This window comes from Uloborus diversus, chromosome 2, assembly GCF_026930045.1.
Source record: "Uloborus diversus isolate 005 chromosome 2, Udiv.v.3.1, whole genome shotgun sequence".
Taxonomy (NCBI): Eukaryota; Metazoa; Arthropoda; class Arachnida; order Araneae; family Uloboridae; genus Uloborus; species Uloborus diversus.
Genome location: NC_072732.1, coordinates 123,694,844 through 123,822,025, shown reverse-complemented (window position 1 = coordinate 123,822,025; position 127,182 = coordinate 123,694,844). Strand labels below are relative to the sequence as shown.

At 32.8% G+C, this 127,182-nt stretch overlaps 2 protein-coding genes across 2 annotated transcripts; both read right to left on the bottom strand.

Annotated features, from left to right (window-relative positions):
* Positions 1-13,473: 13,473 nt before the first annotated feature.
* LOC129216023 (myosin-M heavy chain-like) lies at positions 13,474-72,311 on the bottom strand. Its single transcript, XM_054850166.1, has 13 exons — positions 71,747-72,311; positions 68,051-68,450; positions 63,069-63,226; positions 60,058-60,180; positions 59,086-59,373; positions 51,820-51,972; positions 47,448-47,531; positions 46,020-46,165; positions 43,213-43,327; positions 21,733-21,843; positions 19,689-19,976; positions 18,538-18,639; positions 13,474-13,835 (listed from the first exon to the last, which is right to left on the bottom strand). Exons 1-13 carry the CDS (start codon positions 72,047-72,049, stop codon positions 13,695-13,697), a joined length of 2,412 nt encoding a protein of 803 aa, XP_054706141.1. The 5' UTR covers positions 72,050-72,311; the 3' UTR covers positions 13,474-13,694.
* An 8,730-nt stretch (positions 72,312-81,041) lies between these two features.
* LOC129216022 (uncharacterized protein DDB_G0284459-like) lies at positions 81,042-90,316 on the bottom strand. The gene is made up of 3 exons (XM_054850165.1): positions 88,249-90,316; positions 83,613-83,941; positions 81,042-81,504 (listed from the first exon to the last, which is right to left on the bottom strand). The coding sequence occupies exons 1-3, from the start codon at positions 90,314-90,316 to the stop codon at positions 81,226-81,228; spliced, it is 2,676 nt and encodes an 891-aa protein (XP_054706140.1). The 3' UTR covers positions 81,042-81,225.
* Positions 90,317-127,182: the final 36,866 nt, after the last annotated feature.

Genomic DNA, 127,182 nt, shown 5'->3' with positions numbered 1-127,182 from the left:
TTGTTTAGGAAAAAATTGCTCCACGTATAATAGGTCTATATATGTGTGTGGTGTCTATTTATTGAAGTTTCATTGCTTTAAAATGATATAAATGATATTTTTAAATTGGTGGGAGACTATTTTAGAAACTATTTTCTGCATATGGTAACTACTTTTCATCGGCTACTAAAGCAACTATTATTAGTAGAGGAACTCAGTGGCAGCCTTGGGGGGTTATTCCCAGGACAAACAGGGGGTCCGGGGAATGGGGGGGGGCATTCTTTCGGAAATCTTTGAAAATTCACAGTAAAAAAGCTGGGTTTTAGTTGATTTCAGAGCGATTTTATAGCACTGTTTACTGGAATGATGTGTAAGGACTTGACTTTAAACAGTTTATATCGTTTAGGAGGAAGTGTAAGTCACATTTTTTGACTTTATTAGCTATGGTTTCAAATAAAAAGAAATTGTAATGATTTTTCAATAAATACCCAATTACAGAATATACATACAGCAATTCTATAATACAGCATTAAATAATAAATCCTTTAAGAAATGTGTTAATTTGATGCATGTAATTATTTATTGTCTTTCTTTTTTAAATAGTTAAAAAATTCTTCATAATACGTAGCACAATTTCTCTCGCACTAGCGATGTTTGTAGGGACCGAGTCACATAATAAACTGCATATTGTTGTATTTTTGGTTTTGCTTTCAAGTAAATTTTCTTGCATTGTAGCTGTAGATATATATAAGTTGTTTTGCAAAATTCCCAAGGAGAAATTCAAATTTTCTCCTGATAAAATATATTTCATTTATTTCTTTTTTTTTTTTTTGAAAATCCGACCAAAAATGTCGGGGGTGCGGCACACCCCCTGGCACCCCCGTAAATCCTCCTATGATAAAATGTAAGTACCAATTACCTTAGAAATTTCGCTCGTTTTGATAAATCTTCAAGGCAGGGGCTGGGAGATACAGTCTACCATTTCAGGGGGAGTTGTACAGAAGAATACAGAATTTTATGTAAGAAAAATTTCTGAAACTGCTTTGGAAACAATAAAAAGTCCCAAATCTGCCAGGAATCAGGCATCTAATAATGCATAAACGTTACTTATTCATCTCATAAGCATTGAAAGAAGTAATATTCCAAATATTAACTGACAAAAACTATTAATGAATTGAAAACATTACTGCAATTGTTTACATTTTACTGATCAAGCGTTTGAACCAAAGGTGGAATAATAATAATTGTCGACTGTATAGGTAGGGTCATGGCTCCGTGATCCTTCCCTTGTATCTTCCCCTGGTTCAAGGAAAAGTTCTACTTCACATTTTATCCACTAAAAGTTTCATTTCGATTTTTTATCCAATTTTTGAGTAACAAACAACATTTTTGGTGAAACCCTTTCTTTATTAAATTAGGAGCACGTGGCTTGCAAATAAGATGAGAGGTCAGTATAAATACTTCAGGAAAAACATTACTGACATTTAAGCGAGGAAATAGCGGAATAAGGTTTTCAATATTATAGGTGTTTTGAATGTACGTACATGTTGAATTTTTTTTTTTTTAGTGAATGCCTTTTTTTCGTAACTTTTATACATCAGCACCAATTTGTTATCAATTGATGTGCTTCTTTTGGGCTTTTTTTTTTGACAAATAAAAAGTTAAATAAAAGTTGGTACAAGTCTTTGTAAAATAAAACTGCTCCAATCAGTTTGTTGTGAAAGAACTTTAGTTCATGTACTGTTTCATATTAAAGCTCAAAGTTCAATCGAAAAATATTTCAGAAAATTTTTACTCGCGTGTTTTGTTGATTTTTAAATAGAATGTTTGAAATCACTTCTGAAATGCTAAAAGTGAGAGAGTGCATCGTTGAAAAAGAAATTGAAAAAGGAAAGCTGCTGAAAAAAATCAGGGAATTACAGACTTTAGTGGCAAGGAAAAGAAGAAAAGTTGAAGTTCCACCTAGAGACCCTGTTAATGAACTTTCTCTCAGGTATGTCTCGTGCGAAAATAACTTTTTTTTTTAGTTAAAAATTTCCGTAAATGGAGGTGCCTGATTTTTTTTCCGCATTGAAGTTTGTTAAGTTTGTAAAATTTCTCTTTGGATTTTTTACGCTTTGAGTAAGTTCTTACGATCTAAGAACAGATACATCGATTCCATTATAGTTTGGTATGATTCTGCATTGATCTTTTTCTCATGTTTGTAGTTTAATGTTAAGTTAATCGTCCGTTGATACATCAAAGTGTGCTTTTGTTAAATGGATAAATGTTTCAAACAAGTGTATACACATTACAGTCAATTTTACAAGAAATAAACGCTCATATTTAGAACCACGTAACACTGAATTACCGATGTTTATCGTAGTGCTGTCTAACAGTCAAATGTTCGATTACTAGTTTAAAAAGTATTCAAGTTTGGAATTTTATGTATAGGATATTTTTTTTGCTATTGGTAGATAGAGTATATGACTAGTTATATGGGTATAGTGATGTCTTAAGGAAAAAGTCTGTTTATTACATTTTTAAATAATATTTTTGTCGCGAAATATACAGCTGTCACGTGTGAGCAAAATTCCCACTACGTGTTTCTTTTTGCAATTAACACTGAAGTATAATTAGTAGGAAAGAAAAGTAAATATTTTATAAAAAATGCATAAATAAATTCGAAGGATATTTCTCTAGAATTTAAAACTCTGAAGCTGATGTCCAAAATGATGTCTCACACGTGACAGGTCAACTCCACTAAAAAATAACATTTATAAAAGAAATTAAAAAAAAAAAAATCTTAACAAATCACACACCAGTCAAGTACTTTCACTAGGTCAACAAATTTTTAACTTTCATCCCTTGATTATCTGTACACATCCTCATATACGTAATAGCCGATGTAACCCGAGTGTTTTAACAATGAAACTCGCACCACGGCATGATAATTCGATAATATGTTTTGGTAATGTTTAACATGCAGATAAAGGTTTTATTGAGACAAGGCTGAACTCGATCCGATAACTTAACTGTTTTACGTTACTTAACTGTTACTTAACTGTTAGTCGTTTCATTAGAATGAAGAAACGAAAAAGCGGTTAATTATGAACGCTACTTACTGGAGTTAAGGGTTAATGAACTGGAGTTAGACTTACTATTTCGACTATCAAAATATCCCCAAACAGGCAATGGCTTCGTTCAAATGTAGAAGCAATTTTCACCCTTCATACCTTTGACGGGCGACTTTCTAGTATTAAATGTTAAGGAACATTTCATCTGAATTGTCCCACACCTGACCGTCGGATTACTCATAAATATATGTGTTTTTAAGATCTTAAAATTCTTTAAGTTTTTGAATCACATGTGTGTTAATTCTCTGGTAAATTTGATCTCTTGATTAAAAACAAATTGTGATATTTTGAAGTTTATTTTTCTCAAAAATAACTTAAAAATGATAAAATAATCGATTGTTCTTTTACGCTATTTGACTTGAAACTCAATTTAGTTTATTTTGTTTGCAATTTACAATTGTTAAATGCAGGATCGAGGTTCAAAGAGAACTGAATGAAATACTCCATGACTTTGCATGCAGATGTTTGTCATTCATGCAAGAAGATGAAACTGTTAACTCATCAATGCGTCAAGACTACAGGGAAAGCTTTTTGTCTGTTTTACGTCCATCAAAGAAAGAAAACAACGAAACTAAAAAGAAACAGGATGAATTAGAACCACCAGAAGATGGCTCTAAATAAAGTAATAAGAGGAAATGGGTAACTTAGTTTTTGTTTTAAAACTTGTGGATTCAGAAAAATAAAATTTGAAATCTTTTTTGATCTAAATGTTTAGTTTAATTTGCTCTATTATACAGATGGTTTAAAATTTATGACTGTTTTATACTGTCTCTCTTAATGCATCATTATCCTGGAATGTATAGTTCATAGGTCCCTCAGTTGAATTTAGTATTTATTTGCAACTTGATAGCAGTGGCGTACCGAAGGGGGGGGGGGCGGAGGGGGCGGTTCGCCCCAGGCCCCGCTTTGACATAGGCCCCTGAATTTCAATTTTTGGTTTTCACCAATATTGTCGCATATCTTGGTTTGAATGCTTAAACAAGTTGGCTTAATAAATCATAATTTTTTTAAAGAACAAATATTTGTTCACAGTGACTCCTCTTCGGGATCAATGGAGGGTTTATGATACCCAGGCCCCGCTTTGACATAGGGCCCAAAGTTTTAATTCGTTTTCTTTTTCGCCAGACCTTCCTTATGTCATGGTTTAGATAAATAAAAAGTTGTCTTTTTACGTAGAATGAATATTTTCTCAGTGCCTCTTGCCTAAACAAAGAGAGGGCAAATTATGTCCCACAGGCCCCGCTTTGACATAGGCCCCGAAATTGTATCTTATTTTTTCCCAATAGACCTGTCATATACATCATGATTAGAAATATTAATCAGTTACTATATATGCGAGTATATATCATAAATTTTGTTAAATATGACTTTTTTTTCAGTGACCCGTCAAAGTGTACAAAGGCACATGAGCACTTGGGCCACGAATTTAATGGGGCCCCAAATTTTTAAATTAACTAAACCTATAGAAATCGTTTGCTTTTATTTCGTTAAGTGCTTTCAGCAAAGTTTTATGCATTTTTTTTTCAAACAATTTATATTAAAAAAAAAAAAAACCAAGAAAATCCATTCCTAAATGAGCAGTTGTCTCTCCTTTGTAGCGTTGGAAGAATCAGACAGATAAATTTTTCTTTTTACCAGCTGCACTTCTGTGGTTTTAAGTTTCGTCTTCTGCCCGAAGCTATATAACTTCTAAGAGCAAATCGGACGGATCCCTTCTGACTCAAGCAAAGGGGACTTCCTTTTTGCTATGCCCCTTTCGACAGCATAAAACTGTTTAATTGGTCAATCCTTCGGGACTTTTGACCTTGACTGCATAATACCTCCTCCCATCCATTCTATACTCGATTGCAAGCTTACTTGACTATGGAGAAATGAGCTGCGGCCAAGCGAAAGAAATAGTTCCTAGCGCATTGACCGATAATTGGGGGAAATTACGCTCTTCGCTTTAGAAATCGGTTCTATATTTTGAATGTTCTCATTTCTACACATGCATAAAAGGTCAGTAAAATGTAGTTACTAATATTTTTAAAAAATATTTCAATTCATGAGTACTAATTGAATTTTGTAATGAAGAATTGCAACTTCTATACAGTGGCGGATTGGTTGAAAAAATCGGCCCTGGCATTATTAGATGTAGCGGCCCCATAGCTCTTATAGGTATTAAACTTAACGATTGGGATATCACTTAAATATGAGGAAATTATTCTTAACAACTAAATATGTTTTATTTAAACAAGATTCATCAGATAGGAACACTTCTGCACTTTAATGGTGCACAGTATTAGCTAAACCTTATTTTGGGGGGAAATTGTGATTGTAATTGTCCATTTTTAAGTATTTTTATAATGCCCGGAACTTGATTGAATATTTCCGTAATGATAACACTGCTTGGCTAGTATGTCCTTTTCTGCGGTCATAACACGTAACTTAATTGCCCTGTTTTTATGAAACTGATCTAACAATGTTCATGGGTGAAATACTAGGGCCGTCTTAGAACGTGATGGGTCCCTCGACACAAACATGTATTACTGGGCCCTGTCATAAACATTACTTTTTTTACACTGCCATACCCTGACGACCCCCAGACTCGATGCGAGGTCAAAAACCTGGTGGGAGGGGTCGGGTACGAGTTTGGCAGCCCCTTAATTTTTTTTCAAACGCATGTATCAATACGAAGAGAGAGAGAGTGGACTTTAGCTTTCTGGCTTCTGGGAGTCATTAAAGTTTATTAGCAATATAAACTTAATAGAAATATTAACATTGAGTCCGAAATAGGGGGGGGGGGGGCTCCGGGAGGTCTCTCCCCCGGAAATTTTTTTGAAATTGTAGTCTTAAAAACTCAATTTTTGACAATATTTGGTGATGTTAGGGAAGTGTAAGTTCAGGGTTTCTCCTGCTGCAGTTTTTCGAAAGTGGAAATCCAAAAACCAAATTTTAAATTATCTTCTGAAAACACAGTTTCAGAAGATCTTTGGTGATTTTAAGTCGAGATCGATTCCGATGCCATCCAACAGAAAATTTTCTAATTGAAGCCTTAAAAGCCTTTTTTGGTAAAGACTAGAGCACCGGCAGTTACTCGAAAAGTTCCAAAAGCGAAATTTTTGCTGACCTTCAGTGATGTTAGGAAAAGGAATTTTCAGTAGACTCACCCCGGAAAATTTTCTAAATTGAAGTACTAAAAACGAGATTTAAAACATTCTTCATTGATGATGCCAAGAGAGAGGAAGGGACGGGGCACTTTCCCAGAAAAATTTTGATAATGTTAATTTGATAATGTTATTTTAAAAACAGTTTTAGACCATCTTTGGGAATGTTTAAAAAAATTGGAGCGGTCTGACTACTTTCCTCCAGCAAATTTTTGAAACTGGAATTCCATGTTATGGTGGGAGTGAATTCGGCTGCTCTCTTACGAAGTTATTGAAGCCCAATTGAAGAAATTGAAGCCTAAAAATTTAAATTTTATACGATCTTTGATGATATTAGGAGGAGGCGGGGGGAGGTTCTGGGGACCACCGAAATTCTTTCGACATTGGTTTTTATCAACTTATTTTCTTTTTAAACTGAGGGGCCCGAAACCGTGAGTTTGTACAGCGTACAGAATACTTCATGTTTCGTCAAAATTGTTTGAAACTCACATTTCGGCGGCCTTTGGTCTTTGATTTGGTAATCTTAATAATGTAGAGTATTTCATGCTCCTCAATGGTACTTTAAGATTGCCTCATGACCTCACGTCGACCCTTGTTGTAAGTTGCATTTTATAGCAATTTTGAATTGTCATTTATAAATAAAAGCGTCAAAGAGACCAAAAGTATTTTAACTTTTTTCAACCGCTAAGTTTTCCCTGTTTTTTTTTAAATTTATTTATTTATTTTTTATTATACCAGTAAAAATGTATTGACAGCCCCAGGACCCGTTTAACTAAAAAAGAGGTCTTGGGCCCACATTAATTTGGAGGCCCCCTGGAGACTGCAGTGTTTGATTTACATTTTTAAAGCACGAATGCACCTTTTGGAGGCTTCTTTATCTAATCACACAACTATGTATAAATCACTTATGTGCATTCATGAATCCCCTTTGGACCTCCTCATAAACGTGACCAAGTAAATTCATTACTGGCAGAATGATTAAAAATTCCCCTTTAAAGAAGTTTTTTTCCAATTAATAGGTCATAATTTTTTATTTTTTAAAAAATACATGTATTTTTCATATCGTTGCAACGCTATGCATAATTCTTTAAAAAATTTGGGGCCCCTTAGGAACGTGGGGCCCCAGGCCTAGGTCTAGTCAGCCTGTGTGTTAATCAGGCCCTGGGAAGTCCCATTTCAGAAATCCCCCTCTTCACCTCTTGGTGACGGCCCTACCTCCCTCCACAAACAAGCTTTAGGCCATGTGTAAAGAGGAGCTGAGTTGTGTTTTGCGAATTTGCTTTATTCTAAACACATGCACGCAAAATTTACATTTTGCTGTTAGTAGAAAGGCCTGAAAGACTTCGCTGTTAGTTGATCGGCCCGAAGCATGACCGGCCCACCGGGCAAACGCCCGGTTACCCGCCAGCTGTATCCGCCACTGCTTCTATACAACTAGATTAGAATTAGTTGCTTTAATTTGTTTTATATGTTTTTAAATATATACTTGGATGTTCAGATGCAATAAATTTTTAAGATACAATATAATTTTAAGACTTTTTTCTGTTTTTGATATTTTCTGACAAAGCACAATTTTATTAAAAATATAGTATTTACTTAATTTCACTTAAAACCATGTGTTTTACTGTGGTATTTACAATAGTGTCCGAAATCAAACCAACACTACCTGAAATATGTAAAAATGTACCACTTAAAGTAATTACTGTAATATGTAATACGTACACATAGTTTGAGAAACTTCAGTTTGAATACCAGATAGGCCCCCCATTTCGGGTAGCGCCCCAGGCCCCCATCCGTCTTGGTACGCCACTGCTTGACAGACTCATATAACTTGTAGTTTAAAACATTGTATGTTTCTTTTATGTTTTTAATGCTGAAGAAAAAAAGTGTTATGGATATGTTTGCTTGTAAAACTGTGGAACATTATATAATCTCGGTTAAAAAGTTACATTACATTTTTTAGGGGAAATCTTACTGCGAATGTTTGTCTGGATGTTTGTTATTCTTTCATGCGAAAACTACTGAATGGATTTTAATGAAACTTTACGATAATATTGCTTATGCATCAGAATAACAGATAGGGTAGTTTTCGTCTCGTTATGGGGAGCAAAACCCCACCATAAGGGCAATAAAACACGATTTTTACATAAATTCTCTATTGGGGGTGAAAAAATATCTGCACATATTAACATTATATGTCCATCGAAAGCTCTGATTTTTCTGCTGAAGATAGCACCTGTTCGAAATTTCTAAGTAGAATAAAAAACGAGTTACAAGCTTTTCAGTTCCATGTTCAAAGGCTTTCTTCAACATAACACAGTATTAAGTGTATCATCCCCGCCGATACTCCCAACTCCCCACCGATAGCTAAAATTGTTGTATTGTTGAGTATTTTTGCTTTTCGTCTGACGACAGTTCAATGCTTTTCTCAAGTCAAATCTTAAAGTAACATAATAAATGAACTTGGGCACAAGATTGGCAAATAATAAATGGATTGTGCTGATTATTTCCCATTTTTATATAACTTTGAAATAAGTGTTTTTTTATTTTTTTAATTTAGTTGTGTTGATTGGACACATACTCATTATCCAATCGACCAGAGGGGAATCTCGCCAAACTTTTTTGACGAAAGATTTCAATTAGTAAGGCATTTGGCAGTTTTTTCAACTCGCTTGTTTTTGAAGCTAAAGACTACGCAATACTGTTTCTCAGTTTTCAGATTGTAACCAATATCGCCTTTAAAAGAATCTTAAAAACTTTTGTCAAAATGTAAAAGAATACATCAACTAAATTAAGCCAATCCATGAACAGCACAAAAACTTCCTTTAATTTGTCTTGCCGCACAATTTCAAACAATTGCCAAATTTACTTCGTATTTTGGAAACATTTCGGATGAAAATGTTTTCGCATCATTTTATGATCACCAGGAGCATCTCAGTATTTGGCAATGATATATCTTCGATGAAAATTAGTAACAGACAGTTTTACAAAGTAGGTAAGGGGAACCTTATCCAAGGTTTCCCAAAACGATTACCACAAATTTGGTAACATTTTAAATCACAGTAAAAACCCACAATAACTGAAATTTACCAAAATAACTAAAGCAAGTATAGGAGGATTATGGGCGGCTACATTTTTAAAAAACAGTTTGTATTTCTATAGCTATATAGAGAAGGTTTTAAACTATGTTAAAAAAATGATAAATCTTTGATAACTGATAAACAAGTGAAGTTTAATTTAATATTTTGGAAAATCCTCAAATTTTTATATGCTTAAATGTCATTTTTTCGTTTCTAAAAGGATACTATTTTGTTCTTCACACTTACTGCCATTTTACTGTATGGGTAAGGAAGAAGTTCGATTTTTAATCAGTCAACGCGGTGTGTTTTGAGTTCTTTCAGTTTAATCAGAAAACGAAGGAAAATAGCGAATGTTTCTCACAATTATTGCTGACCCAGGAAGCGCCGGGTATTTTTGATAGTGTGAGATATATATTTCAGAACAGCAGTGATATTGAAATTTTGCTATAAAAGCTCTACTTCAAAGAACTGAAAACACTTCTTCAAAATGCTTCTTTATGTAAATTTAACAACCATACAAAAACCGATGCTTTCGAACTTTGAAAATACTTTTTTCGCGGTTACAAAACTCTTATATTTTCAAAACAAATAGATGGGAGCTTATGGGTATATTTTTGTACATTTGTGCAATACATTTGCTTTCTCTAAAAATGTATTCATTTTTTTATTTATTGCTTCTTGCATCTCTAAAAATCTTGCCAGTTTTGCACATAGTAGGGTAATTCTATTTTTCAAAATTATAGGTGAAAATGAAGCATAGTGTCGATTAGGACTAATCAATCTAGTATGGCTAAAAATATTGTACAATAATGCACTTTTTTTGGGATTTTTTTACTGCTGAAAATGCAGCGTAACCTAATTTATACCAATGATTCTAATCAATCGAAGAAAATTCACCTTTTGTAGTCAGGGATACATGAAAAATATTTTCTCCAGAAAACGTAGTCAATCTATATTTAGTTTCAAATGCTATCACCAGGAAAGCTTCGTGGATTAACTTTCAATGGAGGAACATTTACTTTTTCTACTTTAACTTACGATTACCAAAATTACATTGAAAATACACAATCTAAATTACAATCCTTCCAAACTCACACAGTAGAGACAAAAACAATTTTTAGAGCTCTTCATGTTGATCTTTTGTTGTTGACTTTTTGTTGTTACAACGTCAAAAGGCAGTGGGGGGCAGGTTTAGGGTCCCGTAGCAATGCATTTTTGGGGGCTCCTTAGAGATGAACAGAACTTCGGGAAATGTTCGCAGAGGTTCTCTTTGGGGCTTTCGCGATTGCGACATAGTAAATTTGCATCTGCCAAAATTAGATGTGACGTGTAACTGAGGTATTTCTAACCTTGATGTAGTACTTGTTTTCTTTCGTTTAATTTGTTGGTTTATTTGAAGATTTTTTTAAAAGTAAAATATAAAATGCATTCGTTTTTGATTGCGTAAAATAATGCTTATATGTTACGCAGAAGAAAGTATATTTATCATAATTTGAAGCAGTAATGATAATGAGCAGTAATGATAAAGCAGTGATGAACGCAGAAGTGTATGACTTGTGCATTAGTACTTCAATAAATGAAATTAAAATAAAAAGTGTTAACATCTGTACTAGAATGTGAAAAGCATTGGCAAAAAAATCATAAAACCACAAATATGTTAGCAATCTTTATTTTTGCCTTAAGTTCTACAGTTCTCAGTAGTAACTTAACAAATCTTCAGTCCGTCGGTAAAAATCAAAGACTAGATTCGACGGAGGGTAGATATAATTACAACTGACAACGTTGACAATTCTCTACAAGGATTAATACATTACTGTGATACTTTTGTTACATGCATTTGAAATTCAATTCTACAAGAGCATTCAACATAATATGAATATAACCTTTACTCACTCAGTAATAAATATTATTTTCAAGTATGACTTGATTTTTTTCATAAAAACTTTACATGACGTGTAATGTTTAATAAAAGTAGAGAGTGTACTTACATTTGATTTCAATATTTAATTTTAAAACCTTATTTAGCTTTTTGTTCCTGTAAATAAAAAACTTTTGTTTTTCTAGTACTTGTTAAAATACACTAGGGTAGTTTATGTTAACGCGTGTAAGATTTACAAGCCGTTGATTCTCAAAATTTCGAAGTCATTGGGACCGAGAAAAATATTTGAGACAGCTAAAGTTTTAAGTACCGAAAAGTTAAGTACTATTCTTATTCGAAGAATATTCTGTATTTAAAAAAAAAAAACTTTCTAGGATAATGCAAAAAAAAAAAAGCTGTTTTTTAGAGTTTCGTTTTTATATTTCAACTAATCAAACAATTCCAGAAAAATAAAAATATTATATTTTATACATAAAACAAAAGAAAAATTTTGTAACTTTGAAGGTCAAATAAATACCGTTCTGTTAACATCAGAAAAAATGTATTAAAATAAATAAAAAAGATGGTAGTACTAAATTTTAAGCTAAGTAAAATGAGCTTCAAGTTAGAAACAACGTATTTCAAGATCAATTTCAAGATGCCCGGGGAAAAAATAAGAGCATGAAACTTACTATCTTAAAGATATATCAAATATATTGTTCATAAAAATTGCTCATAAATAAGTCAACTGGCGCGAATTTTTTCTCCGACTCCCAAAACCAATAGAAAATAGCAATTTTTCAGACGCGTAACACTTAACGAATGCACACATACAAGATTAAACTACATTGTTTAATAGTTGAAGATGTTTCTTAAAATAAAGTTATGTTAAATGCTGAACTATCTACATAGTATTACAAATTTAAAGGTGTTGCTTCTTCTCAGAAGGTCACGAAATTAGATGAAATTATATACAAATGGAATGACCAAATGAGTTGAAGCAATGAATGAAAACCGACATTTTTTTCTGGTGAAAATAACATCCACATCTGTAATTAAAAACAAAAAAATCCTATTGAACTATTTTCAGTTGGAAAACAAAGTGATTTTTTTTCTCCGCAGTAGTATGAGATCAATATTTTTGTTTTCATGGCTCATTTCATGAATGAACTTACTATGTTCTTCAGATTATGTTTTTTTAAGGCTGTGAACTTGAATCATACGTCCTATAGCGTTTACGGTCATTTGAATTCAGTAGATCCACTAGCGCAAACTGAATTTTCCGGCTTGGTTAGGGAGAAGGATTCACAACTTAATACATAATTCTTACATGTATGTATTTTAACACACTTGTTTTAACACAATATAGCTTAAAATGAAGGGTTCTAGAAAGATTCTGCAGGATTTAAAATTTTCTGAAGTAGAACAACATTTTGTTTCTCACAGAAGGCTTGCGCTTTATGATGTTGTGGCATGGTTGCAAGTTTGCTATCTTCGTCACTATTACAAGAGACAAAACCTTTGTTTTTTTGCTCAATAATAAAATGGCGAGTAAAAATGTCATGTGAAGATTCTTAACTTCCTGAAACCTTCTCTTGTATTATTCAAGTAATCTGTTGCTCAATATTAAACAATTTTTACAAATTGTTTTACGTATTCAGCAAATAGTGTTGAGAACACGTTTCTTAAAGACCACAACATTGATTATGAATTTAGTGTCACATTTGTTACAGCTAAGCCCTAAATCGCAGCTTAAGTGGCGACACGTCCTCCATCTTGGGGCTGAATGCAGTCTTCTTATGTCTGCTATAATGAAGTATCGTGTTTTGCTTTTCGATTGCAATAATTCGTCATAGTGGATAACCATGGAGTTAATACGAAACCACAATCAAGAAGCAAAATAAGCTACTTCCCCATATCAGACATAGGATGAAAGCATGGTTTAGCCCCAAAATGGCGGACGCGTCGGTGCTTATTCTACGATTCGGGACTTTAGTTAAAGCAACTCTACGTTAGATGGTAGGCAATCAGTCAACTGGATAGAAAATGCACACTGAGTCAAATCAGAATACAGGAGCATTTTAGATTTCAATATTGATAATTGTAACATCACATATATGAAAGCCCTCAAAGTTCACTTCTACAGAACATAATCTGACATTGAGGCATCGTTATGACGCACAGAAATCGAGATGCTATTACATGAAATAGTTTGTAAGTAATATTAGGAAGAACGGAAGTAATTCCAATGAGAATTTTGAACCCAAAGCTAGCTTGACAAAAGTTCTCGAATATCAGTTGTAAAAAAAATGATTGGAAGATTTTTAATATTGAAACAAATATAGATTCCATACATTTGCAATGCTAGAACAAATATCAAAGCGCTTACATAACATGTTAAGTCACGATTGCTAACAATGTTTCTTTGAAAAGTCATAGAATGCAAGCAAGGTATTTAAATATAAATGAAGAGCTTTTCCCTACAATTGATGTACTTAGGGTCAAGGTTTTTGACTCATAAGTGACGATGATGATGGATCATGCCATTGATCATGATGTTTGCCAAAGCATTCCGCCTTCTTTTCCAAGTGCCCAAGTCTTTTGCATGATATTTTAGCTGTTTCAGCCATTCCGTCGTGTCCGTCTTGCATTCAGCCTGAAAAAAATGGAAGTTTCGAAACTTAATTAAAATTTCAAGCAGTGATAATTAAACTTAATTTAATAAACTTAAATGGTAATAGCTTCTAAAACCTTTTAGGTAACATTTACATTACCGAAGAAGTTTTAAATATCGTTTGAAAATTCTTTTGTTAGCTATCATTTTCCTTCTTCCTTTAAAAAAGGAAGAAGTCATAATTTCGAAGAAGTCATAATTTTCGAACATACATGCTTTAAAAAAAGCATGTATGTTCGAAAATTATGACTTCTTTTACGATTACAGTAGAACAACAAACATCCGAACGTCAAAAATTCGAACGCACTCCCAAGAAGTTTTAATAATTTTTCCTTAATGTTAAGATGTATGTTATAAGAATTACGTAAGCAGTGAGTTAATTTTCGGGAAATGTTGTAAAAATGTATTTCCATATTGTAGCGTTATGTAAATACATTTTGTATAAGCCACTTTATTTGATTAGGGTTGGTTGTTTGGAAGTGAACCACTGGGATTAGTAGGTCACCCAATCCCCTCTAAAACTGAAATATGCAAAGAACTTTTATACTTTTTTACACTGATCATGTCACATTTCATCACATGATTGTGTTTGGATATGTTTGGGATTTAAAGAACTTTTTCTATGTCATAGAACTTGTGTACGTAGAACAAGAAGTATTTTTTAGAGAGTACAAGCAATATTTTTAAAAGAAGTTTTTCCAGATTAGTTTTTATTACTGTTTTATGTTCATTCAACTTTTCTGTAGGGGTCCCCATAAATTTTTTCTATAAAGAGTAAGTGGGTCCCCTCACTGTGGGGTAAGTGGAACCCCACACAATAGCGACGATTTTAAAACAAAAAGGAACTTTGATAAAACATTTCTATGAATGAAAGAAAAGACAGTAACTATATAAAAATTTGGAAGTAATTGATAGCTCAGTTGAAGAAACTAAAAGCTGGGGATGATATCTTTGTGAAATTTGCATCAAAGGAAATATACAGCATTATGAAGCTCTAAGTTTGTAAATTAAGGGTGCCGATGAAAAAAAAAAAACTTCTAAATTTGACAGAAGGAATTAAGTAACGGTACTTCTTATTAGCCTGATACATATGATGTTGGAATTATTACTGAGGTTGGAAGTGATAATGATTCTCCCTCTTAGCGAACTTTAAATTGACGTTTCGTTTTTTAGTATTTCCAATGTCTTTTTCAACTTATAATTTTGGCAAACTTACTAAAATTGATCTTAACCAATTGTATTACGTTTATTCAACACTGCTTTATATGTAAAAGTAAAATATATGCCAACATACATTCAATAAATTTCATAGATTTAACTGTTTTGTTTTGCTTTATAATCTTCCGACATACAGATTTAAAAGTAAGTAGATATCTTATAAATTAACGCGTTTGAAAAATATTTTCTATTAAAAATGCATATTTCATCAAAGAAGACCCATTTATCCCCCTTTATATATATGGTTGCTTTAAATTTAAATCAAAGGTGGGTTGCCCAGTTACTCCTTCGTATGGGGTAAGTGGGACACCAATCTGATTTTTTAAAATATACAATCGTTAGGAATATTTAAAACATTTTTTCCCAAAATAATGATAAACTCTTGTTCATTAGTAATGTCCCAAATAAAATAAATCAATAAGTTTGAATTTTTTTGTTTCAAAACTTTTGTATAACACTTCAAAAACGAACTTTTCTAAAAAGAGGTCCGCCACTTACCCCATCCAACCCTAAGTGGCATTAACATTTTCCTAAATGGCATTTTCTTCGCTATTTTCGAAAATCCAAGCAATTGGAAAATACGAACTACCTGTGGTAAGATTTGGTTCGGAATTTCGATATTCTTCTGCATGTTAAAAAACGCTACGTTATGACTGCCTGTATTGTTCATTTTAACATTTAATTTTAGCTTTTCATTATCTAATACTACTGTTCTCTATACAGCATCATTTACCACATCAAAACATGTTTTAATAATTGTACACTTTCAAAAGATTATCAATAAGTGTTTCCAACACCTAAATATCGCTAACTAGCATTCCCATCCCTTAGGATTCATTAAAATCTCTTAATATTTGTTATAAAGTTTTAAAACCCAAAACGTGCTGAAGAAAGAACTTTGGCGTTCCTTAAAACATTATTGCATTTTACACTGTTTAAAGTTGATTAACTACTTAATTAAAAAAAATAGTAACAAAGTTTTCCGTCCGTCTAAGTTTACTAGCAAACTTTTCAATATTTAAGAAGAGCTTTAGCACTCCTTAAAACATTAATGCATTTTACACTGCTTAAAGTTCAGCAACTACTTGATTTTTCAAAAAAAAAAAAAAAAAAAGGGTAACAAACCTTCCGTTTATCAAAGATAAGTAGCAAACTTTTCCATCCTTGTAATGAATAATACTTACCGCAAACTTCACAAATCAAACTTCGTTTTCCGAAAAATTTGCTTTAACTAAGGTACTCTTAATTGAAATACATACGAAAAAGTTCCATTCATGTTGTAAATTTTAGGCATTATTATCATACATGTACGAATTAACATTTCAAAAAAAGTTTAGTGATGTTAGTACCAGTCCTATTTTTTGTCAAATCTTTTAGAGTAATGGACCATGGGCCAATTTCCGTTTCCCTGGTGACAATTTCTTTGTTTTAGCAGCTGTTAGTAATTTCACCGCTGTCTTCACGTGAAAACAACTTTTTAACTAACTAACCTGCTTTGCTAACTGCGGTATGAATATTTAAGTAGTTTTTTGACAATGCTTGCACAATTGCATTCTAAATTTTTTTTTGTTCCATCAAAAATTCTTTATTTTTGCAATTTTGTCCTAAGGTGGGGCTTTTGTGAAGAGTTCCTATAACCTCTTCAGAATATGAATATTAATGTAAGGGATTATAAATTTTAGAAAAATTTGCAAACATTTGTAATTATTATTTTTCTGTAGTCATTTCATAAATTTATTGTAAATTATTTTTAAAAATTACTTATTTATTTTTTCTTTTTATTTATTTTATTATTATCATTATTATTATTATTATTATTATTATTATTATTTTTTGTTACTTAATATTTGATCAAGAGTTCAGTGTTATGGAGCAGCTTCAGAAAATAAAAAGGCACAAAATATTTTAAGTTAATTAAAAAACTTAAGCTTAAAATCATTTTAAATACATTATCATAACTTGTATGTAGCTTAAAAGCAGTATAGGAAACGAAACATCTTTACAAAATAACTTGAATTTGTGCTTGCAATTGTTTCTAAATTTCTCCAAACTGTAGTGTTCCTTCGAGGCAAGAAAAATAAACACCACAACTTTTTTTTTAAATTTTGTAATTGAAATTATTTATTTTAGAATTTTGTGCTAGAGAGGTTAGGAAGAGTTGAAAAGCGTATACTATATTAACGCAGCTTATTTCTTTTCTTCACGTAATTCGAGTTGGCTTTTCAATCATTTGGGTGTTCATAAATTGATTCTTCAAATGACTGTTAGCAAGTATTCATTGTCAATTGTTTTTTGATAATTTGATTCACCATTTTACTGGTCGGTAAGTTTAAAGCAGATTTCCACGTTAACTTTTAAAATTTTATCAGATGAGAGTGTTTGAAGTCTTTAGGAGGGGCACAGCCAGAAGGATTAATGCACCCCAAAATGAACTCCCCCCCTTCTCTTAAGGGAAAATTCCACTTACGCCATAAAGCTTCGTATCAAGCATATACGTTTTTAATTCACTATTTCGTTTATTACTTCCTTTTACACAAAAAGGAAGTATTGTACTCGCGAACAAATTTTCATTTAAAAATCGACCTTAATTTCCATTTTGCTTACCCCCGAATGAATGTTGAGTTTTTTTTTTTTTTTTTTTTTTGTGACCCGACCACACGTGCATATGTACTTAAGAACGTATAGACGCCCGAAATATTCATTTTGACGATTCCTGAGTTAATTACAACAAGTTTTCTCGTGACGTCTGTATGTACGTATGTATGAATGTGCATATGTGCGTATGTATGTCGCATAACTTAAGAACGGTATGTCCTAGAAAGTTTAAATTTGGTACGTAGATTCCTAGTGGGGTATAGTTGTGCACTTCCTCTTTTGGTTGCATTCGAATGTTTCAAAAGGGGTCTTTTAGACCTTTTTTGGGGGAAATCATTATTTATTTCGATGCAAACTCAAGTGGTATTATAATTTGGTGGATACTTAGCGATGTATCGCCAGGCTTTTGGTCGCCAAGTTTTGTGGGCAACTTGGCGACAAATTTGGCAATTTTTTTTAAAAATCTGGTTTCAATTTGGCCATTGTTGGTGACATTTAGAGAGTTTACTATTGAATCACATTAAAATTGCCAATAATGGAGAAATAACATTAAATTGGTGTAAAAGGAAGTCATGTGATGCACACGTCAGCTCGTTTATTTCTGCAGAAGCTAAGCAGATTTACACACATAGAGGACTGCGTATAAATAGCCTTGCCTCCGGACACACACAGGAGAGGTTTACAACACAAGAGAAGGAAATAACACTCAGGGCACGGGCGGGAATCGAACCCACGCCTACAGCTTAGAAGACGAAAATTCTGACTCTGTTATGTAGCACAGAGGTTCTTTTTAGTTCACTACCATTCCTTTTACACTAATTTCATCTTTGTAGGTTTTATGCAGTTGAAATCTAAAAACCTATATTATTACCTTCAGAAATACGGACTCTTTGGTGGTATATTCCTGGATTTCAATGATATCTTCATCTTCCAGTTCAGAACTAATGACGCAAAATCCCAAGTGTAGAGGATCCTGTGCATTGAATATCAAAAGTCACTAAGTAAAGTCAATAGCAAAAGAATGGACCATCATATTAATAATAAGATCAATAATGCATACAGTTGCAGTGTCATTGATACTGATCATAAGTATGGATAAAAAACAATCACGGATTACATCAAAATTATAAATTATGCGAATACTAACCATTTTAGAACGTTTTTGCACGCATGCAATTTGATTCTGAGAGAACTTGTCCCTACGTTATTTATTTATTTATTTTTCAATTCTTGACATTGTGTTTTATTTATAAAAAGATGTTTTAAAACTAAATTATTATTCTTTAAGTTCAGTTCTCAATAAATGATATCCATCTTTATCTTCTTTACTAATAATAAAGCTGAAGGGCTATGTCTCTGGATCTCTGTCTGGATGTCTGTTACGCACATAGCGCCTAGACCGTTCGACCGATTTTCATGAGATTCGGCACAAATTAGTTCGTAGCACAAGGGGAGCACCTCGAAGCAATTTTTCAAAAATTCAATTTTGTTCTTTTTTTGTTTCAATTTTAAGCCACCATTGGTGGAATTAATTCCTCTGCAGCAATACCTAGCAAATTAGAATAACATGGACGAGTAAATTACCATAGCATAGACGAGCAAATTAATATAGCATATTGGCGAGAAATGCATCCATTATTTGTAAATGTACAGGCGAACCAAATGATCTTTTAATTTTCTACTAAGGGCAAAGCTGTGCGGGTACCGCTAGTTCAAAATAATTCTTTTAAACTTTGATACGTTTGAGGTTGAGGTAAAAAATATGCATTCATGAGTAATTCAGCACAAACGTGCCAAAAATTAGGTATTTCGTGCATATTTTCATGTAATGCAACTTGTATACGTATTATACTTACATGTTAATTCATCCTAGGACACTAATGTCAGTGAAATAAGATATAAAATAGCATTAATATATTAAGAAATAATAACATGTAACATATACATGTAAAGATAATTAAAAAAAAAGTTATTGCTTTTGACAGTTCAAATAAAATCACTTTCAAAACAAGGAATACCCACCCTGGCAAGACTATATTTGCCTCCCTTTTCCTTGACCAGAAGCAGGGTAGCGTCCTCTATACCTGTGTCTCTGGGAAACAAAACGGCGTCTTCCCTTGCCAAATCTGGACGATACTGGCCATTAGGTCTGCCCTTCGTGGCCAAAAGGGCGTGAGTAGAAGTAAATCGAACGGCTCCACGACCTCTCCGTGTTGATTTTCCAACTTCAACGGCGCCACTGAAAGACAGTTTCCCAGCCATTGCAAATCGTATGTCTTCTTTACTCCACCCCAGGACTTCTATCGCCATCTGCAGAAAAAAGGAAGCTACTGTAACACACTTATGAAGACTAATCCACCCGAATTTGTGATATTCAAATGATTCGTATTTTTTCTTTTTGTTTACTAGATTATTTTCAGCAAAAGTTTTTGAACAATCGAAAGTAGTAATGAACATGAATGAAAGCCCAAGTTCCCAGATAGCAGAACAGGTCACAGTAAAGTTATTTAAACATCACTGCGAGTCACAATGGTCGAAGAATTGTGAGATCTTACAGGAGGTCAAAAACTTTCAGGTCACTATTAGTCACTTACTGAAAACAAGAGTTTAAATGGTCCACCCGGTAAATTTGAACTTTCCGGAATCTGATCAGGGCTCACCGAATTCCTGAGGCTCTACTGCAAAAAACATCAATAGAAAAAAAATTACTCGTTTCTTGCGTATAGCTTCTTAAGATGAAACGTATTGCACAGTTTCTGTTTGCAGTTTGAGGAATCACGTTTAAAATTGAATAAAATTATCTTTACTAGATGATTACAGTTTAATTTGTTTTTAACTTTGACAGTGATACAACAACTAAAATGCTAAAGTATTTTAGATGGTTATCTTTATTTTAAGAAATGTTGATCATGGTATTGAAGGCGATATTATTTTCCGTTCTAATGCGAGAAAGAGGAAGAAAAGTATTATTTGAGGGAACCAAGTTTTAGAAACTTAACTTTTTAATGTACCATTCCCTTCTTTCGAGAAGAAACTGGATATCTTTTCTCTGTAACCACGGAACTCACTGTGTTATGCAGGATCGAGAATCTTCACTTCACAGATTACTTTATTTGTTTCAATAATACAGATATACAGAGGGGTGCCCAACTAAATAGGGGAGGGGGTGCTCATCGCACCGACTGCGCCATCAAAATTTTTATGGAGTATTTTTAGGGCTATTTTTTAGGGAGGGGTGCTCTTACACTTTATGGAGGTTTTAGTGATATTGGGGGAGGGAGAGGAGAAGGTGCGCCATTTCCTTTGGTGCACTGTATACAGGGGTGCCCTTGGGATGGGCGTCCTTGAATGCATATTGCATTGCCAGAGGAAAGTAAGGAAAAACCACATAGCCGGTGCAAACCAACCCCTCTCATTTTTGCGTAATACGTGCTACTATGTTCTGAAAAGAATACATCAGTTATTAAAGTAAGTGCTTTATAAAGCAGTTGAAGCTGTATTTAGAGTCTGTCGACTAATTAGTTTAAGTGTAAAAAACTTCCGTCAACTTTTTGTCTGATTTTAGGGTGATTCTATTTGATAGAAGAAAGGCTAATACTTCTGAGAGGAGTACTATCGAGGGCACGTAAAGGGCAGTAACTGCAAATTTTTCATTCTTTTCATCTGTTGTACGTTATATTTAGTGTACAAGCTCGCTTATTTGGTTTCCGCTGAAAAAAAGGCTCGAAAAAAAGTCTAATTTCAACATTTTCCTATTGTCAGTACTGAATCCACCGCACATTTCTTCAAATGTCTCGAAAACTCATTTCTGCAGATACTGCCGTTTACCTTCACACGGTAAAATATGTAAATATATGAATTATGATAGTCAATTTTTATCGTAGAAATACCTCTAAAAAGTCTTATAATTTCGCTCCAAAACTTAAATGTGGTAAATGTGGTTTAACTAAACTTTAAACCACTTTCTCGTACATTTTATTTTCAAGGCAAACTTGTTTTGCCTCACACTATTAAGAGACTACTTTTAAAGTTCTTGAAAAGTTTACCATATTCAAAATTCACCTACTTTCCGTAACTGTATGCTTCCGATTTCAGATACGTTGACAGACCTCCTATGTGTTGCAGAAATATTTGATATTCTCCTCCAGATTTTAGTTCCAGTGATGCCTTTAGTTTGCTGCAAAGAAAAGAAAAAAAAAATATTATTTTTCAAATACTTGTAAAAGAAAGTGCTATAATTTTAGCGTGATTTAATTTTTCTCAGTATGGAGTGAATCTACAATTTGGACTTCCACCACGAAGTTAAAATGTTTTTACACATATGCTGATTAACTTGTATATGGATGGCGTAAATTGCATGTATTTTGTTTCATTCTGTAAAAAAAGTTTCCTGAGGACTCACATATGTTTAAATCTTAAATTCCGAAGAGAAGATTGAACAGGAAAATAATTCATTGTAAAATAAAAAATGTGAAATAACATGTGTAAAAGCTAAGCTTACAGTTGAATATCAAGTTGGAGAAGTACTTATTTTTACAGCCATATTCTTAATTTCATCGTTAAAATTAAGATTGCCAGATACATTTTCCTCTAAAATGAACTTGCATTGAGTAGTTTATCTTGATTTCTTATTTTATTATTAAATTCTTAATGCATGAATGTTGAAATTACATTTTACACTTAATTAAAATAAATAAGTAAACATAAGACTTCTAAAAAAGTGATGTTTCAAACAACAAATTATAGGTTTATTTCCCTTAAGTTTCATTTGTAGCATAAAAGAAACGATTTTCATTAAATAAATCATGGAACAGAAAACCGAAATACCAAAACTGAAATCTAAAGTGTCCAGTTCATACACAAACATGAAAAAAATAAAATTAAAATAAATAAATTAAATTAAAATAAATAAATAAAATAAAATAAAAATTAATAAAATAAAATAAAATAAATATAAATAAGATAAAGTAAAATTTTACTGTGACTGCCGTAAAAAATTGACGATTTTATCTGAAATCCATCTTTTTCAAAAAGAAAAGCTGTTAAAGATTTGGATAAAAAATAGAAAGGTTTATTATCCGTCTAGAGAAAGGGAGGGAGGTGGTGGGAATGATTGATTGTAACATGGAAAAAATCCACTTCCTTCATTTGCAAAATGACCAAGCTCTAAACGGTAAATAAAATAGTGAATGTAAAAATACTTATAAGTAACTTATTAATTTTAGGTGAAAAACATTCAGGGTTTTTTTCTTTTCTTGAATAAATTATTAAAATAAACAAAACGGCTTACTTTGAAAAACCAAGACGAATAAAACAAAAGCATAAATGTATGCGGATGGCAAAGGAAAACTTTTCAACAGAAAAATTCGTTGCACCGAAAATTGTAAACCCAAAACTATTAATTGCACTATCATTGGTAATATACTTTTATTACGACATTTATCGCATTATTTACGTTTTACAAGATCAGTTAGAAAAGGTTACATAATTATTTACGATTATTAAATTAATTGCAACGTACTTACATCTTTGTAATCACAAATAGTGAGCATTAGAATGCAACAAGATGTTGAATCTCTATAACAGCAATTCAAATTTAGCGCCTCAGCGGAACGCCGCGCTCATTGCCAACTAAACCTTTCCACCGTTTTCGTAGTGTTGCGGTTCGCTGCCGTAGCGAATATGAACAAATCAGTTACATTTGGCACGCCAGCAACTTCCATTTGTGCGGGCGGAAGTGTATTCAACAGATTCCATTCGAATGTCCCTGGGACGAGCAGACGACTCGGTTGAATACGTCATCCTGACAATCTGGCAACTTTGAGGAATATTGTTGATGTTGATTTTTCTCTTCCCTTGCGATGCTTGAAAATGAGGTTGTTGCTATGAAAGGATACTTGACATTCTGACTTTAGGTCAACAATATCCTGCTATAATAGGATATTCTTTGCTAGATATAATTATATCACAACGGTAATGCCAACTGTTTTTCGTATATTTTTAGTACCAAACCAAATAAAAGCCAAACTTCAAGAATATTCTAGAATTTCGGATTTTTTTTTTTTTTACAAATGATTACTTTACAGTAATTTGCAGTTTGAAACATTTTTTAAAGAAAGCGCTAAAATAACAATCAGGGATGTTCCCATAAGATGTTCTCCATGTACGCCGAATACTCTCAAACATTTTTTAGACACATAGCATGTACCCTCGAGCTTCAAAAATTTTCATTTTATGACATTGTATATGATCGCATGCACATATTGTGCGTAATGTATTACTGGAGTATACTCTCAGAAAAATGATGGGAACAGCACTGATAACAATGGGAAAAATAAAGAAAAAAGCTCATTTAAAATGTGGCTAGTTGAGAGCAGAAATAAAATATTTGCATTTTGCTTACAGTTAGAGTAAGACTTAACAGGACTTGGTTTTATTAAAAGTGCTCTAGCTTAAAGTCGTTTTAGCACTGAACTAAATAAAATCCAATCTACAAAGATCGTTTATAAACTCAGAATTTCCGTGCGAAAGTAAAAAATATGTAAAAGTCTTCAGTTTGAAGACATTTTTCAGAAAAAAGCCTAGTATATGTGATCAGTTGAACATCAAAATAAAATGTCATTACTATGAATAATGATTTCCATTTTGTTCAAAGGCTATTCTATTATTATTATTTTTTAATTTCGTCACGAATACAGCCAGTTTTTGAAAATTAAGAGTTAATTAAATGTTGCCATGAAAAAAATTTATTCTTTGCGATGTTGTTAAGCACAAAAACTAAAAACGTTAAAAAGTTAAGCTTTTACAAATTTGAAATTAGATGGCAATCATATTGTCATACTATCTTTATGGATTGCATGGGATAATATGTCCAGAAACAAATATGACTGGAGTATATTTTACTGAAATTAATGGACTGGAGTATATTTTACTGAATAATTTACTGAAATATTTCATTACTTTTTTTAGTTTGGAAAGAAACAGATTTAATGCTTAAGGTTTCACGTTGATATGCGCAATAAAATTGAATTTATTCTTTCTGAAATTTTATTTCAAATTAAGAAATCAAGTTGAAATCATTTCACTTTTATCCGGCATAACTGCGCTGTACCCTCATTAGAACACATACATACACACTGTATTACAGACAATAATTCTTTTCACTCCCATTCATATTTCAGTAATTTAGATAGTTACTTTTGTCTAATCAATACTGAAGGTTTATACGCAAGAAGTTTGAAATTCTCAAAAATAGTATTGTGCATTAATAATATAAGTAGATAATCCTTAATAGCGATCTCATTGGGCAAATCAGTCGAGCTAATGAAATATTACGTTTTGTACTATTGTTTGTTGAACTAAGTAAGGTTTCAGCTTTGTATGGTACTGGCTTACTCCTGAATCTATATTTGCCCCAGATGGTTTTAATCAGGGTTGGTAAAAAAAACGTTTTTTTTGGTTTAAATCAGATTTTTTTGGTTTAAACCAAGTTTTTTTTGGTTTAAATACTATTTGCGAGAAAAACAATTAATTTTCAGAAGGTAATTAAGGTTTCATGTAATTAACAGTTATTCAATAGTCACATTATACCTAATTTCTTGATTAATTAAAGAGATAAGAACAAAATCTTGTAACTAAATTAAATAATTAAAATTGCTTTCTGCGGGGAAATATTGATTGAAATGTTTGACTTGATTAACATATTAGTATGCATGTATATATAGACCCTTTATGATACGAAATACTTCAAGAAATGGTTGTGATGCCGGTTAAGATAAAATATAATGAAGATCCAAAAAAAAAAAAACTTTGTAAAACCAACATAATATGAATAATTATCGAATAAAGGTAAAAGTTATATTTTTAAGCATAATCTTTTCAAAAGAACAATTTTCATATTTTTTTCTTTCTGATCTTACATAATGCTGATTTTTATATACACAATGTCGCAAATATTGAAGTAAAGCAAAATGTACAACAGTACATGATTGAACAGTAAAAATATCGATTGCTGTTGTACTGACAAAGTTTAAAAAAAAAGTGCTGCTCTAAATTCGACTCCGTTCTTATTTTGGAAAGACTTGGAAAAGATATCGACTATCGCTAAAACAGAGAACCAAATCAAAAATACAAAAATTGGTGTAACATGGCTTAAATTACAGCTTATTTACTGGCATACATGTTGCATCCAACATTGAAGTTTAAAAAATATTAAATGCAAACTATTTAGAACAAATAAATGTGTAGCAAATTCTATTTCAAGAAATTTTTTTTTGCCAAAAACGTTATATACGTAAAGTATAAACTTTTTTTTAAAATTTGATTCAAAAAAATATTATTTGTGTTCACCTGCAGAACAAATCTTAATTTTTAGGTGCAAACAATTAAGTTAGACTGTTGATTACCTTACAACTCAAAGTTAAAATTCCAGGAAAGTACAAATAAATGAGAAAAAATGTCACACCCCTGCAACAGGAGTGAGCAATATAATGGATTGCATCTACCATAAAAGATTCAATCCTTAGTAAATCTTAAATAATCATGCAAATTAAGCATAATGATGGAAGTTGACTGAAATCTGCTTTATGGCACATATATGAAATAAAAAATATATTAATATTTTTTTTTCGATTCAAGCTTGTAATACATTTTGAAGGAGCAATTTTGCAATTTTAGTATTTATCTCTGCAACTTAGCTAGGAACTTAGCATAAATGGAATTTTACATTTTTCAATATGTGTGGGGAATTCAATGTAAACCTGTAAAATGGTTTTTTTTGGCTTTTTAAAAAAAACCATTTTAAAAAACCGCATGGTTTTTTAAAAAAAACAATTGGTTTAAACCATGGTTTAAACCACGGTTTAAATCAACGTGGTTTAAACCAAACAACCCTGTTTTAATTATGAACATTTTTCTTCCTTAAAAATAATTATAGCTAATCAAGTCACAGAAAGTTTATTTTCTTTCGTTTTCAATTTTCCAACTGATTTTCGATACAAAAAAAGTAAAAACTTCTCGGACTTGAATCCATCTAAAATTTAAATAAAGAGGGAAACAGTGAACAGGGCCGTCCGAGGCTCTGACGGCGCCCGAAGCGAAAGTTTCCTGGAGCCCCCCCCCCATACACACAGAAACAACAAGTTAGCTATAACATCAGTGCATAATACAAACTTGAATTTCTTACATATTAATGAACAGAACAATCAGACGGCTATGCATAATACAAATTAAAAGGCAAGCAATGAACATGCTTCTAATATTTGTGAAACATTAATGCCCCAAAAACTTTTTGAAAAATGGAAATGTTAAAAATCGAAATATTTATCTAGTAAAATGTTATCGCACTTGATAAAAAACTAAGAATTAAAACTGAATTGGTTATTCATATTGATCAAACTAAGAACACAAATAAATAAGTTGCTGATTATAAATAGAAAATGTATTTATCGAAGTAAATTACATCGAAATTAGATTTCGATCTGGACTCATCCAATGATTCTTTTCAAGAGTTCTTTTGTGGTTTTACTAGTACCAACTTAATACCAACTTTCATATGTGTTATAAACAAAGATGTTATTCTTTTGCATTAAATATGTGTAAGTTTTAAGGAGAAGCCCACAAATACTCAACAACATCGAAAATCGCTCAGAATTGCGTTTTGGAGCTCTAATTTCGAAAAATCATTGGCCCTAATATTACAAAATATGGACTTACAAATTGCGTTTTAAGACTTAAGTTTAAGAAAATATTCGTGCAAGTGTCCCCATGCCGCCTTTCTTTAATATCATAAAAAAATGGGTTTTTTAAACAACACTTACAAAAACTTTAAGTGGAACTGCCCGTGAATGCAAAACATGGCTTAAAGATTTGAACCATAATTTTAAATAATTTTCCTGGGAAATGCTCCAGATTCTCCCGTCCATAAAATCTTCAAAGTTCGTCTAAAGTTGCGGTTTTGAAACTTCAATTTCGAAAACTTGTAGGGGGAGAAGGAATAAATTTCAATCAATTAAAAAAAATAATCGATCGGAAACAGTTTCTGAGCTTACTCCGTAACATCAATAAACATGACCTATAGCCGCGTTTTTAAGAAGGCTAAAACTGCGTTTTCAAAACTAGAAGTTTCAAACTTTCGACTGGACACCTTTTGACCTTTTTTCCTATCAGATAAAAAAAATAAATAAATAAATAAAAAATCTGTTTTTTGTTTTTTCAATGTGCCCCCTTAAAACTTTTCTGGTTACGTCACTGCACGCAGGGGCAGAATTCAAGCAAATTTGGTGAGAAATAGACAAAGGAGAGGTGCCTTTTAGGGAAGTATCAACCTATCAAATATTCCAATTTTAACTATTGCACAATGTTGACAGGCTTACAAAACACAAAAATTCACCATGGCCAGATTTTTAAAACCAACGATTGATTTTTTATGAATTTTTTAAAGAGCGATGCGCACAAAAGAGGTGTGGCCTAAAACGTCAGCAGCTGACGTCATTTCCCTGTTCCGATCAGAGCTCCATTTCCATGCCGTGTTGCGCCTACCAGGAGGTGAATAGCACTGTCTTTTTCAGCCTTTTTAAAGCCTTTAACCAGCATTTTTTCCATCATGGAGCTAGGATTCACGAAAGGTCAATCCAATAACCTTCCTCAAGTAAAGTCATTCATGGTGTTTGACTTTTTTCGAAAGGACGAGAGATTTAATGTCCTAGAAGTACGGGGAGTGAGACAACAAAGTTTCACCATTATTATTCTTTAAAATTGTACGTACATATCCGTCTATGTGTGCAGTTCATATTATTCGCATTAGTTTCCCTTATCAAGATTGATCATTTCCATTTGTGTGTCGATGGTTTTTTTTATCTGAATATATAAATTACAATGTAAGAGTGCTATTCCAGTTCTTACTTGGCGGCTTTTAATGAGGCGCGCATTTTGTAACAACCCTACTGCAAGTGATTCCAGTACTAAGCTTTAGAGCAGTTTTTGCATGAAAATTTTTCGCTTTGTTGGCAATAAAAGTTGATCTGCTTTTTTTTTGTGGAAAATTGTTTTAAATCCATTAATACATGTTAATTATCCTTGAGTTTTTGTGCAACTTAGCAAAAAAAGGAAAAATATATTTTTTTGCTCTTTTGATAAAAATAATAAATTTGAAAATGGTGTTCATTTCATAAAATAAGTACCTTTTTGCATGTGAGAAAGGTCTTGTATATATAGAAACGCTTCTGGTGATAAACTGAAAATGTATTTTTAAATTATCAATTTGTAATAGTTAAAATTTGAAGATAGTTTGAATGTTAAAAAGAAAGTATTAATAGTTTTTGCATTGTTATTAAAATGGTAATAGTAATGCATCTATTACTTTCTATTTAAGTTTATTGTGCAGGATTTAAATTCCTTAGTTTACTTGCATTTTTTTTAAAAATATCTCATATGCTTATTAAACATTTATTTATGAACAGTTGTGAACATATATTTCAAACTGTATTTCTAACTTGACATAGTTTTTAATTAAAATGCAGTGCAAATTTTCATTTTCAAATTTTAATTAATAAACACACTTGAAAACACTTCTTTCGAAGATCCTGCTGGGACGGAACAATAACAAATCGCTTGTGAGGAGTTTTTTTAGATGTTGATACGCATCCAGGAACGAAGCAATACTTGTAATTGATTCTACTAGCCATGACAAAGAAAATCAAATTAAAAACAATCGCAGAATGCATTAAACCCTACAGACAGCAAAGGATTTTCACTAGCCTTTTATGCGCGCTGCTGTTAGAAGGCTCTTGTTTTCCCGCGCCTTCCCCCAAAGATCGCCAAGCACTTCTTTGTCCTAGCCAACCCCGCCGCCTCGCAGCGCGGCAGTGACGTCAGTCAAAGGACTTACAAGCAAATGACGTCACTCGCGCGTGAACTTTAAAAAATTATTTAAAAAAAAAGTATTAGTCGTATCGTAAAAAATTTTTCGCAGATGATGTTCATGTATGTTACTCTATTATATTAAAATAAAATTAGAAAATCGAATACTTCCCTATTGTATCTGCTTCAATGATACAAAGGAAACTAATGTTTTGGAGACAGAGAGAGAGGAATATTTTCGTGCCCTTGGGAAAAAAATAGAGAATTATTGCAATGATTCTGTATTTTGTGTTTTTGACTGTGTATCTATGATAGATAAATTGAGGGGGCGCCTCAAGACGCCCCTAATTTTATGCAATCGGGGCATTTTCTACGATGAGGGGCGCCTTGCTGCGCCCCTCATTTCGTGTGAATGTCGTCGTGTTCCGTTGAAACGAAGGGCACCTTGCGGCGCCCCCTCATTTCGTGGCGCACAGGGCGATTGCCCCGCTCGCCCCCCTTTTGGGACAGTCCTGACAGTGAACCGAGAGTTGATGTTCCTAAAAACTACAAATCTAAGCAAAAAAGGTATTTATATTACTAAACGAAAACAGTTTTTTTTGAATTTTACTTTAATTGTATGTATTAGTTGATGAATACTTGTGCATTTATTCATTTATTCTTTTTGAAAAATTGCTCAAGAATTGTACTTTATATTAAGCTCCCTTTCTATGAACGAGAGAGAAATCCTTTGAAAAAATTTAATGACGTTTATGATAGCAAGATTTTATGTTCGAAAATATGATGATGCAAACATTTGATGATATATGCAAGTATATGATACATTATAAATGAGGGTGCAAAAATATTTTTGAAATACCTTTGTCAAAAAATCGTTTGATGTGCACTTAGAGAAAAAGAGAAGATTTTGAAATGCGACCAAAGCTTTAAGCTCAAAATTGAAGCAGACAGCTGAAGACAACTCCTCTACTTCTCCCCCGAATGGTAACAAGACCTTCTCGCTTTTGGTGGGAGATGTGGAGTGACTTTCCAACGCCATCCAACTAAGAAACCCAGAACAAGCTGACTTGATTGAAATTTTGACAAAATACAGTAACACCATCAAAATCAACGTTTTGTGGACATAAAAATTCAAGCAGATTAAAAATGTTTTTTTCTGAACAAAAAAGATGCACAAAACGAGTACCCGAAATGGCTTAAACCAGCGTACACTAATGTTTAACTTTGCTGTTTAAAATACAACGAAGTCTCCCGTATTAAACAGTTCCAAAACTCAGCAAGAACTGTAATTGCAAGAATCGGATTCTGATGAAAGTACTAACATAATCAACACGGGAGAAAAAAAGATGAGAAACTCGTTTTTCTCGCTAAAGACTACTTTCGAAAAAGAGAAAATTAATGATCTGGATTATTATTTCTTTGTCATGATTTCTCGGTTAGTCAGTCAGTCGTTCGTCCTTGTTTTCGAGACTAATCAATTACCGCTCATGTAATTCATTGCTGTGATGTGGGCAACATGACGTCAGTGGCGTAATCTTCATTGCTGCTACCATTTTTGCTTCTTCTTCTTTTTTTTTTTCGTTTAGAGCAGCGGTTCCCAACCTTTTCTCCTTGTGAACCCCTTGTAAAATGCGAAAGAAATTGACGAACCCCTTACGCAGTAAGTAGCAAGTAACAAGCAAATTAAAAAAAAAAGAAAGAGAAGAAAACGTAAGAGTGTCACGCATACAATTAAATTTGGGAGAAATGTTATAGTTTTGAATGTTGCTCAATAATTCATCAAACAAACGAAAACATTACAAACAAATATAGCAGCGCACATTTCTACAAACTAAAGCTACAAACAAAAGCTACTGTGAAAACCAAAGCTTTCACAGTAGCTTTTAATTTAACTTATAAGCTTTCAACTTCATCTTAATATATAAAAATCTTCTGTGCGGACGTTTGTCACCATAAGGTTTTTAAACGGCTGGACCGATTTTGATCGAATTTTTTGTGTGTATTTAAGTTGTGGCAAGCATGGTTTCGAAGCGCGATGGATCGAATCGGAAACGTTTTTGTTAATTAATTAATTAATTTAAACATTGGATAGTTATATCTCCCAAATGATGAATATTTATTTTAACCTATTGTTGAGCGAGAATTCAAAAAAATATTTAACCCGTTGCCAAAGGACAATAGGAAAGTCAGCTCTGCTTTTTATAATGAAATTTCCTACTGAGATTAGATAAAACTAAGAGAGTGAGAGAGAAGCCTTCAATGCTTGAAAGCAACGATTTTAGGTCCAGTGATATACAGTGGCTCCCAAAAGTGTTCGTACACTTTGAAATTTTTTAATAAAAGCAAAATAACTCAAAACTGAATTCGAATATAAAGTCCAATAATTTTTCACATCATTCCTATGTCATTCTAAATATAACCCATTGGTTTTTTACAAAATATTGACGGATCTTCTTTTTGAAATGAGTCAGAAAACGAAGATACAGAGAAATAACACGCCACAAAAGTCATCGTACACTCAAATATTTTCGAATAAATTCATGATTAAAATAATCATATGCCGTTTTATTAGTATTTTTGCATTGTGTTGACCCTTATAAGTCATTTGGCTTTAATTTTTTTGTTTATTTATTCCATAATATATTGCTTATTACTACAAAATGGCTGGTATTCGTAAAAAACCGCAAACTCCATTCAAATTTGAATTTTTTTCCCACAGTAGTGGTAAATTGGTTTGAAATGTCTCTAAATTAGTTAATTTATTTGTTTGTACAGTAAAGTGCTTGATAAAATGCTTTAAAGAAAGGAATCGGACCGAAAACAAGGTAAGAAAAGGTCAACCGGCAAAGTTGACAAAACGTGATCGTAGATTTAAAGTAAAAAAATTTATGAAAAATACACATTTGAGTACTGTAAAAGTTTCTGCAGAGTTAAATGAAACATTTTACATTTAATTTTCCCCTAAAATTGTTCGCCAAGTTCTTTGATTAGCTGGATTAAATGGGACCTCTTCCCGCAGAAATTTTTTTGGTCGTGCGAAAAACAGAAAGCTTACGCTTTTCGTCCCAAAATCAATGACAAATAAGCTAAAAACAGTTTAGAATCATGTCTTACTTACAGATAAAAAGTAATTCAACATTTTTGGTTGAATTGTTGTATAACTGTAAGTAGAAGAAAAAATTAGGAACTTAATCTTAAGAACTTAGTTGGATCAGTTAATCAGGACGGTGAAGGTGTTTTAGTGTGAGGGTGCATATCAGCATCAGGACTTGATAGTTTGTAATTTTTTGATGGAATAAGGAATTATGCTGTTCCTTTAAATATTTTAAAAACCAATTTTGAACTCTTAGCCAAAAATTTGGTTATTGGAAACAACTTTGTTTTTTATCAAGATAACGATAAGAAGCACACGGTTTTCAACGTTTGCGACTAGTGCCTCGAAAATTGTCCTAAAGTTTAGAAAATACCCCCTCAATCTCCAGATTGTAACTTAATGTAACGCATTTAGAGATATATGGAGGCCAGATTACGAAAATAGGGCTTTAAAACGGAAATAGAGTTAGAAATAGTAATACTCGAAGTGTGGTAGAACACTTGCTCAGAAATTACGCTAAAAAAAAGAAAGAAAAAGAATGAAGACTATTCCCAGACGTTTAAAAGGTGTTATGAATACTGTACGATATTCTACTAATTAATAACTTAATCAAAAGTTAGATTATTCAATAATATATAGCCATTTTATAAAGTGTACAAAGACTTTTGTGAGATAAAATTTCCGGCACTTTTCGGTTTTTGATTTTTAAAAAATTAAGTTTTAATATTTTTTGAAAACTTTTCCTGCAGTTTTGTTGAAAATTGATCATAGATCTTATAATTAAATACCTATTCCGAAATATTAATTCTAACCAATGATTTGAGGCCTATTTCGTTGAAGGTCGTAGGTGTACGAAGACTTTTGGGAGCCACTGTATTTTAAAGTAAAGTACTGCAAGGTTCACGCAAATTGTGTTTTCTGTCATCGTAGTTGAATCATGTGACCGGATCGGTGTATTAGGTTTTCCTAACCAAATGATCAGAAAGTAACGTACCTAGCAACATTTGTTTTTCGGCTGAAATCCATCTGAGTTTCGGCACCAATGTTAAGAATATTTTGAAGATTATCTAACTAATCAGTACATTATTAAAGGAAAAGATGATGGAATTTAAAGACGAAACAAATTTTATTTTCGTCCAGATAAATTACAACAGTATAACTCTGTACACAAAAGATCAGTGCAGTGAAAGATCTTTATCTTTGGTGGAAAGAGAACAAACTAGGCAATGTATGAAGCTTAAAAAGTTTTGGTTCAAAAGATCGGACCGCTAATCGGTTGGAGTTGGCTTTGCTCACTGATCGGCTAGATTACAGTAACGTGGTGGCTTGGCGACTTTGGCTATAAACAATAGAGTTGAGCAATCATTTGTTTACATTTTAGAGATACAGTTAATTTAATTTATTGTATTTTTTTGTTTATTTAGCGAAATATTTCAAATTGCAAAGAATTGTTTTTCATTTTTAAAGAGTTTTTAGTCATTTTAGTTGAAGAATGTGTTTATTTCACATCGGGGCGGGGGGGGGGGGATGAGTGATTTTCGTCTTATTCAGAGAACTGTTTTTACCTTTATCATTTTACTAAACGATATCCTTTCGACTGTTTTCTTCTTTTTCATATGGGGGATGTTGCAGCGGAATTTCCCGTTTGTTCTAAATGGGTAGTTAGATTTTTACAATTAATATCTGAGAATGCTTTTTATCTTTTGAGTATGGCTGAAAAAACAAACCATCAAGTACGAGAGAAAAAATGGTTAATCAACTGCTCAGTGGGTATTTGATAAATCATGTTGTAATAAATATACGAATTCTGACACCATAGCAGCTTAAAACATTTTTCTTCCTTCTTTTTGTCAACAAAACGGTTCAAATACTTGATAGTTTATTGAAATTTTTTAACTTTTCAATTTATAAAGTTTGAACAGAACAACGTCTGTCGGGTCCTCTAGTATTATGTATAATTGTATTCAACGGTTGAACTTCTTCGGCACTCGATGAAAATGATAAAAACCCGCGCCTTGCAAGAGACAAATGAATAAATGAGGAACAACATACGCTTGAATTTAAATTTCGCCATTGCAACATTATCTTCGCGAACCCCCTTAATACCTCCCGCGAACTCCGGTTGGGATACGATGTAGTCAAGTAACTTAAAATCTTCAATATTTGCACTCAGTTGAAACTAGGATAAAGCTTGTTTGTTTTAGAAGTTCAAGTCAGTGACTTTTCCGTTCTTAGCAAAACAAATAACTTAGCACTGAAGACGAATAAAATGCGAAAGTATTCAACGTCCTGCTTCAAAAAAGCCTAAAACAACCGTTTTAAAAAGCCTGGATACGAAAATAACCCTTCACTTTGTTTGTTAAAAATGTTCTTTGAAAGCTTTTATGGACGCGGTATTCTCTTCTTTTTATTTTTACACAAATAACACTTTTTCCCGGTCTGATTAGAGCTATGCTCTTTATGCATGTGTTTTTGAGAATGACTAGTGTTTCCCCTTTTGATAAAACCCAGTTTTTTTATGACTTAAATTCAGTAAAATCTTCTGAAATAAAAAATAAGAAAATCAAATTAAAACGGAAAAATAGAATAAAAACTGCAGATTCGTGTTAACAAAATCTTTAAAAAAAATTTTTTTAATCCCGTTAAAATTTTTTTTTAAATATGAAGGAACCATTTTTTTAAATTTGTGGAATTGATGTAAATCATAAATTTGAAGTCGATGATTTAAAAATTAGAATAAAGGATAGTTAACAAATCATATGTTACTGCTCCCTTAAATATTTTGACCACCCCAGTTAACAAAATGGGCAAAAAGCCTTTAAAAAAATCATTCTAATCATAAAGAAAACTTATAACTACACAGCTAGCATCGAGTTGACAAGACGAAACAAAAATGTTGGAACATTAATCAAAAATCACTTTTTTGAGGGAAAATTATCTTTTTTTCCTTATGTAAAATATATATCGAGTATATAAAAGATATGTAAAAGATAAGTGGAAATAGTGTTGCATTTTAGAACTATCTTAAATAACGTTTTAACTCCTAATGATTTGAAGCTGGACTGCGTAATATTGTCCTTCATGTTCCAAAGCAAACTATTTTTAAATCTCTTATAAATAACTTTTGTGCAGAAAAATTGAGTCAGTGAGAAGCAAAGGGATGTAAGGGGACATTTTCAAGTTTTGAGTAAAACGCGTTTAAAGATAACATCCTAGGTAGGCATTCATTGAAATTTTTTTCTAAATCATGCTGTATAGCAGCAACTACCAGGGCTACTAGTACCATCTCTTGCCCCAAGACAAAGGACTAGTTCTCTCCAAATTTTTAATTTTGCCACTTACATACCTTTACTTCTCATTGCCTCAATTGATACTTGATTATGTATAATTAAATAGAGAGTCAATTTACAAAATATGATTGATTGGTGGTAGTTATTAGCATTGACAAAAAATGAAAAATCTCTGACATGGTTTGCATCATTTTTGCGAGAGTGACCCATAATCACACTAAATCGTCATGAATAAGCAAAATATTCCCCACGCTTATTTTCCTCTCCAGAGCTAAGTTTCGCTCAACAAAGTTAAAAACGAGAGCGTAAATCAGAGATGCTCTTTTTTATTGAGAAAGAATTTATCGTTAACGAAATGTAAGCAATGGAATATGGAAAAAAAAAAACAGAGAGAAAAAAGGGAAAGACACCTAAAGTTGTCTCGATGGTATGCCAGAGGTGCTTGACATTTGGGAAGGACGGGCGACATTCCTTGTACAAAATAAGTAAATAAATGATATTTTCAAATGAGTGGAGTGAAAAGTACGAATTTAGTTTTCTGCCTTTTTTTTCTTTGACGGTTTTGTGAAAATTGTGGATTACGGATTAAAATGCCACTAAAAATTCAGAACATAATAATAAATATACTTATTGATAAATATTAAAATCAAACACGCTTAACTAACTTTAACCGTAATTGAAACTCTTCATATAACTAAATAGAAAATATACAAGATTTCGGAAATAAAGTTATTTAAGAAAATTTTTAGACGAAAAAGAGAACAAAGACAAAGCAAAAAAAAAAAAAAAAAAAACTGCAGTTAAAACAAATTTTGTTAAATAAAGTAACGAAATTAAATTGAGAGTTCCTCTAAGAATTTTTATTTACGTGTATTAAGTTTATTTTCGAGGAAAAATATGAACAAATAAATATATACTACTAACGAAAATTATTGTTAAAACTAGAATTGAACTATTGAAAAAGTAAATCGGTCTTCATTGTGATATTTCCCAGACGTGAATGCAATTTATGTTCTTTAAAGAGTAACTGAACTTAACTAGCATGGGGACATTTCTTTGGAATGAATTGTAAATAAATTTTGAATCAAAACTGTGTCAAGAAAAGTGGAAGAGATGTTTATAATAACCGTGAATATGTAAGACTTAAAGAGGTAAATAAAGAAAGAAATGAATATCTGTACCTACTTAAAAATGAATTTCTACTGTTTTATTATTACTGATATACATAACATACAAATTATGTTCAGAAAAAATTAGCTTACTTCTAAAAATTTAACGTTTTTGAAAAAAAAAAGAAACCCTACCTTATTTAATTGCTTTAAGACTATTAAATTTCACTATAGACATGTATCATCATAAAACGTCTAGTTCCATTTGCATATCGACGTTTTTTGGTTTTATCTCATGAAATTGTACTGAAGTGGTACTCCACTCGCAAGGAAAGATATACAGCTTTATCTTCAAGGAAATTGAAATGCCTATAGGTAAACACGTGTGTAATCTTTATTCTCAGTACAAAAAGATGTAATGCACATTTCTCGATACCTATTAGGCTGTCTACAACCACATAAAATGCTGAATGATTTCTAAAAAAAGTTTTGGTATTGGGAACGAGCTCACAAACTTTTTTTCGACTGAGCCGAAACTTGCATTTTGATGCGCGTGTTATATACGTGAAATTTTTTACGTATATTTAATTCCATAACAAACCAAACTTTACCAACAAAATCTTCATTTTAGACGTGATTTCGTATTTACCGTGGTAGTATTAAAAGAGTTCAACTGTGTGAAAAAATATTCGAAAATTGATCTAAATAATTCGTCGCTAAAAAGACGAATGAGCGTACCTCATTTTTAAGGTTCCCCTATTATTTGTACTAGTTATTTCTAAAATTTAAATTTTACACTTACACCCCTTTGCTTCTCACTGCCTCATATTTCTTATGTAAGCATATTAAATTTTTTACTTCCACGCTAAAGATATTTTTTAAAAATAAATTGATGTAATGCGAATTAGTAGTAAGTAAATGATCATCTGAAAACATGATGTAATTTAGCAGAAATTTTCGCACACCTGATCTATTTTATAAATGCAAAAGAAAAAAAGATTTTTTCTTTCGAACATAGCGTTTTTTGAAATATCAGTAGTAAAAGTGAACGAGGTGAAACTATTCATCACTAATTTCACCAATTAATAATTAAAAAAAAAAACATATTTCCAGCAGTAATGCAAAATAATGCAAGTTAAAAAAGAAGAAGAAGAAAAAGAAGCATCACTTTGCGGAGACCATTTTTATTCAAAGATGAATCAGGCTATTAAAGCGTTGAAATTGATTATCTGAATAAATTAAATGCTGGTGTTAATATAAAACAAAGATTTCCTTCCGAAATAAACTAAACTTTTAATCTTTTAAGATAACTATCTTGGTTGATTAAAGTAAAAAACTAAGTACTTTTGAAATTCATGCAGCGACAGACATTTTAGACTTTTCATACATAGTGAAAGTAAGTTAAATTATCGCTAGAAAGTGTTCCAAATCATTCTGGCTTCGTTGTTAATTAAGAAAAGCAAATGTACACTATGGAGTGAAAAGGAATTTTTTCCCACCTAAACCGAAGATTTATAGTACAGTGTATACATAAATATTGGGCAGTGCTCATTTCTGGCCTTGTTCCAAGCTAGACGGATGTTTTCTTCAAAGAGAAATGCATTCAAAATACTATTTGCTCCCAGTAGATGCCGGATATGCAGAATCCGGTCTCTACATTCTTTATCAACTTCGAAAAAGGATAGGAAATGCATCTTTTTCTGTTTTATCTATTTACTCTAAGTGCTGAAAAAAAGTGAGCATAAATACGATAAATAAATGGATTTAAAAAGAATTATTGCATAGAAGTTTGCTAAAATCACAAAACTAATTAAAGTAAAAATTATGATGGTCAATAAAAAAAAATATAGATGGTACCGTTAAGTACATATTTTAAGTTCCTATTGGAAATATCTATGTTCACAAATGAAATTTCAATTGCAATTTTTATTTTAAAGAATTCTACTTAGCAGTTTACTAGTTTCCGTTTTTACAATTTGGGGCTTAATTTCTTACAAAACTAATGCAGGAGCTATGTAGTCCGCACAACTTATTTTTACCCGTAAATAGCATGAATTTCTACTAAAATGTTGAAATTCGCATAGAATTGAAAATTAGTTCAGGAGTCCAGCTTCTAACGCATGGTATAGTGTCATTCCAAACTCTTCAAAATTTAGAAATATAATAGGAAACGTTATGCGTAATTATAAAATCATCTGAGTCTTGTACGTAATATTCAAAATAAGCTAAAACAGGGATCCACGGATCTTTTTTATCATACATTGCATTTTTTAAATGTTTATTTATTTATTTATTTTTTAAAATGCAGAAATGCATTGTTAAGAAATAAAAACAAAAAATAAAGTGAAGTTAATTATACAATACAATATTATTGATACAGGAGGAGGACACCCACAAGAGCTTGAATAAGTTGAGATACGTTTTTATCTTTATTTTTGTTAAACGACTCCTGTTTTTTTTTTATTGAGCAATCACGATTGCTTATTGTTCCCACTTGACTGTTTTGATATCCTTTGATTTTATTTTCCCACCGCCACCCTCTGCAGCATCACCCGTCGACCGGGTCCTCAAGATGCTGCTCCTATAGCGAAAGCCGTCTCCAGGTTGCATCCATGTCCTACACACACGCGCATACATACACAACTACACACACACAAACACATACACACACATACACCTACACACACATACACAAACACATACACACAACTACCCACACATTCATGCCTTAACACAAACACATATGCCTACACACACATACACATTCCCCCCCACACACACATTCATATACACTACCCACACACTTATGCCAGCACACAGACACAAACACACATGCCTACACACATACACATACTCCCTACACACATTCCACCACACACAAACACACACGTCTACATACACACACTCGTGACTGCGAAAAACATAATTTGAATTCAAGATGTCAAAATTCAAATTAATTTTTTTATTAGTATTATTTTTTTTATTGAGTTAAGTGCTAGTATGCGATGTCGATATCATTGAAAGGCCCACCAATACGTTCACATAACTAACTTCTTAACTTCTTTTCCTTATTTCATGGAGCCTCTGCGTAGTGAACATTTAGAAAATTGGTGTCGTTTTTATATTAGGCAGGGGCGGAGGCATCAGATCTTTATTGGGGGTTGAGTAAATATGCTGAAATATGATTTGTATATGTTAAAAGAGGAAGATTGCAACAAAAACTTCACACAAGGTACTGAATGCTCTGAAGGTTAGAGTGTCTTTTGATTCTCACTCCCTCCTCCCTCACCCGTCTGTACGTATGTGTTTTAATGCCGGTGCCTTCCCTATGTAAATTAATATAAATTCCACTTTGTATACAGGAAAAATCAAGGAAAATGTTATTCCTCTTCACAACAATATATTTATATTAATTAGAATTTCAATGTATGATAGTACAGTGAAACCTGTGTAGAGGAAGTGATCTAAAAACGGGCCACCACTTTCATTTTCTACCTACTGATTTAACTGTTCACGCTAAAGGGATAATTTTAACAACAATAACTCTTAAAAACATTCATGAAGGTGATCTTAGGGTTCAAAAAACTTTACCCTTACCTTAAAACTTTTTGTACAAGTTTTAAGTGTTTTAAAACTTTATGATTACGAAAAAAGGCAAAATCACGTTTTTCAAGAGGTGGTCCAAAAACGAGCCACTTGAGGAAAAACTATTTTATCCATTAAAAAATAAATAAAAAAATGAAATTTTAATTAAAAAATCTATTAAGCATCATCTTAGATATTTTTATGAAAAATAAAAATAATTTATTTCACTTTTTAGTTGTAGAAGTTACAAATGTAGTAAACCTTTTTTTTTCCATCCTACACACTCGGATGTCTAGCCTTGCAGCAGAGAATCCGCACTTCTCCTGTAACTAGAAAATCGCCTGTCAAGGTATGACGGGCAAAAATTGCTTCTACATTTGAACGAAGCCGTTGTCTGTTTGGTGATATTTTTATAGTCGAAATGTAAACCTAACTCCAGTGGATGAACTCTAAACTCCAGTAGGTGGCGTTCATTGTTGGCCATTTTTTTCGTTTCTGCATTCCCCCGAAATGAGTCTTACCAATAAAACAGTTAAGTTACCGGATCGAGTTCTGCCTTGTCACAATAAAGCCTTTCTCTGCATGTTAAACATTACCAAAACATACTATCAAATTATGCCGCGGCGCGAGTTTCACTGTTGAAACACGCGTGTTACTCGATCATTGGCTATTATATATATATATATATATATATATATATATATATATATATATATATATATATATATATATATATATATATATATATATATATATATATATATATATATATATATATATGAGGATGTCAGCTGAAAAGAATCTGTCGTAAAATATGCATACTACATTGCCATCATCAGGTTTATTAAAAACAAGAACCACCAACTCGTCATCCTTGTCGTTGCCATCAGTAGGAAGATCAGTGGGGTCTTCTTTCGAGTCCGACTGCTGTCGTTGGAATTTCCATGGGGGGGGGGGACTGCAGTTAAATGTTGGCCTCACTTGAATATTTTGGATGTTTTCTCTTTTCGCGGGCAAGTGATTCCTCAATTTTCCGACTGTTGTTCAATGTACGCTCCACAATTTTCGCCAATTAGTCTTTGCAAGGTGATCCAGTGATGATGCGAAATGTGATATTCTTTCCCTTTTTCTAGTTATGCAGTCCCCCCCCCCCGCCACAGTGCCTGGCCGCTAGTTAATTTAAGTCATTATATTATGTCAAAACTTTCAAGTATCGAAAACAGCGTGGTCTAAAACAGGCTACTAATTGTGGTCCAAAAACTGGCTATCCCGTTTTTTGGACCACCATCGGTCGCCCGTTTTTAGACCACGCTGTACTTTAAATTTGTGGGGTGCTAAACTATTATTAAACAAATAAATATTTCAAATCAAGTACACTGAAAGAAAGTCCCAATATAATCTACTTTGTTTTAAGATAAAAACCTTTTACTTCACTGTATAAGTTAGAGAGATATAAATTTACTTGTACAAGCTTCAAAACGTTTTGAGTTTTTCAAAAGCGAGTGTTTCTTATAAAACAGTACCTGACAAATCACGTCCTTTAGCCATCAAGGTAATTTGCTCATTATGTTTTTGCCTCTTCCTGTTGATTCATTCGATACCATTTTTGCGGCTGCGCACAACCCCCTTCCCTCACTTTCAGCGGGTGGCCCGGATTTAGACCATGGCCCGCATTTAGACCACTTTCTCTAAGTTGACCACACGTGGTGCACTACTTTAGTGTTCAATTTATAGAGGTTGAATTATATCACATAGATCTAATTCTGTGACTGAAAATAGTAGTAAACTCAGACAGATGGTCAACTTACAAGGGTGGTCAACTTTACAGGTTTTACTGTACTAAAATGTTTCTTCGAAATCTGTTTTCGACTTTCATCGCTTTGACTCAGTTTGACTAATTTTAAAAGGCCACGGTAGAGATATTAATAAACAGAAGAACAGCAGCAATATTCTCATTAACCATATGCCATAAGACAGAAATTATAACTTACTTTTGTAGTAAAAAGTGGATCGATATTTCGTGGGAAAAAAGGGAGATAAAAAGACAGAGACAAAGCACTGATGATCGATTTTTCCCCCTCAAATAATACTGATCCACCAATAAAAACAAGAACAACAAAAAGTTTATAAATACTGTTCTTATCTATACTTTTAAGATATAAGGCATAATATGTCTGTCGATTTCTTGACTACTACTAATAGAATTCACTGCACACGAACGTATTTGAGTTTTCATATTTTCCCACGTCTGAGTTTTCATATTTTCCCACGTCTGCTATTTAAAATTGGCACACAGAAGAAAAAAGCTGCAAATGAATAACTATATAAAAATAAAACTATATATAAATTAATGAATAAAATCTAACGATAAAATTAAATAAAACAGCACATGCTCAGTGGTCACATATGCATAATTTACAATAAGTTTGATGAAAATTTCGGAATGTTTTTCTAGACCTCTGTGGCCTTGTTAGACTGTAATTAAAATTTAACCAGCTGAACATGAAATCATTACACTGCTAATGTAAGCTTCAATGGAAATCAATTGAATGTTTTAAACAATACAATGCAATACTATAAGTTAAATATTTTTACTGTGCATGCGTTACCTGATTGATCTGCTCTAAATGTAGTTCTATTTTCAACTGGGCTTCTCTTAATGCTTCCCGATCTTTATGATGATATGGAGTTACTTTGTACAACCTGTTCAGCAGCAACGGATATCTAAAACCATAAAAGAGTTACTTATTTTAGAAAAAGATTATGCTTATGTTCTTTTATGCTTTAGTTTTACCTTTAGAAAGAAGAAAATTTTTTGCATCTGCTTTTGAAAATATTTCAATTTCAGCACAAAACATATTCTTCTTGGTTAAACCAATATTATGCCCCCCACTGATGAAGGGCTTTGGTTTTACAACTCCGAAACAGCTGTTTGCAGAATTTTCTTTTTAAACCCTTTTTAATTGCTGTTATTTGTACTTGAATACACGCTGTCACACTTTTACTCATTTCATTGTACAAAGTTTTCGACTGCTTCTTTTACAATGTTATGCCTACATTCTTCTGTTGTAAGCGTTTCTTTTCTGATTTCTTGAAGTTTCCCGAAATGTTAAGGGCACTTTCAACGTAATGAATAGGTTTTATTTCGGACGGTAAAATTCGCGTGTCTTAAAATGGGAACATTGCAAGTGGGTTTGCAATTGCAATAATATCAAAACTGGAAAAATAAAAAGGTTTTGTGCTACCAGTTCTCGAATGCAGTCGGATACTCAAAAACGCTGAATTCTGAAAAATAGCAATCGAAATTCGGAAGTAATTTCAATAAACTACTATAAAAAAAGGATAATTTCTAAATGTAATACTCTAAGTCTAATACTACAGAACAGAGCTACGGTACTCCCCCGAGATCTTGGATTTTAATACTGATCTTGGGTTTTTGGGATTTTGTTTGAACATTTTAAACACTTTAACGATAAAGCAATATTTTCTCTAAAATATTTTTTCTTTTTGGCTACGCAATGTAGAATGCGGATTTCTTTCATGAACTATGACTTTATCAAAAAAGGTTTTTGAGAAAAACATAAAAAAAAAAAAACTCTCTAACACTGGATATTGTTTCCGTGTACTATGAATATGACTGTTCAAAGTGTTTTCTAACCTAAAAACTAAAACTAAAACCTTTTCTTTATTTTTTTTCATTTTAGCCTACTTAACCGTTAAAGTAAAAGAAAGACAAAAAAAAAAAAAAGAAAAGCATGAAAGAAGGCTTAATGAATCTCAAAAATGTCGCTAAAAATAAAATAAATTCAAAATATAAACAAAATAAATAAACGTAGAAAAATTTAAAAATTTTATCGCACATACGCGTGTGATTTCTTATCTTATTGCACGCTTTGAAAGTAAATATAAATCTCTTCCGTGCGGAACAAAATCGTCCAGCACGTTAACAGATCTTTCAGATTTCGTGGAATGGCATTTGTGCAGCTTGTTAGGATATTGTAAAACTACTTTAAAGTGCTGAAAATATACTTTGCATGTTACCAATGTTTTAAATTGATGTTACTACTTAAACTATAAAGTAAACATTGAAATATTTTGCTGCTAGGGAAATTATTAAATCAGTATTTTATCTCCAAAATCAGCTCCACAGTCATTATTTTTCAGTATTTCACTAGATTTTTGAGGTGTCCTTCCCCTTCACTTTATAGGGTGCTTTCATCAATAATTAAATTACGGTGGGTTAGTCTCGGATCCGTTAGAAATCTTATTACACGGAAGTTTTCCTCGTGATATCAATAAGTTTCGTGAAAACAACATTTGAAGGGCTCGGGCAAGAGTGTGATATGCAACATCAGTTTCTTCCCGGTAGGCCAGCTTCCAACTTTTGAAAAATTCTACAATTTTTATTTCCGTTTACAAAAAAGGAAGTATTGTACTCGCGAAAAAATTTTCACCCCAAAATCGCCTTCATTTTTATTTTGCTCACCTCCGAATGAAGGTTGAGTTTTTTTTTTTTTTTTTTCAACTCGACCACACGTGGATAAGTGCCTAAGAACATATAGGCACCCGAAATATCCATTTTGACGAACTCCGAGTTAATTGCAACGAGTTTTTTCGTGACGTCCGTACGTACGTGTGTATGTGTGTGCGTATGTGCTTATGTATGTGGCATAACTCAAGAACGGTATGTTCTAAAAAATTGAAATTTGGCAAGTAGACTCCTAGTGGTATCTAGTTGTGCACCTCCCTTTTTGGTTGCATTCGGATGTTCCAAAGGGGGTGTTTTACACCTTTTCGGGAGGAAATCATTGTTAATTTCAATGCAAACTCAAGTGGTGTTATAATTTGGCAAACACTTGGAGATATATCGCAAAGCTTTTGGTTGCCAAGTTTTTTCGCCAACTTGGAGACAAATTTGGTGATTTTTTTTAAAATCTGGTTTCAATTTTCGCACTTTAGGCGATATTTAGAGAGTTAGCCATTAAATCACATTAAATTTATCAATATTGGGAAAATTAATTTGAATGAAGCGGTTTTTTTTTTTTTTTTTTTACTACGGTTCGCAACAAACTTGGGGGTGAAAATATGTAAAGTGTTCATTTGCTTACTCCAAATCCAAGACACTATTATCATTAAATTAGTGTAAAAGGAAGTTATGTGATACACACATTAGCTCGTTTTTTTATAAATTATTATACATTCTATATTCTGCAATACTAAAACCAGATGCGTTTTTCTGACAGTAGCATAATCCATTGACATGCTTATTTTAATTATCAAATCAGCATTTAGAACAAAAAATGTTCAAAGTGTATCTTATCACGTTCCTTCCCTAAGCCCTTCATTTGTAACAAAAGCGCTTTCTTATTTAGAAAAAGAAACTGAAAATATTTGAGATTCAAATCTGAACACTTACTTCGTGACTCGTTGTACGGGTACCATGAGAAAGGCAGAGAGATTCATTCTTCTCAACAGCGAGTTTTCCATTTGAGAAACCTTTAAGAAAATGCGGAGAAGTTCTTTTTCCTTTTCTAGATTTGTCAAAAGAACTGACGCTGATCCCTGTCAGAAAAAATACATAAATATCACTCAATAAAGTATAATTGACTGAACCTGTCAAAAAATCTCAATGAACTAATTAATGAGCATATAGTAATCTGGTGAGGCAAAAGTTTTGCAATGTTTGACATTTGTAAATTTTTGCACCCCGCTGTTAAATCTGCTCTGCTGTCCTGTGAAGACATCCGGTAAAAGCCTTTTACCGGATGTCTTTGCATCCAAAAACTCACTGTTTCGCATTGAAAAACGGATTCCCTGTAGCCCCGAAACTCGTATCTGCAGTAATCTCTTAATTTTGTGCGTCATAACGTTGTTTATTGCCATTGAGATTCCTGCACAAAGATATTTAGTAATTTCTTACTCATATACAATGTTTTAAAAAGCCTAAAAATGTTGGCACATTTAAGACTGGTATATTTAGAGCTTTTCTCGCCCGTTACAAAAAAAGCTAGGGGGGAGGGAGATTATTTTCCATAAGTATGTGGGTTGACGGACAACGATGTATACATTTTTGTACTTAATGCCAGTCAGTTACGATTCGTTGCTTCAATAGAGCTGTCCGAAAACACAGACTGAAAGCAATGTGTGAGAGAAATATTTAAAACCAACGAATGATGCTGCGAAAAATCAGCTGATTATTATTTTAAATCTGTTATTTTAAATAAAAAGACATCGATATATTATTGACATCTGTTATTTTAAATAAAAAGACATCGATAAGTAATTCTCTTTCTCCTTTTTTTTTTCTTTTCTTCTCTTTTTTTTTTCTTTCTTTCTCACTTTTTTTTTTTTTTTTTTGTACTTAATGCCAGTCAGTTACGATTCGTTGCTTCAATAGAGCTGTCCGAAAACACAGACTGAAAGCAATGTGTGAGAGAAATATTTAAAACCAACGAATGATGCTGCGAAAAATCAGCTGATTATTATTTTTTACGAAATTAACTCTCGCTATTTAAAAAAGAACAGGTAAGCGTGTATGAGGAATATGCTTAATTTTTACTTAAACTTAAGTCAATTATGTTCGCTGGGAAAATTGGGGTGTAAAATGTCTTTAATGGTGCTAAGGGAAACAATTCGATCATATTCATTGATTAAAGCGATTGATTCAATTAATCACTGATTCAATCAACCGGCATCCACTGTAGTAAGTTTTTGAAAAATTTGTTACTACTGAAATGATATAATTGAAACAAAATACAAAATATAAATGGAACGGAAAGAATATTTAATGAAAATAAAAGTTTTTTTCTTTGTCACATAGCTTCAAACATGAAGTTCAACTTACTTGTCGTATGCAATAAACTTCGAAAGCTTGGAGCATTGTTGTTGTTTCCAGAAATAGTTTACCAATATTGACTGTCGTATAATCCTGAAATAAAAATTAGTATTAGCATTAAAGATTTTAGAACATTAACAAAAAAGATTTACTTACATTAGTTATGAGAAGATATATGCACCATTTGTACTTATTACACTTATAGTGACAAAGTAGTTCACCGAAAAAGAACATTCACGGTATCTTATAAATACTTGAAATTTTTAAATTTCTTGTTTTGGGTTTTCAGTCACGATTTGGCCTTGAGAATTATTTCCAAGAAAAACGAAAACGTTGATAATATTTTAGGATATGTTTCTCCTCAGAAAAACATCAAACTTTTAAATACTGACACCGCGATAAAATTATCTTCAATTTAAAACGCTACAATGCAAGAATGTTCAAAATGCAATTACGTATTATGTAGTTAAATGGATGTTGAAAATAAAAGTGTTATATTTATGAAAAGTCTGCTTTTGGTTTTGTTTCAAATATTCTCAAATGTTATTTGATTTTCATCGATCCGTCTTTGTACTTAGTGAACAGAATTTTCAAAAAATAAATAAATAACATGGACAAAAAAATAAACAAACAAAAGTTTATGAAGTTTTGAAAATTTCAAAGTAGTCATTAAAGGACAAATGACTTCTCTCTCTTTTTTTTGCTATTTAAAGTGTGTCAGTAAATATGCAGTGAGCTCACTTAAAGTCTCTTGCCACTCTTAATTTCAGAACGGCTGCTGCTATATTCAAAAAGTGTTAACTAGATATAGTAAAGTAGTCACGCGCTACTGAATGAAATCAACTATGACGTCACCTGGCGGAAACTGCAGAGTTAGAATTCCTGTCACAAAAACGGTTCCAGATAGAAGAAAAAAGTGATTTAGAAAGTTTTGAGTCATCATAAACTTATTACGAAAAGGTGCCTTGTTGACATTAATGCTAAGAACATAATCATTAAAACGTGAATACATTTTTTGGTGGCGTCATGTTCCTGTGATGTCACGAAACTTGAACGGAAAGTAAAGGAGAAGTAATTTTCTTTCGGGCAAAACACAACACAGCACTGTTAAATGAAGGTATATTGTTTTAGCTTGTTGTTTGCATTCTTTCTCTGATCGTTTTCTCACGTCAGTGTAGGAAATCACGAAAAACCAAATGCGTCTTTAACCGATCTTCTTTTGCATTGATGTCACTAGGTGTCATTTCTTAAAAAATCGACTACAACTGTCTAAATCACTTCTTTATGCTATTTCGTACTGTTTTTCAGATAGGGATGCTCAACTCCGTTGTTTTCCACCAGGTGGCATCGTAGGTTCTTCATTCAGTAGCGCATGGCTACTTTACTGTACATAGATACCACTTTTAAACATAAATATAGCAGCAGTTTTTCCGAAGTTAAGAGAGAGGCAAGGGATTTCAGTGGCCACACACTGCAAGTCGCGTACTTGCAGCTTTAGAATCACGTTAAGGATATACGTTTCTGAAACAGTTCTCATTCATTCGACATCATAAATTAAAATTTTGAATTCATTTCAAAATTCTACAAGCAAATATCAGTAATTTTGTAGTAAGTTACCACCCTAAGCAGGTTTGCTAATGCTGCATTAGCTACCAGTTTGTCTGGCTCTCTTGGCTCCCTTAAGAGGTTTTGCGCCTCCAGTTCATGTGATTCCTATTCCGGGCTGATGAGTGCTAAAAAGCACGAAACTGCAGCCCTCGGATGGAATAATTGAGCTAGTGGTGTATTTTAAGTAAATATCAGTAATCTTTTGGGTTCCTCGATACTTGAAACTTTTTCAAAAGTCATTTAATATTAGAGACTCTTTTCAAGTATGTATTTTAAATTTCCGTTATAAGGTAGAATTTGCTCCTTAATTCGAAAAAAATATGAAATTTTTAATATTTTTTTAAAATCTATTATTTTTTTTCATTATTCGGTGTGAAATTTTTTCTGTTTCGAAAACCGCTTGAATGTTTTTAAAAACTCCATTAGCTTTAACAAAGAACTTTTTCCAGTTAAAAAAAAAAAAGGAATAAAATACAGCCATTTCGAAAGAATGAAATCTGCAGTTACTTTAAGCTTAGGTTTGGATCGTAGACAAATTGCCAAGCCAAACAAAGGACTTGCTTTCGCGATACACATTGTAGACTAGTATGTCAGCAATACATTTAGACCGAAGCAGTTCACCATTCTTTGTCTTTCACATGTGTCTATCTATATTTGTAGCTTGAGGAAGAAAACTAATCTTTAAACAATTCCACAGCTATTTTTAAAGTTGTTTTTCTCAAGTTACGATTTACATGAAACTTAAAAAATATTTTTGAACCCAAAGTTAGAAAAAATATTCTCAAATGCGTAGCAGAATGAAATCACTATAATGTACTTTTCTATAACAAACAATCGAAATTAAATAAGCTGCTTGAATAAAAGACGGTAAATTTCTTGCGACTGAATTACGTCTTTTCTTTGATTCTTTGGTGACTTCCGTACCTTTTATGAAAATCGTAAAAGGAAATGGTTAAGTTACTAACGTGTAAGTACCTTAAGTGTAAATAATAATTTAAATAACATAAAATAATGCGTATTTACCTCATTATTTTATTTTGCTTGACTCATTTCTTTATTTTACTATGGCACTTAAATCAGGTGATATAACTTAGATTTTCAGAAGAAAATTAGAATTCAAAACTTAAAAAATCAATATCTTTGGAAAACCTGTGTAAAAAACGACAAATTTAACCATTGTTTTTTTTTAAACCTGTGCAGTTGCGCACGCGTAAAATAATTCATTATTTATTTATTAATTTTTTGGTTGAAAACTTTGAGCTTTATATGCTTTGTGAATGGTAAATACTAAGTAAACTGATCCACGACGTCATTGATATGAGGTCGAATTTACCGGCATTGATTAAAATATTTTCTGAAAATTATTATTACGCCGTAGTTAGGTTTTATATTGCTGATACTGCTCTAGACACGACATTTATATCAACATTAATACTTTCATTTTCGATTTATTTATTTTTGATTTAAAGTTTTTCGTCCGTACGCAAGCTCAAATATCAAATAATTTTATCAAAGACTGTCTGAATGAATCCACTCTGACAATACTTTTGTTTACTCTGTATAAGTTTTGTAAAAAAAAATGACGTGTATGACGCAGTTAGATGAGAGGAAAAAATGATGGAAAGGTTAAGAGAGAGAGATTCTGCTTTAGCTTAAGCCTGGTGAAAAAGAAAAACTGATTGGCCGTTGTAAAGGCGGGCAGGTGCGTTGACGTCAAAACGCAAGAACTGACTAATGTTTAGTTAAAAATGGATATGATCAAAGAATTAAATTGTGATGTGACGTATTGAGGGAAACGGAGAATGAAAGCTTTCAATGGGTGTAATATCTAATAATTTCAAATAAAAAATATCAACAAGAGTATTTAAGTATAGGTATAGTATCACTATTAATAATTTGAACACAAAAAAATTTGTAAGAGACAACAACTACAACCAAAGCTACGAAGTCAGAATCGACGGAACTGATTTTTGGATTAAAGAGTTGGAGTCGGAATTGGGAGTCGAAGACTTTAATTTCCAAGAGTCGCAGTCGAAATTGGGAGTCGAAGACTTTAATTTCGCAGTCGGTTATTTTAACCGAAACTCTGCCCGTTCTTCCGAACAAGAGTAGCAGTCGGAGATTGCGAGTTCGGGCCTAAGGTTCGAATATTAAATAGAGAATTTGATTTAACGATGCTCAGAGAGCGCACTCGTAGCATAACGAGACATAAAACTACAGCTGATTCAGTCTTTACACAATATTTAAATAGATTCGAATCAAAATTGTTCGTTTCCTATTGCAGTTAATATAAAAGCTATTAGTTTTGGGACATGATGATGACGGACGAGTTGTTGAAATTGTGGATGAAAATTCTTAAGTTTCTTTAGTCTTCATTGCAAATAATCCCACTTAGTTAAATTTCATATTTCATGTGCTTGTCATTTAAGTTTTAAGCAATAGATTGCAATTTTTGTAGGAAAAGTAATATGCATTGTTTTTCATGTACAATAGTGCATTTCATGAAAATTTCAACATAATTTTTTCAGTAGTAGTTTATAATATTGAACTAAAAACACATCATTTAAAAGTATTTCCTGCGCAATAAAATATTTCCTGAAGATTCAAAAAATACTTCCTGACAATTCAAAAAATACACACGTAATTCTTCAAGTTTTTACTTATGTCGGCACTCCCGGAGTGCCTTTTTCTTTCTTTTTTTCCCCTTTAACATTACTGCTCATTAAAAAACGATTTCAAAAATTTCCTTTGAAAACAGTTGTGATTGAAATACCTCATCTCCTTGTTCGACGGCAATGTCCACAGCATCTTTCAATTTTTCTGAAAAATTTTCATTTACCAAAATTAGTTCATCTAAATTAAGGAAAACTCCAGCCAACTGCTCCTTTGTTAGCAAACCAGCAACTTCCATCGGTGTTTTGAACTCCTGTAAAAAAGGAGGAAAGTCCTTCCATTACTTGAAGAAAAAAAAAGATTATACGATATTTGATTTAGGTTCGAAGAAAAAAAAAGTTCAATATTTTAATTTAAATATTTTCTTCAAACACTGTTTACAAGATGTAGAGTAGACCGGGGGACACATTTACGCAGATTTTTTTTCAATGAATTTTCTAATTTTTATGTTTTTACTTAGGAAATTTTAGACATTGCGGTTTTATAAAGAAAAATTAATGGAGTCAAAATTGGTACATTCAGTTGTTGCTCAGCTTGTGTTTTTAATCGTTAAAAAAATATTTTCGAGTTCAAGTCGGTTGCGTAAACTTGTCTCGGACACGGGGCACGTTTACGCATATTTATTTTGGCACCTTACGTGGTTCTGTTACTGTTTTGAACCGTTAGCGTCTTACAATCGCTAAAACGAAGCAAATTTATTACAGACTGACTAGTGTATAAAGTTGAAGCTGAAGGGGCGTGAAGACAGAATTATGTATGATTGTAAGCTATAAGGTACGAATGTGTAACTTAATTTAAAATTAAATGGTAATTTTCAAAACTAAATAACTGGAAAATACTAAAGATGTTTGAGACATTTTGGAGCGGAACAAGAAGTTCTGTCTAGAACTAGACGAGCCTACTTTCCCGTATACCCATACTACTTTCTAGTACCTGATCAATATTCTCAAAAACAGCTTAAAAAAAATCTTTAACAGCTTTCAAAACGAAAAAATAATAATTAAAATTAATAGGCTCATTAAAATAAATACATCATATCAAAAAAAAAAAAAAAAATCGTTTCTTTTTCCCCTGTTGCCAAAAACAATTTTTTAAATGAATTAATGCACTTACCAAAATAAATAAAAACAATAAAATGTCAACTTAAAAAAATAATTTTCATTGTCAAAAAAAAAAAAAAAAAAAAAAAAAAAATCGTCTGCGCATATCTTTATGTAAAAAAAAAGGCCTTCGAGTTTATTCGCCGAATACTGAATACCTAAATTAAAACTTTAGCGTAAAAATAAAAACAAGTTAGATCAACAAGAATTATTTCACAGTCAGAAACATAGCTGCGGAATCGGAGTCGGAGTCAATCTCATTTTGGGGTAAAGGAGTCGGAGTGGAATATCTAAGAATCGGAGTCAGTCATTTGTCCTACGTGTATAAATTTTTGCCAAAGCTACGAAGTCAGAGTCTAAGTCGGGGAGTCGGAGTTCGATTAATTGTCGGGCACAGGAGTCGGAGTCGGAGTCAAGTGCCCCTAAATTCTCGGAGTCGAAGTCTGTAGTTTGGCGTCAAGAGCTATTTCCAACAAAATTTGTTTGAAAAAAATCCGCCTTCAAGTACGGAATCTACATTGACTTTCAGTTTCCCCGTAGGCGCTAATGTTAAGGGATTTGAACTGTTCAAAATTGAACGGAAAATTGTTCAAATCAAAAAGATATTTTATACACAAGTTTTTCATCAAAAGATTTTTCCTATAAAGTTTGTTTGAAGCAAATTCGCCTCACAGTTCGGAATTGCCTTGAATTTCCCCGTAGGCGCTAATGTTAAGTTTTTTTGAACTGTTCAAAATTGAACAAAAAATAGTTCAAATCAAAAAGTGAAATATGGGAATGAGGTGTCCTCGCCAAGATCTTTCGAACAAAAAAAAGTTTGTTCGAATCGGACTATTCATTCAAAAGTTATTAGGGGGGGGGGGGGGCAGACAGACCGACAGACCGACAGACATTTTTCCCCATCTCAATACCCTACTTTCCAATTTTTAATTTTTCAATATTTATTTAATTATTTATTTATTTTTGACTTTTTTTGTTTTTTGCGATATTTTTAAGATGCATTAAGCCTTCTTTCATGCTTTTTTCTTCTTTTTCTGACTTTTACTGGGAAAGTAGGCTAAAAAGTGTCAGGGGCAGGTTTAAGTAAGACACAATAAGAACGATCGTAAAGGTGCTCTGACGTTCAACGCGTAAACTTGCATCGTTACAAAGTTTGGATTTATTTTGAACGTGCAAAAAAATTTAATAACATTTCAGTTCATACAAATACAATTCCCCAAAAAGGATAAAATTCTGCTAATTTTTATATATTTGTTTTTTCTTACCTAAATATTATTTATTCACAATGAGCTTCAAAATGTTCAACACAAAATTTACTCAACTTGGTAGAAAACAGATTTTTCTTTCTGCATGCTGGATCGAAGCTCGACTAATGCTCAAAAACTTGTGAGAATATTTGGTAGGGAGCAGCATCAACCTGCTATGGTTGTTGCCTCTACAGTTATAATCCGTTTTGAAACAAGACGTTCTGTCCAGAACTAAACGAGCCTACTTTCCCATATAGCCATACTACTTTCTAGTACCTGAACAATGTTCTCAAAAATAGCTAAAATCGCAAATTGTTTCAAAAATATTTTTTAAATATTTTAAGCTGATTTCTAGGAATAAAATATTCCTCACTTATCTTAAAAAAAAGCAGCACCTTTTAAACAAAGCAGCTAATACAATTTTTTCCATTAAAAAATTCTTTAACAGTTTTCGAAAGGAAAAAATAATAATTAAAATTAATAAGCTTATTAAAAAAAAATACATCATATAAAAAAAAATCGTTTCTTTTTCCCCTGTTGCCAAAAATAATTTTTAAATGAATTACTGCAGTTATCAAAATAAATAAAAACAATAAAATGTCAACTTGAAGAAAAATTTTCATTGTCAAAAAAAAAAAAAAAAAATCGTCTGCGCATATCTTTATGTAGAAACATAATTGACTTCGAGCTTATCCGCCGAAAACAGAATACCTAAATTAAAACTTTAGCGCGAAAATAAAAACAAGTCATATCAACAATAATTATTTAACAGTTAAAACCATAGCTGCGGAGTCGGAGTCGGAGTCTATCTCATTTTGGGATAAAAGAGTCAGAGACGAATATCCAAGAATCGGAGTCAGTCATCTGTCCTCCGTATATAAATCTTAGCCAAAGCTACGAAGTCAGAGTCGAAGTCGGGGAGTCGGAGTCCGATTAATTGTCGGGCATAGGAGTCGGATTCGGAGTCAGGTGCCCCTAAATTCTTGGAGTCGGAATCTGGAGTTTGGCGTCAAGATCTATTTCCAACAAAATTTCTTTGAAAAAAATCCGCCTTCAAGTACGGAATCTACATTGACTTTCAGTTTCCCCGTAGGCGCTAATGTTAAGGGATTTGAACTGTTCAAAATTGAACGGAAAATTGTTCAAATCAAAAAGATATTTTATATACAAGTTTTTCATCAAAAGTTTTTTCCTACAAAATTCGCTTGAAGCAAATTCGCCTCACAGTTCGGAATTGCCTTAAATTTCCCCGTAGGCGCTAATGTTAAGTTTTTTGAATTGTTCAAAATTGAACAAAAATAGTTCAAATCAAAAAGTGAAATATGGGAATGAGGTGTACTCGCCGAGAACTTTCGAACAAAAAAAAAATTTTCAAATCAGACTATTCATTCAGACGTTATTAGGGGGGGGGGGGACAGACAGACAGACCGATCGACAAACATTTTTCCCCATTTCAATACCCTACTTTCCAATTTTTAATTTTTCAATATGTATTTAATTATTTTACTTATTTTTGACTTTTTTTGTTTTTCACGATATTTTTAAGATGCATTAAGCCTTCTTTCATGCTTTTTTCTTCTTTTTCTGACTTTTATTGGGAAAGTAGGCTAAAAAGGACACTGCGTAAACGTGCCCCATGCGTAAACGGGCTCCCTCTACCCTATATTTGAAGTATCTAGGGGTGTAAGTGAACCTAATTTAAGCTTTGAGTAAAACGTGTGCAAATTTCGAACCCTAGGTAGAGTCTTAGGAATTTCACTGATTTTTTTTTTCTTTCTAAATCATGCTGTACAGTTGCACGCTGCACCTACCATTGCTACTATGCTATCTGTCTTGCCCTGAAGCCATGGGCGTCGCGGCCGGGGGGGTCCAAGGGGTCCGGACCCCCCCAATATTTGAGGACCGGACCCTCTCAATATTTGAAAATCGGACCCCCTCGATAATTGTCAAGATGAAATTCATTATTTTGGGGAAATTATTTTTGCTTTGAAGACTTTAAACAGTTACGTAATATATAATTTACCATGTTTAATTCATATCAAATAAAACGAAATGAACATCGAAAAAAAATGAACTAGAAAAAACAAAATATGTGATGTGTATAGTGAACGGAAAGTCGGAACTCGGAAAGTGAACTTCATTGACAAATTATTGCTCTGCTCTACGCACACTAGCTTTAGTGAAGGATGCTAGAAAGGGGATACCTTCTCCCGAGTGCAATGTCAACCATCCATAGTCGAGTCTCCAGCGTATATGCACCCCCCCCCCCTTTTTTTACGACTCTCGTGCTAATAATAAGTCAACAGACGTCAGACGGGGATCTGAGCTTCTGCCCCTTTCTTTCTTATCTCGTTTCTCGGCGCTTCCAGGTTTCTGTTTCAAGTTTTGCAGTGTTTGTTTCGCCGATTCGGTTCAATTTATAGCGACCCCGATGTTTCCCAAACAAAATGAGACACCAGACTTCTTTGGCGGTTTTCTGCAGCTGGCAACAACACCCTGGCCAAAGGATGCACAAAAATTTAGAAGACCACTTAGCTGGTCAAAGGTTAAGTTTGGGGTAGAAAGGGAAAGGAGACGTGTCATTGTTTGACATTATTCAACACGTGGCTTCAAAGTATCTTACCGAAGCGCGGTTTCTCAAATGTGTTTGCGGCATCTCAAATTTGACCAAAAAAAGCGTTACGTTACAGAAAAAAAAGAGGAGGAGTCTAAAAATTAACGTGCAATTTCAAAAGCAAATCGTAAGCCAGCATAACGATGGATACTGTGATGTCACTTCCGATAGACCAACGAAAAAAGAAGCGCAAGATGACCAGAAAAAAAAAGACAGAAATAAAAGGACGTTCCGACAAAAATAAAGATAATTTCATGTGGTCTTTTGGTCTCCTTGAGAGTAGGTGACCTGAAGAGCGCTCCTATTTTGGTAAAAATGCTTTTTTTTTTACATATTCGATTACGAATATGGAGAGGTGGCTTGAAATGGGAAAATGTAGCAAACCTTCTACATCAAATGAACTTTAGCAATTTTAAACAACTGAATCATCATTAACATCCACGGAACCATCTTCAAAAAATCAAAAGATCGTGATAGGTAAGTACCATTCTGTTGAGTGTAATACATGCAGGGGCTCCCCGATTTTATACTATATAGGTGGGGTTACTTCTCGATTTTCCGAATGAAATTCCTAATTACCCACATCACTACATCAAATGAGAATATCTTTTTAATGCAATATTTCGCAAAAAACTACTCGAAATTTGAAGATTCGTCAGAAAAAATTTTCTAGGAAAGGAAAGTTTATGAAAGTTCACAGTGACCTCTTATCGAGTAGCCCCTGAATGCCTGCTAATCAGGTATGCTTTACAGTCAATATTTTGACATTATGAGTCCTATGGGAGCTAATGCGTTCAACTTTCTCTTTTTTTTTTGAAATGTTTCAACTTTTATCAATTTTAATGGAATAAATAATACTCCTTTTAGTTATTAAAGCTTAACAGAAAATTATCCATTAATAATCCTGCTTTACTGAACAAATTTTATTGAAATAACCATTTTAAAACTTATTGTCACGTGTCAGAAAAAAACAGTTCATTTCTCTATCTCTTCCTCATCGTCCGCAGATCAGAATTCAATTATACACCAAATGCTGTTTGTTCTCTGTGTAGGCCAGTACTTTTCAATCTGTGAGGTGTGCCTCTCAAGGCAGGCCTATCACTTAAAGAGGATCAGGAGGGGCACTTTCCCTGCTGATTTTGAGAAATTAGAAATTAATGAAATAACATGGGCATGGTTTTTGTTGTTTTTTGGTTTCATATGTATTGAGTGTATGGAGGATTCAACAAAAAAGCAAAATTCTGGTGCATTTGTTACAAAAATCCTGAAAAAATTAAGAAAATACTTTAAAAGGTAGCATTATTAAAATATGATATTATGAGAGCTAAATTATTTGTGTCTTATTTTATTTTTGTAGTTGTGTTTTTCGTAGGTTCGTGAATGTCATAACGGTGAATTATATACTTTAATTTTTTTAATTAAAAAACATCAAATTAAACTCCTTTGAATCCAACTTGTGCCAAGAACTTAGAGCTGCAGGGTTTATCACTATGTAATATAAAAATTTAATTATACAGTTGTCACGGCTTATATGAGTCACATTTTGTTCTGAACAGCTTTGATTCCATAAAGCGGCTGATTCAATAAAGCTGGATTTCGTTTTTACTGATTTCATTCATTAAGAACGGTTGATTCAATTGTCTACTGTTTCAAAATGTTGAAAATTTGGTGCGGCTACTCTTGGTGTGCCGCCCTTCGTCGTGTAAAGTTGAAAGAAGCTTCAGTGCGCTGAGAAAGTTGAAATGGTATCTAAGGTCAACTAAGACACAAAAGCGGTTGAATCATGTTGCTTTATGCTACATTCACAAAAACATCTTGGACGAAATTGATCACAAAAAAAATAGCACGGATATTCGTATCCCATGTGCATTCTAGAAAAAATGTATTTGTCGGTATTTAATTTTTTTTTTCTTATTGTGTAATTATGTGAATCAAGATGTACCCGTTTAAAATATTGCATTAAATGTAAACCCATTATATATATATATATATATATATATTATATATATATATATATATATATATACATACATACACGAGTTTTTCTTAATGCAACTTGAAAATGATAGTCAGAATGGTCCCCCCCAATAAATTTCAGCTGACGACGCCAATGCCTGAAGCAGATGAGAGTTTCTTGTACCGTCGCCTCAGAGCAACAGCAAGATATCGAAGCCCTTAATGGCAGTAAGATATCCTAACGTTGCTCTCAGACGACTCTACGTTCAAGTCATCTACAAATTTTTAATTTTGGCACTTATACCCCTTTGCTTCTAAGTTCTTCACGTGTCGTCAGGAGCTTCAAAATTGCAAAATTTCCCTTTATTGACAATGAATGTTTTATATTTTTAGTGATGTAGTGTTTCATTGCATGAAATACTATAATACTATTGAAAGTTTTCTCTTACCTCTCTAATTATTTCAAGATCTTTGCCGTATTTGAATTCCGTCTCGACGATCTCTGTGACAATCTCTTTCCTTTCAGATCTTTTTTTATCGCACTTCTTGCACACTAGAGGGCAGCAGTGACTATTGTCGGAGTTGCCGTTTTCCTCCATTTGTTCATCACAGTCTGCGCACAATTCCTCCACGGCATCCGATCGGTGATGTCTACGTGCCACTATCGGTTTCCCAGTTTCGCTTCCAACACCACTATCGGTTCTTTCTATTTCAACAGTTCCGAACGGTCTATTTGCCTAAGTTTTGTGAAAGAATTAAAAAATAAAATATTTTCAGATATCATTCATTGAAAAATCAAAAGTACAGTCATTTGGAGTAACGATCAAGGGATAACGATTTGGAGTCAATTTGGAGTGAAGTGGGTTAACTTTGTGCCATTTTAAATGTTTAAGTACATTTTAGTAAAAAAGAAAAGAACTAAAATAAAAACTGTGAATCAATGAATAAATGTAAGCGTACTTGAAATATTTTTTCAAAATTCTTGTGTCTGATATTTAAATGAAAGTCTAAAAATTTGCTAAACTGGAGGAAAAAAACTCGTGTTACTCTTTTCAGAGAAAATTTATGTTTATAAAATAAAACTATTCGCAACAATAAAAAACGCTAGAAGTACACGAAAATCTTTATACGGAAATAATTTATAATGGGGGAAAAAAAACGTTGTTCTCAACGCTATATTAGTAACTAGTTTTGGTTAATGTAACAGCTTAGGTATTTCACATTTCACGCATTTTTCTAATCCATGGTATTGTGGAAGGGATTTTTTTAAGAGGGGGGGGGGGCGCCAAAATGTTGGAAGTAAGTTGATTAATAAAATAACGGAAAATATTTTAATGTTGTTTAATTTCAGGATTTAATGCTTGCAGTTTTATGCAATTTCAAATAATTATTACAATGTCAATATTCTTAAAAACACTTACTTTGACTGGAGTGTTTTCATCGCTACTGTTGCCAGATCGACTAGTGCTGCTGTTGCTGCTGATTGTACTTGAATCACTGGAGCTACTGATGCTGCTAATTCGAATAGGATTGTTCCGCACATTCTGAAAATAAAATAAAAAATAAATAAATTTAAAAAAAAGCTTTTACTTTCTGTAGAAACTTTTCACGAAACCAAGAAAATAATAACAGGTTCCGTTTGATAAATAATATTATTTTATTTTACAAAATTATACTCTTTCTGCTGCCGTGAAAATGAGCATTCGAAAAGGTGCTGTGTAAGCAATTCAAACAGTTTTTGTATGCTTGCTCTGAATATGCCATCACCTCAGGGCAACAGTAAGACATCTAATCTCAATAACAACAGTAAGATATCCTACAGTTGCTTTGAGACGACGATTTGCTCACAAATTGTAGAAAAAAAAAACATTTCTTAGGTCGTCGAAAATGCATATTTGCTTCGCTTGGGCAGGAGAACCCTGATGGGAGGTCACGGGAGGTCGCTGGAACCTCCCAAAAATGTTTCTAACTCGCAAATTTTATTGATGATTCGGAACATTTGCAGTTTGGAGACAATATTGCAACACCTATTTTTTTTTCTTTTTCAAAATTTTTTTTACTTCCCTTTACAAAAAAGGAAGTATTGTATTCGCGAAAAAATTTTCACTCAAAATTCGGCCTTAATTTCTCTTTTGCTCACCCCCGAATTAATGTCGAGTTTTTTTTTTCAACCCGACCACGTATAAAACACGAAGTATCCATTTTGACATTCCCCGAGTTAATTACAACGACTTTTCTCGTGACGTCCGTATGTACGTATGTATGTATGTGCGTATATGCGGGTGTGCGTATGTATGTCGCTTACCTCAAGAACGGTATGTTCTAGAAAGTTGAAATTTGGTACGTAGACACCTAGTGGGGTCTAGTTGTGCACCTCCCCTTTTGGTTGCATTCCGGTGTTTCTAAAGGAGTCTTTTGCACCTTTTTGGGGTAAATCATTGTTAATTTCGATGTATACTCAAGTGGTGTTATAATTTGGCGGACACTTGGCGATATATCGCCAGTCTTTTGGTCACCAAGTTTTGTCGCCAACTTGGCGACAAATTTGGCGGGTTTTTTTAAAATCTGGTTTCAATTTGGCCACTGCTGGTGATATTTAGAGAGTAAACTATTGAATCACATTAAAACTGACAATAATTAGAAAATGATATTAAATTGGAGTAAAAAGAAGTCATGTGATGCACACATCAGCTCGTTTAATGATGGCTAATGTTCTTTCTCATCAGATGGTATGTATGTATGATATGTATGCATTAGGGTGGTTCAAAAAAACTTTTTTCCAGCTAGAGTCCAGGACACCCCCTATTTTTTTTTTTTAGACTTTCTAATATTATTATGCTGTAAAAGTTTTAGCTTATTACTCAAATTTTAAGAGGGTGCTCAGTGACCAGTTAATTTAACATTAGCCGTAGTATAGAAAATGCCACAAAGTTAGAAACATTTAATTTCCTCAGCTGTTTTTTTGTAAATAATTATTTTATTACAATGTATATGCATATTACTAGTGTATGTTATAATATGGTTTTTTTTTTTTTCAGTTTAATTTATTCTTTAACCCTCCTCCCTATACTTATGAAGTTTGAGGGAGGGGGTTGAGTATCCTCTTTTAGTTGAAATATATATATAGGAAGCTACAATTCTTCCAGTATATTACTATGCACAAGTTTTAAAATATTGAAGGGTGTCCCGTTATCTAGGAAAAAGTTGTTTTTACATGTATTTTTGAACCACCCTAGTGTGCATGCTTATATTTTATCATTCGATCAAATTCTGAGATTCATTCGGAAAATTGCGAACCTATCTACTCCCAAAAACGATAGTTCCGGATGACCCTGCGCTTGAGTAATCCTATAAAAATGGCAATAATGAATAAGGATAAAAATGACAGTATCTGGCCCCCTGATTGTGTTTGCAAATCTTGTGTTGGAATATATTTGACATTACGAAAAGGCAGTAAAGGAATTTTCTTTAAATTTGGAATCTCAACAATTTACTAGGAACCGAAAAATCATCTAGACGACAGTTAAGGAAAAAGTTCTCTAAAAAAAGAAAAACTATGATGTCTGGTGTATAAGAGTCGGCTTTTTAATTAATATCTCCGGTAATTAAAGTTTCACAAAAACGAGGCCAAGCTAAGAACACTTTCGATCAAGTCACGTTTGGAATGAAAAAAGAACTATCAAAATCGGTTCATCTGTTTAGCAGCTCCAATGACACAAATAGACACACAGATACACTTTTAAAACTTATTACCCCATTCTTTTTGAGGCGGGGGGGGGGAATAGGGTAGAAATTGGCTTCTGAAATGGTTCCTTATAATTTAAATATGGATTAAAACCTAATTTAAACGGAATTTTAGAGTCTTTTATTCAAATATTTAAGAATCTTTAGAATAGAAAAGATCCGATTCAGATCCGTCAAAAAAGTAACGGATACGGATACGGATCTTTATTTTCCCTCGGATATACGCGGATACGGATATTCGGAACATCACTAGTTTATACCGGTTTTTACTTATCCTTTTATATTAATGAAATGCGAATTTGAAAAAATACCGTATTCATATTAATATAAACATCTGACATAAACAGTCATGAATTTTTTTGAAATTTATGTATCTTTACGACCATTTTCGATCATGGCTGAAATCCATGATTTTCCCTGACTTTCTAGGTGCGCGTATACCTGATTCACATCAAAAGACCATTTTTAAAAATGTAATATAGAAGAGCTAAGGTATTACTAAAGTTCCAGGAGTTATAAAATTCGACTAGGAAAACATTGTGTAGCGCATGTAATTTATAAGAAATTTATTTTTACTATGAGAAACAAAAAAGATATTTCAACCGTCATTCACAAATAAATAAATAACAATGTTTTTTAAAACAATAATTAACAACATATTCTTGGGTTTTCCTTTTGAATAGTTTACCTTCGTTTGGGAAATTTCATCTTCATCTTCATCCAAAATGTCGTCCTCTAAATTGTCGACCACTCTTTCCTTAGCAACTTCTAGGAACTTGAGAATTTCAGCTTTCGATGCGCCTTCAAAGAAAGAACGACGGTGAACACCAAACGGATTCATCGAAACTGGAAAAACAGAAAGGAAAAAAAAGCAATGTATTTTTTTTTTCAAAACTGTCTACGAAAACAAAATCATTACCTTGTGGTAAAATACATTACAGTGGTTGATTTGAAAAATGGGGAAACTTTAGTGGATATCGCATCTCTAAAATAAAATTCGAGAATTTTCAGATTGCAAAAATATAGCATAGCTTCCCATAGTATAAAATGAAAATTCAGATGATACGTACCCGTACGACACAATATGTCGCTGACATAGATGGAAAAATGAAAAAAAAAAAAAAAGAACTAACAGTGTAACAGTGTATTGTAATATATTACGGGAGAGGGGATTTTATTGATGAGTAAATCTGTCAGTAAATTTGGAACTCTTCCTCCCTTTAATTGAAAAATATATGTGGTCTTAACAGAAACATTTTGAACGCCTCTATAAGCGTGTTTTTTTGCAGGTGGCGGCGGTAAAAATATCTATGTTCAATCATCAGAGGCGCCGACTTGCAAAAAATATTGAGGGGGCTAGACATCACCGGGGGTTTAGGTGGTTATGCAATCCCATGGAGGTCCCCCCCCCCCTCCCTCCCAAATAAAGATCGGATTTTTGTACCTTGAAAATGCCAATTTACATATTTTCTAGTGTTTAATTTAAACAAACAAATGTGACATGGCGTTTTTAACGTAAAACAATCTAAAAAATGGTATACAAATTTTCTAGTTCAACTAGATCATGTCACTTGTCTCAGAAAGAGACAGTTTTCTGTTCTTTTCTACGGGGAGCCGTGCAGTGCCGTAGCGAGGCATTGAAAAAGGTAGGGCACTTGACTTGCATGGAAGGGCACTCCTAGAGATGTCGACTTAAAAATATATATATATTGTGAAGGGGGGGATGTCTTTCCGCGGGAAATTTTCTAAATTTGAGATTAAAAATAGTGAGCTTCAAAGTTTTTTTTAAAGCATTTTAAAGTCATTTAATCAACATTAGAACCCCAAAAACTCGACAAGCCTGATGCATATTTTTTGGCTTTGAAAAAAGGAAATAAATACAAACACGCACAGTATTTTTGTAAAAAGGTAATTTAATTAACGCATGTTTTTTAAGACCAGTTGTCTTTTCATAAGTGATATCGGCTGACATAATCAAGCGTAAATGCAGTTTCTCCATGTCTAGGTCATTTTTGAAAAACTCACTTGATTTTTCAAAATTTGTTTCACTTTTGTTTAATAAAAGCAAGCACTCTTGTTCCACTGCAATGACCTATGTGAGTCCAGTTGATATAAACCGCCCAATAATGCAAGATTGTACCATTTCACAAACTTCAATGCATTGCCTTGTATTACTTTGGGATTTTGAAAGTGTGCAGTGAGCTGGCTTTGTTATTTTCATACTTCTTTGGTATACGTCGATTCCGAGGAAGCGAAAGGATCATCATTTAGTGAAGGTTTTCCTTTTAAACACAATTCCCAAATGCATTTAAAACTATCACGCCTCCCATTTCATATACAAATCAAACCCTCATATATTTTTTCCAGATCAGCAACACTTAGAAGAGCGCCGCAGCGCTGCCCACTAGCAACAGACTTGACCCGTAAGTTCGCACACTGGGACAAATTCTTAGTGTGCTTGCAGCACCGTAACACCATCATTATTCACACCACTCGTTTTCAGTTAACCTGCTTACTACCATAATAATTATTTGTTTTAACTCATTACTGAATGTATTTTACAAGGTAAACTATCTTCAAACAAGGAAAATAAAAGATAAATTTATGAGTTTAGAAATCATAATATGAATAATAATTTTCTTGATTATTGGGGGGGCTCTGCCCCCTCAAAAATATTTTTGAGGGGGCTCGGGCCCCCTCAGGCCCCATGGAGTCGGCGCCACTGTCAATCATTAAATCTGAGTTCTAAATCGGAACAATGCATAAAAAGTTTAGGCAAGCGTATTTTCACGCTTTGCATTAAAAAAAAAAAAATAAATAAATAAAAAACCTGTGACCCTCTTCCTCCAATCAACTCTAATTTGAATTCTGAAACTTTGAATTCAAATTATGTTTTTCGCAATCACGTGTTGCGACAAGACCCTACTGATTAGAGTTATTGTTTCTAGAAATGGCTCCCCCCCCCCCAAGCATTCCCTCCTCCTCGGTGGTTATGTGTGTATTGTTGTGTGTGTGCAGGCTTAAGTGTGTGCACGTAGGCACGTAGGCCTGTGTATGTGTGTAAGGGCGCTCGCGTGTAGGCGAGGGTGTATGAGCATGCGTGTGTAGGACATGGACGCCACCACCCAGCAGAAGTGGATTCCGGCGGACAGTGCTCAGTACCAGAGCAGCCGTGCCGCCGCCGGTGGGCGGTGGTGCTGCTGGTCCAAGCTGAAAAAGGAACCACAACGTCAAGGACTGTCAAATGAGAACAATAAGCAATCGTGATTGCTCAAAAAAAAAAAAAAAAAAAAAAAAAAAAACATGCGGTTGAAATTTTTGAAATTGATTGTTTTTATATTATTTCTATTTATTTATATGTGTTTACGTAAACTACAAAATAATATAAAACAATTTTATGGTTAAAATTTTTAAATGAGTTAAACTATAAAAAACATTTTTTTTAATCCTTCGTCCGTCTGCGGCATTTCTGCTATTAATCCATGAGCAGCCCAGTAGAAAGTGGAGAGGTATAAAAATGTTCATGAAATTTAGTGCCCTTTACAGTTGTCATTAAAAACAATGGCGCAGTTGCTGAGATGTTCACCGTCCATATTATCCTGGTGGCATATAGGACAACAATGCGAAACCTTCACTACAATTCTATGCTGGTGTTTTTGCAAATAGTCGTATCCAGCTATTGGACGAAAGCAGGAATTCTAACAGAACGAGGCAAGGAGCTAGGGATTTTATTACTTTTACTGAGTAGGATAATCTACTTTTCATCCACAGCTGCACCGTTATATAAAGATAGACATAAGACGACAAAATGGTAAACATTTTATTGTTTAAACTCAAAATATCTCGCAAAAAGTAGTAACCTGCCATTTCTCACTTCATCCTCAAAATTTCAGTACTTGATGGAAATGATCACTGCGTGGTTTTTTTTTCGTATATTTTATCATCCGTGACGAATTACATCCCTCTAAAAATATCAAGGAGCATTTTTTCGCCAAGAAGAACAATCGTAGCAATATCTCCTGGTCATACATTACCAATAACTAAATTGGATTATTTCCACGAAACTTTTGAGTGAGAATTAACTTGATTAAAAATATGCTTTAAATGCAAACAGATTTCATAAATGATGCACGGAATTTCTGATAAAAGATCGAGTTATTTAAAGTGTTCGATCAAATGTCAAACGTTAAAATTAAAATATATTAAACAGTGTCTACATTAGTCGACATTTTCTTCATTCTTTTGTTTTCTTTTGATAAATTTTCATTACTTTCAATCTGATTCCAAGTCATTCTCACGAAAATAGTATAAATAATGCTCAAAATTTAAAATCAAATTTCAAAATAACCACCAATAAGTCAATTTTTTTCCTTGCTCTCCTTTTTATTCTGTATTTTCATGTCATATTTGTACTTAAGTAATTAAAAGGACTTTTTTGTTGAAACATGAAGGAAAATAATAGATGTTCCAGCTTCAAATTCTTCAAATTATTTCGAGAAGCGTTAAAAAAATTTTTTTTCCCCAGTAGCGAATGAAATGAAAAAAAAAAAAAAAAAACACCATGAAGCCAATCGTCGGTGAAAAATCTTCTAATAGTATCCTTAGGAACGCTGATCTGATTAGTGAAATGAGTATAAAAAGTCTCTGGATTTTTAATTTTTCTATTATTGACACAATTTTCTGTTGCACTAAAAGAGACAAGAAAATGTATCGATAATAGCTTATTGTCCATGAATTACCGGGTCTGTAGAATAGACGAAATTGTTAATCAGTGAAAGCGTGTAACTGATTTTGCTAGTTATCTTTCATACCATTATTAGAGTATAATGAATCTTAACTTCTTTATCTTCTTTACTATGAAAGTCTGTCTGGATGTCTATGACGCACATAGCGCCTAGACCGTTCGGACGATTTTTATTAAACTTGGCACAAAATTAGTTTGTAGCATATGGGTGTGCACCTCGAAACAATTTTTCGAAAATTCGATTTTGTTAATTTTTTTATTCCAATTTTAAGAACATTTTCCGAAGCAAAATTATCATAAGATGGACGAGTAAATTGCCAAGTTATCATAACGTGGAACCGTAACATGGGCAAGCCAGTTGGCGAGAAATCCACCATGCATTACTTGTAAATATACAGGCGTACCAAAAGATCTTTTAATTTTCTACTACGGGCAAAGTCGTGCGGGTACCACAAGTTACTAATAATAAAGCTGAAAGTCTGGATGTTCCGATGTCTGGATATTTGTAACGCGCATAGCGTCTGGATCGTTAGGCCAATTTTGTATGAAACTTGGCGCAAAATTAGTTTGTAGCATGGAAGTGTGGACCTCGGAGCGATTTTTTGAAAATGTGATTTTTTTCTTTTTCTATGATTTTATTTTGGATTTAATTCCTCTGCACCGACGAACAAGTTATCGTAACGTGGACGAGTAAATTATCATAACGTGGAAGAACAAGTTATCTTAGAGTGGGCGAGCAAATTATCCTAACATGGACGAGTAAATTACCACAACGTGGACGATCAAATTACTATAGCATATTGGCTAGAATATCATCATCCATTATACATAACTATACATAATATACAGGTGAACCAAATGAGCTTTTAATTTTCCACTATGGGCAAGGCCGTGCGGGTACCGCTAGTTCCAAATAAAATATTTACCAGATAAATCCATTGAGGACCCTCTCCATTCCGGCAACTCCTCATAAATAGCCTCTCCACCAACTGAAGCATAAATAGGTTCATCAACAATACCACTAGAGATGGTAACCACAGTGGCTCCGGTGTCGCTATACCTTCGAGACTCGTAGATGGTTCTATTGTCATCGTTCGTACGGGGGAGAGGAACAACGTCGTACAATCCTTCCAACTTCGGTTCTTTTGTTCTAATTGGGATGCTGAGCGTTGATGTCATTCTTTTTGGAGGAAGAGGAGGTAAAGTGTTAGGTAACGGTGGAGGAGATGGAGACTTTCGTGGAACATAGAGCAGGTTACTGTACAAAGGTCCTTCAACATCTGGTACAGGAATGTCTTCTTCATCTGACGATTGGATTTCAGAACCCTGCAAAAGGGAGATGTCAATAAAAATCACTTTCTGGTGTGCATGAAATTTAAAAAAATCCATAATTCATAGTCAATCACTTAAAAAAAAAAGTTTTAATACCTAATTCTTCTAGAAGAATTTCCCCATTTTTTTTTTAATACGTGCTTCGGGAAACGGAAAACATGCAATTTTTTTCTTATATTAACAGGATTATTTATAACAATTTAGGAATATTTAAAAAAAAAACTTTATTACATTGTCGCAATAAAAATTTTGCTGGTTATAACTGAATTTATCATTCTTTATTATTATAATAATAATTATTATTATTTTTTGAAAAACTTCTTTACTTTTTTTCTTTAAAATATGTTCTAAGGAACAAACTATGCAGTTATTTATTTTTAACTGGATAGCTAAAAAAATTTCGAAATGTTTAGAGAATAATCTGTTTTAAAGTTATACTTTTGCTGATCATTGTTTTCTGCAGAATAGTTACAATGCAAAAGAAACAATTTTGTTAATACACAGTTTAAAATGAAACGATGGGGCTCGTATAACTCCATATTTAGCGTTAAAAATTGCATTAATATCGAACACATAATAGTGTAATACTGTAAAAAGGGAATTTATTTAATGCAATCAATGCACGAATTTCTAAACAAACCTTCACCAAAAAAGCTATAAAAGCAATATCAATGCTCTGTACATAGGCTTTCTTTGTTTCTGTTACTTAAAACAATTTTGCTCAACAAAATTTAAAAATAAGAAATGTACTTAGATTGTGTTTTATTACATAGTAATATAAAAAAAAATTAAATTAAAAAATTTGGACCCCGAATGAAGTCGACGATGGGTGTTAAAAATTTAATATCTTGCATTACTTCCGTAAACTGTATTATCAAAAATACAGTTTACTGAACATAAAGTAAAAGATAACGAAACTAAAAAATAATTAAACGAATTAAAAGAACTACCTAACCATAAAATGCAATAGATATTTAGTATTATTTGCTACTGTTAAAAAGTAAATTTTTTCCTAAAAATTACTTTATTATTGAAAAAATATTTTAGTTTTCCTAATAGAGTACCGAATTTAAATTTTGAAATACTATCTTTTACCCCTTCAAAGTTCTGTGCGTTTTTGCAGGTGGGAAATAAAAGTTTCAAATATAGTTTTACTGTACCCCATCCTGCAATATCTTAAGCTGCTAATAAACATTTCATGTCCTTCTTTCTTTTTAATGATCATTTTCCAGTTCGTGTACATGTTTAACTGAATCTGTTCAAGATTCCTGATATCTTCATTCATTTGTTTGGCTTCTGAGTAACGTTTCGTAATCCAGCTGTCATGTTACTTAGGTTTCATTTCAGATTATGTTTCGGGAAGTCCCTTATCCCTTTACTGGTGAAGTAATATTTTTGTAGCATAAGTGCTGATGTTTAGGTGTATGTGACCGACCACAACCGTCTAATTCTCTTATCTAAAGTTGAAAGTTTCCCAATGTTTACAATCACGTTACTGATTATGATTTTTGTCAGTCAACTCGCGATAACTCAAAGCCTTTTAACTCGAATATTCCTTTAGCTCAATGTTTTCATCACCCCCTAAACTCTTGAGAAGGCTTTGACAGCTTACCATAACTCGAACTTCCAGTAACTAGAAGGTTATAGCCGACCCCTTGGGACTTCGAGTTATCGAGAATTGTGCTGTGTTTATTTGTGTAAATATTGTGTGTAGCAACACCACATTAAGCCTTATTACCTATGATTCGACTTATAGGTCGACCTACCCTCATCGAGATTCCTCATATGTTATGAACAAAACTGTAGAATAAAATACTGCAAACACGATGGTATCAGGTTCTCTATGCAAAAAAGTACAAATCATAGGCTTGTCGCGATTGGATGTTTCAAAAATTAACATCTGCTTTTTTTTTTTTTTTTTTTAGATTTTTCAAATTAGAAGATAATCTTAATTTTTTTTATAAATGACGCTTATAGGCTCAAAACTCGACGTTTTTGAAAGAAAAAGATTATGCGATACTTTTACAAAATTGCTAAGAATTCTTAGCAATTTTGAGAGATTTTTCAGATTTTATGCAAAATGTCTTCTTTAATTTGAAGATACATGCAGAAAATCTGCAGAATTTCTCAATTATTCAAACTTCAAACAGCGAAAACCCTATGGTTTGCCCATTTTTGCGTATACAATCCCTTACCGTTGTGTTTGTACAATCTTTATCTACATTTTTACATACAACCTTAGAGGAAATTCGATGAGGCTAACCTAACTCGAATCTTTATTACAAAACTTTTGAATGCAAAAGTTCGATTCAGGTGCGTAAGACACTCCACCTCACCAATAAAAGATTAAATATAGTTAACCTCTTCAGCCATGAAGTCCACGTACGTGGAATCTCATTTCATTGCTTCATAAAAAGAATAAAGAGAAGGAGGAAAAGGTTGGGTGTTAAACCTTTGGCTTAAGTCCTATTGACAATCCTAGTATGTTAATATTTAAAACGGTGGTTATGACCAAGCCCTTCCCTGCTTAGGTTTTGGCTACCTTACTGTCTCGTAATATTTAAACCTAAGCCTGTGGTTGGAAAAAAAGTACATTTTTTTTGAAGTGAACTACAAGTGTCTTTTTCAAAATGCAGCAACTACGAACTACTTTTGATATGTAGTCGCTACTTCGCTACTTTTAGGAAAAGAACTTCTCTGGAGTACACAAATTAATTAGTGATTAAAAAAAGTAGAAGATCGAAAGAAAACTTCGCTAAAAGCTGTGTTCAGAATAATAAATTACCTCATTCAAACACAGAGTATCATTAAGAGTTTTTCGTACATACTTTTGGAGCAAATTTTTCATAGTTCAAAAAGTTCAAGAAATTTATCAAATATTCATCATTTCACAGAAAATCATGAATACTTCTTTTTATGTTTGCTCTGAACAAAAAAAAAAAAAAAAGAAAAAAAAAGATAAATTGCACTTACTTCTAAAAGCTAAGCAGTCATCACTTATTGTACCACTAACTTTACCATTGCAGCAGTAAATTGTAGCTTTTCCGATTCATATCGGTTTCGATAAATTAAAATTTTTGTTTTTGTGCTTAAATTTGGCAGTCAGTGTACGTATGAAAGCATCACTATTATTTTTTTAAATATTTTACATTCCTCTGAAATTATTGATGACATACGATAATACTGGTACAAAAATACGGGAAATTATTAATCTTTATTGTTATACTTGTTTTAAATTAAAAAAATAAAATACGTAAGAACAAAAAATCAATTTTTAAAATTATGTTTACCTTTGAATTACTGACGTTTACGGTGTTGTGAAACAGTTCTTGGGACTCACTATTGTTTTTTCGATTTAGTTGTTCATGATTTGTAATAATAGTACAAGTAATGGATGTGTTTTGATTGCTGTTTCTATTTTCCACCCTATTATCAGTGCCATTTCCCAAAGTGAGAACAGAAGTATCATTCATGGAATTTTTATCATTGGAAGATTGAATTTTCTTAGTAAAATCTTCGAGAAGATTGTGTTTTCTTTCCGCAAATACATCAGATGGATTCGAATGCACCTCAGTTTCTGCGGTATCATTCATTTGCTGATTTGAGTTCTGTCTGCCTTTGAAAGATTCGGAGTTACAGTTAAAGTTTTCCGACACTGTATTGAGGTCTTTAGGACATTTTTCTCTTGCAGAGGAATCAGGAACTGCTGTTTCACAAAAATACTCTTCTTCCTTTGACGAATAATTTATGTCCTCAGCTATTGATGGTTCACCAGAATCCGAAGACTTCCCCCGCGGAGAGGTGGTGGCCTCAAGACTAGCGGCGGGGGAAGGCACCCCGTTTTTTTGGAAGGTCAATTGATTTTCTGGCTTCGTTGAGCGAGTTGAATCTATAAAAAAAGACAAAATGTTTAGTACAGTATATTAATTTCAGTAACTTACCGCTCTATAGCCAGGGCTAAAGCAGAAATACATGAAATACAAAGCCAGCTCAGTCATTCCAGCCGAGGACTGCAGTTTCGTGCTTATTAGCACTCATCAGCCCGGCATAGAAAGTGACTGAACTGGAGGTGGAAAACTCTTTGGATAATTCTTTTAGATTTATGAAATTTTTTTTTTTATCTTTAAGACGAACAGAGTATTCAATCTACACAATATTGTAACTGAAAAAAAATCTGCTGTATAAAGGTACAGACACTTTTACGAAACGTAATAGAATCAAGCAGAAATGTTCAACTTCAAAACGTGATCGACTATTGGACTTTCATTCGTATGACCACTGTCAATGTTACTCAGTTTTTTTTAATCTATTCTCGTATAAAATAAACAGCATTTTCTTCTATTTGCATTGAATTGTCTTTCTTTTCATTCGGAGTAAAATCTTTTTTGAAAAACTTTTGCTTTCATAATACCCAAAAGTTTGCCGTTGAATTTACGTTGCCTGAAAATCACAAGACTCGCTAAGGTCTCACTGAATGATTTTTTTTATATATACTCTCCTTGGTGTATGACAAGAAAGAGAAAACGTCTTTCCAAAACTCTATCTGTAAAATAACATGGAGATTTTCTGTCTAAATTACAAAGAGAACTTGCAAAATTAAAGAATTAAAAGGTGTTGTGAGTAAAAGAGGAACAATTCTTTTTCGTTACATTTTTAATATGATTGAAAATAAAAGTTCTTTGATCTTAAATGCGAGTAGTTACTGGTGACAATACCTATGACACTGAATACTTACTTTTTCAGTACGTAGGAGAATGTGGGGAAAAGTGAAATGGTGAAATATTTACTCTGCTGCTAGTGCCACCTATCAAGTAATATTTTTACTACATGTGTAATCTATTCCAGTCAAGAAAAAATTACCTATGAAAATCAAAGCATGTGATAATACAAGCAATTTTCAAAAGGGGATACTCATATTGTAATATTTGTAGCAAGTCAAAAATAAATTTTGGTATTATTAAATGATAAAGTTCCTGTCTGTAACATTTGAAATATTAATCGAGACCTACTAATATTCGATGCAGTTTTCTTTTGATTAAAATTTAGCTCATTTGTATTTTAAATGCTTTGTACAGTTAGACAAGTGCAAGCGGGGCAAAGTGGGTGGGGTAAAGTGAAATAGTTTAGTTCACTTACTTATTCAGTCTTTTATCAAACCACTTACAAATTCATTTATTAATTAGTTCATTTACATTTCTTCATTTAATAATTACCTTATTTATTCATTCATTCACCATTTTAGTTACTCATTTATTTTTTATCAGTCATTGATTTCTTTATTTATTTATGCGTTCGTTTATTATTTCATTTATTCATAAATTCCTTTATTTACTCATTTATTTTATCAAAAATATCTTTAATGATTGAAAAAAATATTTATTAGAAAAATATTTCATTTTTCACATTGCCCCATGAAAAAAGAATTACCACCTTTTTTTTTGGAGGTAAAAATTTACTATCAAAAATAAAAAAGAATGCTTCATGAAGGTTTATTGTAAAATACATTGTTCTTTCTTTATGTACGGTAATTTCCAGAACTATTTTGCTATTTGTGCATTTTGAATAAAGTAAGTTAACTTAACCATTTCACGCTGTCCCACATTTCCCTATTGGTAAACACATGTTTCTAATTTAAACTAAAATTTGAAAAATGACTCTTCATTTCAATTGCCCTTTAAAGCCATTTTTCAGCCATACGAAGGTTTCACCTGGTCAGCACATTAATATCACAATTGATATTTAATTTTATTATTTTCTCCCTTAAATTATTATTTTATGTTTTAAAAAAGAGAAAATAATGTTGTTAAAATGTATTTCATGGATCCATATCTCCGTCTATTTACCATACGGTAACTAGTTAGCGAAGATAATGCGTAACTCAAATCCCTCCTCTCCCCCCATGTGGAGAAAAATAGAAATGACGGGGCTATAACAAAATAAATGCTCTTCCATGTTACCAAAATATTTCCGAAAGAAAAAAGTAGGCTTTCTTGACGGGCTGATAAGAAGTTTTTTGTCTGTTCCAAAACATTTTTCGATTCATTTCTCTGCGATTTAAATGGTCGATCTCATAGAATATCAGCTTTCCATTTTTATCGAAACGAAACCTCTTCCTCTATGAGGAAACGTGACCTGACTTTCAAAGGTCCGTTCGACGACGCAAAAGCACGAGACTAGAAAAGATTTTTTAATGTTACTACTTGTGGTTCAGGTTAAGTCAACTGAAGGGTGGTGGTAGACGTAGAGATGATATTTTTTTTTCTTCTTCTAGTCAAAAACCAGTCCATCTGGCAGAGTATGCAGTTCCCCTCGTCCTGCCCATGACCCAATTATAAAAGGAGAACCAGACCTCTGCCCACAATATCGCGTGCTTTCGCGTCTTGAACCCTTCGAATAGACTCAAGTAGGAATTTCTCAATTAAGAGTGTTTCGCTTTTAGCTCTCCAAAATAGGAATTTTTCAGTTTTTCCGTTACCTTATCGCGATGACTGGCTCTAATATAACTGAAAGATGGAGAACAGACTTTTTTAAAATTTATATCTGTCTAAGAAGAGCATCCAAAGATAGTTTTTTCCGTTAAAAAAAACTCGACTGAAATAGATTTTCGTATTTTAGTAGTTATGGCTGAAATATGTGCAATATTATGTGCTTGCGCGTTTTCAACCTTCCGGATAGCCAGTGGCGTAGCTACTGTGTTTGCCGCCCGGGGTGGTACCTCAATTTGCCGCCCTTTCTTTGTGAAATAGCAAAAACATAAAACTGTCAATGGTTTTTAATTAAAACTAGAAATTTAGTTGAAGAAAAATAACACTTAATTACTTTCTATATACTTTCAAAAGAAAAAAAGGGAGGGGGATAAGGGCTTAATTTAAAACAAAAACCGCAATTTTAGTAAATTTATTAGAAAGGGCTCGTCGGGCTTGCTCCCGATTTTTTTCCAAAATTATTCTTTTTTAGTGTTTTTATGTTAACGTTAGGAGATCGATGGGCAACGAAAGAAAATTTTACGAAATTTTAAAATGTAGCTTAGGCTACTTAATAGAAGTCATGGAAATCGGGAATGGTGGGATACTTAATGCGAAAATTTTAAGCTCTGAAATAACATTTTTAGGCTATCTTTGGCAACGCAATTTCATGCATATTTTAACGCAGTTGTATAGGCGTTAGGGGAGAGAAGGGCGCTGAGGTTTCTTACTGAAATGTTTTTAAAATTGAAATCAATTTTAAGGGAATCTTTGGTGGTTTGGTTGAAAGGGGAAGGTTCCGATTCTTTCTTCGGAAATTTTTCGGCACCGAAGTCTCAAAAACGCAATTCTAGGCTGTCTTTGGTGACGTTGAGAGGTTCTCTAATGGTAATAAAAATGTTGTGAAGCCATGCGTTTTTCTCCTGAAAAATTTCCGTAGTTGACGTCAGAGTTTTGTTTTGTTTCATAATATTAGAACGAAGCGGGGGACAGAGGAATGTTTCCCTCTAAAAATCATTCTTAAAGCTGAAGTTTATTTTAGACTATCTGTCAGAAGGAAGGGTTAGCGAGCTCTCCTACTCATGCAAATTTTTAAGAAAGAAAATTTTGGGCTATCTTTGCGGACGTTAGGAAAAGGGGTGAAGAGTTCTTCCTTCGGGAAATTTTCAAAATTGAAGTTTTCCAAACGCAGTTTTAATCTTTGGAGACGTTAGGTGAGAGGGGGAGGGTGCTTAAGATATCTTTGTCAGAAAAATTCCAAAAATTGAAGTCTTAAAAACGTATTTTAGGCCATATTTGATCACGTTAGAAAATCAAGGGCAGTCAGGGTTCAAATGCTGTTTTTACAAATTGATATTGAAGCATCGAAGCTTTAAGAACGTAATTTTAAGCTAGATGTTGAAACTTTACAAGAGAGGGTGGGAGTTAACTTCAGGAAAGTTTTCAGAGTTAAAGATATTGTTTTTTTTTTTTTTTTTTTTTTTGGCTGTGTTTGATACGTTAGAGGAAACAGCAGTGTTATGGGCTCTGCCCAGAAATTTTTCAACATTGAGGTCTAAAAACGTATTTCTGAACTATCTTTATCACTTATACTTCGTTTGAAGAACAGAATTCTTGTAAAGAGTGGGAAATCAAAGCAAACTCTGACACATATAAAGTGTGATGAGCAATAAAATGTTTCGTGTAACATTTTATACCTCCTCCTCTTTTTCTTACTCTTGTCACCATTTTTCTGAAGTAAAAAAAGGGATAAGTTTTTGTTTCACGAGCAGGCTTTCAAGAAACTCCCACAAAACCCTGCATTAGATTTTTCTTATAACGAAAATTGGAAAAGTTCATTGTTTTCGTCTTTCTGAAGTAACCTCTACAGTCCAAATAACAATTTTTTTAAAAAAAGTACTATACATGTTTCATAATGCACTCAAAAGGACAAAATAACTTTTCTGGGTCAGAATGGAATATTTAAGTATTCCTTCAGTTTTCAGTTCTTCCAATAAAATGACACCACAAACAAAGAAAAGTGCGGCTCAAGTCAGGTAGAGAATTTTTTATTATTTAGACACACGGCAGTGTGTCAGCCAAGTTCGGAAATCAGGCGACACATCTGCCAGTGTGTATCTTACACGAACCATTTCAAGCAACTTTTGACTCCCTCATTTCTCAAAAACTATTAAATCTACGTGCTTGCAATTTTGTATGTCTAATAAAGCTGCCTAGCAGATCTATAATCCTAAATTTCATGAATGTATCTCTTATAGTTATGGAATTATTGCTATCTGAAAAGTGTCATTTTTTACACTGACTCACTCACTCATCAAAGTGTTTGCGAACTTCCAAGTGTCTCACACACTTGAAATTTGGCATAAAGATAGATTTTCATGCATATGTAAAGGGAAAAATCTAAAAAGTCAAAAAACTACATTAAAATAGCAAAAAAAATGTGCTATTTTTTATGAGCATCATAGCGTAATCACTTCACCGCGCGATTTGCAAAATATTTCGCCAAATAAATCAAAACAAATGGGCTCGTCAAACGCTGCCAAAAACAAGGTTGTTGAAGTTTTAAATTACCAATTTCATTTCTAACCAAAATGGGGCTTGAAACAATACTTTAAGTTCCGCTAAAATGAAAAATGATCCATCAAATAATTTAAATGGCAAATCCAGAGCTAAGCCTTTAAAATCAAAAACAACCGGCTTAAAATTTTATAAAAACTTTAGATCTCAATTAAATGTAAAATTTTACAGGAGGAGCAAAAATGGCAGCAATAACTTCAACAATTGAGAAATATTTTCGCAAATTCTGCATATTTTACGATCTACGTTATGATAATCCCTCCGAACAATAAAGAAACTCCAGACAGATTTGGAGATGAGTCTTAGCAATTTTCCTAATTTTCGACAAATTTGAGGAAGCCAAAGACCAAGAGCTAATGTATGTTGGCCTTGCTGATAAATGGGAAAACAAATGATTATTGCCCAAAATTGGCGATCGTGCCAAGTCCCCAGTTATCAAAATATCTTCATAACTTCTAATAAAAAGAAACCGCAAACCAGTGCACCATAACAGCAGGAATAAAAAATGGAAATCATATATTTCTAATATACGCTTTTGCATTTATAACTGTCTAAATTAGAACATAACCTTTGGTTTAGCTTTTCAAAAAGTAATGATATCCCAACAAAACATAAATGTGAAAAAGAAGCCAAGTTCGGTTGAAATGAGGTGCGGAAAAGACGGTGTCACCGACAAAAAAAGTTCAGATCTAAACAGTTACCAAGTTCCATAGCAGTTCCTCATAGAAGTTGGATTTTCCCATGTTCTTCAATTCATTTAGAAAATAATTTTTTACTTTCTTTGATATTGGATTTAAAACTTGGCAAGTTTGAAAAAAAAAAATTAAGAAAAAAAATAATGATGACTAAAATTTGCCGCAAGTTTAAAATCCATTATTAAAGCAAGGAAAAAATTGTTTTCTAAATGAATTGAAGAACATGGGAAAATCCAACTTCTATGAGGAACTGCTATGGAACTTGGTAACTGTTTAGATCTGAACTTTTTTTGTCGGTGACACCGTCTTTCCTGCACCTCATTTCAACCGAACTTGGCTTCTTTTTCACATTTATGTTTTGTTGGGATTATCAAGCTTTCAATCATAAATTTGAGTGTTGAAACACGCCTATTTGTCTGGGAAATTTTGTTTTGAAATGACTTGAGCCGCACTTTTCTTCGTTTGTGGTGTCACTTTCTTAGAATAGTTGAAAACTTCAGGAATAATTAACCTGTCCATTATGCCCCAGAAAATTTATTTTGCCTTTTTGAGTGCTTCAAGAAGAGGTTTTCTTTTTGCCTGCAGAAACGGATTGAAACCATAATTTCCTTATTTGAAAAATAAATTTTTTTCCCACATCAAAAGGGTCAATTTGCCGCCCCTAGAAAAGTGCCGCCCGGGGCGGACCGCCCCCTCCGCCTCCCCTTAGCTACGCCACTGCGGATAGCTTTAACTAAAGTCGGAATTTTCAAATTAAGAAGTTTTCTTCCAATTCTTCAGGATAGGAATTTTTCGTAGTTCTTTCGTTACCTTATCACGATGACTGACACTAATGTAACTGTTAGAAGGATAAAAGTCTTTTTTAATTTATATATGTCAAAGAGGAACATCCAAAGATAGTTTTTTTTTCATTAAAAAAGCGAAACTTAAATAGATTTTTGTATTTTAATAGTTATTGACAAAATATGTACAACATTATATGTGCTTGCGCGTCTTGAACCCTCCGGATAGCTCTAATTAAAGTCGGAATTTTCCAATTATGAGTTTCGCTTCCGATTCTCCAAAATAGAACCTATTCGCTGTTTTACCGTTACCTTATCGTGATGATCTGCTCTAATATAACCGGAGAAAATTATTTTTTTATATATAGCTGTCTAAGAGAAGCATCGGTAGATAGATTTTTCATTAAAAAAACTAAACTAAAAATAGCATATTTTTTTACTTTAATAGTTATGGCAAAATATGTTCAATATCGCGTACTTTCGCGCCTTGAGCACTTCGGAGGATTTTACTTAAAGTGGGAACTTTCAATTAAGAGTGTTTCGCTTTTGATTCTCAAAAACAGGAGTTTTTGTAATACTTTCAATTAACCATATCACAATTAGTCTAATACGGCTGCAGGATGCGAAAAATTACTAATTAAATCCAATATATGTCTAAAAAGAGCATCCAAAAATTTTTTTTTTCCTTTAAAATAGTTAAATTGAAATGGAAGTTTTATTTTAATAGTTTTTGACAAAATATATAAATATATGCAGACTAACATATAATTGCAAAAAATTATGCTAATAGAGCTTCGTATTCCTGATGTTCCTTGATGTAATTCCCATTCCATTAAAGAAAAGGGCAACTTTTCAGTAATTGTGTTGCTTTATACAAAAAGTAAAGTTTGCCTAAAATATTAGAGATAAAAATTTTTGAAGTTTTTTCTTTTTTTCTTTTCTTTTCGTTCTTTCTTTCTTCCCTTTTTTTTTCAAATAAGATTTCTTATTGATTTTACTTATCATAGTTTGATTTTTTTTCCTCCCATTGACTTTGCGACTGGTCGATATCAAGTTGCATGATTCATTGCATTATGAGACGAGAGGACCTTAGGTGCGATAAGCTTCAGTTTGATTGAAAGAGCATTTCATACAATGAAGAAATGAATTTAAAAAAATGCTGCTCGCTTTTCTTATCAATTCCATATCAATTTCTTCCACTTTTTCGGAATTCAAAACGTTAAAGCATGAAATCAAAATCTTTTAAGAGCAATGGTTCTTTTGAAACGTTTGGAATAAATAAAATGGAAAAAATGTATATTTACACTCAAACCTGTTTTTGTGCGATTTTTTGTACGATTTTTTTTTTTTTTTGGTTCTGTATATGAAAATTTCAATTAGATTGGGACTCAGTTGACGAAATTATTTTTAAAACGAGTGCGAGGTAGTATCTTCAAGTGACGACACAAGCACCACGATGGGAAGTCACTGTGATGACCTCCCAAAAAAATTCTTTATTCGGGAAATTGTGTCCGTCTACTCGGCAAAATTATCATCACTTGGTTTTCTTTAATTTATTTTAAAGATAAGCAATTCCTAGTTATTTTGTAAGTTTTTGGGTTATTTTCTACGTGAGGCTTTTAATGCGGTCCCTATACACCGCATAAAAAAAAAAAAAACTGCGTTGCGAAAAAAAACTTTTTATAACTACTCGTGAAGTTTCGAACAATTTTTTAATGCGATTTCTTTTATGTGATCCGTATCCACCGAATAAAACCATGTTTGGATGTATAAGAATAGTTGTAAGATTTATAAGAGAAATTTATTTGCTTTAACTTGCGCTTGAACATTTAAAACAGTGTTAAAATATTTTTGTTATTAAGTTTAATTTACACAAGGGTGCCCACCTGGGGGGGGGGGAGGGGGTCATGGCGCAGACTGCGCCATTGAAATTTTTAGGGGGGTGTTTTGGCGGGTATTTTTCTCATTTTTGGAGGGTGCTCTTGCTTTTGAGAGGGGAGTCTTAGTGATATTTGGGGAGGGGGTGCGCCCTTGCTCTTAGGGGCTCTCTTGATTTACAGGATTTATTTTTGCATAATTTTGAGATTTTTTCAAGGTCAAAGTTAAAGTTTCTTTAATAGTTCTTGTATAAAACATTTAAGGGATTCATTTTCATTTCTTTTCGTAAATTATTTCAAAAACGGAGACTTTAAAATATTCCAATGATAGCTGTAGAGTAAAAGTACTGAATATAGAGTACTTTTTGTTTTTCTCACTTACCTGTCACAGTCGAAGATGAATTTACATCCAGAACCCTGTTTCTCCCTCGGTTTTGATTTAGAGTTTGCTGACCTATTCGATTTCCAGCGATCTTTCCAAGTCCGGGTCGACTAGGTGATGTTATTCGCAAATCGCTGTGACTGAAGCTTTTTGGAGCTGAGGTCAGGGGTCTAGGGGGTGGAGGGCCCTTCTGCATGCCCCTTCCCTTGATATTCGGAGGTGGAGGAGGAGGTTGCGAAGGCCTGGGTATCGTTGAAGTTCTTGAAGTAACCTGTAAATGTCAATTCAAAAGATTTGAAAAGGGATAAAGGCTCCATATAATGTCATAAAATGTGGAAATTAAAATTCAGTTCAATTAAGAAAATATATTTTAATGTTATTTTATAAAAAAAATGTAAATGCTTTGCTCAAAACTTTAATTACGATCTAACCGCAGTTTCTAAATTTTTCCTCTCATATTTTTACTTGTTTCTCAAACATTAAATAAATAATATAAATCAAATACAATAAAATAAAAATTTTAGATACCGTCAAGTGAGACAATTTTATAAAAAGTACATCCTTGTCGGTGTTTGAAAATGATGATATCATACGTTCTTCTAAGTTCTAAAACGAGTGCTTTCATTGCACGAAGACACTACTGCATTTATTAGCTGGTTTTGGAACTCAGCAGAGCGGTAAATATTTTCGTTTCAAAAACCGGCACCCCTTCCCACTCATGGGGGCACATGGCAAAAATGTACCGGTTGACGGTATATTGAATTAATAAATTGATAAATAAATAACAAAATAAAATCATGTAAAATAAAAAATAAAATCGAACAACACCTAATATTGTAGAAGTTTCGTGCAAATATCTTTCGGGAAAGAAGATTGTTTCATGAACGATTGAATTTTAGTCCTAAAAAGGAGGGAAAACAAGTAATAGAAAATATAGAATAAAATTGATTTTATTTTTTTCATAAAATTGGTTGTTTAACAATCGAAGTTCATCAAAATTGGTTATTAAAGTAAAGAATTTTTTTTTATAATTACTGACAGAAAAAATAAGCAGGAACGAAGTAGGAAGAACATATAAGCTGATGTTAACGCACTTTAAGAATTTAAGAAATATTACCAAAGCGCTGACTTAGTAAATAATGGCTGAATTAAAAAAAAAAAAAAAATCTGTAATACGCATCATAGTAGGAATTTTGATGCTGATTACAGAGCTGATGTCATAATGATTTCGGTAAAAACTATCCATATTTTTTTCTTTTTGAATATTAGCTGGTAAGCATTCAAAGCGCAGGGTAGAAAGGATTGACTAGTACGAAAATTTAACTATCTCGGAAGAAAATGAGTTGAAGAGAAATGAGTTGAGAAGAATATAGCAGCTTCGCTTGCCTAATTTTAGTAGTAGCATCAAAATGAAAATGTTTCTGCTTTGGTTCAAATTGCTCTAAAATAATAAAAGCACTGTTATTTTTTATTTATTATTATTACTTTTTTTGAATTTGCCCACACATTGGTGTTGTGGTTAGGCTTTCTGGCCTCTTTCACTCAAAGGCACAGGTTCGAATCTATCACCCATTTGGTGGACTTTCAAGAAGCCGAAAACTAATAGCGCTCATATCATATGATTATGCGGCATGTAAAAGATGCCCCGAGTATTCGTTTGACCTTGAGTACTCTAGGTAAAATTAAATTCCAAATGCTGTTTTGCATCGAAGCGTGTCCAGGTCCTTCTATCTGGTGGGGATACTGGACGTCAAAATTCTCGCATTTATAGCATCAGCCGATAATCAGGGATGCCCATCCTTTACAAGTTCAATGGCGCAAATTATCTCTTTAAGTTTTTTTCAACACTCTTTCCCTTTTTTATTTTTGAAATCTCTTATTTATTTTATTTACTTTTTAAAATGTTTTTTGTTTATTTTTTTATTTATAGTTCTCTTTTATTCATTTTAATTACTTTTTTAAACATTATTTATTTATTTACTTTTAATTATTATTATTATTATTATATTAGAAAAGTTCTGTGCTACGCCGATGACACACACACACACACACAAACAAGCACACACACAACTAAATAAAAAAAAATGAAATAAACATAAATAGAATGAAATAAAATAAAATAAAATAAAATAAATAACTTGAAATTAAAAATAAATCAATAAATACATTCAAATAAATCAATTTAAAAATATTAATAAATCTCCCCCAAAAACTGTAGACACCCTTTTGCCACATGAAAGAATAGATGCTAAATCAGAGGATCGCATTAGGTCTACAAAATGTAAAGCCACTAGAGCAGCTCCATTTAAAAGAAAAAAAAGAAGAAAGATTTTTTAAAATTTATTCATCAACCATGAGAGATTAAAAATGATACTTCACCTTAACTTCAACTTTATTAAGAGCATTCTTTCCAGGGCTTGGAGTCCTCGAACCACTCACATTCTTATCCGCCTCCTTCTTGGAGTTTAAGTAGTCCTCGACAGTCTGGAAGCCCTCATCATTCTTCTTCCGTATGTCCGAATCCTCAGGACTTTTCGGATCAGTGGTGAAGTTCTCCCGAGCCTCTTCCCACTCTTCATCAGAAGAGGAGAGAGTCGGGTGCTGGATTTGTTCCACGGCTAAGGACTCGTTGCTCAGCGACTTGAACTGCACGCGCTTCTTTTTCTGAACTTCTGGCAGGTTGCTGAGGAAGACTTTAGAGCTGTAGCCTGAAGGGAGCAATATGTTTCAAAATTAGTAGGAACATGGGGCAAAGAGAAATATTTACTTTGCTTTTAGCTCCATCTGGCATTATTTTAAGTATGCAGTACCATATGTAATCTATTCCAGTCAGGAAAAAAATGCCACCGAAGATTAACGAATATGATAATACAAACAATTTTTAAAAATTGACACTCTTATTGTAATATTTTGTCGCAAGTAGAGATAAAACAGTCGGGGAAAAAAAACGGAAAATTTCTGGAAAAAACGGGAAAAAAAACGTTTTGTTTTCCTGTAGGGTTTTTTTCTCCTCCGGAAAAATTGAAAAAATGAATTTTTTCAACTTTTTAGGAAATTTTAATTGAAATTTTCAGCACAAAGTGATTAGAAATTTCTCATACTTAAACTCTGATGCAATTTCCTCCCCCCACCCCCTCCTTGTATGTTGAAACACTGTCTAACTTTGATAATGAAAGTTGTTGTATGATAATATAGTTTGCATATAGATAAAAAAAAACATTTAATGCTTTTTCAAAAAAAAAAAAAACTATATCCTTAGAGAAGAATTCATTTTCCTTCTTCATAAAACAAACAATCATAACTTTGATCACAGAAGTATGTTTCTGCTGGCTGTGCGAACTAAATGTACAGAGTGCGGCAAAAAAACCCGGGCAAGCAATTTTCCATGAATTTTATTAAAAATAAATAAATTAACAAAACACATGAAATAATGATATGAGAAGACCTTTAGCAATCAATAAAATAAATGGTTTCTAACTGGCCGCCTATTGAAGCAATAAAGAGGTGCAATTGCTTATTGAAATTTTCATTCAAGGGCCGCAAGTCATTTAATCAATCCTATTCTCTATAAAAGCAATTGGTTTAGAGAGTTCAAACTTACGTGTAGTTTATACAGTAGATCTTTGACTCTAAAATAAATCATACAATGTAATAAAAGGGATTGAGGTATAACGAGTAGAGCGTCCACTCTGAAGATGATATGTCAAAAACACTGAGCCTTGCACCACTCTTGTCTTTTTTACCGTATGAACTGGTGTGAAGTCAAATTGAAATGTCTTGTCTACATTGCAGTGCTGAAGTGCTCTTAGGTTCACAAAAGTACAACAGCTTCTAAACTGTCATTCTGGTACACGTTTTGTTTCATTTTATGGTCCGCATCCACAAAAAACCAGAGATTATTCGTCGCTTGTGCTGATTCTATCACAGACAAATCCTGACTTCGGATTTTGGCGACGTTTAACATGTTCTAAGGTGCTTGGAGTATCTACAGACCAAATCATATTGTTATGGGGGTTATGAGCTGGTTGAACGGTAAATCAGTGAAAGGTATCTCATCCAGCGTGGACTTGCATTTCGTCTCAAACATTTCTGGCCTCTTTGGAATCATACGAATGCCTGAACTTTTGGATCTCGTAAAACTTCTGCTTGAGCTGTTTTTGCCCTTAGTCTTACTTATCGGTCACAAATTCCCATCTTACGAACGACTTCTCTTGTGGAAACCCATGGATTTCATTGAACTCACTTTTGGATGAACTGTCGATTAACTTAAGTGTTCACTGTTAGTTTTTGTACACTTTCCGGGCATGGACTATCATTTCCAAACCACTTGAAGTGGCATACCACACCAAATACTGTTTTCCGAGGCACAACAAGCAAACGAACTTTCGTTCTACTTGGTTAAAAAAATTTAAAATAGTAGGTCTTTTGCTTAAAATCGTAAAAAAAAAAGCGAAAAATAATACATAACTAGGAGATAACTTGCAAATTATTTTCTAATAAAGTAAGAAACGAAAATAAATAAGACACTCATTAAAATGAAATTACTTTACTTCCATTCGATGATTGTAATCTTTGTCCTTTTTTTTTTTTTTGCTGCACCCTGTATAGTGCCGTCCTAACCACAAAAGTGGAATCTGCAGTTAAGTTCAAGCTGAGAAATTGTGTTTTAAAGTTTGGCTCTTCCTTATAATTTGATTCAGATGTCATTTTTTTTTTTCAGAATTAAAAAAAAAAAAAGTTCTTGATCAAATGACCTAAAACATTTTATTTATTAAGTAAAATACGAAATAGAAAGAAACTTGTTTATAATAACTCAGGTTTGTTCAAAAATGCAGGTATGACTACTTTTACTACTGTGCTTAGCTCGGCCGTATGAATGAACTGAAACACCAGTTTAAGTTTTGGTTCACCTTTAGAAACCATTACGCAGTTTTGGTTTAGGGTTTCTGTTGGAAAGAAAAAGAAAAACCAATTTAGTTTTGCTTTGAACTTAGACTGGATTGGAAAAAATCAAAACTCAATAGCTTTCAGTTTCAGATAGTAAAGTTACATTGTAAAAAAGGGAAATCATACTTATTTTTCTTTCAAACAATATTATTCATGCTTGAAAGTCAAAAATTACAATTATTATTTCAAGTTTCAAGGCAATCTAAAAATGTCATTGTTATGATTAGACACACCATACCCAATATTATTGGTTGAACGACGAATTGACTTAGTTCTGGTGCTCGACCAAGAAAGCTCTCTTATAAAAAAAAAAAAAATCTAATTAAAGTTACCTTTATGTGCTTTTCTGTCAAGCAGAAAAAGATTTGTGGATTGCATAGATTGTTTAATACTTAACTCTTTATATGCTCCAAAAAACAGAGCTATTAAGAAAAACTCTATCTTTATTCATAAAAAAGTCAATTTTTTTCCCGTTTTTTCCAATTTTTCCCGAAAAAACCAGGTAAAAAACCGTTTTTTTTCACCACTTAAAAATTTCTGGAAATTTTACATCTCTAGTCGTAAGTCAAAAATTATTTTTGTTACTTTAAAATGATTAACTTCTTGTTATTAACATTTTAAATATTAATTGAGGTCTCCTAATAATCAATGCTGTATTAATTTAGTTAATTTTTTGTTAATTTGTATTTCAAATAAATTGTACAATTAGTCAAGTACACGCGGGGCAAAGTGAAATAGTTTGTTTCATTTACTCACTCAATCGTTTTATATAAATCACTTACAGTTTCATTTATTAATTAATTCATAAACATTCCTTCATTTAATAATTCACTTATTTTCTTATTCATTCCTTCTTTTACTCGCTCGTTTATTTTTCCTTATATATTGATTGATTTATTCATTTAACCTTTTATTTACTCATTCTTTTGATCAAAAGCATGTTTTATAACTGAATAGAAATTATTTCATTAGAAAATATTTTATTTTTCACTTGGCCCCATAAAAAAAAATAAGGGAAAATTTTCCACTTTTTTTTTTTTTTTTTGAATACTCAAATTTACTGCCAAAAATAAAAAATATTGTTTCAACGCAAGTTTTATTATAAAATACAATGTTCTTTATGCATTGTAATTTTCAAAACAAATTTCCGATTTGTTCATTTTGTAAAAGCTCAGTCATCTTAACCATTTCACTTTGCCCCACATTCCCCTACTTTTGGTAGCCCGACGGGGATATCATGCTTGAAAATTAGTATTTTTGGTAGCCCGAGAAAGATCTGTTTGAAAATCATTGTTTTTGGTAGCCTGGGAAATATCATGCATGAATGGCATTTCCGATAGCCAAAAAAAAAAAAAAAATGTATTATGCTTGGAAATCATGAAAGGAATATCACGCCAGAAAACTAGCATTTTGAATTGCCTGAAACGAAAAATATCTGTGTTTGAAAATAATAGTATTTCTGATAGCCGGAACACAATATCATACTTCAATGACCTTTTAATGACCTGAAGAAGAAAGATGGTTTTTTTTTTTTTTTGGAAATAAGCATTTTAGAGAGTCTTGCAATAAGTTGTTTTAATGAGCATTTACGACGAATTATCTAATCTCCATGCTTAGTCAAAGAGCAATGAAGAGTTAAAATTGTCATTTTAAAAGTTAGAACAAATATAAAAAATGCATTAGTATTAAAAAAAAATTCCGAGGTATATACATTTTTTAAATTATGTATAATGGTAGATATTTTATTGTTGTTGGATAAATATCATGATTAGAAAGTAAATCATTGTAAAAAAGTTTTGTTGTAGGTTTATTGATATATTAGACGGTGTCTTTTTGAGTTTTACGATAAATACAGAAGATAAAAGTAAAATTATAGAATAAGCGGTTCTATGCCCGGGGTGGAGCATGAGTGAAAGTTATCATACAAATGAATAATTTATAAAGAAAGATAATAGCAATAATAAGGCATGAATAGTGGTATTGTAATGCATCGAAAAAATCAGTATTCTGCGTTAAAAAAAAGTAATGCAGAGGAAATTTCTCAATAGCATTTAAAAATTTCACTTACCTGGAGAGTTCGTATCACTGCTGTTTGTAGGAGAATGGTTGCTTTCCCCTGTCTTTTTTAAAATTGATTTCACCTCTGCGTAAGGGTTATGAGAGTTCACTTTCAGGGGCTGTTTTGGTTTTATTTCGTTCTTCTTCAGGATAGGTTGGTTGCTTTTAAGCTTTTCTGATAGTTCAGATGCTATAGATGAGCTAAGGGAATTCCCAACAAAAGAAGTTGCTTTCTTTCTGGTCAATGTGGCATCTTCTTCGGTCGTAGAAGTCGAATCTGTAGCTGGCTTTGTTTTCAGAATTGAAAAGTTTGCTGGTGGAGGCGGTGGGGGTGGGGGTGGTGGAGGTGGTGGCGGTGAAACAGACGTAGAGACATTCGGTGGGGGAACTGGTGTACAAGAGACTTTTCCTCTACTTCTTAATGTACCACCTTCACTGGCTAGAGATAGCATAGAAGTAGCTTTACGAATCGTAGAAAATCTTGGAGACTCTGGCTCATAACCTTGATTTTCAGCTACTGAACCACGCGATGAAAAATCTAAGCTGTTTATGCAGCCACCACTGGAGAACTTCCGTAAATTTGGAGAATCAGTAGCGGCGTATATTCTGTCTTTGAAAGGAACAGAAACAGAATCATGAAACTCTTTGTCATCATCATAATCTGGTTCTGGCAGTGAATAAATTCCATCATCTGAAAGAGAACTGTTACTCCAACTGCTAGTTCGTGAATCTACGGAGTTAGTTTTAGAACCTTCTGAGTACAAAGATGAATTTTGAGAACCTCCATTATTATCAGCAGGATGGAAAACTTTCATACCATGACCGCCAATTCGAAGACTTGATGTTTGAGAATAAATTCCACTTTCGCTCTCTGAGCTGACAGGGCTCGGAGATTTATTAATTTGTTTCACTAATTTATCATTAGTAGATAACGAATTATGTTTATCTTTTTGAAACTTTTCGTTTGCCACAGGAGCATTATTATTAGAGTTTTTCTTTTCTAAAATATTATCACTTAAATCATCATCTAAATCACTTTCGGCGTTTTCGGATGTGTTTTCCTTTAAATAACTCTTAACTAAATCATACGCAGTAACATCACATTCTAGAATAGATTTTCTTGAAGCTATTGAACTGAAGGGATCTTTTTTGCATTTTTCTATTGACTGGGCGAATTTTGATTGAGGCGACGAAGATTTTGGAGTGTAACTCACGATTTGGGACGACGGTGGTGCGGGGGCTCTATATTTCCCATTTCTACTAAGGGTATCATAAATGTTCTCATGTTTGCGGCGATTTCCCCCAAACAGCGAATCAGAATGTGGCTGTTCTTCATGAACTGCATAGAGATCAACTTTGTCAGGAAGAATCGACTTCCTTCTTTGCGGTGGTGGCGGAGCTACGCCGTGAGAGGATCTAACACTTGAAAACCCACAGTTGCATTTTGACGACTTCAATGAACCTAAATTCAATGTTCCAAACGGACCTGATTTCTTTTTATGACACTTGCAAATAGTTGTCCTAAATGACGGTTCGTCACTCAAAGAAATTGCTTTTGTCTTACTAGTTAAAGAGTTACCTGGAATGTTATTAATTTTATTTAATTGATTATTTTTACTATTTTTCAGATCAACATCAGTATTGTTGTTGTTGTTGTTGTACGTTTCCCAAGGATACGTCACTAATCCGCGGTTTCTTGGGCCCACACTTCTAACAGATGTATGCTTTAGGTCAGAGGCTGAAAACGATGGTGTATACGATAATGATGAATCATAGTCTCTATATAGTCCTCCAGAAGACAATGCCGAAACTGACCCAAATTTATACTTATTATGTTTGGACAAAGTCCCATTGCCGGCAGGCAAGACATCGTCAGTTTTGCTTTTGCTCTTTCTCCAAGGTAAAAAACTAAAAGATTTTTTACTTCTTCCGCTATTTGCAAAAGCATCTAAGTCCAGCTGTGGTCTTACTTTTCCAGATGGATTATTTCTCACAGTTCCATAAAGATTCTGGTAAGCATAGGTCTCGGGAGTTGGCCGAACATACAGGGGCCGCCCTTGATGGCGGAACCCTTCCATCTTCTTCCGAATACCTATAAGAGAAGAATAATTAACACATATTGGAAAACTTCAAATGAAAAAGGTCACATAAAAGAAGAATGTTTTATTACTCAACGTTAAAAGATCCAATTATGTGTTTTGAATCTTAATCAGCTAACTTGTAAGAAAACATCCTTTTTATTTTTGAATTAATACACTTCGCGTTTGAGACAAACTCAGAGTTATACGAATTTTTACTGGAAACTTTCATTTATCAGACTCATTCATTTTCTTCCTTTTACCAAAAGATAGCAAATTGAAAAGGTTCTAAACTGAGCAAATGAACATTTAGATCACCAATTTTTTATGCCTCCGAAATACTACAAAACTTGCTAAATTGATTTGTTTTTTGGTCACTATCTACTTATCTACATTATGTAATATTTTAAATATCTAAAACTAGAAGAAAAGATCTTTCGGATGAAAATATAACCGTTACGATATTGCAATAATAGGTATTTTTAAAAATATCGAAATGGATAACTGCATGATAAATTAATGTAACTATGTTACCAAGAAGTGAAATCCCACAAATCCTTCAATATTTTATAGTAATAAACGAGCAAAAAATATCAAAATAAGTCTTTCAGTGTCTCAGTGTCAGACACAAGCATAAACCTGTAAACTTTAGTCAGATAAGTCAACACGCATGTGATGTAGGTTCAACCTCCCCATCAGTAAACATACCTATATTCCGCTGTCCGTCTCGCTGAATTTCATTAAAATGTAAAAATGTTAAACGCACTTTATTCGCAATTTAAAAAAATATTTTGCAAGACAAGGTACAAGGTTTTTCCAATAATAGTAAAAAGATTTTTTACAGTAATAGAAATTTTGTCTTTAAGAAAGCAGAAAACAAAAATCGTCTTCGAAAGAATCAATTTTTAATCTTTCATGGTTTGTCTATCAAAAACGGATTTTTTTGAGGCACAAATGCGTTAGAATTATTTTAGAAAGAGCTCTCATTTGCTGCTTTTTTATTTTTTATAATAAATTAAAATCATTCGTAATAGATTTTCACATTTTCAAGAAATACAATATTTTTACAATTACTCGAAACCACATCTGGCAATTTTGAAAGATTCGGTTCTTAATTTCCATCGCCTGAACTTCTTCCCGCCGAACAAAGGCGTCCCAAGTTCCAGTGTTAATGATAAAAGTCAAAGACTTCACGTGCCACGCTCCAGAAGCAATTCATGCGATCGCCAAAAGTTTATACTTGAAATGTCCTTTTCGTTTATTTATTTGTTTATTTAGTAATTGCGATGATCGTGAGATTTACAATGTTTCTCTCGGAAGCTCTGAAGTGTGATGATCGCTTTCAGATGATCATGTGAAAGAAGAGAAACTCATGCTCTGGAACTGTAACATCAAACGTTAAGCCGAAAGAAAGAAAGCAAACAGAGAAGATAGAGCAAGAGATTTTTTTTATATTCAAAACGTAATGTTAAGATTTTTTTATGCAGTTGATTCACTTTCGTATGACTTCAGTTTTTAAGAAATTTTTCTGCATTAATAATGTATTTTAGAGTATATTATTTAATTTCTGAATTGAAAGTACTCTGAGATAAAGATAGCCTAATCGTTACTGTAATTCTATTACATTTATTACTTTTCCTTATTTTAAAGACTTCTATACGTTTATTACTTTCCTTACGTAAAAGTTGACACTTATTAGCAATAGAGGCACTTTCAACAATGTAGTCCTTTTTATAATGATTTTTTTTTTTTTTTTGAAAAGTAAGTTAGTGCTTGTTAAGAATTTCTTATAAAGGCGTAACTTGAAAAAAAATCACGTTTTATTATGTTATATTGTTTAGAAGTTGACATTTATTAACAATGGAAACACTTTCAGTAATGTAGCTCTTTCTACTAGCTCTTTTTTTTCTTTTGAAAAGGAAGTATTTTTAGTGCGTTCCCCAAGAATGGCCGTTATAGTCTCAATCGCTAGGAATTTCTTATGAAGGCATGACTTGGGAAAGAAAAAAATCACGCTTTTTCCAAATCTTCCCTCAAACTGCACTTAACTTGAAGTAACCAGGGGTACCCCAAACATTAATTTTTGGGAACGTGGAAATCCTCAGTTTGCTGAACGGAACTTATAATGAAAAGGAATTTTCGGACATTTAGATACTGGAATTATGCTTCCAAGTTTGCCGAATCGTCAGACAAATTTTCCGAATGATAAATTTTTCGGAAGGTCACAGTGACCTCTCTTGAACTCCCACCCGGGTGCCCCTGGATGTAACTTGTACGTTATACATTTAGTAAAATACTAGCTGCGTTGCCCGACTTTGCTCAGTTCACCTTGAAAATAAAAATGGTGTGAAGTGACGAGGGGGGGGGGCTATATTCAACAATCAGGCTTAAATAAATAAATTTAAAAAAATGCAAAATTCCTCTCCCAATCAATACCGACAGATGTTAAAATACTTTTAGGAAATTAAATCGAGAAAGATGGATTTAAAAAGCGTAACCATGGAAACACAAAATAAAATAGGTTTAAGGAATTAAAATGCGAAAGAAAATGGTTAACAATTTGAATGAAAATGAGATTTTTTGAACTTAATTTTAAAAGGCTTGTAACTTTTTTTTTCCCCTTTCGAGATAGAAGCTTAATTTTTCGACCAAATGTCGAGATGGATCTGGAGTAAAAAATATCGCTTTTTCCAATGGTGTCAAAAGGAGAACTGTGGGACAATTCCTTCACGTTTTATTGATAGATTTAATGAAGAGAGTAGTGCCTAAATTTCTGCTAAGCCTAAAAAAATTCGACCTAAAAACGCAAATAACTCCCGCCGTAATAAAGTTAGAGCATTGGAACAAATTGCGTGGAACGCGGAAAATTCTACCCTTTCTAACGATGCGTAATATTAATACGTGCAAGTAATTTTTCACCCCCATATTTGGGAATTTATGTGAAAATTAGATCTAAATTGGAATAAAAAAGAACTACTCGTTGAATTTTTTTCGAACCGATCCGCAAACTCTTCCGGAGCTAAAAGAAAGATTCTGTGAAAATTTCAGCGAAATCGGCCGGGTAGTTCTCGAGTTTTGCGCGTTCACAGAAACAGACTCTTTTTGGAGACTTCATTTTATACTATGTAGAGATATGTTGGACCATTTCACGAGAAGGCAAACAGTTTGTCTTGTACGTGACAGATATCTATTTAATTTTGAAGTGCGTAATTAGCTCATTTTTTTTTTCCTAACAAATCACACGCGTATATTACATTTTAAAAAAATTACTTACGACGCGAAACATGGAGCTATCACCTGTGGGACAAAATGTCTGAATTTCCGTGGAATGGCCCACTATTTGTCTCTTTTTAAAACTAAAAACTTAACAGGAAAGCAAAAAATATGTTGAATAAATTTGCAACAACAAATTCGAAGTCTATGTCGCTATAATCATGAACTCTAAAGCTGATGTCCAGAAATGTGTCCCATACGTGACAGGTAAACTTCAATAAAAAATACAAACTGAAAAAGAAGTTCAGAAAAACATTTTTTCGCTTAAAAACCATATTAGTCAATTACTTTCTCTAGGTCAACAAAGTTTTAACTCTCAGCCCTTTTTAATTTGTATTGATGCAAAATTATAAGGAAAATTTTGTCCAAATGGTCGCGCCCGTAACCGTGGAGTTACACCGTAGAACATGCAATTTTACATGACTGATTAATAAGCTTAACCGAATCAAAGTCTTTAAGCAAGTCTAATGCATTCCATTAAGTACGTAATCAATTGAATATGTCTTTTTTGAAGAAGCAGTAATTGATTTATTTTTAGAGCATCATGGATAAGAAATGTGTGTGTGTAGTTACTTTTAAATCTTTTATGTTTTTTTTCAAGCACGATAATTAAAGTTTTAAATCAGATTTCTTAGTTAAAGCCTGAATCCTTTGACCAATTTTTCATATTAAAGCCTTTTTTTCTTTCTTTCTTTTTCTTTTCATCAAAAAGTAAATAGTTAGGGTAAACACGCTAGTAGTGGTCAGTGCTTCAGTAGCGACAACTTTAGGGTTACTTATATAATTTGAAGAAAGAAATGAACAATAATAATGTGATTAATATATTGGTACTTAATGTAACTATCATATTGCATCAATTTTATTCACCAGTTATTTGAATTTAAGTAAGTAATGCAAATTATTCGGATGAGAGAATGTCAGATAGCCACTACAGAAATTTTCAGATTTTGGAGAGACCCCTACTGTATCAAATTTGAGTTTTGGAAAAGCACCGAAAAAAATTTAACAAATTGAAATTCTGGCATTTTTAGGAAATGGGACGAATAAGGAAGAGTTAGACTAATACGCTCATTGAGTTTCAAGAGAATAATTAATATTGTACACGCACAGTTTAAAAATATACTTCACTGTGGCCACTGTTACTGTGTTTTAAACCTTGAAGTGTACACTACTGAAGCACTGGCCGCTATTGGTGTGCTTAGTTGGAGAAAATCTAACCTGACAGCATGGTAATGCTGTGACTAGGATCTGAGTAGCCTTCACAATGCTGCCAGGTTAGGTTTGCCTCAACTATAGTGGTGCCTTTTTAATAGTTAAAATGTTATCCTCTTCAACGTTAAAAATCATTTAAACAGCCTATAGACATCAATATATGTATGACTTTAAACAACAGTTTCTAAATAATTTCATAAAACATTTTCAAACAAAAGTGACTGATATGCGTTTCAATTTAGTACTTCAAAAACTTTGGTGTAAACCATTTATAAAATAATTCTGCCTCTTTTTTCTTTTCTTCCCTGAGTTTTAAAGAATGAATACAAAAGAATATTAAAATTGTTTTTATTGTAAGATATGCGGCCGAGAGGGTTAAAAACCTCTAATCCATACAATAAACACTTTCACCTCAACGGCTGCATAAAGAACTCTTTTCAAGATTATACGAGTTTGCAAATCGCCATTTCGCTTACGTGATGAAAACTGAATTGCATTTTATTTTCATCAATTCTTTGAAACCGTGGAGTTGCATCTGCACACTTAAGTTGAATGACAGCTGAACAAAGACTACAGCATGACTGGCGAGAAAAACGTTCGAAGAATTCATTTTTTTTTCATCCCTGTGTTTTACTTTCTTTTCAAATCGGACACTGCAGCAACTTTTTCATAAGAATAGGCGCGAGATGTTTGAAAAGTGTATTTACCATTGACATTCAAAATATGCTTTTCTTCAATTTAAAGTTGTGAAAGTTGCTAAGAGTTATTCAACTACATTCACGTTTTTGTCGAACTCTTCTTATTGGACTTTTTATCTGCAGCACCTAAAATATTCCTTCTCCAGCACTTACACCAAATGTTCAAAAGACATTTTATTTTTTCTTTCCCGAGATTTTTTTAGAAAGTAATATTTTAATCAGCCATTCAAACTGATGCATTATACTATCATTTTATTAGCTAATGTAAGCAATGAAAGGGATTTCTCCAGAATTTCTATTTGTAATTTTTTTATAATTATTTTCACTTTACATCAGTATATATTAACATTCAAAATAAGCTTATCTTCAATTTAAAATTGTGAAAGCTGCTAAGATTTATTCAAATATATTCACGTGTATAGTGAACGCATCTTATTGGTCTTTTTATCTGCAGCACTTTAAAAGATTCTTTCTCCATCACTTACATCAAAGGAAATATTATTTTTTCTTTCCCGAGATTTAAGGGACAGTAATATTTTAATCAGCCATTCAAACTGTCGTATGTGCAATCCACTATCCTTTTATTAGCAACATCCTTTCATTAGCAATGTAAGCAATGAAAGGAGAATTTCTCTAGAATTTCTATTTGTCACATTTTTTATAATTATTTCCATCTTATATCAATAAATATTAGCATTCTTCAACAAGGAGTTCACTTCGAAATTTGTTAAATCATTTTAATTGTCTGTCTTATCCCGATTAATTATTTAGAGATGACACTGTATTTTTTAAGCAGTGGTGCACAATCTACGAACCGCTGGTTATATGGAGTTCCCGAACTTGATTCATGTGACCCATTTTTGTTTCAGTGTTAAGAATCAAAAACTACATTCTAGATTCTTCTGAAATAACTGGTCTTCTTCATTCGATATTCTGAATGATTGTTAAAAATTTGGAACCAAACAGTCAGAAATTGACTGCGAAAAATGAGTGTAATAAGGAAATAAGCGTGCAGTAATGAAAACAACAATTCTTGGTTCTTTCCTGTTTATTCTCTCATGTTATCTATAGAAAATTTTAACTTACCTAAATTTTATACGCTCACTGACCCGCGAGTTTGATCCTAACATGAGGTGTGCCGTTCAGGTTTAAAAAAAAATTCACTGTATTAACGCATATAAATCTTTAAAAAGATATTAAAAGTAAAAAATAGTAATCTTAGTCTTCTAGACTTCAGAGCATCTCTCCATTAAAAAAAGTAAGTGAAATAAAAAACGAGAAATGGATACTTAAAAAGGAGCTTATTGTGTTGGATTTTTTTTTCCTTGAATGAGGAAAATTTTGTGAAGAAACCAGCGTACAAAACGAAAATTAAATGACAAAAGATTGTTCTTAACATAATGTTGTATAAAGTCAATAGCTTTGAACTGATACTATCAATCAGTAATAAAGATAGAATTATTTAGTTGTAAAAGTAGAAATGTACGGTTTTTCCATATTTCTTCTCTAAAACTCTTATTAGAACCAACAAGCAATATGATTCCGTGAAAAAGAAAGTATTTCCCAAACTGGAATATGATTATCCAGCATGCTTTGTGTTTTATATCGCAACGCAATAGCAAAAATACTCAGTAGGCTGCAATATTTACGGGGTCATAATTTTTTTTCAATTTTTTAAGGCTCTTTAATGCACATAAAAAGTGTTACTGACTTTTGAAATGGCTTAATTACATTTTATATTCTTAAAAGAGAGACAGAGAGAGAGAAAGGTTTAAGCTGCATAACTTGGCTTTCTCATAATTCTAAGAACCTTGGAAAACAATACACTGTAAAATAAGAGAAGTTCATCGCGCGTAATCTTGCTCTTCATCAATGTCCTAGAACACCGTTATAACGCGGGTGGAACACTATTCACGCATCTTTGTAGACAATAGAACAATGCCGAAACTATAGAAATTATTATTTCAACGCAGTAAAAAACTTCACTGTCCACGACGTTTGATCTATCTAACTCTTATAAGTTGTATCTTTCACGTGCTGCTGGGAAGTTTCTTTCATTTTGAAAGAAAAAAAAAACATTTTTCCGAAAAATGAAGATGTATAAAGAATACTGAAGGTCGTGCTGTTAAAAAGCTTGTTGCTGTTTTTTTGAGTCACGTTATGTCTACAGTGTTGTTAAATTGTGCTTTATATGCTGCAAATTTCGGCACAACACCACAATATATTGTAACAGTGGGAAATTGAAGGGGATATCGTCGAGGTTCCAGTGACTTAAGTTGTTCCAGCTGGTAACTTGTTTATCCCTTTTACTATAACCAATCTTCCAATTTTCGAGAGAAATCAGGGGGCTTGTTCAAACATAAACGCACCATCATCACCTTTTCCCACAAGGAAAATGTGCGAAACTTTAGTTAAATAAGCATCTTTTTTTTTTCTTTGAAATTTCAATCCTGCATTTACTTCATCAAATCAGAGCCGGATAGAGAGTTAAAAAAGAAAAAAAAACATCGTTAACATGTTGCATAATTTAAATATGAGAAACCAAAATAGTGGCGTACATTGCGAAACATATATCATAGACGTGTTTCAGGGCCAAAAGATTAAATTTTTAATGTCAAAAAACTTTTCTTCTGGAGTAAGCAGCAGTTATAATGCCAAAACTGGTGCATGCAGTAACTATATTTTGTGATTTGTCTGTCACAACACATTTGTCTCTCACATTTAGTTCGTCGCCGTTTTCGCACATTGCATTGAACGCCATTAACCGAGAAGTGAAAGTATAGACGTAAACAAAGCAACGTGACACTTGGCGATACCGTTGTCTGCCTGGCGCTGGGATGATCGAACACAGCGCCAATCAAATAAGCGAATGTTCATGAACAGAACCGCCAATCCAACTAGTAATTCATGAAAGTGGCAAATGTTGGCCCCAAACAGCAACCCTCTTTGTTCACTTCCACTGTCCTCCCAGAATTTGTTCGTCACAATACATTCCTCTCATATTTAGTTTGTCGCCGTACTTTCTTATTTAGTGTGACTCTTTACTCTCACATTTAGTTCGACTCTGTACATTCATGTGTAGTTTGAAGCCCATCTTTCACATTTAATCTGACGCTGTACTCTCACGTTTAGTTTGTCGCCGTACTATCACATTTATATTTTGACACTAACGAAACTCGTGTACGTAGTATATTTTGAGATTCATGCGTTACAGTACTGTTCTCTCACAATCAGTGTTTGAGGTTGTTCTCCCACCATTTCTAATCCAGGACAAGCATCGTTTACCACCCTGAAAGAAGTATATGTTATAAATTTTGTGATTTTTTCGTCACTACGCTGTTTTCCCTCACTGAGCTTCGGGACACAAGCAACAGTTGCAATCCCGAAACATATGTAATGTAGTATATTTTGCTATTAGTTCCTCACACTGCTGTTCTACCTCATTTAATTTCCCACAAAGGCAACCGTTTACTAGTTATCCCTCAATTTTGCCGAGAACACATTTTGTTCTTACATAACAAGGGGTAGGTAGTTTCGGTTTGTGTCTTACTCTAATGAAAGTTTCAACGCACCAAACAATGTTTTTAAAATATTTCTTTCTACAACTGGAAAATATCACACTAACATGTTTTGTAAAATGTCTCTTGAGATAAATTCAAACAACAGCTTTCAATTCCTGACTTAAAATAATTCATTTTGGCAGAAAGAGCAAAAAAAAAAAAAAAAGCTCGCTTTCAAATAGTGTTAATTTCAAAATATAAATTCACGTATCAAATGTAAACATGTAGTCACTGTAAGTGAATGAACAAGAGTTGTTTTCAAAACTAATGAACATATTTAAAAAAATCGCATTTCTTAAAATATTATTTACGAAGAACAAAAGTGTTTGTTAATTTTCGTATGCTTTTTAATCATTGTAAAAATATAATGTGGGAAATATCTTGAAGTAAAAATGCATACTCCTATTATGAAGAGAAGGTCTGAAAACTGAAATTCATCCATACGGAGAAGTTTAATATTTAACTCTTGAGGGGAAATTGTAATTATACCACCATGGAAAACTATCATTTCATTCAGTTCGTCGCGGGCAAAAAAAAAAAAAAAAAAGACAATGAAGGGGGGAAAAATGAAAGAAAACAAAAGAATCACAGTAATTGTTCCAAGCAACAGTAATCTTATAATGCCATTATCAACAGCTGGAAGCTAAGTTCACATTTCCTGCATCATATCAAAACTTTTTAAGCTGGACTACACCACAGTAATTTAATTGATTCCCGTACGCGTCATGTCTTAGAGCCTGGAGGGACATAAATTGACAATCGGCTTACGAAAACTACGATTGTTTATTTGCTATTCTCTCCAAAGTTGGTTAAGAATGGGGGTCATCAACTTCTGAAGATGACGGGCAATTGTAACTTGTATTTTAAAAATATACAAATTATACTATATAACTGTGGAGCAGGCAATTCATTTGTTTTTGATGAGTGACTTTTGACTAACTTACAGTCCTCTTGGTCTATCACGACAAGTTTTTTAAGCTAATTAGAGCCCAAAGCAATTCACAAAATGTATAGAGCATTATTTTTAAAAAATATGCGACAAAAGGAAATTTTTTTAGGCGACCAACAATAAAATAAATGACTTAATTAAAAAAAAAACAACCTTTTTAATTACTGATGAACACGGAGTCAAATTATTTTGCATTCCTTTGCGAATGTTTAATTTTTTCCCATGTGACAATAAAGTGAATTGAAATTTTATACAAACCAAAAAATGATGTTTTGGAGGAAAAACGCTAAATTTTAATTTTAAAAGTTTTATGCTAGCCAATAGGAGAGCAGCAGGGTTTCCTGTGAAACGCACTCTCTGTGGAAAGTGCTCACATTTGCAAAAGGTGTAGAGAAAAAACCCTGTCGTGTTAGGAGAAAACTAACTACAGTTTTGAAATCAACATCACTACTTTACCCTTAGCTCAAAAATCTAATTCAGCTGAATTTTTTTTAATTGCCCAATGTGTCATCTATGAAATTTACTATTGGAGTACTACACTGCTCAAAACAATTAGGGGAGCAATGGAGCAATCAGAGAAAAGTGAAGAAACCGTTGTAAGGTAGCTTTGCAAAAGCATAAAATGAAGTATACAAGTGTATTAAGATGCAATATAGCAAAAAAGAAGCAGAAAACATTTGACTGGAAACTTTACTCCTCTAGAATAGTGAAGCGAACATGAAATTATAACTCTTCAACATCGTCTGCACCAGCTCTTTTTGTTTACCCGGATTCCAGTCCCCCGATAAAACGTCAAGTCATGGAATCCGGTAAATTACAGTGTCGTGGCATTTTCCAATCAAAAAAACAATGAACGGTTGAATTTTACCGCTCAAACAGTGAAAAAATGAGCTTCTGTTAAATCACGATTTCTGCACTTATATCCTTTTTCTGCTTTTTACGACATAAACGTTGATTTGCTTCCGAAATTTACGTTTTATTCTCGTGTTTCCTAAAAACATGGAGACTTTATTGGAAATTAGTTTCCGGAATAATGTTTTTCTCAATTTCGTTAAAATAGTGTGCTCCCCTAATTTTTTTGAGCAGTGTATTTGTAAAATGGAAATAAAAATAATTTCTCCAGGTCTGTTTTAAATCATTGTATCGGTTAAATAATCAGAAACAAGAAATTAGATTAAAATAAATTCAGTAGACAAATAAACATTTAAAGAATGAAGCACACATGTAATAGTCTGTGTTGCAACCGGCGAGTTCAAATAAAGATAGGCACTTTTTTGCGCAGTGCTATTAATTAAATCTACTTCATGTGAATAGAATTTGAAATTTGCCATTAACGGGTATGGTTTTTGTTACACGCAGGCAAATTTGCTTTTTATGGCACAGTTACAAAACGAAAGTAAACGTGACCTTAAATTAGGAAATATTAAGAAAATAATTTTGCACGATTCGTTTTCACCCTTCTTTCATAAATGAAAAAAGATGCGATAATAATTTAATGCTTGAAATTTATCACTAATTTATAATAATTTGGTTATTTGAAGTTTAAATTAAAACTTAAAAAGGGTAAGAAATCAAAAATACCAAACAAATTCTAAACCGAAACTCAAGCTAACTTTGCACTGTTAGCGAATGTTTTCATTATATGCCAACTATTAGCCCTGGGAACAAAATTTATCAGAAGGAAATAATCAACTTCTGTTTCTTTTCACATCAAAAATTTATAGTTTCTTTTGATAGACCAACATGCAATCAGTAAAAATCAGCCCTTATTTCCTGTTCAAGTAGCCATTTAATCTGACACTTATTTTTCTATATATCAGAGAACTTTCACATTCTAATTTTCTTTTAATTTCAGTCATTTATAACAGACGATACACCTTCCGATTAATTGCATGATTTTTCCACCTGATCGAGCAAAGTACCAGTATCTTTCATCACACAATAAATCACACAAGCTTCCTTGAAACGGTCGGGAAAGTTTAGATCGAATCAATCACCCGCAATCTTGGCGCTGTTTCAGTCGAGTATCACCACGCACAAAGTAAGCACGGAAGTTTATAATTTTGTTATAACACGCTTGTTGCTATGCTCATCGGAGCGTTGAACGTGCACGCATTGGTGATTTTTGTAATTGTAATGGACACTCATTCTTAACTGCTCCAGACATGTTAAATCATCTACTACACAGTATTTAGCATAGTAAATTGTTGATGATTTCACGGGAATGTCGTAAAAAAAAACAATTATTGCCACTATTAGTGAGTAATTAAACATACAAAACACTTAACATTTAGGATGATATGCTTTTTTTAAATGTCACATCCAAGCGTAGATATTTTTAACGCGTCTACAAGTGTATTTTACGCATTGAAAACCGGAAAAAAGCCTCAAGAAATTTGTCAAGCGTGTTTTTACGGTTTGTTTTGAATAAAAATTTAGTATTGTGCAAAATGAAAAACTTGCAATTGAAAATTTTTAAAATGTTACACTTAAAATGTTTTGTAATTTTTTAAGGGGAGTCAGTACCCTGTATGCGCCTAATGCAAAATTGTTAAACTTTGTGTGCCTTTTTTCCAAAATATTTTATTGATAGAAACTTACAATTTTCAGTGTTTTCAAGAATAGCTAAAAGTCGACTGAAGTAAAATTTTAAATTAATTCTGTTTATTTCATAATTTATTGAATTTTACCCAGTAGCAACTTTTTAAATGAAAACAAAAAAAAAAAAAAAAAAAAAAAAAAAAACGGTTTTTGCCATAAAAACAGCTGTTTAGGAAAAAGTGTGAGCCCTAAAGCAAAACGTTTACTTCAATATAATTATGAGCATACAAAAAAAAAAAAAAAAAAAAAAAATGTGGTGAATATTTCTAAGTGATATGTATAGTAAATGAAAAATTATCATATAAGCTTTGTGCTACAATATGATTAAAGTGAAAAACCAACGTAAACAAAGCACAAATCTTGAAGAAAATTCAGCACATTTTAGCACATTTTCTTCAAGATTTGTGCTTTGTTTACGTTGGTTTTTCACTTTAATCAATATGTATAGCAGTTTTCCAGAAAAGCAACATGAATTTTTAAAATTAACGTCTTGAGAAAATCGCTTTTGAAAGTAAAATTGTACGTATATTTTATTACATTTCTGTCCAATTAATATATAACTTGAGTTACTTTTAATCTGACTAAAAACATAAATTTGGTGTTACTTGTAACACTGTTATAATCTTTACGGTTTTTGTTCATTTTACGCTTTTAAAATAAGTTTCATTCCTCTAAAAACTGTCAAGTATAACTATCACGTCATGTGACGTCACGTTCCTTAAGTATATTTTTCCAAGTAAAGTCTTAGAAATCGTTTCCAGATTTGAGTGAGAACCTGCAACCAATAATTAACAAAAGTTTCAGTTTTAGCTCCACTTGAGTGATATTTTTACTGTTATTTTTCATACGAATAATTCAGAAATCACTTTAAGAAAATTCTTTTTACTTAACTAAACACTGTCCACATGAACGAGATTATATATGATGGGTGGACAAGTTTTAACGGCGTAATTATATTTCATCAAGTTTTACACTTCCTATTCATTCAGTAGTAAGTATCGAGAAGAATAGTTACAGGACAGTTCTTTAACATTGTTCTTCATTCTATTACGTTTACGAATAAAACCTTTTAACACAGTGGTTTTCAACCTTTCTTTAATGAAGGGCCAATTTTTTTTATGGAAGGGTTTGCGGGTCTCATTGATCAAATCATATAGTTTTAAAATAGGGTTACATTTAATAAGATAAATAAATACCTTTGTGCTGAATAGTAAAGTCAGAACAAACAACGTAAGTAGAAGCACAAATTTGTAAATTACAGCAGACACGTGTTTCGGCGTTACAGGGAACGGATGTCTTTTCATCCATAAGCTCATTATTTTTGCATTGAAAAAGGCGTTCCCTGTAACGCCGAAACACGTGTCTGCTGTAATTTACAAATTTGTGCTTCTACTTACGTTGTTTGTTCTGACTTTAGGGTTACATTTAGTTTGAAAATGACAGTGAAAATCGGTATTCAGCAGATAGTGGAATTTAAATAACAAAACATGTATTTTTTAACAGTACTAAAACTTGTTACAAAACACAAACTAAATTAAAATTTTCAAAAACGTTATTTTTTTTTTCTTTTTAGTTCTATGAAAAATCTAATATTTTTTTTTACTAATCTGTCAATATTGACTTTTATGTGTGAAATAATTTGAAGAGAATTTTCCACACGAGTGTTACGGTTTTGACTTGGCTTTCTTCATTTTGGAGAATAGATCCTCACGGATGTAAGTGCTGCCAAATAGGAATGTTGTGAACAGAACATGAGATCCGATTGCCGGTAATTCATCTTTTTTTAAATGGAATGAAAAAAGACAAATAAACTAGCCCAAAGTTTCTAAATTTCTCCATCCTGTGAAAATCAATTCATTTTCACAAATGAGACATTTTTACGCATATGCTTGCTCTTCATTCCCACAATTTTAAACTTTTTTTTAAAACTCCTATACATTCGAATATTAGGAATCATTTTGTATTATTATATAAAGTATCAACTTTCTACAAAGCTTTCTTGTACTTAAAAAAAAAAGAAAAAGACGATTTGTGCATGTTACTGGGCGTCTTTGTACAGTCACGCCCGCAACATTACAGAAAATTATTTTTCAAGTGAAAACACTTTTTAAAAAGTTACTACTTCGTTTTTCTTTCTAGTGAAGCTGCATTAGAGGCACAACTTTCTGATGACCAAGAGCGATATCCCGATTTATCATCAATCCTTTCACGTGACAGCGTTATAGGCGGATGTCTTTTATGTGGAGTGTTTCGACACCCAGTTTTTCCCCTAGATGGAGAGACCTAGGCTCTCTTCGATGCGAAACTGTACTAGGGATTTAATTTTGTCAAGAGCGCTCCAAGTCAAACGAGCACTTGAGGACTCTTTCACATGCCGCATAATCACACGACATGGACGCTGTCGATTTTCTGCAAATCCTGCAAATTTGAAAATCCACCGACTGTAGTCGGCTTTACACCTACTCCTTTGAGCTTAAAAGAAAGTTAATATTTGATATTATAATAAAAAATGGACTTCTTATGTTCGAATACATAGAAATTGAAAACCAAAGTTTAAAAATCCGGGAATAAAATGCAAACTTATGAGCAAAAATGCTACAAATGTGCAAATGCTTTGAGAAAACACAACAGAAGTGCATTCAAAATTTGCGAAATTCAACAAGATGCAAACTTCTTCCCTACACTAGCAGATACTTGTCAATTACGAAATTTTCCATGCGTGTCTCAAGCACGCGTGCAACGGGTTCCCCATTTCTTATGCATGTTACTATCACTTCAAATATTTTAGCATCAGAGCAATTTACTTGTCAGTCCTTGAGTGCTGACAAGGTATCTCGGAAGGTCGACTAATAGACAAAGCTCGTCCATAAACGTAAAAGAATAATACTCGATCCTTCATGCTTCAGTGAAAAAGCTAAACACAGGATTACTAGACAGAGTTTTGTCTCGTGGAAGTTTATTTTTTATCCTTCAGACGCAGCAAATAACTTACACAATCTTTTTGTCTTTCCTCAATCTTGAAATATGAATGATAGGATAACGGGCTTCAAACTTTCACCTATTATATGAGATGTGATGATCGATATTATATCTCTTCAATCTTTAATTAAACTAAAGCGTTAGAAAGAACAAAGCTGATCCAATTACCTGTACCTTCTCCGGAGGTAGATCTCAATACAGATAAAAATAGACAGCTCTAAATAGCAGGGCAGCGGAGTTGGAAGAAAAATGATCGACTCCGGGAATTTTAGTCTCCGACTCCGACTCCATCTCATTACCCTAAAATCAAGTACTGGCAGAGTTGCAAACTTGGAGGAAATGTAGCCGACTTTTGGAATTTTAAACCTTTGACTTCCGACTCCGACTAGACAGGCCTGCTAAATAGCAATATTTGTAAACAAGATATTTGAAACAGCAAATTTGATTTTCATGTTTCGAATATTTTGCTGCTCTTCTTAATATTGTTTCCAGTAGGCTATTACTGTTAGCCAAGATACTGTTAATCAAAGAAGTTATTATTTCCTATGTTAGCTAGGGGAGGGTGGCCCAAAGCGGGTAGACCTTCGAATCCCCCCCCCCCCCATGGTGTGTTAGCAGCGATGAATACGTATGTCGTGTTTACCCAAACACCCCCGAGTCCCAGCGAAGCAGCAGTGAAGCAGCATGGCGCAACCAGGCTTAAAATAAAAAAAAAAATGATTCAGTTCTAAAAAAAAAAAGAAATTTTGTAACTTGTGATTAGTCAAAGACCAGCTTATTTATTTGATTGTCTATAATATTAACTTATTCTGACACTATCCACCTATAAACTACGATGGTCATTCCGTTTTCTTTTTAAAATTATTAACTTAAGATTAAAATTATTTAAATAAAAAAGTGCCTTTGGGCAAAGCGGGTATAGGATTTAATCATATATTTATTTAAAATTTCTTGACTCGTGTGCTGACTTAGATTTTCTCTTTCAGTAGGATAAGTGTAACTTTAAAAATAGTTTTTTTAGGATGACAATTAATTAGTCTGTTATTTAACTCAGTTATTTCTTTATGTTTTACAAAGAAATGTACTGACTTTAATTTGCATAAGTACAACTGTTTTACATTTTTTGTATAATGGCAGGTAGCTAGTCAACTATTTTAATCATTTAGAACTTCATATTTGATTGGCAAATGTACAAAATCACAATTAGTTAAGCTTACCCACTTTGGGCTACCAGGTAGGATAAAGCTGGTTTTTCACACGTTTGTTAAGTTTGATAATAAATAAATATTGGATTTGAAATAATACAAAAATCACTTTTTAGCTTGAACTTCAAGAACCCTGCTAGGAAATAAAACCGAAATTGTTGAGATTAAAATCCAAAAACTACAATTTTCGAGCGTTCTTCGAAAACTTACCCGCTTTGAGTCATCCTCCCCTATACATTTTAGACAATGACGGAACAATTTTAAATGCGTTGTTTTCATACGAGATCTGCGTGTTAAAACGCTTCCAGTTTAACCAGTATTTGAATATTATGAGAAGATTTAAGTTTTCTAGGCAAGATAACAATTTTACTCTCTGGGGCCGCCATCAAGGCAGAACGAATTATGGAAAGCTTTCTAGAAGGACTAGCTTTCAGGAAAACTAAAAACTATTTCTCTTTATTTTAAACCCAAATAAATATCTTGGAGATATTACCATTGGAACGCATTTTACTCCGACAAAATTTGAATAGCTTAAACTGCAATTTACCATGAATTTCTTTTTACTTTAACATTTAATGAAATGCTTGTATTAATTTCTGCAAGAGCAAAACACTTCGTAAAAAATAGATATTAAAACTTCACATAAAACTTTTTAATAATTAAGTACTCGAGGACATTCATCGTCATTTCTCTGAAAACACTTTCTTTGGAGTGCTCTATTCTCTCTTGCTTCCTCTAGCCTCCCCCCCCCCCCCCCAAAAAAAACTGGACCAATACAAGAAAAACAGTAGCTTACAATTTTTTACTTAATGTTGTATATTACAATACTAGAAAATCGCCCGTCAAGGTATGACGGGTGAAAATTGCCTCTACATTTGAACGAAGCAATTGACTGCTTAGGGGTGTTCTGATAGTTGAAATTTTAACCTTAACTCTAGTGAATTAACCTAAACTCTATCATATAGCGTTCATTGTTGACCATTTTTTCCTTTTTTCATTCTCCCAAAATTAGTCTTACCAGTAAAACTAAGGCCCGGTATATAAAACGGCTTTAAGTAGAACAGTTAAGTTACCGGATCCGGTTCATTCTTGCATTCAAATCCCCAATTCCCTGCATGTCAAACATCAAAAAAAAAAAATCGAATTATCTTGCCATGGCGCGAGTTTCAATGTTGATGACGTCAGCGTTACTCGATCATTGGCTATTATATGTATGAGGATGAGCAAAACTTAATTATCTTACTCTTAATCTAAAATACGTATTTTGTAGGTATAACTTCGTATTTAGACTACCTTTAAGACTTTTAAAGTGTGATGTGTTTAAATTTCCATCAACAATTTTTGTTAATTTTCAATGTATTTAATTCAGTGCTTGATTAAAGAAATTCAAAGTTATCTTATTTGTCTCACCTGCTGCTTACCAACTTTGTTTATTTTTGTATAAATATTTTTTAATTCTTTTTTACATTATCTCTATTGAAATAAGGTAATTAGCTGTGCCATAAAAAATTTGCAGATTCTTTTCAAATAGAACAAAAAGTATTATATGTATTTTACAAGAGTTTTACTGACAAGGGATATATGTTAAGAATGTATTTTGCACGAAGATATACGTGGGGGAGGGGGGGGAGGGGAATACTCAATGTAGTCCTTGGCTTGACGTGTTTTGGTTGTTTTGGCCCGCAGGCTCAAAAAAGTTGTGCATGCCTGTTTAAGAGCCATACAGTCAGTACAAAAATAAATAAATAAATAAATAAATAAAAAATAATAATGACGAACGCAATAGATAACGATAAAATTCTATTCTTGGTTTGAAAATAGAACTTCGATGCTTTCCTGCGAATCCAATGCAATGCCCAAGGAGAATCTAAATAATCTAGAAAGGACAGAGAAATCACCACCTGCGCTGCTAGTGTGCCTCACTGAAACACATTCAATCAGAAAATGAAGTTTCCAAATGCCAATCACGAAAGGACAAATAAGAGCAACGTCTCGGTCCAATGCTCAACAGCTATCAGTCGCTTGGAGATGTTGGTCACTCTTATGTGTGACAGGAAGCACGATCTTTTCATCATATTGATTGGCAGCAGCTTTATGATGCCTGCACTTGTCCAATGAAATGGGCGCGGCCTTTCTCTGAACAAAGGCTTTGCGACTTGAATTGTTTTACAGTAGCTCGGTGCATTCAAAAGCAAGAAAGTAAAAACTCCGGAAGCAATGGACCAGCAAAGAATGCGCATTTGAATGCTAGTAAAACCGAATCATTTGAAACTGTTTCTTTGTTCAGACTATTCTGAATAGTTTATGTATTTTTTTAAAAATTGAAAGGAAGTAAGAAAATTCAAATACGGGTAAATTAAAAAAAAAAAAAATAGAGCATGGTTTCTATTTGCTAAAACGTAGCATACAGTTGTTTGATTCCATAAGCTTTTTCTCCCCAAGATCCAAATAAATAAATAAATAAATAAAAGCTTAAATTTATCTTATTAAATTCGACGCATAAATAGTATTCCACTGAAATGAAGTTTAAATGTTGTGTTTTCATCTGTTTCTGAAAACAATGTAAAGATAACTCATTTTAAGTACAGGAACCGTAAGTATATATTTAACTTCCATTATAGCATATACTTATACAATTAAAATGGAAAAAAATGATAAACAAAAACAACTTCGGAAAATAAACAACAACAATCTCGAAAATTTGCAGTGAAAGAAAATTTAAACATGAATTCTCATTTCATTAAAATATGCTTGTTTCTTGGAGATGCATTTCATGATTTAAATAATTAGGGTACAAATGATTGCATCATGAGGAAAATTTACAAGGTTAGATAAATTAACAATTAGCATAAATTTATTTCAAGTTTTTTAGTCCTGTTTTCCTTTAAATGAAAAAAACAAAACACTTTAGAAAAATTCTTTTGTACTGTAAAAATTAAATGAGCTGTTCGTTCGTTGATGTTTACTTAATCATTTTGTTCACGACATTTGCAAGCTGTGAGTTCTGGATTGATTTCTGCCTTGTCTCACTCCCCAGAAATATTTTATTAGGACAATATACATTGAAATAGGTAAATTTCTGAAAATTTTGATTCTAGTATTTACTGCTTGAATACACGTTGTTTAGTTCCAACTTTTAAATAGCTATATCGATGCTAGAGTAAACAAAGTTCTGAAATATTAAGCAGTTTTTTCTCACCTACTCTATTTAAAACATGTAAATGTTTCCTTAATGACCACTGTTTAAAGTAGACTAATAGAAGAAATTCAGAAAGTTTTCCCCATGTGTATTAGGGTCAGTTGGAGTAATTGCAAACATGGGTAATTGGAGAAAATCTATATTAACAGTTTTATGACAAGTTTGAAAACTAATTTGTTGGTAAATGACAACTTGGAAACACAGAAAAGATAATGAGAAGGCTTTTACGCATATCCAATCAACTGTAGAGCTTTCAACATGATTTGCACAAAAAGCGGGGGAAAGTAGATTGCCAAAATTTAGTGATTGTATCTTGCATTTATAGCAGATCTATAGACAAGAAGTAAATGGTTTCAACAGTTTTATATATATATATTTTTTTTTAACGTGGCATGTAAATTAAAAGAAAATTAACTCTGAATTCCATCGTCCCTGTAGTGTTTAGCGTACAAGTTGCGTGTTTTCAACTGCCCAATATATTTATATTGTACCCTAAAGAAATCTTGGGACACTAAACCTGATTAAATTCCAACCTCTACGGAACACTAAAAAAATTCCGAAACGTTACTGGGTATTTCCGTGTTACGTTTCGGGATTTTAATGGTTTTTAAACACTTCCTGGAAAAATCAAGTATCATCGTCAAAAAGTTTCCTGAAGTACTACAAGTCGCACGAATGCAGACTTTTCACTGATGTAAAAAATATTTTTAGCTCCCAGTTTAAAGATTAAGCGAGCGTATTTACAAAGTATCGGCTTCAGTTCAATACCAGCCCGTCCATGATAATAAAAATATTTTTAGCTCCCAGTTTAAAGATTAAGTGAGCGTATTTACAAAGTATCGACTTCAGTTCAATACCGGCCCGTCCATGCTAATTAAGCTCCCAAAAGGAGTGAATAAGTATGAACTACGTTGCTTTGCAAGAATTGCAGGCGAGTAAAATTCTCGTTACTTTCCAGCAATTCTGGCTTAGCTTTGGCCATGTTTGTTATAATGCTCTTGGAACTTCCTTGATAAATCAGGAAGACGCCAAGCTATTATATTATACCTTCTTAAGTTTACTCAAATTTTCCAGAGACAAGACTGGCTTTTAACGCGAATATTTCTGAATTTTTCAGGAGTCTTGCAGGATAACGTCAGGAAGGTTGCTGAATTTCAGCGAAAAACGTTCCTGGTTTTTGCAAGGTATGTTACTGGCAGAAATTGGGCACATCAGCTGCCCATTATTTCCCAGGAACGTTCCTGAATCGTTTTATAGTGAATTAAGAATGAGATTTTGATGTGAATTATATATTATGCTTATGCCTTATACAATTAACGTGTCATTTCATATCTTGTAGGATTTTCTTTTAAGTAAAAGTTACGTTTGAAAAACGTTTCGAAGACTTTTGCTACCTATCCGGAACAAAAACAGATGTGTCATAAAAACGGAAAGAACGAAAGAGAAAAAGAAGAGAAAAGAACTACCATCACGTCACGTAGATTGAGGATTACGGAAAATCTTGAATTCCAACGGTCAAGATGAATACATGGAACCACAATGGGGTCGTTTCCAAAATTTCAAAAGTATTTTTTTCTAAAAGAGCATGCTTAAAAACATAGGCTCTGACCATTTTTTAAATAATTTGTTTAAGTTTAATATATTTTTAAAAATTACTTAAATCGGTGATCTTTCATTGTTTACATTTCTTGCCGATGACATCACAAATGATGAACTGCTATTCAGTATTGCCATTCACAGTGCAAAATATTTAATTCGCATCTTTACTCACGTGTATTGGCAACGATATGGTTGATAGCAACCGTGGAGCGCAATTTTAATTCGCTGCTTGATTATCATAACGTGGAAACGTAGTAGAAAGATCCGGCAAAGTGCATCTTTTGTGACGTCATTAAAAAACCACGCCTTGTTTAAAAAATCGGACATTTAAAAAAACTAATTTAAAAAAACTGTTGGGAAAATTAAAGAAAAAAAAAGATAGACGAAAATGTTTTTAATTTTAAAGGAAGTGTAAATGTTAAGAAGCGTAGCTCTTTCGTTACTGTTTGTATTTCATTGTATTTGCAAGACAGGCCGTATACAAGCGGGGGGATATTAGGGTTCAACACCCCTCCCCCCCCCGAAGAGTTTGGTTTGTCTTTTAAATGTTCGTTTATATTTCAAAATTTTCAAAAAATATTGATCCAAAACTCAAATGTCTTTCATATTGCATAAAACGCTTTGATAATAGATAACCCGACGACTTGAACATAGCACAAATACCGCAAAGCTCCTCATGAAAGTGTTTAAACCCTCCCCGAAATTATTTTCTGGTTACGGCCCTGTTGCGAGATCTATTGCTATTAGTAGTATCATAGTTTAATGGTTATAAACACAGTTCTTTGAAGTCAATATTTGTTTGCTGTTTTATTACACTTTAAAATAAATAGGTGGGAAATTTAAAAGAGTCAGGTGCAATGAACGTAGACAGGCAGTTATTGTCGCAAATATTTGTCTCAAGAGCAGCAGAACTCGACTTTTTATTCAGTTGATTAAAATACTGATAGTTAATTAATTGCGACAAAAATATTAATCTTATTCGTACGGAAAAGAAAAGTGTTAATCTTTTGCATGCATCTATTTAACACATCGTGAAAACCATTAGAAAGGGAGAAACATTAGAAATTTAATAAAAGCTTTAACTGTTTACAGTAAACATAATTATCAGCATAGGAGAGTGGTGAGGAAAGGGACAACGGTGCATTTATACCAAAATAAAAAGCAAAATAATAATAATAATAATAATATTTTCAGCTTACTCAGTACTTGTAGCTATAGGAATTTAAAGCTGCTACATCTACTGGAGAAGTATTTTCTCACGTTTTATTTCTACACAAACGCAGCGCTGTCTCATTCATTCTGACTCATCTCTAGTTAAAAATATGTCAAAACTTTCATTTATTAATGTTAACAAATGCAATATGTTTGCAATCATTTACCTTCAATTCACAAGAAACAATTAATACAAGCATAAATTCAATTTCATATAATTGCTAAAAAAATGGCTTGTCTTACCAAGGAAGAGAGTAGGCATCTCGAAGCGCTGCAACGAAACTGAGAAACATATCCCTGACAAGCAATAATATAAAACCTATCACCTCCAACAAGGTTCTACAGTGCTAATGTTTGATGTGAAACCATTAACGGTGAGCGAGAGTTGACGGCGTGCACTTAATGATAATGCAAAAGAAATCCATCTGCCATAACTTTCTTTTCCCATGGTCTGCCCGAAACATCAAATGGGATATTGATAATTTTATTGTTTCCGCATTCCAAAATCGAAGATGGTACAAACAAAACTTGGAGAAAAAAACAATTGCGGTGGTATCTAAATATATATTATTGTGATTACTTCCAGATGAAGATGGATACAAATGGCTATCTTCATACTGATTCGACTAACACAAAAGAAACCTTTCTTTTGCAAAAAAAAAAAAAAAAAAGCGGAGGAAACTAAATACGCATTGATGTGATTACTTCTAAATGAAGATGGATACATATGATTATCGTGATAGTAATTTGACAAATAGAAAAGTCTTATCGTTTTGGTAGATATTTAGTTTTTGAGAGAAAATCGTGGTTATTGTTTCATTTGTGTCTATTAAATGTTTAACTACAAAATTTCTTTTATATGTTTTTGGTTCGATTTTTGTTTCTTAATTTTTTTTTCAATTTTTAATATGCAATTTGAAATCAAATTGAAGAAAGAAAACAGCAGTAAATATTGAAGAAATAAAGTTGAGTTTTGAAATATTAATTTATTCTTGTTATTTTATATTTCTAAATTTTTATATCATTAATAAATATCATTTATTAAAAACATGATAAATTAAATGGCGTTTTTGCAATGTAAGATATCTGCTTTGTGACATCCGGAGTATTCTAATGCTACGAGTGAAGCATAATATCATATCAGTATTAGGAATTCATTTCAAGATGAAACATTTACCACATAACACCACTCGTAAGTACAAAAAATTCAATTTTATTTAACTGAGATGTGTTTGTCTTTCGAAACATATTCTAGTATTTTGTTCATTTAGTTTTACCTAAGAGAGAACTAAAATTCTCAACAACAAATGAGCATTTAAAAAAAAATGTAAAAATAAATAGCATCTTAGCAACGCATACGCTACTGTAAAGAGCTCTGCTGCATCGAAGTTCATCGATGTCAAAAACTAAACAAAGGTGACCTTTGAAATTAGAATGCACGAGTCTGTAATTGATTATAATGGACTAAAACATTCTTCTCGTTACCAAGATGAGCCGTTACTTTACTGAATGATTGATTGCACACCAGGAATGCAAAGCAAAAAATCCTCACCAAACACCGATGGATTCAAGAGGGAAATCTTTGGAAAGAGCCACTTGGCGTCTCTTCGAGAGGAAAAACTCCATTGAAGAGTGCTGAGAATGAAACAGGGCGTATAAATGAGTGTTTATGGGCAGATTTTATTGCTGTATTTATTGAAGCATTGCAAATCTTTCGGGATCAGCCAAGCCCCTTGTACACAATGAAGTTAGTACGTCTGCTGTCCGTTTATTGTGTGCTGATGCGTGGCCGAGCACAAGCTAAAGATATGAAAGACAAGCACTGCAAACAGCAATTTGATGCATGGTTTGACCTGAAGCTGTTAAGCTTCTATTACTTTTAGGTGTGTGGATTTTATCGTTAATCGTTAAAGAGGATTTATAAGTGATTGGCCATTTGAAGTCAATGGCAACGTGCAAACTAAACAGTGTGTTTGGGGAAATAATTTTGAAAATCAATACGAAACATAATTTGTCTTCTTGGGAAATTAATTAGATTCCATGTTTAGCTCAATATTCCTTTAAGATGACGATCGAACAACTGCAAACAATTCCAAAACAATTACAAACACTTACAAACAACGAAAAAAGAAATAACAACGTTTAGTTGCACAAATTAAAGATCACTGCAGGCACGTGTTTCGGTGTTACGAGGTGCACCTTTTTCAATGTAAAAGAATTGAGCTTATGGATGAAGAGATATCCGATAAAAGACGAAACAAAATTTCGGTTTTTGTCGGATGTTTCTTCATCCATAAGCTCAATTCTTATGCATGGAAAAGGGTATTCCTTGTAACGCCAAAACACGTGTCTGTAGTAATCTGCAATTCCATCAGTTATCACCTATTGTTCCTTGGCTCTATTGTACAAGCCCACTAATTTGGTTTCCGCTGAAAATAAAACACGAAAAACCGCCAAATTTTCCCCACATTTCCCTATCGTTAGCATGGAATCCAAACCGCGTTTCTCCAAACATCTTAAAAACTTATTTCTGCAGATATTGCCCTTGACCTTTCCAAGGCAGAATACTACATCTAGCACCTATAAAGTAACTACTTTTCCCAGTTCCTTACATGAAACCACTGTATTAATTTCGTAATTGCTATTTTGCATTTTGTTCCATTAAACAAAACACGTTTTACTCAATTTCGTTTGATTCAATTTCAAATATACATATTATTACAACAGTTTAAGTTTAATATATAAATAGATAAAACTTGACGTGCTCTAAACGCCATATGAAAGAGCAAAAGGGTCATGTTAAAAATCAGCATCTATGACTAGCATTTATCAACATTGCTTGCGTCTCAACCGTTCCTTTGATTTCAATTCAGTTAAAGTTTATCAGTAACTTCTTTCTTCCTTAGAGTTTTTGAGCAGCTTTCCCAAGTCTTTTGATTCAGGAAACAGACTTATGTTAGATATCAGGAACAGACTTGTGTTAGACATCAGGAACAGACTTATGTTGGACAATAGGAACAGACTTATGTTGGACAATAGGAACAGACTTATGTTGGACAATAGGAACAGACTTATGTTGGACAATAGGAACAGACTTATGTTGGACATCAAACTGCACTCATCTGCTGGTCAAATTGTACTTAAAATTTTTATAGGAGTTCCTCGAACTAGGGTAACGGAACCAGTAACAGACATGCTTAAGACTTTGCTCTCAGGTTAACTCAATTTTTGAACCTTTTAATGTATTTCGACTTTTTCAACTATTTTTCTTTCATGCAACTATGTCTTATCTAATATTTGGCTGCTTCTGGATAACCTGTTAGTTAATTCTAATTTTATTTGCTCAATTTCGAAAAAAGATTCGATCGAACCCCAGTAACAGACACCGAAAAATCTGATGATACCCAGTAACAGATAGGATGAGGAAAGGATGAGCAATGGACAATATTCCCTTTTTCTCTTCATAATGTGCAAAAGTTCTTTATTTTTAAAACTAAAGCCTTGTTAAATTTAAATGTACATTAAACACTGGCTGACCTCGGGGTGGCTGTTCCTAACCTTCCACCACTGCCATGTAAATACCAATTGGCTCATAAAATTCACTCTCATAACACTAGATGGTGGCACCGTATTCATGGGCCACAGCAACACCAATTTTATCCGCCTAAAATTCTTATAATTTAAATCCAAACTTATGACTGTCTGTTACTAGACCCTTGTCTGTTACTGGTGCCGTTACCCAACTTTCAAATGCACATCCCCCCATGCCATGAAAAAATATTTTATCTTTATGTAAAAGTTTTACGGCAACAGAAAGAAAATGTAACCCTTTCGAAAGGTAGTCAACTTGGCTGGTTGAACATCAGATCAAATCCGAATCTGCCATATTTACGAAATACCATGAATGTTGTTGAGCAGTTCAGTCGGTTAAAGGAGAATTCAAACACATTTTCATTTATGCTACAACATATAAAACTGCATTCAATTGCTTAATCTGTTGTGAATCAAAGACTAGAAACGAGGATATTCGGCAATAAATTGAAGTGCCGTATTATTTAAAAGGTTGTTCGCAGTCCACGTTCACTGAAATCCCAAATTTGACCTTTTTTAAGAATAGTAACTAACCTTCCACGAAACGCCAAGAAGTAAATAAGTTCTCTTCCACTTTTGTGATTCTTTTCTATCTCCCCGGTTCACTAACTTTGATGTTTGTCGGTGAACTTGTTCAAGTTAACGAGCGTCAGCTTAGCTAGATAATAAATGTTTTTAAAATAAAAATAAAGCATGCAGCAGTTTTGTTAGAGCTGGTAAAGAGAAGAGACGAACCTGTACGGAAACTGTTTTTAATTTGAGTATTCTTTGGAAAAAAAAGAAGAAACTGGTCTTGGTAGATCTTAATTGCAGGTCGGAATGACAAAGTTTTGCTCTGTTACTGAAGCGCATATCATTTTTTCTTGAAAATCCCTCTCATTTTGACCCTTTGTAGAGCAGTTTCTTTTTCTAAAGTGCAATTACACTCCTCTGTAAATAAATTCCGTTTAAACACTCGCAGGCCTGTGGTCATTTGAACTGATTTTATTTTTAATGATTTTGACTTGTTTATTAAAAGCTGAACAAATAAAAATACATAAACCTTTTTTCACATTCAAATGCTTCACAAAGAAATATAATTTTGGAAAATGGAAAGTGTTCCAGAATCGATGGTTTGGAGAAAACTTTAAAAAAGACAAAATGTGCGCATCGGGTGCAATTACCAATAAAATCCTTTCTCAATTAAAATCTTCAAACCGTTATTAAAATAAACAAACTCATAACACTAGTATTACACCTTATTTTGTATTAATTGATATAATTTTACAAACATTTTCAATAAATATATTTTTAATAATCAAATCTATTTCGTTAAAAAATAATATCCAAGTTAATTTTGGTTTCGATGAGTTTATAAACATTTGTAACGTTAGTTTGTGCTATTCTACAAACAAGTTTAATTTCGTTTCAAGAAGTTTATATCGACTTTCAATTAATGTTAAAACGAAGATCCATAAAAAGCTCTTCCATTCTACATTGGAGAAATTTAATCTTCTGAGCCCGTATGCCATTTCTACTGGAACCATTTTGCTGTTGCCAGAATTTATAGTTTGGAAATTTACTACCAGCCCTTGCAGGTACAGATTCGTTTAAAATTTGCATGGTTGAAAACTTTTATTTCTGAGTATCACGATCAATTGGGAAATAACATCGGTTCGTCACCATTTTAGAGTCTAATTATGGTTAATAACGTAGTTATAAGTTCGTAAATTTTTCTACGCCGAGATAAACTAGGGTCGATTGTAGAGGTATTTTTGACATCGAAATTTTCAATACAGGATAGAAACTGGGGTATCGCAAAACCCGTAGAACACATACAGCGAGATCCCAGACTAGGCTTGACCTACGCTCATCGAGTTTCCAAAAATTGTTACCATAAATGAAGAGTAAAAGTTGTAAATAAAACGAGAAAGTAAGAATTTCTACCTCTTTCACATGAACTAATCAGGGTTGACAGGGGTTGAAAGATGCTTAAAATAGTAATTTACCCTCATAACAAATACTTTTACGAGTTTTAAATGAAGAGTAAAAGGTGGAAATGAAACGTTTAAGCACAAGTTTGCCTACCTTTTCTAGTCTCTAAGCAGGGTTGCCAGAGGCTAAAAAGCGCCCAAAAATGAGTAATTTATCCTCATTGATTTTCCAGAAATTGTTATCATAAATAAAGAGTAAAAGTTGTAACTGAAACGCTTAAGTAAGTTTTCCTACCCATTGCGTGCGAACTAATCAGTGTTGCGAGGGGAAGGTGCCCGAAAATAAGTAAGTTACACCCATTGAGTTTCCACATAAGTTATGTAAAAAATGTTGGTGAAAATATTACAAGTTCGATGGTATGGGGTTGCCCAAGCAAAAGGAGTCCAATAATAGGGTTGTCGCTATTTTACTGTAACTTTTTTTTCCTGTAACTTGAACTGAAGCTGAACTTTCTTCAGGGCCCTACCCAACTGGTAAACCACATCTGTGGCAGGTACGGGGGACCCTGGAATGTAATGTAATGTAATGTATTCGAAGTTTCAATTATTAAAACTTCAATAATGATAAAAAAATGTCGATATCTGGTTGCTTGATAATTATTAGTTGCAATAAAATGACCCTGTTATGAATCTTTATTTTATTTATTTATTTATTTATTTATTTATTTTTTATAAGCTTTAATTCGTACTTTTTCTGTCCCATCAGTTTGGGTGGAATGATGGGAGAAGTTTTTTTTTTTTTAATTCTTTCACGGAAATAATAATAATAACATTAATAATAATAGTAATATCCAAGATAAGTAAAGTTACCAAACTATCAAGTCTTAACTTAAGAAAGTATAGAGTTGTGGTTTTTAGGATTTAGAAACTTTTCAAGTGATGCATGTTTTCGAGAATTTAATCGATGGAAGTCATCAATTTAAAAGTTTATTTTCTCCCTACACCTGTTTCATATAAACACACAAATAATATATTGCTTATCATGAACATTGTGTCTAAAAGTGTTAACAGGAAGCTATTTCAAACAAGGAAATGTTTAAACATGAGGAATAAATCTGGGCAAGCACGCACATCTATCTGGAAGCTCATCGAGGTCACGAAGTTGTACCATCCCCTTTTGACCCCTGAACCAGTTCTGTTTTGTTGTCATTTCCCTTCTGGAGACTGCCGCTGAGCTTTCATCATAACGGTGCTACCATTCACTCTCTAAGGAGAGAAGAGGAAGTGGTATACATGCGAGCATTAGCGGTGATTTGTCCGACCGAAAGGTTTAATCATCTCACAGACGAAGACACGACTTTCTCACGGCATGGATCCGCAAGAAATGAAACTTTGCGAGATGAGAAGATGAGATCCATCAACTTTCTGTCTGAGGCATCAAAGCTTTTAATCCTCCTCAGTAGTCACAATTCTTTTGTTTCACGTTGTGTACAAGGAGATAAATCGCTTAGAATAACATTAAAAAAGCCTTAGCTTACATAAGAATCTAGGGAAAGTAAACACACACGTTACCTAATGATTTATAGTCATACTTTCTAAAAATTATATGTTTCAGATCAATATCGATTCCTACCATATTGAATTTACATACGCACGCACATATATACATGCAATGAGGGATGACTGATTTACCATGTTGAACCACCAAGTGACCCTCACGACAGAATGCCCCTGAAGAGGATCATAAAATTGGTTTGACATTTTTACCAAAGACTAGGTCTAACTAATCAGTGGCTAGGTCTACTTGACAGTCCCTAGACCTAACTAACGGACAGACCTGTTTTATATTTGGACCAATAGCTAAGCCTAACTGACTATTGAGTAGGTCTAACTCTTATTTAAAAGTGATGGACTAGGGAATCCATAAAAATGCGACAGCTTCCCAAACCTCTAAATCGACACTGTAGATATGTATGTATTTGTGTATGTTGTATGTGATGATGCGTCAAATACATTACTTTTTACCATCTACTATAATCTCAATAAAACTTTCAATCTTAATAAATTATTGACCACAGTTTTTGATCTTATTATTTTTTTCGCAACATAAGGCTATTCATCCCCGTTGAAGAAAATGCTTCAATCTGCCCTCTTTCACGATCAGTTAACTTCTTACCTTTCGACATATTGACAAAGAGCACCAAAGCTTCGAAGAAATTAACGAAAAAACTACAAGTTGAAGGGTTTCCACAATCTCATTAATTGCTGTGATATTAATTCCAGTATATCTACATTTAGTATTTAAGAGATACTGATGGCCTTAAAGTTCTTACTCCAGGCTGAAATACTAACTTTGAATATACTACTATTTTTCTCGTAATTACATACTTTAAAAAACTTAACTGTTGCGTTATTTCTTACAAATGAACACTAATAATTAATAATTCAATAATATTAAAATCCCTTTACTTTAATTTTCCCGTTTTCTCAACTTTTTTCATTTGCCTTAAAGTTTTTACTCAGGTTGCATGTAAATAATTTTGCGTAAATCTTTTGCGTAATTTTCTTTTAGTAAAAACCATAAGTGTGTTTACTAGAATGAATTAATATTTTATAAATTTTTTGAAAAGTGTGCTCAATGAAATGTTGAGACAACGAAAAGAGAATTAGCATTAAAACATTCATTGTTAATTAATACTATATATATAGAAGTAGCAGATGCAAATATTTGTGAAACAAAATATTCAAAACGTTAATATTGATCTTCTTTCTTCAATCTTTCACATAACGATGTGCACACGGTATACATTGATTACAATAATCGTAATATACTATCCATTGTATTGAATTCGACGAATGAGAAGCGGTGCTAACGTGTCTTTATTAGTCAAAATTTCTCAAATACAGGTGTTTTCAATCAGCAGTACCCACAGGGGGGGGGAGGGAAAAGTTATGGCGCAAGTTGCTCCATCAAAATGGGGGAGGGGGCTAAAAGTTTTAAATTTATTTATTCAAATTCATTTATTGATTTAATTTTAATTTAAACTATTTAGTTTATTTTATTCTGATTATATTTTATTGTATTTATTTTTTTAGTTTGTGTGTGTATATATGCCAATGGTAGCACAGAACTTTTCTAACAAAATAATAATAGTAATTGAAAATAAAGATAAAAATATTTTTAAAAATTAAACAAAATAATAAAAAAAAAGTAAATAAAATGAAAAAGAGAGCTAAAAAATAAAAAAAGAGAAAAAAAAAGAGTGTCGAGAAAAAATTTGGAGGAGGGAGATTTACACCATTGAACTTGGTATGGAGATGAGCTCCCTTATCTTCGTTAATGTTTGAAAGAGCAATTTTTCAAATCTTCTTTGTTTAAGTCAATAAGCTCGACTAAAAACTGCTCATGTCAAAGTACCTGAAGGGCAATTTTGAGAGATTTCCGATTTGACCTCCACTTAATAATTTTTTTTTAATTAACGAATCATCCATTCACATTGTGAATAGATGACCTTCTTTTGAGATGCCAGTGAGTTTGGCAATTTGAGAAAATTAATATGTTGCCGAATTTGATGATCAGCTAGAAAGAAGGTGAAATTCCGCAATAGAAATGAATAACAGGCAGAATAACACAATCGGTAATAGGAGCTGATTGTTGTTTAAGTCATACTAATTGAGACATCTTAATGAGTATTCCAAAAAGTAATTTCTAAGGCATTACCTTTCATAGAATGTAATTGCAGCTCAAATGTATAAAACCCATTCATGCGTTACAAGAGGATTTACATTTGCTATTTTTCAAGACTCTAAAATATTTTTTATATTTTTAACATTTTCAGAATTCCTCGACAAAATTCTTAAATCTTAACAGAGATCATATTTTTAGAGTGACAATTTATATTATTTTTTAACTAAACAAATTTGTTGGAGTTTAAATAAATAAATAAATAAGCAAAAAAAAAAAAAAAAAAACGATTGAACAGTTTTTTGAAGTTGAACTATAATTTTAAAATGATCGTTGAACTTCAAATTTATATATTTTTATAGCATTCCATCATTTTTCTGTCATTTACATTTTATATATAGTCTAATGTTTAATAAAGAATAAAATTTTAAAATAATTTAAAAAAAAAAAAACCTCCCTCAAAAGTTAAACCTTGGTCTAGTTCTTCTTTTTCTTTACCATATGAGGCAGTGAGAAGCAAAGGGATTTAAGTGGACATTTTCAAGTTTCGACTAAAATGCGTTTAAAGTTCCGGTCCTAGGTAGGCTTTATTGAAAAATATTTCTAAATCATAATGTGTAGTAGCACCTACCAGAACTTCTATCTCTTGCACCTAAACAGAGTAGGAGTCAGTAGCGTGACTTCAAATTTTCGATCCCTCAGCAAAATCTGATTTTGGGCCTCGTCCTAAAAATTGTATTAATCTATTCTTTTAGTACAATTCCGAAATCCATTTCGTCATCGCGAGGTCAAAACCAAGGGGAGGGCAGGGGGGGGGGGAGGGTAGGTAGCAAGTTTGGCTGACTCCGAATTTTTTTCAATCTTGTATGTATGTATATATATATATATATATATATATATATATATATATATATATATATATATATATATATATATATATATATATATATATATATATATATATATATATATATATATATATAGAGAGAGAGAGAGAGAGAGAGAGAGAGAGAGAGAGAGAGACAGACAGAGAGAGAGAGAGAGAGGCGAAAGAAAGCTTCATGTTTCAAGGCGTTGACTAATACTTATATTTTATCTATTTTCAATAGTTGGAATTTATTTATTTTTTACACTTCAACACGTTATCTTCTGTAAAGTAACAACTCTCTTGTGCCGTATTATGTTCTATTGTATTATTGTAAAGCTTTTATGCATTGTTTTTGTCTACTTTGTTACATATAGGGTGTTCCGTTTTAACCCGCAAGACTTTTATTTTCGCAACGGATAGTCCTATACGTATAAATCCAATTGCAAAAATAATCAAAATCATATGCAGAGTTAAGAAATTGAAAGTTTGAAGCAAAAACAAAAATGAGCCAAAAAATACAAAATTTAACTTTTTATACGGGCCCCAGGTCCCCTTACTAATATTTAGAGAAATAATCTCCATTGAAAACTATTACTGACACAAAAAACTTGACATTTGTGCGACCAAAACTCAAAGAGATATTCGAGTTTAAAGTTTTAAGGGACCATACAAAGTATGAGATTGGAACTTATCGTCCTTTCAGAGGAATGTCAGGTTGTCGAAGTAAATAAAATAAGTATTTATGTTTTCCATTGCAATTCCAAAATAAATGTACAAATGTCATGCTATGATACGCAAAAGCACACCACAAAACCTCGAACAATTTGAAAACTCACACGAAATGCACACATATAATTTTAAACCCTTGTTAACCGCTATATTTTCCCCCAAAAGGTGTTATTGATGGCGAGTGTGAAATGTTGTAAGTCACAAAACGCTGTGTTTTATAACTTGGTGAATATTAGTCGCACTAATGTCTAACTTTTTCTTTTGGAATGATTTTTCAATGGAGAAAATATTCCTAAATATAAGTAAGAGGAAATGGGGCCCGTATAAAAAGTTAAATTTTGTATTTTTTGACTTATTTTTATTTTTAATTCAAACTTTCAATATCTTAACTCTGCATCTGATTTTGAACATTTTTGCAATTGGCAGTATACATCTAGGACTAACGGTTGCGAAAATAAAGGGCTTGCAGGTTAAAATGGAACACCCTGTATATTGATGTTAAATTACCAGAATTTTTGTCAATGGGGAAATAAAATTGTAACTGATAATAATGTATTTTATATATATATATATATATATATATATATATATATATATATATATATATATATATATATATATATATATATATATATATATATATAAAAAGTTCCTCAGAGACCCACTTGGTCAGATTCATCTGAGCATTTAAAACCGATAAACCGAGCAATTGTTAGGTGCGGGTAGTCTCTGGGGGTGTCAAATGTCAAATATATATAGAGAGAGAAAGGAAGCGGGTTCAGTTTTTAGTTTAGAACGGGCTCATTTCTTGAATATGAGCACAGAAATCAAGAGAATTCGTCACATACAGGGTCGTTATTTCAAATTTTTCTTCGGGGGGCGGGGCAAAGGACGTACATTTTTTTAAACCGGAAAACAAAAAAACACGCCCATTTTCATGTGAAAATCCGGAAGCAAAATTTCTTTAAGTAGTTTGTAGCGCAAATTAAAAATCTGCAAGACTGATATTAGTTTAATCGTTAAATCTAAACAAGCACTGAGCAATTTTTAAAAATAACTTGCTCAACTTGAAAAATACACTGGCTCATGTGCAGAAAAAAAAAGGCATTTACCTTGAATGTAATATGCAAAAGCTCTATCAAAAACTGCAGGTAAAGATACGAGTAGCTCTAGTTTTTGTATTGTATTTTCTTTCTTTTTCAAGACGTGAAATTGCTCGACCCCATAGACAAAGGTGACAAAGAGTTTCTTTTGTCTCCCATATCCCACGATGCTGAATGTTTATTGTAAATACAAAAAAGAAAGTACGTTTGATTAAATTTTTAATTCGTTTTTTTTTTCTTCTTATTTTCAGTGTAGCGGCGGGGACGTGAAATACGTACGTACATACGATAAAAATAAAACCCACCGACTACTGGCTCATAATTATAGGGTTCCACTCATCGGTCTCTGGTCGGCGAAATTGATTTGAAATCTTTACCAGTCGCGGATCAAAAAGAGAGAGAAAAAAAAGGGGGGAGGGGGGGGGGTTGGTACGCTGGTCTCGGGATGTTTCGGCAGAACAATGACAATAGAGCGTCACTGGCTTTTCTGATTACTCTCCGCCCACATTATAATGTTCTCAAGCTCCAAGAAATCAAATCAATCTAATAGCGTTATTTTATTCTTTATCAAAAAGAAGTGTCGAAGACTTTTCCAGGAATCTGAAAAATAAAAGGAGGTGAAGGGAAATTGTATTTCAGAAACTCATCAACTTTGAATGTAAACACCTGTGCAATTGTTGAAGCTGCAGCAAAAATAAAAACGCCTTTCTCGAAAGCAATTTTTTTACTCTTTGATTTTGTTTGGAAGTTAATAGCTTTTGAGATGTTACAGAAGAACTGGAAAAAAAATCTAAAATCTAAGTTGATGGCGTGTTTTCTTGGCGTCGCGGCGTCTTGAAATTCCTAAGAGCTATGGGGGGGGGGAGGCAACCACGGATTAAAAGAAGGAGAGGTGGGGGATATCGCTACCCCGAAATGAATTGATAAAACCGGCAGCATAATTTCTTTCATAAGTTTGAGACGTAAATTAAAAATCCCAAAAATAATCTGCAAAATGAACCGACATTAGATCAATTGTGTAATCTAATTCAGCACCGGACACTGTTTAAAAATAAAAAGTTAAAATTAAGAGCCCCTAGAACATGCTAATAGTGCATTATATTCCAGAAAACACGTACAAATCTTCGCTGGCTGAAAGTTTAGATTATTTTTAATTAAAAAACCTCATTTTTTATGCCCCATCTAAGAAATAGTCTGCAGACTTTCTCAAGAATCGGCGTACGTCACATCATCACACTGTTTCTGCAAAAGGCTGTAAAAACATTCTAGCTTTTTGAACCATGGGATTATAATTGACCCCGCTCATCACACTAAATGACGGGTCTGCTTACATATGAAGAGAAAAAAGTTAACAGCATGAAATTAATTGTAAATTCAACATTTGTACAGAAATAGAGTGGTCAGGGGGTTTCCCCCTGAAAATTCCAAAATTTTAGTTTTGAAAATGCAACTTTAGACTTTCTTTGGCGGTGTGACTGAAGAAGAAAGGTTCAAGGGCACATTGAATTTCGAAAACGTAATTTTGGGAGATCTTCGATGATGGTAAAATAAGGGTTTCTGGGGCCCCGGAAATGTTACAAAAATATTTTTTTTTCCGAAGAAAAATATTTAGTTTTTCATACAGACAAAAATGGCGGTCTTTGGTTAGATATTCTTAATGAAACAGATTCTCAGATATTTCTAAATAATATTTTAAAATTGCATATCTTTTTTAACTTTAGAGAAAAAAAACAGTTAAATACTTTTCGTATTTTTTCTTCATTTATTCATTCAATTTTACCTCTCCCCTTTTCTTTTTTAAATTTTATCTCTATCAAAATCCTCCTCCCCCGTTTTTTAAACCAATAATATAGAATTTGCGGCCCTTAAAAAAAGGGGGGGGATGATGGCCCTCCGTCGACTTTCCCCTCATCGGCTCAAAGCTATAGATAAATACTTCGTTTACAGAGCTAAACTTTACAGCTATATTTATTGGACAATAGCTATAAATCGTAGAAATCATTTCAACGATTATATCATTTTTTTTAGCAGTAGGTATGTTGTGGAATAAACTCATGCGGGAAGAGGGGAACTATTCGCTCTTTCTATCACTTTACTTTTATTAGGTTTAAGGTCGTATCACTCGTTAATTGGGCCCTTTATAAGCCTGACAAAATTTCACGAGTATATATTACTCAATAAGTAGAGATATTTTTCTAAAAATTACGTGAGGTGTAGGAGTCGAGGGCATTACATCAATCTTACAGATTCTTACTTAGAAACCTCTCTTGGCTGTCCTTTTCTGCAGGGCTACCAAGCAGTGTAAACTTTGTAACTTCAGAACCAGACATAACCATTTGAACTAAGTCTGATATACGGAAAAGTTTAATAAAAGGTATAGAAATTAAACTCAAAAGTTTTAGGGCCCTTTCCGATTCCAGACCCTCCCGCGTTGCTGGGTCTTGCGGTACGTAATTACACCACTGGTAGTAGTTCGTATACCATTTGTAC

Coding starts and splice junctions, on each gene's coding strand:
- LOC129216023 (XM_054850166.1), bottom strand. CDS start 72,049: ATGAATGATACCGCAGAAACTGAGGTGCATTCGAATCCATCTGATGTA. Junction 51,973..59,085: donor ATCTTGAAATAATTAGAGAG/GTAAGAGAAAAC, acceptor CCTTTTTTACAG/GAGTTCAAAACACCGATGGA. Junction 43,328..46,019: donor CCCGTACAACGAGTCACGAA/GTAAGTGTTCAG, acceptor TTATGGTTTTAG/ATATCCGTTGCTGCTGAACA.
- LOC129216022 (XM_054850165.1), bottom strand. CDS start 90,316: ATGGAAGGGTTCCGCCATCAAGGGCGGCCCCTGTATGTTCGGCCAACT. Junction 83,942..88,248: donor CAGTGATACGAACTCTCCAG/GTAAGTGAAATT, acceptor TGCTCCCTTCAG/GCTACAGCTCTAAAGTCTTC. Junction 81,505..83,612: donor TTAATAAAGTTGAAGTTAAG/GTGAAGTATCAT, acceptor TGACATTTACAG/GTTACTTCAAGAACTTCAAC.